The sequence below is a fragment of the Anopheles funestus genome, unplaced genomic scaffold (genome assembly GCF_943734845.2).
Source record: "Anopheles funestus unplaced genomic scaffold, idAnoFuneDA-416_04 scaffold_11_ctg1, whole genome shotgun sequence".
In the NCBI taxonomy this organism is placed as follows: Eukaryota; Metazoa; Arthropoda; class Insecta; order Diptera; family Culicidae; genus Anopheles; species Anopheles funestus.
The window spans coordinates 15780-135817 of NW_026045231.1; the positions used below are offsets into that span (position 1 = coordinate 15780).

General features: G+C 46.9%; 3 long non-coding RNA genes across 4 annotated transcripts; all 3 read right to left on the reverse strand.

Annotated features, from left to right (window-relative positions):
• Positions 1–7410: 7410 nt before the first annotated feature.
• On the reverse strand, positions 7411–51593 carry LOC125774266 (uncharacterized). 2 transcript variants are annotated; one of them, XR_007420726.1, is made up of 3 exons: positions 51148–51593; positions 12978–13117; positions 7411–7433 (listed from the first exon to the last, which is right to left on the reverse strand). It is a non-coding gene; the product is annotated as an uncharacterized LOC125774266 (long non-coding RNA). The 2 variants fall into 2 exon arrangements; XR_007420725.1 differs by lacking the exon at positions 7411–7433 and adding an exon at positions 10589–10611.
• Positions 51594–65780: 14187 nt separating this feature from the next.
• On the reverse strand, positions 65781–114412 carry LOC125774265 (uncharacterized). Its single transcript, XR_007420724.1, has 4 exons — positions 113913–114412; positions 113479–113604; positions 103344–103567; positions 65781–66304 (listed from the first exon to the last, which is right to left on the reverse strand). It is a non-coding gene; the product is annotated as an uncharacterized LOC125774265 (long non-coding RNA).
• On the reverse strand, positions 107119–113041 carry LOC125774263 (uncharacterized). Its single transcript, XR_007420722.1, has 3 exons — positions 112864–113041; positions 111856–111939; positions 107119–107375 (listed from the first exon to the last, which is right to left on the reverse strand). It is a non-coding gene; the product is annotated as an uncharacterized LOC125774263 (long non-coding RNA).
• Positions 114413–120038: the final 5626 nt, after the last annotated feature.

Here is a 120038-nt window from a genome sequence, read left to right on the forward strand (position 1 = left end):
AAGACACATTAGCCAAGACACATTAGCCGAGACACATTAGCCAAGACACATAAGCCAAGACACATTAGCCACGACACATTAGCCAAGACACATTAGCCAAGACACATTAGCCGAGACACATTAGCCGAGACACCTTAGCAAAGACACCTTAGCCAAGACACATTAGCCAAGACACCTTAGCCAAGACACATTAGCCGAGACACCTTAGCCAAGACACATTAGTCGAGACACCTTAGCCAAAAGACTTTAGCCATGACACATTAGCCAAGACACATTAGCCAAGACACCTTAGCCAAGACACATTAACCAAGACACATTCGCCAAGACACATAAGCCAAGACACATTAGCCAAGACACCTTAGCCAAGACACCTTAGCCAAGACACATTAGCCAAGACACCTTAGCCAAGACACCTTGGCCAAGACACATTAGCCAACACACATTAGCCAAGACACTATAGCCAAGACACATGAGCCAAGACACATTAGCCAAGACACATTAGCCAAGACACATTAGCCAAGACAAATTAGCCGAGACACATTAGCCAAGACACATTAGCCAAGAGACATTAGCCAAGACACCTTAGCCAAGACACATTAGCCAAGACACATTAACCAAGACACTTTAGCCAAGACACATAAGAAAAGACACCTTAGAAAAGACACCTTAGCCGAGACACATTAGCTAAGCCACATTAGAAAAGACTCATTAGCCAAGACACATTAGCCAAGACACCTTAGCCAAGACACATTAACCAAGACACATTCGCCAAGACACAGTAGCCAAGACACATTAGCCAAGACACCTTAGCCAAGACACCTTAGCCAAGACACATTAGCCAAGACACCTTAGCCAAGACACATTAGCCAAAACACCTTAGCCAAGACACATTAGCCAAGACACATTAGCCAAGACACATAAGCCGAGACACATTAGCCAAGACACATTAGCCAAGACACCTTAGCCAAGACACCTTAGCCGAGACACATTAGCCAAGACACATTAGCCGAGACACATTAGCCAAGACATCTTAGCCAAGACACCTAAGCCGAGACACATTAGCCAAGACACCTTAGCCAAGACACCTTAGCCAAGACACATTAGCCAAGACACCTTAGCCAAGACACATTAGCCGAGACACCTTAGCCAAGACACCTTAGCCAAGCCACCTTAGCCAAGACACATTAGCCAAGATTCATTAGCCAAGACACATTAGCCGAGACACCTTAGCTAAGACACCTTAGCCAAGACACATTAGCCAAGACACATAAGCCAAGACACCTTAGCCAAGACACATTAGCCAAGACACCTGAGCCAAGACACCTTAGCCAAGACACATTAGCCAAGACACCTTAGCCAAGACACATTAGCCGAGACACATTAGATAAGACACATTAGCCAAGACACATAAGCCAAGACACAGTAGCCAAGACACATTAGCCACGACACATTAGCCAAGACACCTTAGCCAAGACACATTAGCCAAGACACCTTAGCCAAGACACTATAGCCAAGACACAATAGCCAAGACACTTTAGCCAAGACACATTAGCCAAGACACATTAGCCAAGACACCTTAGCCAAGACACATTAGCCAAGACACATTAGCCAAGACACATTAGCCGAGACACATTAGCCGAGACACATTAGCCAAGACACCTTAGCCAAGACACCTTAGCCGAGACACATTAGCCAAGACACCTTAGCCAAGACACATTAGCCGAGACACCTTAGCCAAGACACCTTAGCTAAGACACATTAGCCAAGACACATAAGCCAAGACACATTAGCCAAGACACATTAGCCAAGACACTTTAGCCAAGACACCTTAGCCAAGACACCTTAGCCAAGACACCTTAGCCAAGACACATTAGCCTTGACACATTAGCCAAGACACCTTAGCCAAGACACCTTAGCAAAGACACATTAGCCAAGACACCTTAGCCAAGACACCTTAGCCAAGACACATTAGCCGAGACACATTAGATAAGACACCTTAGCCAAGACACATTAGCCGAGACACCTTAGCCAAGACACCTTAGCCAAGACACATTAGCCGAGACACATTAGCCAAGACACCTTAGCCAAGACACATTAGCCAAGACACATTAGCCAAGACACCTTAGCCAAGACACATTAGCCAAGACACCTTAGCCAAGACACATTAGCCAAGACACATTAGCCGAGACACATTAGCCAAGACACCTTAGCCAAGACACATTAGCCAAGACACCTTAGCCAAGACACCTTAGCCAAGACACCTTAGCCAAGACACATTAGCCAAGACACCTTAGCCAAGACACCTTAGCCAAGACACTTTAGCCAAGACAAATTAGCCGAGACACATAAGCCAAGACACCTTAGCCAAGACACCTTAGCCAAGACACCTTAGCCAAGACACACTAGCCAAGACACATTAGCCGAGACACATTAGCCAAGACACCTTAGCTAAGACACCTTAGCCAAGACACATTAGCCAAGACACATTAGCCAAGACACATTAGCCAAGACATATTAGCCAAGACACCTTAGCCAAGACACCTTAGCCAAGACACCTTAGCCAAGATACCTTAGCCAAGACACTTTAGCCAAGACACATTAGCCGAGACACATTAACCAAGACACCTTAGCCAAGACACCTTAGCCAAGACACATTAGCCAAGACACATTAGCCAAGACACATTAGCCGAGACACATTAGCTAAGACACCTTAGCCAAGACACATTAGCCAAGACACATTAGCCGAGACACCTTAGCCAAGACACATTAGCCAAGACACCTTAGCCAAGACACATTAGCCAAAACACATTAGCCAAGACACATTAGCCGAGACACATTAGCCAAGACACCTTAGCCAAGACACATTAGCCAAGACACCTTAGCCAAGACACCTTAGCCAAGACACATTAGCCAAGACACCTTAGCCAAGACACCTTAGCCAAGACACTTTAGCCAAGACAAATTAGCCGAGACACATTAGCCAAGACACCTTAGCCAAGACACCTTAGCCAAGACACCTTAGCCAAGACACACTAGCCAAGACACATTAGCCGAGACACATTAGCCGAAACACATTAGCCAAGACACCTTAGCCAAGACACATTAGCCAAGACACATTAGCCAAGACACATTAGCCAAGACACATTAGCCAAGACACCTTAGCCAAGACACCTTAGCCAAGAAACATTAGCCAAGACACCTTAGCCAAGATACCTTAGCCAAGACACCTTAGCCAAGACACATTAGCCGAGACACATTAGCCGAGACACATTAGCCAAGACACATAAGCCAAGACACATTAGCCACGACACATTAGCCAAGACACATTAGCCAAGACACATTAGCCGAGACACATTAGCCAAGACACCTTAGCCAAGACACCTTAGCCAAGACACATTAGCCAAGACACCTTAGCCAAGACACATTAGCCGAGACACCTTAGCCAAGACACGTTAGTCGAGACACCTTAGCCAAGAGACTTTAGCCATGACACATTAGCCAAGACACATTAGCCAAGACACCTTAGCCAAGACACATTAACCAAGACACATTCGCCACGACACATAAGCCAAGACACATTAGCCAAGACACCTTAGCCAAGACACCTTAGCCAAGACACATTAGCCAAGACACCTTAGCCAAGACACCTTAGCCAAGACACATTAGCCAACACACATTAACCAAGACACTATAGCCAAGACACATTAGCCAAGACACATTAGCCAAGACACATTAGCCAAGACACATTAGCCAAGACAAATTAGCCGAGATACATTAGCCAAGACACATTAGCCAAGAGACATTAGCCAAGACACCTTAGCCAAGACACATTAGCCAAGACACATTAACCAAGACACTTTAGCCAAGACACATAAGAAAAGACACATTAGCCAAGACACATTAGCCGAGACACATTAGCTAAGACACATTAGAAAAGACACATTAGCCAAGACACATTAGCCAAGACACCTTAGCCAAGACACATTAACCAAGACACATTCGCCAAGACACAGTAGCCAAGACACCTTAGCCAAGACAACTTAGCCGAGACACATTAGCCAAGACACCTTAGCCAAGACACATTAGCCAAGACACATTAGTCAAGACACCTTAGGCAAGACAAATTAGCCGAGACACATTAGATGAGACACATTAGCCAAGACACATTAGCCAAGACACTTTAGCCAAGACACATTAGCCAAGACACCTCAGCCAAGACACATTAGCCAAGACACATTAGCCAACACACCTTAGCCAAGACACCTTTGCCAAGACACCTTAGCCAAGACACCATAGCCAAGACACCTTAGCCAAGACACATTAGCCAAGACACCTTAGCCAAGACACATTAGCCGAGACACCTTAGCCAAGACACCTTAGCCAAGACACATTAGCCAAGACACATTAGCCAAGTTACATTAGCCAAGACACCTTAGCCAAGACACCTTAGCCAAGACACATTAGCCAAGACACATAAGCCAAGACACATTAGCCAAGACACATAAGCCAAGACACATTAGCCAAGACACCTTAGCCAAGACACCTTAGCCAAGACACCTTAGCCAAGACACATTAGTCAAGACACCTTAGCCAAGACACCTTAGCCAAGACACATTAGCCAAGACACCTTAGCCAAGACACCTTAGCCAAGACACCTTAGCCAAGACACCTTAGCCAAGACACATTAGCCAAGACACCTTAGCCAAGACACATTAGCCGAGACACCTTAGCCAAGACACCTTAGCCAAGACACCTTAGCCAAGACACATTAGCCGAGACACATTAGCCGAGACACATTAGCCAAGACACCTTAGCCAAGACACCTTAGCCGACACACGTTAGCCAAGACACCTTAGCCAAGACACCTTAGCCAAGACACATTAGCCAAGACACCTTTGCCTAGACACATTAGCCAAGACACATTAGGAAAGACACATTAGCCAACACACCTTAGCTAAGACACCTTAGCCAAGACACATTAGCCAAGACACCTTAGCCAAGACACCTTAGCCAAGACACCTTAGCCAAGACACATTAGCCAAGACACCTTAGCCAAGACACATTAGCCAAGACACATAAGCCAAGACACATTAGCCAAGACACCTTAGCCAAGAAACATTAGCCAAGACACCTTAGCCAAGACACATTAGCCAAGACACATTAGCCAAGACACCTAAGCCAAAACACCTTAGCCAAGACACATTAGCCAAGACACATTAACCAAGACACATTAGCCAAGACACCTTAGCCAAGACACATTAGCCAAGACACCTTAGCCAAAACACCTTAGCCAAGACACATTAGCCGAGACACATTAGACACGACACCTTAGCCAGGACACCTTAGCCAAGACACATTAGCCAAGACACATTAGCCGAGACACATTAGCCAAGACACCTTAGCCAAGACACCTTAGCCAAGACACTTTAGCCAAGACAAATTAGCCGAGACACATTAGCAGAGACACCTTAGCCAATACACCTTAGCCAAGACACCTTAGCCAAGACACATTAGCCAAGACACATTAGCCAAGACACATTTGTTAAGACACATTAGCCAAGACACCTTAGCCAAGACACCTTAGCCAAGACACATTAGCCAAGACACCTTAGCCAAGACACATTAGCCGAGACACATAAGCCAAGACACCTTAGCCAAGACACATTAGCCAAGACACATAAGCCAAGACACATAAGCCAAGACACATTAGCCAAGACACATTAACCGAGACACATTAGCCAAGACACCTTAGCCAAGACACATTAGCCGAGACACATTAGCCAAGACACATAAGCCAAGACACCTTAGCCAAGACACATTAGCCAAGACACATTAGCCAAGACACCTTAGCCAAGACACCTTAGCCAAGACACATTAGCCAAGACACCTTAGCCAAAAAAGCGCGTCACCAGCGCATATAGGACGATCTCCTATGAAGCAGTGTGTGTGATCGCCGGCATGGTGCCTATCTGCATCACATTGGCAGAAGATCTGGAGAGCTTCTGGATTGCACGAACGGGGGAACCTAACGCCGGTAACGCAAGGAACGCCGCGAAAAGGAACTCTATGAGGAAGTGGCAAGCTGAGTGGGACAGCTCCGAGAAGGGACGGTGGACGCACCGCCTGATCCCTAGCGTGGCAGCCTGGGTAGGGAGGAAGCACGGAGAGGTTGACTTCTATGTAACGCAGTTTCTCTCCGGCCACGGCTGCTTTCGAGCCTACCTCCACCGCTTTCGACACGCTTCATCGCCTTGTTGCCCGTGGTGTGTTGACGAGGATGAGACAGCTGGACATGTGCTGTTTGAGTGTCCGAGGTTCCTGGTAGAGCGACAGCAGCTGAACAGCAAGTGTGGCAGAGAAGTTTCCAGTGCAAATCTGGTGGAGACGATGCTGCAAAGCGCTGACCTGTGGGAAGCTGCGGCAACCATGATGCGGCAGATCGGGACGAGACTCCAACGACGGTGGAAGGAAGACCAACGTGTTGGTCCCTCATAAGTGTATATGTGCTTCGTGAATAGTGCCGTGTTCGTGTAATGTGTTGCATGTTAACTTTTTAATGCGTAATTGTCTCGTGTGCGTGTGTGTTGACTAAGACCATTGCAGAGCCCCACTCATGAAGTAATACCGCGAGGTGATCCCGTGGAAGGTGGCAACAACCCTGCGTGGCCAAGGAGATTTTTTTACATGGGTAAAAATCCCATGTCGCCCGCTGGGTGTCTAAGAAGATTTTAAACTCCTTGTCAAAAAAAAAAAAAAAAAACCTTAGCCAAGACACATTAGCCGAGATACATTAGCCAAGACACATTAGCCAAGACACATTAGCCAAGACACATTAGCCAAGACACCTTAGCCAAGACACCTTAGCCAAGACACATTAGCCAAGACACATTAGCCAAGACACATTAGCCAAGACACCTTAGCCAAGACACCTTTGCCAAGACTCCATAGCCAAGACACCTTAGCCAAGACACATTAGCCAAGACACATTAGCCAAGACACATAAGCCGAGACACATTAGCCAAGACACATTAGCCAAGACACCTTAGCCAAGACACCTTAGCCGAGACACATTAGCCAAGACACCTTAGCCAAGAAACCTTAGCCAAGACACCTTAGCCAAGACACATTAGCCAAGACACCTTAGCCAAGACACATAAGCCGAGACACATTAGCCAAGACACCTTAGCCAAGACACATTAGCCAAGACACATTAGCCAAGACACCTTAGCCAAGACACCTTAGCCAAGACACATTAGCCAAGACACATTAGCCAAGACACCTTAGCCAAGACACCATTGCCAAGACACCTTAGCCAAGACACCTTAGCCAAGACACCTTAGCCAAGACACACTAGCCAAGACACATTAGCCTAGACACCTTAGCCAAGACACATTAGCCAAGACACCTTAGCCAAGACACATTAGCCAAGACACCTTAGCCAAGACACCATAGCCAAGACACCTTAGCCAAGACACATTAGCCAAGACACATTAGCAGAGACACATTAGCCGAGACACCTTAGCCAAGACACCTTAGCCAAGACACCTTAGCCAAGACACATTAGCCAAGACACATTAGCCGAGACACATAAGCCAAGACACATTGGCCAAGACACCTTAGCCAAGACACATTAGCCAAGACACATTAGCCAAGACACATTAGCCGAGACACATAAGCCAAGGCACATTAGCCAAGACACCTTAGCCAAGGCACCTTAGCCAAGACACCTTAGCCAAGACACATTAGCCAAGACACCTTAGCCAAGACAACATAGCCGAGACACATTAGCCAAGACACCTTAGCCAAGACACATTAGCCAAGACACATTAGTCAAGACACCTTAGCCAAGACAAATTAGCCGAGACACATTAGATAAGATACATTAGCCAAGACACATTAGCCAAGACACATTAGCCAAGACACATTAGCCAAGACACCTCAGCCAAGACACATTAGCCAAGACACATTAGCCAAGACACCTTAGCCAAGACACCTTTGCCAAGACACCTTAGCCAAGACACCTTAGCCAAGACACCTTAGTCAAGACACCTTAGCCAAGACACATTAGCCAAGACACCTGAGCCAAGACACCTTAGCCAAGACACATTAGCCAAGACACATAAGCCAAGAAACATTAGCCAAGACACCTTAGCCAAGACTCCCTAGCCAAGAAACCTTAGCCAAGACACATAAGCCAAGACACATTAGCCAAGACACATTAGCCGAGACACATTAGCCAAGACACCTTAGCCAAGACACCTAAGCCGAGACACATTAGCCAAGACACCTTAGCCAAGACACCTTAGCCAAGACACCTTAGCCAAGACACATTAGCCAAGACACCTTAGCCAAGACACATCAGCCGAGACACAATAGCCAAGACACCTTAGCCAAGCCACCTTAGCCAAGACACATTAGCCAAGATTCATTAGCCAAGACACATTAGCCGAGACACCTTAGCTAAGACACCTTAGCCAAGACACATTAGCCAAGACACATAAGCCAAGACACCTTAGCCAAGACACATTAGCCAAGACACCTTAGCCAAGACACCTTAGCCAAGACACATTAGCCAAGAATCATTAGCAAAGACACATTAGCCGAGACACATTAGATAAGACACATTAGCCAAGACACATTAGCCAAGACACATAAGCCAAGACACATTAGCCAAGACACATTAGCCAAGACACATTAGCCAAGACACCTTAGCCAAGACACATTAGCCAAGACACCTTAGCCAAGACACCATAGCCAAGACACAATAGCCAAGACACTTTAGCCAAGACACATTAGCCAAGACACATTAACCAAGACACCTTAGCCAAGACACATTAGCCAAGACACATTAGCCAAGACACATTAGCCGAGACACATTAGCCGAGACACATTAGCCAAGACACCTTAGCCAAGACACCTTAGCCGAGACACATTAGCCAAGACACCTTAGCCAAGACACATTAGCCGAGACACATTTGCCAAGACACCTTAGCCAAGACACATTAGCCAAGACACATAAGCCAAGACACATTAGCCAAGACACATTAGCCAAGACACTTTAGCCAAGACACATTAGCCAAGACACCTTAGCCAAGACACCTTAGCCAAGACACATTAGCCGAGACACATTAGCCAAGACACCTAAGCCAAGACACCTTAGCCAAGACACATTAGCCAAGACACCTTAGCCAAGACACCTTAGCCAAGACACATTAGCCGAGACACATTAGATAAGACACCTTAGCCAAGACACATTAGCCGAGACACCTTAGCCAAGACACCTTAGCCAAGACACATTAGCCGAGACACATTAGCCAAGACACCTTAGCCAAGACACATTAGCCAAGACACATAAGCCAAGACACATTAGCCAAGACACATTAGCCGAGACACTTTAGCCAAGACACATTAGCCAAGACACCTTAGCCAAGACACCTAAGCCAAGACACATTAGCCGAGACACATTAGCCAAGACACCTTAGCCAAGACACATTAGCCAAGACACATTAGCCAAGACACCTTAGCCAAGACACCTTAGCCAAGACACATTAGCCAAGACACATTAGCCAAGACACATTAGCCAAGACACTTTAGCCAAGACACATTAGCCAAGACACCTTAGCCAAGACACCTTAGCCAAGACACATTAGCCGAGACACATTAGCCAAGACACCTAAGCCAAGACACCTTAGCCAAGACACATTAGCCAAGACACCTTAGCCAAGACACCTTAGCCAAGACACATTAGCCGAGACACATAAGATAAGACACCTTAGCCAAGACACATTAGCCGAGACACCTTAGCCAAGACACCTTAGCCAAGACACATTAGCCGAGACACATTAGCCAAGACACCTTAGCCAAGACACATTAGCCAAGACACTTTAGCCAAGACACATTAGCCAAGACACCTTAGCCAAGACACCTAAGCCAAGACACATTAGCCGAGACACATTAGCCAAGACACCTTAGCCAAGACACATTAGCCAAGACACATTAGCCAAGACACCTTAGCCAAGACACCTAAGCCAAGACACATTAGCCAAGACACATTAGCCAAGACACATTAGCCAAGACACCTTAGCCAAGACACCTTTGCCAAGACTCCATAGCCAAGACACCTTAGCCAAGACACATTAGCCAAGACACATTAGCCAAGACACATTAGCCGAGACACATTAGCCAAGACACATTAGCCAAGACACCTTAGCCAAGACACCTTAGCCGAGACACATTAGCCAAGACACCTTAGCCAAGACACCTTAGCCAAGACACCTTAGCCAAGACACATTAGCCAAGACACCTTAGCCAAGACACATAAGCCGAGACACATTAGCCAAGACACCTTAGCCAAGACACATTAGCCAAGACACATAAGCCAAGACACAAAAGCCAAGACACCTTAGCCAAGACACCTTAGCCAAGACACATTAGCCAAGACACATTAGCCAAGACACCTTAGCCAAGACACCATTGCCAAGACACCTTAGCCAAGACACCTTAGCCAAGACACCTTAGCCAAGACACATTAGCCAAGACACATTAGCCTAGACACCTTAGCCAAGACACATTAGCCAAGACACCTTAGCCAAGACACATTAGCCAAGACACCTTAGCCAAGACACCATAGCCAAGACACCTTAGCCAAGACACATTAGCCAAGACACATTAGCAGAGACACATTAGCCGAGACACCTTAGCCAAGACACCTTAGCCAAGACACCTTAGCCAAGACACATTAGCCAAGACACATTAGCCGAGACACATTAGCCAAGACACCTAAGCCAAGACACCTTAGCCAAGACACATTAGCCAAGACACCTTAGCCAAGACACCTTAGCCAAGACACATTAGCCGAGACACATTAGATAAGACACCTTAGCCAAGACACATTAGCCGAGACACCTTAGCCAAGACACCTTAGCCAAGACACATTAGCCGAGACACATTAGCCAAGACACCTTAGCCAAGACACATTAGCCAAGACACTTTAGCCAAGACACATTAGCCAAGACACCTTAGCCAAGACACCTAAGCCAAGACACATTAGCCGAGACACATTAGCCAAGACACCTTAGCCAAGACACCTTAGCCAAGACACATTAGCCAAGACACATTAGCCAAGACACCTTAGCCAAGACACCTTAGCCAAGACACCTTAGCCAAGACACATTAGCCAAGACACATTAGCCAAGACACCTTAGCCAAGACACCTTTGCCAAGACTCCATAGCCAAGACACCTTAGCCAAGACACATTAGCCAAGACACATTAGCCAAGACACATTAGCCGAGACACATTAGCCAAGACACATTAGCCAAGACACCTTAGCCAAGACACCTTAGCCGAGACACATTAGCCAAGACACCTTAGCCAAGAAACCTTAGCCAAGACACCTTAGCCAAGACACATTAGCCAAGACACCTTAGCCAAGACACATAAGCCGAGACACATTAGCCAAGACACCTTAGCCAAGATACATTAGCCAAGACACATTAGCCAAGACACAAAAGCCAAGACACCTTAGCCAAGACACCTTAGCCAAGACACATTAGCCAAGACACATTAGCCTAGACACCTTAGCCAAGACACATTAGCCAAGACACCTTAGCCAAGACACCTTAGCCAAGACACCTTAGCCAAGACACCATAGCCAAGACACCTTAGCCAAGACACATTAGCCAAGACACATTAGCAGAGACACATTAGCCGAGACACCTTAGCCAAGACACCTTAGCCAAGACACCTTAGCCAAGACACATTAGCCAAGACACATTGGCCAAGACACCTTAGCCAAGACACCTTAGCCAAGACACCATAGCCAAGACACCTTAGCCAAGACACATTAGCCAAGACACCTTAGCCAAGACACCTTAGCCAAGACACATTAGCCAAGACACATAAGCCAAGACACATTAGCCAAGACACCTTAGCCAAGACACATTAGCCAAGACACATTAGCCAAGTTACATTAGCCAAGACACCTTAGCCAAGACACCTTAGCCAAGACACATTAGCCAAGACACATAAGCCAAGACACATTAGCCAAGACACATAAGCCAAGACACCTTAGCCAAGACACCTTAGCCAAGACACCTTAGCCAAGACACATTAGCCAAGACACCTTAGCCAAGACACCTTAGCCAAGACACCTTAGCCAAGACACCTTAGCCAAGACACCTTAGCCAAGACACATTAGCCGAGACACATTAGCCAAGACACCTTAGCCAAGACACCTTAGCCGACACACGTTAGCCAAGACACCTTAGCCAAGACACCTTAGCCAAGACACATTAGCCAAGACACCTTTGCCAAGACACATTAGGAAAGACACATTAGCCAACACACCTTAGCTAAGACACCTTAGCCAAGACACCTTAGCCAAGACACCTTAGCCAAGACACCTTAGCCAAGACACCATAGCCAAGACACCTTAGCCAAGACACATTAGCCAAGACACCTTAGCCAAGACACATTAGCCAAGACACCTTAGCCAAGACACCTTAGCCAAGACACATTAGCCAAGTTACATTAGCCAAGACACCTTAGCCAAGACACCTTAGCCAAGACACATTAGCCAAGACACATAAGCCAAGACACATTAGCCAAGACACATAAGCCAAGACACCTTAGCCAAGACACCTTAGCCAAGACACCTTAGCCAAGACACATTAGCCAAGACACCTTAGCCAAGACACCTTAGCCAAGACACCTTAGCCAAGACACCTTAGCCAAGACACCTTAGCCAAGACACATTAGCCGAGACACATTAGCCAAGACACCTTAGCCAAGACACCTTAGCCGACACACGTTAGCCAAGACACCTTAGCCAAGACACCTTAGCCAAGACACATTAGCCAAGACACCTTTGCCAAGACACATTAGCCAAGACACATTAGGAAAGACACATTAGCCAACACACCTTAGCTAAGACACCTTAGCCAAGACACCTTAGCCAAGACACCTTAGCCAAGACACCTTAGCCAAGACACCATAGCCAAGACACCTTAGCCAAGACACATTAGCCAAGACACCTTAGCCAAGACACATTAGCCGAGACACCTTAGCCAAGACACCTTAGCCAAGACACATTAGCCAAGACACATTAGCCAAGACACCTTAGCCAAGACACATTAGCCAAGACACATTAGCCAAGACACCTTAGCCTAGACACCTTAGCCAAGACACATTAGCCAAGACACATTAACCAAGACACATTAGCCAAGACACCTTAGCCAAGACACCTTTGCCAAGACTCCATAGCCAAGACACCTTAGCCAAGACACATTAGCCAAGACACATTAGCCAAGACACATTAGCCGAGACACATTAGCCAAGACACATTAGCCAAGACACCTTAGCCAAGACACCTTAGCCGAGACACATTCGCCAAGACACCTTAGCCAAGAAACCTTAGCCAAGACACCTTAGCCAAGACACATTAGCCAAGACACCTTAGCCAAGACACATAAGCCGAGACACATTAGCCAAGACACCTTAGCCAAGACACATTAGCCAAGACACATTAGCCGAGACACATTAGCCAAGACACCTTAGCCAAGACACCTTAGCCAAGACATATTAGCCAAGACACATTAGCCAAGACACCTTAGCCAAGACACCATTGCCAAGACACCTTAGCCAAGACACCTTAGCCAAGACACCTTAGCCAAGACACCTTAGCCAAGACACATTAGCCTAGACACCTTAGCCAAGACACATTAGCCAAGACACCTTAGCCAAGACACATTAGCCAAGACACCTTAGCCAAGACACCATAGCCAAGACACCTTAGCCAAGACACATTAGCCAACACACCTTAGCTAAGACACCTTAGCCAAGACACCTTAGCCAAGACACCTTAGCCAAGACACCTTAGCCAAGACACATTAGCCAAGACACATAAGCCAAGACACCTTAGCCAAGACACATTAGCCAAGACACATTAGCCAAGACACCTTAGCCAAGACACCTTAGCCAAGACACATTAGCCAAGACACCTTAGCCAAAAAAGCGCGTCACCAGCGCATATAGGACGATCTCCTATGAAGCAGTGTGTGTGATCGCCGGCATGGTGCCTATCTGCATCACATTGGCAGAAGATCTGGAGAGCTTCTGGATTGCACGAACGGGGGAACCTAACGCCGGTAACGCAAGGAACGCCGCGAAAAGGAACTCTATGAGGAAGTGGCAAGCTGAGTGGGACAGCTCCGAGAAGGGACGGTGGACGCACCGCCTGATCCCTAGCGTGGCAGCCTGGGTAGGGAGGAAGCACGGAGAGGTTGACTTCTATGTAACGCAGTTTCTCTCCGGCCACGGCTGCTTTCGAGCCTACCTCCACCGCTTTCGACACGCTTCATCGCCTTGTTGCCCGTGGTGTGTTGACGAGGATGAGACAGCTGGACATGTGCTGTTTGAGTGTCCGAGGTTCCTGGTAGAGCGACAGCAGCTGAACAGCAAGTGTGGCAGAGAAGTTTCCAGTGCAAATCTGGTGGAGACGATGCTGCAAAGCGCTGACCTGTGGGAAGCTGCGGCAACCATGATGCGGCAGATCGGGACGAGACTCCAACGACGGTGGAAGGAAGACCAACGTGTTGGTCCCTCATAAGTGTATATGTGCTTCGTGAATAGTGCCGTGTTCGTGTAATGTGTTGCATGTTAACTTTTTAATGCGTAATTGTCTCGTGTGCGTGTGTGTTGACTAAGACCATTGCAGAGCCCCACTCATGAAGTAATACCGCGAAGTGATCCCGTGGGTGGTGGCAACAACCCTGCGTGGCCAAGGAGATTTTTTTACATGGGTAAAAATCCCATGTCGCCCGCTGGGTGTCTAAGAAGATTTTAAACTCCTTGTCAAAAAAAAAAAAACCTTAGCCAAGACACATTAGCCGAGATACATTAGCCAAGACACATTAGCCAAGACACATTAGCCAAGACACATTAGCCAAGACACCTTAGCCAAGACACCTTAGCCAAGACACATTAGCCAAGACACATTACCCAAGACACATTAGCCAAGACACCTTAGCCAAGACACCTTTGCCAAGACTCCATAGCCAAGACACCTTAGCCAAGACACATTAGCCAAGACACATTAGCCAAGACACATAAGCCGAGACACATTAGCCAAGACACCTTAGCCAAGACACCTTAGCCAAGACACCTTAGCCAAGACACATTAGCCAAGACACATTAGCCAAGACACCTTAGCCAAGACACCATTGCCAAGACACCTTAGCCAAGACACCTTAGCCAAGACACCTTAGCCAAGACACACTAGCCAAGACACATTAGCCTAGACACCTTAGCCAAGACACATTAGCCAAGACACCTTAGCCAAGACACATTAGCCAAGACACCTTAGCCAAGACACCATAGCCAAGACACCTTAGCCAAGACACATTAGCCAAGACACATTAGCAGAGACACATTAGCCGAGACACCTTAGCCAAGACACCTTAGCCAAGACACCTTAGCTAAGACACATTAGCCAAGACACATTAGCCGAGACACATAAGCCAAGACACATTGGCCAAGACACCTTAGCCAAGACACATTAGCCAAGACACATTAGCCAAGACACATTAGCCGAGACACATAAGCCAAGGCACATTAGCCAAGACACCTTAGCCAAGGCACCTTAGCCAAGACACCTTAGCCAAGACACATTAGCCAAGACACCTTAGCCAAGACAACTTAGCCGAGACACATTAGCCAAGACACCTTAGCCAAGACAAATTAGCCAAGACACATTAGCCAAGACACTTTAGCCAAGACACATTAGCCAAGACACCTCAGCCAAGACACATTAGCCAAGACACATTAGCCAAGACACCTTAGCCAAGACACCTTTGCCAAGACACCTTAGCCAAGACACCTTAGCCAAGACACCTTAGTCAAGACACCTTAGCCAAGACACATTAGCCAAGACACATTAGCCTAGACACCTTAGCCAAGACACATTAGCCAAGACACATAAGCCAAGAAACATTAGCCAAGACACCTTAGCCAAGACTCCCTAGCCAAGAAACCTTAGCCAAGACACATAAGCCAAGACACATTAGCCAAGACACCTTAGCCAAGACAAATTAGCCAAGACACATTAGCCAAGACACTTTAGCCAAGACACATTAGCCAAGACACATAAGCCAAGACACATTAGCCAAGACACCTCAGCCAAGACACATTAGCCAAGACACATTAGCCAAGACACCTTAGCCAAGACACCTTTGCCAAGACACCTTAGCCAAGACACCTTAGCCAAGACACCTTAGTCAAGACACCTTAGCCAAGACACATTAGCCAAGACACATTAGCCTAGACACCTTAGCCAAGACACATTAGCCAAGACACCTTAGCCAAGACACATTAGCCAAGACACATTAGTCAAGACACCTTAGCCAAGACAAATTAGCCAAGACACATTAGCCAAGACACTTTAGCCAAGACACATTAGCCAAGACACCTCAGCCAAGACACATTAGCCAAGACACATTAGCCAAGACACCTTAGCCAAGACACCTTTGCCAAGACACCTTAGCCAAGACACCTTAGCCAAGACACCTTAGTCAAGACACCTTAGCCAAGACACATTAGCCAAGACACATTAGCCTAGACACCTTAGCCGAGACACCTTAGCCAAGACACCTTAGCCAAGCCACCTTAGCCAAGACACATTAGCCAAGATTCATTAGCCAAGACACCTAAGCCAAGACACATTAGCCGAGACACATTAGCCAAGACACCTTAGCCAAGACACATTAGCCAAGACACATTAGCCAAGACACATTAGCCAAGACACCTTAGCCAAGACACCTAAGCCGAGACACATTAGCCAAGACACCTTAGCCAAGACACCTTAGCCAAGACACCTTAGCCAAGACACATTAGCCAAGACACCTTAGCCAAGACACATTAGCCGAGACACCTTAGCCAAGACACCTTAGCCAAGCCACCTTAGCCAAGACACATTAGCCAAGATTCATTAGCCAAGACACATTAGCCGAGACACCTTAGCTAAGACACATTAGCCAAGACACATTAGCCAAGACACATAAGCCAAGACACCTTAGCCAAGACACATTAGCCAAGACACCTTAGCCAAGACACCTTAGCCAAGACACATTAGCCAAGAATCATTAGCAAAGACACATTAGCCGAGACACATTAGATAAGACACATTAGCCAAGACACATTAGCCAAGACACATAAGCCAAGACACATTAGCCAAGACACATTAGCCAAGACACATTAGCCAAGACACCTTAGCCAAGACACATTAGCCAAGACACCTTAGCCAAGACACCATAGCCAAGACACAATAGCCAAGACACTTTAGCCAAGACACATTAGCCAAGACACATTAGCCAAGACACCTTAGCCAAGACACATTAGCCAAGACACATTAGCCAAGACACATTAGCCGAGACACATTAGCCGAGACACATTAGCCAAGACACCTTAGCCAAGACACCTTAGCCGAGACACATTAGCCAAGACACCTTAGCCAAGACACATTAGCCGAGACACATTTGCCAAGACACCTTAGCCAAGACACATTAGCCAAGACACATAAGCCAAGACACATTAGCCAAGACACATTAGCCAAGACACTTTAGCCAAGACACATTAGCCAAGACACCTTAGCCAAGACACCTTAGCCAAGACACATTAGCCGAGACACATTAGCCAAGACACCTAAGCCAAGACACCTTAGCCAAGACACATTAGCCAAGACACCTAAGCCAAGACACCTTAGCCAAGACACATTAGCCGAGACACATTAGATAAGACACCTTAGCCAAGACACATTAGCCGAGACACCTTAGCCAAGACACCTTAGCCAAGACACATTAGCCGAGACACATTAGCCAAGACACCTTAGCCAAGACACATTAGCCAAGACACATAAGCCAAGACACATTAGCCAAGACACATTAGCCAAGACACTTTAGCCAAGACACATTAGCCAAGACACCTTAGCCAAGACACCTAAGCCAAGACACATTAGCCAAGACACATTAGCCAAGACACCTTAGCCAAGACACATTAGCCAAGACACATTAGCCAAGACACCTTAGCCAAGACACCTTAGCCAAGACACATTAGCCAAGACACATTAGCCAAGACACATTAGCCAAGACACCTTAGCCAAGACACCTTTGAAAAGACTCCATAGCCAAGACACCTTAGCCAAGACACATTAGCCAAGACACATTAGCCAAGACACATTAGCCGAGACACATTAGCCAAGACACATTAGCCAAGACACCTTAGCCAAGACACCTAAGCCGAGACACATTAGCCAAGACACCTTAGCAAAGAAACCTTAGCCAAGACACCTTAGCCAAGACACATTAGCCAAGACACCTTAGCCAAGACACATAAGCCGAGACACATTAGCCAAGACACCTTAGCCAAGACACATTAGCCAAGACACATTAGCCAAGACACAAAAGCCAAGACACCTTAGCCAAGACACCATTGCCAAGACACCTTAGCCAAGACACCTTAGCCAAGACACCTTAGCCAAGACACATTAGCCAAGACACATTAGCCTAGACACCTTAGCCAAGACACATTAGCCAAGACACCTTAGCCAAGACACATTAGCCAAGACACCTTAGCCAAGACACCATAGCCAAGACACCTTAGCCAAGACACATTAGCCAAGACACATTAGCAGAGACACATTAGCCGAGACACCTTAGCCAAGACACCTTAGCCAAGACACCTTAGCCAAGACACATTAGCCAAGACACCTTAGCCAAGACACCATAGCCAAGACACAATAGCCAAGACACTTTAGCCAAGACACATTAGCCAAGACACATTAGCCAAGACACCTTAGCCAAGACACATTAGCCAAGACACATTAGCCAAGACACATTAGCCGAGACACATTAGCCGAGACACATTAGCCAAGACACCATAGCCAAGACACCTTAGCCGAGACACATTAGCCAAGACACCTTAGCCAAGACACATTAGCCGAGACACATTTGCCAAGACACCTTAGCCAAGACACATTAGCCAAGACACATAAGCCAAGACACATTAGCCAAGACACATTAGCCAAGACACTTTAGCCAAGACACATTAGCCAAGACACCTTAGCCAAGACACCTTAGCCAAGACACATTAGCCGAGACACATTAGCCAAGACACCTAAGCCAAGACACCTTAGCCAAGACACATTAGCCAAGACACATTAGCCAAGACACCTTAGCCAAGACACCTTAGCCAAGACACATTAGCCGAGACACCTTAGCCAAGACACATTAGCCAAGACACATTAGCCGAGACACCTTAGCCAAGACACCTTAGCCAAGACACCTTAGCCGAGACACATTAGCCAAGACACCTTAGCCAAGACACATTAGCCAAGACACTTTAGCCAAGACACATTAGCCAAGACACCTTAGCCAAGACACCTAAGCCAAGACACATTAGCCGAGACACATTAGCCAAGACACCTTAGCCAAGACACATTAGCCAAGACACATTAGCCAAGACACATTAGCCAAGACACCTAAGCCAAGACACCTTAGCCAAGACACCTTAGCCAAGACACATTAGCCGAGACACATTAGCCAAGACACCTAAGCCAAGACACCTTAGCCAAGACACATTAGCCAAGACACATTAGCCGAGACACATTAGCCAAGACACCTTAGCCAAGACACATTAGCCAAGACACATTAGCCAAGACACAAAAGCCAAGACACCTTAGCCAAGACACCATAGCCAAGACACATTAGCCAAGACACATTAGCCAAGACACCTTAGCCAAGACACCATTGCCAAGACACCTTAGCCAAGACACATTAGCCAAGACACCTTAGCCAAGACACATTAGCCAAGACACATTAGCCTAGACACCTTAGCCAAGACACATTAGCCAAGACACCTTAGCCAAGACACATTAGCCAAGACACCTTAGCCAAGACACCATAGCCAAGACACCTTAGCCAAGACACATTAGCCAAGACACATTAGCAGAGACACATTAGCCGAGACACCTTAGCCAAGACACCTTAGCCAAGACACCTTAGCCAAGACACATTAGCCAAGACACATTAGCCGAGACACATTAGCCAAGACACCTAAGCCAAGACACCTTAGCCAAGACATATTAGCCAAGACACCTTAGCCAAGACACCTTAGCCAAGACACATTAGCCGAGACACATTAGCCAAGACACCTTAGCCAAGACACATAAGCCGAGACACATTAGCCAAGACACCTTAGCCAAGACACCTAAGCCAAGACACATTAGCCGAGACACATTAGCCAAGACACCTTAGCCAAGACACATTAGCCAAGACACATTAGCCAAGACACCTTAGCCAAGACACCTTAGCCAAGACACATTAGCCAAGACACATTAGCCAAGACACATTAGCCAAGACACCTTAGCCAAGACACCTTTGCAAAGACTCCATAGCCAAGACACCTTAGCCAAGACACATTAGCCAAGACACATTAGCCAAGACACATTAGCCGAGACACATTAGCCAAGACACATTAGCCAAGACACCTTAGCCAAGACACCTTAGCCGAGACACATTAGCCAAGACACCTTAGCCAAGAAACCTTACCCAAGACACCTTAGCCAAGACACATTAGCCAAGACACCTTAGCCAAGACACATAAGCCGAGACACATTAGCCAAGACACCTTAGCCAAGACACATTAGCCAAGACACATTAGCCAAGACACAAAAGCCAAGACACCTTAGCCAAGACACCTTAGCCAAGACACATTAGCCAAGACACAATAGCCAAGACACCTTAGCCAAGACACCATTGCCAAGACACCTTAGCCAAGACACCTTAGCCAAGACACCTTAGCCAAGACACATTAGCCAAGACACATTAGCCTAGACACCTTAGCCAAGACACATTAGCCAAGACACCTTAGCCAAGACACATTAGCCAAGACACCTTAGCCAAGACACCATAGCCAAGACACCTTAGCCAAGACACATTAGCCAAGACACATTAGCAGAGACACATTAGCCGAGACACCTTAGCCAAGACACCTTAGCCAAGACACCTTAGCCAAGACACATTAGCCAAGACACATTGGCCAAGACACATTAGCCAAGACACATTAGCCAAGACACATTAGTCAAGACACATTAGCCGAGACACATAAGCCAAGGCACATTAGCCAAGACACCTTAGCCAAGGCACCTTAGCCAAGACACCTTAGCCAAGACACATTAGCCGAGACACATTAGCCAAGACACATTAGCCAAGACACATTAGCCAAGACACCTTAGCCAAGACACCTTAGCCAAGACACCTTAGCCAAGACACCTTAGACAAGACACATTAGCCAAGACACATTAGCCGAGACACATTAGCCAAGACACCTTAGCCAAGACACCTTAGCCAAGACACCTTAGCCAAGACACCTTAGCCAAGACACATTAGCCAAGACACCTTAGCCAAGACACCTTAGCCAAGACACATTAGCCAAGACACATAAGCCAAGACACATTAGCCAAGACACCTTAGCCAAGACACCTTAGCCAAGACACATTAGCCAAGACACCTTAGACAAGACACATTAGCCAAGACACATTAGCCGAGACACATTAGCCAAGACACCTTAGCCAAGACACCTTAGCCAAGACACCTTAGCCAAGACACCTTAGCCAAGACACATTAGCCAAGACACCTTAGCCAAGACACCTTAGCCAAGACACATTAGCCAAGACACATAAGCCAAGACACATTAGCCAAGACACCTTAGCCAAGACACCTTAGCCAAGACACCTTAGCCAAGACACATTAGCCAAGACACCTTAGCCAAGACACATTAGCCAAGACACCTTAGCCAAGACACCTTAGCCAAGACACCTTAGCCAAGACACCTTAGCCAAGACACATTAGCCGAGACACATTAGCCAAGACACCTTAGCCAAGACACCTTAGCCGACACACGTTAGCCAAGACACCTTAGCCAAGACACCTTAGCCAAGACACATTAGCCAAGACACATTAGGAAAGACACATTAGCCAACACACCTTAGCTAAGACACCTTAGCCAAGACACCTTAGCCAAGACACCTTAGCCAAGACACCTTAGCCAAGACACATTAGCCAAGACACCTTAGCCAAGACACCATAGCCAAGACACAATAGCCAAGACACTTTAGCCAAGACACATTAGCCAAGACACATTAGCCAAGACACCTTAGCCAAGACACATTAGCCAAGACACCTTAGCCAAGACACCTTAGCCAAGACACATTAGCCGAGACACATTAGATAAGACACCTTAGCCAAGACACATTAGCCGAGACACCTTAGCCAAGACACCTTAGCCAAGACACATTAGCCGAGACACATTAGATAAGACACCTTAGCCAAGACACATTAGCCGAGACACCTTAGCCAAGACACCTTAGCCAAGACACATTAGCCGAGACACATTAGCCAAGACACCTTAGCCAAGACACATTAGCCAAGACACATTAGCCAAGACACCTTAGCCAAGACACCTTAGCCAAGACACATTAGCCAAGACACATTAACCAAGACACATTAGCCGAGACACATTTGCCAAGACACCTTAGCCAAGACACATTAGCCAAGACACATAAGCCAAGACACATTAGCCAAGACACATTAGCCAAGACACTTTAGCCAAGACACATTAGCCAAGACACCTTAGCCAAGACACCTTAGCCAAGACACATTAGCCGAGACACATTAGCCAAGACACCTAAGCCAAGACACCTTAGCCAAGACACATTAGCCAAGACACCTTAGCCAAGACACCTTAGCCAAGACACATTAGCCGAGACACATTAGATAAGACACCTTAGCCAAGACACATTAGCCGAGACACCTTAGCCAAGACACCTTAGCCAAGACACATTAGCCGAGACACATTAGCCAAGACACCTTAGCCAAGACACATTAGCCAAGACACATTAGCCAAGACACCTTAGCCAAGACACCTTAGCCAAGACACATTAGCCAAGACACATTAACCAAGACACATTAGCCAAGACACCTTAGCCAAGACACCTTTGCCAAGACTCCATAGCCAAGACACCTTAGCCAAGACACATTAGCCAAGACACATTAGCCAAGACACATTAGCCGAGACACATTAGCCAAGACACATTAGCCAAGACACCTTAGCCAAGACACCTTAGCCGAGACACATTCGCCAAGACACCTTAGCCAAGAAACCTTAGCCAAGACACCTTAGCCAAGACACATTAGCCAAGACACCTTAGCCAAGACACATAAGCCGAGACACATTAGCCAAGACACCTTAGCCAAGACACCTTAGCCAAGACACATTAGCCAAGACACCTTAGCCAAGACACCTTAGCCAAGACACCTTAGCCAAGACACCTTAGCCAAGACACATTAGCCGAGACACATTAGCCAAGACACCTTAGCCAAGACACCTTAGCCGACACACGTTAGCCAAGACACCTTAGCCAAGACACCTTAGCCAAGACACATTAGCCAAGACACCTTTGCCAAGACACATTAGCCAAGACACATTAGGAAAGACACATTAGCCAACACACCTTAGCTAAGACACCTTAGCCAAGACACCTTAGCCAAGACACCTTAGCCAAGACACCTTAGCCAAGACACATTAGCCAAGACACCTTAGCCAAGACACCATAGCCAAGACACAATAGCCAAGACACTTTAGCCAAGACACATTAGCCAAGACACATTAGCCAAGACACCTTAGCCAAGACACATTAGCCAAGACACATTAGCCAAGACACATTAGCCGAGACACATTAGCCGAGACACATTAGCCAAGACACCTTAGCCAAGACACCTTAGCCGAGACACATTAGCCAAGACACCTTAGCCAAGACACATTAGCCGAGACACATTTGCCAAGACACCTTAGCCAAGACACATTAGCCAAGACACATAAGCCAAGACACATTAGCCAAGACACATTAGCCAAGACACTTTAGCCAAGACACATTAGCCAAGACACCTTAGCCAAGACACCTTAGCCAAGACACATTAGCCGAGACACATTAGCCAAGACACCTAAGCCAAGACACCTTAGCCAAGACACATTAGCCAAGACACCTTAGCCAAGACACCTTAGCCAAGACACATTAGCCGAGACACATTAGATAAGACACCTTAGCCAAGACACATTAGCCGAGACACCTTAGCCAAGACACCTTAGCCAAGACACATTAGCCGAGACACATTAGCCAAGACACCTTAGCCAAGACACATTAGCCAAGACACATTAGCCAAGACACCTTAGCCAAGACACCTTAGCCAAGACACATTAGCCAAGACACATTAACCAAGACACATTAGCCAAGACACCTTAGCCAAGACACCTTTGCCAAGACTCCATAGCCAAGACACCTTAGCCAAGACACATTAGCCAAGACACATTAGCCAAGACACATTAGCCGAGACACATTAGCCAAGACACATTAGCCAAGACACCTTAGCCAAGACACCTTAGCCGAGACACATTCGCCAAGACACCTTAGCCAAGAAACCTTAGCCAAGACACCTTAGCCAAGACACATTAGCCAAGACACCTTAGCCAAGACACATAAGCCGAGACACATTAGCCAAGACACCTTAGCCAAGACACATTAGCCAAGACACATTAGCCAAGACACCTTAGCCAAGACACATTAGCCAAGACACATTAGCCAAGACACCTTAGCCAAGACACCATTGCCAAGACACCTTAGCCAAGACACATTAGCCAAGACACCTTAGCCAAGACACATTAGCCAAGACACATTAGCCTAGACACCTTAGCCAAGACACATTAGCCAAGACACCTTAGCCAAGACACATTAGCCAAGACACCTTAGCCAAGACACCATAGCCAAAACACCTTAGCCAAGACACATTAGCCAACACACCTTAGCTAAGACACCTTAGCCAAGACACCTTAGCCAAGACACCTTAGCCAAGACACCTTAGCCAAGACACATTAGCCAAGACACATTAGCCAAGACACCTTAGCCAAGACACATTAGCCAAGACACATTAGTCAAGACACATTAGCCGAGACACATAAGCCAAGGCACATTAGCCAAGACACCTTAGCCAAGGCACCTTAGCCAAGACACCATAGCCAAGACACCTTAGCCAAGACACATTAGCCAAGACACATTAGCCAAGACACAAAAGCCAAGACACCTTAGCCAAGACATCTTAGCCAAGACACATTAGCCAAGACACATTAGCCAAGACACCTTAGCCAAGACACCATTGCCAAGACACATTAGCCAAGACACATTAGCCAAGACACCTTAGCCAAGACACATTAGCCAAGACACATTAGCCTAGACACCTTAGCCAAGACACATTAGCCAAGACACCTTAGCCAAGACACATTAGCCGAGACACCTTAGCCAAGACACCTTAGCCAAGACACCTTAGCCAAGACACATTAGCCAAGACACATTGGCCAAGACACCTTAGCCAAGACACATTAGTCAAGACACATTAGTCAAGACACATTAGCCGAGACACATAAGCCAAGGCACATTAGCCAAGACACCTTAGCCAAGGCACCTTAGCCAAGACACCTTAGCCAAGACACATTAGCCAAGACACCTTAGCCAAGACAACTTTGCCGAGACACATTAGCCAAGACACCTTAGCCAAGACACATTAGCCAAGACACATTAGTCAAGACACCTTAGCCAAGACAAATTAGCCGAGACACATTAGCCGAGACACCTTAGCCAAGACACCTTAGCCAAGACACATTAGCCAAGACACATTAGGCAAGTTACATTAGCCAAGACACCTTAGCCAAGACACATTAGCCAAGACACATAAGCCAAGACACATTAGTCAAGACACATAAGCCAAGACACATTAGCCAAGACACCTTAGCCAAGACACCTTAGCCAAGACACCTTAGCCAAGACACATTAGTCAAGACACCTTAGCCAAGACACATTAGCCAAGACACCTTAGCCAAGACACATTAGCCAAGACACCTTAGCCAAGACACCTTAGCCAAGACACATTAGCCAAGACACCTTAGCCAAGACACCTTAGCCAAGACACCTTAGCCAAGACACCTTAGCCAAGACACATTAGCCGAGACACATTAGCCAAGACACCTTAGCCAAGACACCTTAGCCGACACACGTTAGCCAAGACACCTTAGCCAAGACACCTTAGCCAAGACACATTAGCCAAGACACCTTTGCCAAGACGCATTAGCCAAGACACATTAGGAAAGACACATTAGCCAACACACCTTAGCTAAGACACCTTAGCCAAGACACCTTAGCCAAGACACCTTAGCCAAGACACCTTAGCCAAGACACATTAGCCAAGACACCTTAGCCAAGACACCATAGCCAAGACACAATAGCCAAGACACTTTAGCCAAGACACATTAGCCAAGACACATTAGCCAAGACACCTTAGCCAAGACACATTAGCCAAGACACATTAGCCAAGACACATTAGCCGAGACACATTAGCCGAGACACATTAGCCAAGACACCTTAGCCAAGACACCTTAGCCGAGACACATTAGCCAAGACACCTTAGCCAAGACACATTAGCCGAGACACATTTGCCAAGACACCTTAGCCAAGACACATTAGCCAAGACACATAAGCCAAGACACATTAGCCAAGACACATTAGCCAAGACACTTTAGCCAAGACACATTAGCCAAGACACCTTAGCCAAGACACCTTAGCCAAGACACATTAGCCGAGACACATTAGCCAAGACACCTAAGCCAAGACACCTTAGCCAAGACACATTAGCCAAGACACCTTAGCCAAGACACCTTAGCCAAGACACATTAGCCGAGACACATTAGATAAGACACCTTAGCCAAGACACATTAGCCGAGACACATTAGCCAAGACACCTTAGCCAAGACACATTAGCCGAGACACATTAGCCAAGACACCTTAGCCAAGACACATTAGCCAAGACACTTTAGCCAAGACACATTAGCCAAGACACCTTAGCCAAGACACCTAAGCCAAGACACATTAGCCGAGACACATTAGCCAAGACACCTTAGCCAAGACACATTAGCCAAGACACATTAGCCAAGACACCTTAGCCAAGACACCTTAGCCAAGACACACTAGCCAAGACACATTAGCCAAGACACATTAGCCAAGACACCTTAGCCAAGACACATTAGCCAAGACACCTTAGCCAAGACACCTTAGCCAAGACACATTAGCCAAGACACATTAGCCAAGACACATTAGCCGAGACACATTAGCCAAGACACATTAGCCAAGACACCTTAGCCAAGACACCTTAGCCGAGACACATTAGCCAAGACACCTTAGCCAAGAAACCTTAGCCAAGACACCTTAGCCAAGACACATTAGCCAAGACACCTTAGCCAAGACACATAAGCCGAGACACATTAGCCAAGACACCTTAGCCAAGACACATTAGCCAAGACACATTAGCCAAGACACAAAAGCCAAGACACCTTAGCCAAGACACCTTAGCCAAGACACATTAGCCAAGACACATTAGCCAAGACACCTTAGCCAAGACACCATTGCCAAGACACCTTAGCCAAGACACCTTAGCCAAGACACATTAGCCAAGACACATTAGCCTAGACACCTTAGCCAAGACACATTAGCCAAGACACCTTAGCCAAGACACATTAGCCAAGACACCTTAGCCAAGACACCATAGCCAAGACACCTTAGCCAAGACACATTAGCCAAGACACATTAGCAGAGACACATTAGCCGAGACAAATTAGCCAAGACACCTTAGCCAAGACACCTTAGCCAAGACACCTTAGCCAAGACACATTAGCCAAGACACATTGGCCAAGACACCTTAGCCAAGACACATTAGCCAAGACACATTAGTCAAGACACATTAGCCGAGACACATAAGCCAAGGCACATTAGCCAAGACACCTTAGCCAAGGCACCTTAGCCAAGACACCTTAGCCAAGACACATTAGCCAAGACACCTTAGCCAAGACAACTTTGCCGAGACACATTAGCCAAGACACCTTAGCCAAGACACATTAGCCAAGACACATTAGTCAAGACACCTTAGCCAAGACAAATTAGCCGAGACACATTAGCCGAGACACCTTAGCCAAGACACCTTAGCCAAGACACATTAGCCAAGACACATTAGGCAAGTTACATTAGCCAAGACACCTTAGCCAAGACACCTTAGCCAAGACACATTAGCCAAGACACATAAGCCAAGACACATTAGCCAAGACACTTTAGCCAAGACACATTAGCCAAGACACCTTAGCCAAGACACCTTAGCCAAGACACCTTAGCCAAGACACATTAGTCAAGACACCTTAGCCAAGACACATTAGCCAAGACACCTTAGCCAAGACACATTAGCCAAGACACCTTAGCCAAGACACCTTAGCCAAGACACATTAGCCAAGACACCTTAGCCAAGACACCTTAGCCAAGACACCTTAGCCAAGACACCTTAGCCAAGACACATTAGCCGAGACACATTAGCCAAGACACCTTAGCCAAGACACCTTAGCCGACACACGTTAGCCAAGACACCTTAGCCAAGACACCTTAGCCAAGACACATTAGCCAAGACACCTTTGCCAAGACACATTAGCCAAGACACATTAGGAAAGACACATTAGCCAACACACCTTAGCTAAGACACCTTAGCCAAGACACCTTAGCCAAGACACCTTAGCCAAGACACCTTAGCCAAGACACCTTAGCCAAGACACATTAGCCAAGACACCTTAGCCAAGACACATTAGCCAAGACACATAAGCCAAGACACATTAGCCAAGACACCTTAGCCAAGAAACATTAGCCAAGACACCTTAGCCAAGACACATTAGCCAAGACACATTAGCCAAGACACATTAGCCAAGACACCTAAGCCAAAACACCTTAGCCAAGACACATTAGCCAAGACACATTAACCAAGACACATTAGCCAAGACACCTTAGCCAAGACACATTAGCCAAGACACTTTAGCCAAGACAAATTAGCCGAGACACATTAGCAGAGACACGTTAGCCAAGACACCTTAGCCAAGACACCTTAGCCAAGACACATTAGCCAAGACACCTTTGCCAAGACACATTAGCCAAGACACATTAGGAAAGACACATTAGCCAACACACCTTAGCTAAGACACCTTAGCCAAGACACTTTAGCCAAGACAAATTAGCCGAGACACATTAGCAGAGACACGTTAGCCAAGACACCTTAGCCAAGACACGTTAGCCAAGACACCTTAGCCAAAACACCTTAGCCAAGACACATTAGCCAAGACACATTAGCCAAGACACATTAGCTGAGACACATTAGCCAATACACCTTAGCCAAGACACCTTAGCCGAGACACATTAGACACGACACTTTAGCCAGGACACCTTAGCCAAGACACATTAGCCAAGACACATTAGCCGAGACACATTAGCCAAGACACCTTAGCCAAGACACCTTAGCCAAGACACTTTAGCCAAGACAAATTAGCCGAGACACATTAGCAGAGACACCTTAGCCAATACACCTTAGCCAAGACACCTTAGCCAAGACACATTAGCCAAGACACATTAGCCAAGACACATTTGCCAAGACACATTAGCCAAGACACCTTAGCCAAGACACCTTAGCCAAGACACATTAGCCAAGACACCTTAGCCAAGACACATTAGCCGAGACACATAAGCCAAGACACCTTAGCCAAGACACATTAGCCAAGACACATAAGCCAAGACACATAAGCCAAGACACATTAGCCAAGACACATTAACCGAGACACATTAGCCAAGACACCTTAGCCAAGACACATTAGCCGAGACACATTAGCCAAGACACATAAGCCAAGACACCTTAGCCAAGACACATTAGCCAAGACACATTAGCCAAGACACCTTAGCCAAGACTCCTTAGCCAAGACACCTTAGCCAAGACACCTTAGCCAAAAAAGCGCGTCACCAGCGCATATAGGACGATCTCCTATGAAGCAGTGTGTGTGATCGCCGGCATGGTGCCTATCTGCATCACATTGGCAGAAGATCTGGAGAGCTTCTGGATTGCACGAACGGGGGAACCTAACGCCGGTAGCGCAAGGAACGCCGCGAAAAGGAACTCTATGAGGAAGTGGCAAGCTGAGTGGGACAGCTCCGAGAAGGGACGGTGGACGCACCGCCTGATCCCTAGCGTGGCAGCCTGGGTAGGGAGGAAGCACGGAGAGGTTGACTTCTATGTAACGCAGTTTCTCTCCGGCCACGGCTGCTTTCGAGCCTACCTCCACCGGTTTCGACACGCTTCATCGCCTTGTTGCCCGTGGTGTGTTGACGAGGATGAGACAGCTGGACATGTGCTGTTTGAGTGTCCGAGGTTCCTGGTAGAGCGACAGCAGCTGAACAGCAAGTGTGGCAGAGAAGTTTCCAGTGCAAATCTGGTGGAGACGATGCTGCAAAGCGCTGACCTGTGGGAAGCTGCGGCAACCATGATGCGGCAGATCGGGACGAGACTCCAACGACGGTGGAAGGAAGACCAACGTGTTGGTCCCTCATAAGTGTATATGTGCTTCGTGAATAGTGCCGTGTTCGTGTAATGTGTTGCATGTTAACTTTTTAATGCGTAATTGTCTCGTGTGCGTGTGTGTTGACTAAGACCATTGCAGAGCCCCACTCATGAAGTAATACCGCGAGGTGATCCCGTGGGTGGTGGCAACAACCCTGCGTGGCCAAGGAGATTTTTTTACATGGGTAAAAATCCCATGTCGCCCGCTGGGTGTCTAAGAAGATTTTAAACTCCTTGTCAAAAAAAAAAAAAAAACCTTAGCCAAGACACATTAGCCGAGATACATTAGCCAAGACACATTAGCCAAGACACATTAGCCAAGACACATTAGCCAAGACACCTTAGCCAAGACACCTTAGCCAAGACACATTAGCCAAGACACATTAGCCAAGACACATTAGCCAAGACACCTTAGCCAAGACACCTTTGCCAAGACTCCATAGCCAAGACACCTTAGCCAAGACACATTAGCCAAGACACATTAGCCAAGACACATAAGCCGAGACACATTAGCCAAGACACATTAGCCAAGACACCTTAGCCAAGACACCTTAGCCGAGACACATTAGCCAAGACACCTTAGCCAAGAAACCTTAGCCAAGACACCTTAGCCAAGACATATTAGCCAAGACACCTTAGCCAAGACACATAAGCCGAGACACATTAGCCAAGACACCTTAGCCAAGACACATTAGCCAAGACACATTAGCCAAGACACCTTAGCCAAGACACCTTAGCCAAGACACACTAGCCAAGACACATTAGCCAAGACACATTAGCCAAGACACCTTAGCCAAGACACCTTTGCCAAGACTCCATAGCCAAGACACCTTAGCCAAGACACATTAGCCAAGACACATTAGCCAAGACACATTAGCCGAGACACATTAGCCAAGACACATTAGCCAAGACACCTTAGCCAAGACACCTTAGCCGAGACACATTAGCCAAGACACCTTAGCCAAGAAACCTTAGCCAAGACACCTTAGCCAAGACACATTAGCCAAGACACCTTAGCCAAGACACATAAGCCGAGACACATTAGCCAAGACACCTTAGCCAAGACACATTAGCCAAGACACATTAGCCAAGACACAAAAGCCAAGACACCTTAGCCAAGACACCTTAGCCAAGACACATTAGCCAAGACACATTAGCCAAGACACCTTAGCCAAGACACCATTGCCAAGACACCTTAGCCAAGACACCTTAGCCAAGACACCTTAGCCAAGACACATTAGCCAAGACACATTAGCCTAGACACCTTAGCCAAGACACATTAGCCAAGACACCTTAGCCAAGACACATTAGCCAAGACACCTTAGCCAAGACACCATAGCCAAGACACCTTAGCCAAGACACATTAGCCAAGACACATTAGCAGAGACACATTAGCCGAGACACCTTAGCCAAGACACCTTAGCCAAGACACCTTAGCCAAGACACATTAGCCAAGACACATTGGCCAAGACACCTTAGCCAAGACACATTAGCCAAGACACATTAGTCAAGACACATTAGCCGAGACACATAAGCCAAGGCACATTAGCCAAGACACCTTAGCCAAGGCACCTTAGCCAAGACACCTTAGCCAAGACACATTAGCCAAGACACCTTAGCCAAGACAACTTTGCCGAGACACATTAGCCAAGACACCTTAGCCAAGACACATTAGCCAAGACACATTAGTCAAGGCACCTTAGCCAAGACAAATTAGCCGAGACACATTAGCCGAGACACCTTAGCCAAGACACCTTAGCCAAGACACATTAGCCAAGACACATTAGGCAAGTTACATTAGCCAAGACACCTTAGCCAAGACACCTTAGCCAAGACACATTAGCCAAGACACATAAGCCAAGACACATTAGCCAAGACACTTTAGCCAAGACACATTAGCCAAGACACCTTAGCCAAGACACCTTAGCCAAGACACCTTAGCCAAGACACATTAGTCAAGACACCTTAGCCAAGACACATTAGCCAAGACACCTTAGCCAAGACACATTAGCCAAGACACCTTAGCCAAGACACCTTAGCCAAGACACATTAGCCAAGACACCTTAGCCAAGACACCTTAGCCAAGACACCTTAGCCAAGACACCTTAGCCAAGACACATTAGCCGAGACACATTAGCCAAGACACCTTAGCCAAGACACCTTAGCCGACACACGTTAGCCAAGACACCTTAGCCAAGACACCTTAGCCAAGACACATTAGCCAAGACACCTTTGCCAAGACACATTAGCCAAGACACATTAGGAAAGACACATTAGCCAACACACCTTAGCTAAGACACCTTAGCCAAGACACCTTAGCCAAGACACCTTAGCCAAGACACCTTAGCCAAGACACCTTAGCCAAGACACCTTAGCCAAGACACATTAGCCAAGACACCTTAGCCAAGACACATTAGCCAAGACACATAAGCCAAGACACATTAGCCAAGACACCTTAGCCAAGAAACATTAGCCAAGACACCTTAGCCAAGACACATTAGCCAAGACACATTAGCCAAGACACATTAGCCAAGACACCTAAGCCAAAACACCTTAGCCAAGACACATTAGCCAAGACACATTAACCAAGACACATTAGCCAAGACACCTTAGCCAAGACACATTAGCCAAGACACTTTAGCCAAGGCACCTTAGCCGAGACACATTAGCAGAGACACGTTAGCCAAGACACCTTAGCCAAGACACCTTAGCCAAGACACATTAGCCAAGACACCTTTGCCAAGACACATTAGCCAAGACACATTAGGAAAGACACATTAGCCAACACACCTTAGCTAAGACACCTTAGCCAAGACACTTTAGCCAAGACAAATTAGCCGAGACACATTAGCAGAGACACGTTAGCCAAGACACCTTAGCCAAGACACGTTAGCCAAGACACCTTAGCCAAAACACCTTAGCCAAGACACATTAGCCAAGACACATTAGCCAAGACACATTAGCTGAGACACATTAGCCAATACACCTTAGCCAAGACACCTTAGCCGAGACACATTAGACACGACACTTTAGCCAGGACACCTTAGCCAAGACACATTAGCCAAGACACATTAGCCGAGACACATTAGCCAAGACACCTTAGCCAAGACACCTTAGCCAAGACACTTTAGCCAAGACAAATTAGCCGAGACACATTAGCAGAGACACCTTAGCCAATACACCTTAGCCAAGACACCTTAGCCAAGACACATTAGCCAAGACACATTAGCCAAGACACATTTGCCAAGACACATTAGCCAAGACACCTTAGCCAAGACACCTTAGCCAAGACACATAAGCCAAGACACCTTAGCCAAGACACATTAGCCAAGACACATAAGCCAAGACACATAAGCCAAGACACATTAGCCAAGACACATTAACCGAGACACATTAGCCAAGACACCTTAGCCAAGACACATTAGCCGAGACACATTAGCCAAGACACATAAGCCAAGACACCTTAGCCAAGACACATTAGCCAAGACACATTAGCCAAGACACCTTAGCCAAGACTCCTTAGCCAAGACACATTAGCCAAGACACCTTAGCCAAAAAAGCGCGTCACCAGCGCATATAGGACGATCTCCTATGAAGCAGTGTGTGTGATCGCCGGCATGGTGCCTATCTGCATCACATTGGCAGAAGATCTGGAGAGCTTCTGGATTGCACGAACGGGGGAACCTAACGCCGGTAACGCAAGGAACGCCGCGAAAAGGAACTCTATGAGGAAGTGGCAAGCTGAGTGGGACAGCTCCGAGAAGGGACGGTGGACGCACCGCCTGATCCCTAGCGTGGCAGCCTGGGTAGGGAGGAAGCACGGAGAGGTTGACTTCTATGTAACGCAGTTTCTCTCCGGCCACGGCTGCTTTCGAGCCTACCTCCACCGGTTTCGACACGCTTCATCGCCTTGTTGCCCGTGGTGTGTTGACGAGGATGAGACAGCTGGACATGTGCTGTTTGAGTGTCCGAGGTTCCTGGTAGAGCGACAGCAGCTGAACAGCAAGTGTGGCAGAGAAGTTTCCAGTGCAAATCTGGTGGAGACGATGCTGCAAAGCGCTGACCTGTGGGAAGCTGCGGCAACCATGATGCGGCAGATCGGGACGAGACTCCAACGACGGTGGAAGGAAGACCAACGTGTTGGTCCCTCATAAGTGTATATGTGCTTCGTGAATAGTGCCGTGTTCGTGTAATGTGTTGCATGTTAACTTTTTAATGCGTAATTGTCTCGTGTGCGTGTGTGTTGACTAAGACCATTGCAGAGCCCCACTCATGAAGTAATACCGCGAGGTGATCCCGTGGGTGGTGGCAACAACCCTGCGTGGCCAAGGAGATTTTTTTACATGGGTAAAAATCCCATGTCGCCCGCTGGGTGTCTAAGAAGATTTTAAACTCCTTGTCAAAAAAAAAAAAAAAAACCTTAGCCAAGACACATTAGCCGAGATACATTAGCCAAGACACATTAGCCAAGACACATTAGCCAAGACACATTAGCCAAGACACCTTAGCCAAGACACCTTAGCCAAGACACATTAGCAAAGACACATTAGCCAAGACACATTAGCCAAGACACCTTAGCCAAGACACCTTTGCCAAGACTCCATAGCCAAGACACCTTAGCCAAGACACATTAGCCAAGACACATTAGCCAAGACACATAAGCCGAGACACATTAGCCAAGACACATTAGCCAAGACACCTTAGCCAAGACACCTTAGCCGAGACACATTAGCCAAGACACCTTAGCCAAGAAACCTTAGCCAAGACACCTTAGCCAAGACACATAAGCCAAGACACCTTAGCCAAGACACATAAGCCGAGACACATTAGCCAAGACACCTTAGCCAAGACACATTAGCCAAGACACATTAGCCAAGACACATTAGCCAAGACACATTAGCCAAGACACCTTAGCCAAGACACCATTGCCAAGGCACCTTAGCCAAGACACCTTAGCCAAGACACCTTAGCCAAGACACCTTAGCCAAGACACATTAGCCTAGACACCTTAGCCAAGACACATTAGCCAAGACACCTTAGCCAAGACACATTAGCCAAGACACCTTAGCCAAGACACCATAGCCAAGACACCTTAGCCAAGACACATTAGCCAAGACACATTAGCAGAGACACATTAGCCGAGACACCTTAGCCAAGACACCTTAGCCAAGGCACCTTAGCCAAGACTCCCTAGCCAAGACACATTAGCCGAGACACATAAGCCAAGACACATTGGCCAAGACACCTTAGCCAAGACACATTAGCCAAGACACATTAGCCAAGACACATTAGCCGAGACACATAAGCCAAGGCACATTAGCCAAGACACCTTAGCCAAGGCACCTTAGCCAAGACACCTTAGCCAAGACACATTAGCCAAGACACCTTAGCCAAGACAACTTAGCCGAGACACATTAGCCAAGACACCTTAGCCAAGACACATTAGCCAAGACACATTAGTCAAGACACCTTAGCCAAGACAAATTAGCCGAGACACATTAGATAAGACACATTAGCCAAGACACATTAGCCAAGACACTTTAGCCAAGACACATTAGCGAAGACACCTCAGCCAAGACACATTAGCCAAGACACATTAGCCAAGACACCTTAACCAAGACACATTAGCCAAGACACCTTAGCCAAGACACCTTAGCCAAGACACCTTAGTCAAGACACCTTAGCCAAGACACATTAGCCAAGACACATTAGCCTAGACACCTTAGCCAAGACACATTAGCCAGGACACATAAGCCAAGAAACATTAGCCAAGACACCTTAGCCAAGACTCCCTAGCCAAGACACCTTAGCCAAGACACATTAGCCAAGACACATTAGCCAAGACACATTAGCCGAGACACATTAGCCAAGACAGCTTAGATAAAAAACCTAAGCCGAGACACATTAGCCAAGACACCTTAGCCAAGACACCTTAGCCAAGACACATTAGCCAAGACACCTTATCCAAGACACATTAGCCGAGACACAATAGCCAAGACACCTTAGCCAAGCCACCTTAGCCAAGACACATTAGCCAAGATTCGTTAGCCAAGACACATTAGCCGAGACACCTTAGCTAAGACACCTTAGCCAAGACACATTAGCCAAGACACATAAGCCAAGACACCTTAGCCAAGACACATTAGCCAAGACACCTTAGCCAAGACACCTTAGCCAAGACACATTAGCCAAGACACCTTAGCCAAGACACCATAGCCAAGACACAATAGCCAAGACACATTAACCGAGACACATTAGCCAAGACACATTAGCCAAGACACCTTAGCCAAGACACATTAGCCAAGACACATTAGCCAAGACACATTAGCCGAGACACATTAGCCGAGACACATTAGCCAAGGCACCTTAGCCAAGACACCTTAGCCGAGACACATTAGCCAAGACACCTTAGCCAAGACACATTAGCCGAGACACATTTGCCAAGACACCTTAGCCAAGACACATTAGCCGAGACACCTTAGCTAAGACACCTTAGCCAAGACACATTAGCCAAGACACATAAGCCAAGACACCTTAGCCAAGACACATTAGCCAAGATACCTTAGCCAAGACACCTTAGCCAAGACACATTAGCCAAGACACCTTAGCCAAGACACCTTAGCCAAGACACATTAGCCAAGACACCTTAGCCAAGACACATTAGCCGAGACACAATAGCCAAGACACCTTAGCCAAGCCAGCTTAGCCAAGACACATTAGCCAAGAATCATTAGCCAAGACACATTAGCCAAGAATCATTAGCCAAGACACATTAGCCGAGACACATTAGATAAGACACATTAGCCAAGACACATTAGCCAAGACACATAAGCCAAGACACATTAGCCAAGACACATTAGCCAAGACACATTAGCCAAGACACCTTAGCCAAGACACATTAGCCAAGACACCTTAGCCAAGACACCATAGCCAAGACACAATAGCCAAGACACTTTAGCCAAGACACATTAGCGAAGACACATTAGCCAAGACACCTTAGCCAAGACACATTAGCCAAGACACATTAGCCAAGACAAATTAGCCGAGACACATTAGCCGAGACACATTAGCCAAGACACCTTAGCCAAGACACCTTAGCCGAGACACATTAGCCAAGACACCTTAGCCAAGACACATTAACCGAGACATATTTGCCAAGACACCTTAGCCAAGACACATTAGCCAAGACACATAAGCCAAGACACATTAGCCAAGACACATTAGCCAAGACACTTTAGCCAAGACACATTAGCCAAGACACCTTAGCCAAGACACCTTAGCCAAGACACATTAGCCGAGACACATTAGCCAAGACACCTTAGCCAAGACACATTAGCCAAGACACCTTAGCCAAGACACCTTAGCCAAGACACATTAGCCGAGACACATTAGATAAGACACCTTAGCCAAGACACATTAGCCGAGACACCTTAGCCAAGACACCTTAGCCAAGACACATTAGCCGAGACACATTAGCCAAGACACCTTAGCCAAGACACATTAGCCAAGACACATTAGCCAAGACACATTAGCCAAATCACATTAGCCGAGACACATTAGCCAAGACACCTTAGCCAAGACACATTAGCCAAGACACATTAGCCAAGACACCTTAGCCAAGACACATTAGCCAAGACACCTTAGCCAAGACACCTTAGCCAAGACACTTTCTTCTTCTTGGCTTAACGACCTTACAGGTCACGCCGGCCATTTCTGGCTTACTAGACTTATTTTACCACGTAGCCGGATAGTCAGGCCTTGCTACGGGGGGACGGTCCGGATGGGATTTGAACCCGGTCCGGCCGAGTGGACTGGCACCGTTTATAACATGCACCACCGGGCCGCCCCAGCCAAGACACTTTAGCCAAGACAAATTAGCCGAGACACATTAGCCAAGACACCTTAGCCAAGACACCTTAGCCAAGACACCTTAGCCAAGACACCTTAGCCAAGACACACTAGCCAAGACACATTAGCCGAGACACATTAGCCAAGACACATTAGCCAAGACACCTTAGCCAAGACACATTAGCCAAGACACATTAGCCAAGACACATTTGCCAAGACACCTTAGCCAAGACACCTTTGCCAAGACACCTTAGCCAAGACACCTTAGCCAAGACACCTTAGCCAAGACACCTTAGCCAAGATACATTAGCCAAGACACATTAGCCAAGACACATTAGCCAAGACACATTAGCCAAATCACATTAGCCGAGACACATTCGCCAAGACACCTTAGCCAAGACACATTAGCCAAGACACCTTAGCCAAGACACATTAGCCAAGACACATTAGCCAAGACACCTTAGCCAAGACACATTAGCCAAGACACCTTAGCCAACACACCTTAGCCAAGACACATTAGCCAAGACACATTTGCCAAGACACCTTAGCCAAGACACCTTAGCCAAGACACCTTAGCCAAGACACCTTAGCCAAGACACCTTAGCCAAGATACATTAGCCAAGACACATTAGCCTAGACACCTTATCCAAGACACATTAGCCAAGACACATAAGCCAAGACACATTAGCCAGGACACCTTAGCCAAGACACCTTAGCCAAGACACATTAGCCAAGACACATTAGCCAAGACACATTAGCCAAGACACCTTAGCCAAGACACGTTTGCCAAGACTCCATAGCCAAGAAACCTTAGCCAAGACACCTTAGCCAAGACACATTAGCCAAGACACATTAGCCTAGACACCTTAGCCAAGACACATTAGCCAAGACACATAAGCCAAGACACATTACCCAAGACACCTTAGCCAAGACACCATAGCCAAGACTCCTTAGCCATGACACCTTAGCCAAGACACATTAGCCAAGACACATTAGCCAAGACACATTAGCCAAGACACCTTAGCCAAGACACCTTAGCCAAGACACATTAGCCAAGACACATAAGCCAAGACACATTAGCCAAGACACATAAGCCAAGACACATTAGCCAAGACACCTTAGCCAAGACACCTTAGCCAAGACACCTTAGCCAAGACACATTAGTCAAGACACCTTAGCCAAGACACATTAGCCGAGACACATTAGATAAGACACATTAGCCAAGACACATTAGCCAAGACACCTTAGCCAAGACACATTAGCCAAGACACCTTAGCCAAGACACCTTAGCCAAGACACATTAGCCAAGACACATTTGCCAAGACACCTTAGCCAAGACACCTTTGCCAAGACACCTTAGCCAAGACACCTTAGCCAAGACACCTTAGCCAAGACACCTTAGCCAAGATACATTAGCCAAGACACATTAGCCTAGACACCTTAGCCAAGACACATTAGCCAAGACACATAAGCCAAGACACATTAGCCAAGACACCTTAGCCAAGACTCCTTAGCCAAGACACCTTAGCCAAGACACATTAGCCAAGACACCTTAGCCAAGACACATTAGCCGAGACACATTAGCCGAGACACCTTAGCCAAGACACCTTAGTCGAGACACATTAGCCAAGACACCTTAGCCAAGACACATTAGCCAAGACACATTAGCCAAGACACATTAGCCAAGACACCTTAGCCAAGACACATTAGCCGAGACACATTAGCCAAGACACCTTAGCCAAGACACCTCAGCCAAGACACATTAGCCAAGACACATTAGCCGAGACACCTTAGCTAAGACACCTTAGCCAAGACACATTAGCCAAGACACATTAGCCAAGACACCTTAGCCAAGACACATTAGCCAAGACACCTTAGCCAAGACACATTAGCCAAGACACATTAGCCAAGACACATTAGCCAAGACACCTTAGCCAAGACACCTTAGCCTAGACACCTTAGCCAAGACACATTAGCCAGGACACATAAGCCAAGACACCTTAGCCAAGACACATTAGCCAAGACACCTTAGCCAAGACACCTTAGCCAAGACACATTAGCCAAGACACCTTATCCAAGACACATTAGCCAACACACCTTAGACAAGACACCTTAGATAAGACACCTTAGCCAAGACACCTTAGCCAAGACACCTTAGCCTAGACACATTAGCCAAGACACCTTAGCCAAGACACATTAGCCAAGACACATTTGCCAAGACACCTTAGCCAAGACACCTTTGCCAAGACACCTTAGCCAAGACACATTAGCCAAGACACCTTAGCCAAGACACCTTAGCCAAGACACATTAGCCAAGACACATTTGCCAAGACACCTTAGCCAAGACACCTTAGCCAAGACACCTTAGCCAAGACACATTAGCCAAGACACCTTAGCCAAGACACATTAGCCAAGACACCTTAGCCAAGACACCTTAGCCAAGACACATTAGCCAAGACACCTTAGCCAAGACACATTAGCCAAGACACCTTAGCCAAGACACCTTAGCCAAGACACATTAGCCAAGACACATTTGCCAAGACACCTTAGCCAAGACACCTTTGCCAAGACACCTTAGCCAAGACACCTTAGCCAAGACACCTTAGCCAAGACACCTTAGCCAAGATACATTAGCCAAGACACATTAGCCTAGACACCTTAATCAAGACACATTAGCCAAGACACATAAGCCAAGACACATTAGCCAGGACACCTTAGCCAAGACACCTTAGCCAAGACACATTAGCCAAGACACATTAGCCAAGACACATTAGCCAAGACACCTTAGCCAAGACACCTTTGCCAAGACTCCATAGCCAAGACACCTTAGCCAAGACACCTTAGCCAAGACACATTAGCCAAGACACATTAGCCTAGACACCTTAGCCAAGACACATTAGCCAAGACACATAAGCCAAGACACATTAGCCAAGACACCTTAGCCAAGACACCATAGCCAAGACTCCTTAGCCATGACACCTTAGCCAAGACACATTAGCCAAGACACATTAGCCGAGACACATTAGCCAAGACACCTTAGCCAAGACATTTTAGCCAAGACACATTAGCCAAGACACATAAGCCAAGACACATTAGCCAAGACACATAAGCCAAGACACATTAGCCAAGACACCTTAGCCAAGACACCTTAGCCAAGACACCTTAGCCAAGACACATTAGTCAAGACACCTTAGCCAAGACACATTAGCCGAGACACATTAGATAAGACACATTAGCCAAGACACATTAGCCAAGACACCTTAGCCAAGACACATTAGCCAAGACACCTTACCCAAGACACCATAGCCAAGACACATTAGCCAAGACACATTTGCCAAGACACCTTAGCCAAGACACCTTTGCCAAGACACCTTAGCCAAGACACCTTAGCCAAGACACCTTAGCCAAGACACCTTAGCCAAGATACATTAGCCAAGACACATTAGCCTAGACACCTTAGCCAAGACACATTAGCCAAGACACATAAGCCAAGACACATTAGCCAAGACACCTTAGCCATGACTCCTTAGCCAAGACACCTTAGCCAAGACACATTAGCCAAGACACCTTAGCCAAGACACATTAGCCGAGACACATTAGCCAAGACACCTTAGCCAAGACACCTTAGCCGAGACACATTAGCCAAGACACCTTAGCCAAGACACATTAGCCGAGACACCTTAGCTAAGACACCTTAGCCAAGACACATTAGCCAAGACACATTAGCCAAGACACCTTAGCCAAGACACATTAGCCAAGACACCTTAGCCAAGACACATTAGCCAAGACACATTAGCCAAGACACATTAGCCAAGACACCTTAGCCAAGACACCTTAGCCTAGACACCTTAGCCAAGACACCTTAGCCAAGACACCTTAGCCGAGACACATTAGCCAAGACGCCTTAGCCAAGAATCATTAGCCAAGACACCTTAGCCAAGACACCTTAGCCAAGACACATTAGCCGAGACACCTTAGCCGAGACACATTAGCCAAGACACCTTAGCCAAGACACCATACCCAAGACACCTTAGCCAAGACACCTTAGCCAAGACACATTTGCCAAGACACATAAGCCAAGACACATTAGCCAAGACACCTTAGCCAAAACACATTAGCCAAGACACATTAACCGAGACACATTAGCCAAGACACCTTAGCCAAGACACATTAGCCGAGACACATTAGCCAAGACACATAATCCAAGACACCTTAGCCAAGACACATTAGCCAAGACACATTAGCCAAGACACATTAGCCAAGACACCTTAGCCAAGACACCTTAGCCAAGACACATTAGCCGAGACACATTAGCCAAGACACCTTAGCCAAGACACCTTAGCCAAGACACATTAGCCGAGACACCTTAGCCAAGACATATTAGCCAAGACACTTTAGCCAAGACACCTTAGCCAAGACACCTTAGCCAAGACACCTTAGCCAAGACACATTAGCCAAGACACTTTAGCCAAGACACCTTAGCCAAGACACATTAGCCGAGACACATTAGCCAAGACACATTAGCCAAGACACCTTAGCCAAGACACCTTAGCCAAGACACCTTAGCCGAGACACGTTAGCCAAGACACCTTAGCCGAGACACCTTAGCCAAGGCACATTAGCCAAGACACATAAGCCAAGACACATTAGCCGAGACACATTTGCGTAGACACATTAGCCAAGACACATTAGCCAAGAAACCTTAGCCAAGACACATTAGCCGAGACACATTAGCCAAGACACATTAGCCAAGACACATTAGCCAAGACACCTTATCCAAGACACATTAGCCAAGACACATTAGCCGAGACACCTTAGATAAGACACCTTAGCCAAGACACATTAGCCAAGACACCTTAGCCAAGACACCTTAGCCAAAACACCTTAGCTAAGACGCCTTAGTCAAGACACATTAGCCAAGACACCTTAGCCAAGACACCTTAGCCAAGACACATTAGCCAAGACACCTTAGCCAAGACACATTAGCCAAGACACATTAGCCAAGACACCTTAGCCAAAACACCTTAGCCAAGACACATAAGCCAAGACACATTAGCCAAGACACATTAACCGAGACACATTAGCCAAGACACCTTAGCCAAGACACATTAGCCGAGACACATTAGCCAAGACACATAAGCCAAGACACCTTAGCCAAGACACATTAGCCAAGACACATTAGCCAAGACACATTAGCCAAGACACCTTAGCCAAGACACCTTAGCCAAGACACATTAGCCAAGACACCTAAGTCAAGACACATTAGTCAAGACACATAAGCCAAGACACCTTAGCCAAGACACATTAGCCAAGACAACTTAGCCAAGACACATTAGCCAAGACACCTTAGCCAAGACACATTAGCCAAGACACATAAGCCAAGACACCTTAGCCAAGACACATTAGCCAAGACACATAAGCCAAGCCACATAAGCCAAGACACATTAGCCGAGACACATTAGCCGAGACACATTAGCCAAGACACCTTAGCCGAGACACATTAGCCAAGACACCTTAGCCAAGACACCTTAGCCAAGACACATTAACCAAGACACATTCGCCAAGACACATTAGCCAAGACACATTAGCCGAGACACATTAGCCGAGACACATTAGCCGAGACACCTTAGCCAAGACACATTAGCCAAGACACATTAGCCAAGACACATTAGCCGAGACTTATTAGCCAAGACACATTACCCAAGACACCTTAGCCAAGACACCTTTGCCAAGACACATTAGCCAAGACTCCTTAGCCAAGACACATTAGCCGAGACACCTTAGCCGAGACACATTAGCCAAGACACATTAGCCAAGACACCTTAGCCAAGACACCTTAGCCAAGACACCTTAGCCAAGACACCTTAGCCAAGACACCTTAGCCAAGACACATTAGCCAAGACACCTTAGCCAAGACACATTAGCCGAGACACATTAGCCAAGACAAATAAGTAAAGACACATTAGCCAAGACACCTTAGCCTAGACACATAAGCCAAGACACATTAGCCGAGACACATTAGCCGAGACACATTAGCCGAGACACATTAGCCAAGACACATTAGCCAAGACACATTAGCCAAGACACCTTAGCCAAGACACCTTAGCCAAGACACTTTAGCCAAGACACATTAGCCAAGACACCTTAGCCAAGACACCTTAGCCAAGACACATTAGCCAATACACCTTAGCCAAGACACATTAGCCAAGACACCTTAGCCAAGACACATTAGCCAAGACACATTAGCCGAGACACATTAGCCAAGACACATTAGCCAAGACACCTTAGCCAAAACACCTTAGCCAAGACACATTAGCCAAGGCACATTAGCCAAGACACCTTAGCCAAGACACATTGGCCAAGACACCTTAGCCAAGACACCTTAGCCAAGACACATTAGCCAAGACACCTTAGCCAAGACACATTAGCCAAGACACCTTAGCCAAGACACATTAGCCGAGACACATTAGCCGAGACACATTAGCCAAGACACATTAGCCAAGACACCTTAGCCAAGACACATTAGCCGAGACACATTAGCCGAGACACATTAGCCAAGACACATTTGCCGAGACACATTAGCCAAGACACCTTAGCCAAGACACCATAGCCAAGATACCTTAGCCAAGACACATTAGCCAAGACACATTAGCCTAGACACCTTAGAAAAGGCACATTAGCCGAGACACATAAGCCAAGACACATTAGCCACGTCACTTTAGCCAAGACACATTAGCCAATACACATTAGCCGAGACACATTAGCCGAGACACCTTAGCCAAGACACCTTAGCCAAGACACATTAGCCAAGACACCTTAGCCAAGACACATTAGTCGAGACACCTTAGCCAAGAGACTTTAGCCAAGACACCTTAGCCAAGACACCTTAGCCAAGACACCTTAGCCAAGACACATTTACCAAGACACATTCGCCAAGACACATTAGCCAAGACACCTTAGCCAAGACACATTAGCCGAGACACATTAGCCAAGACACCTTAGCCAAGATACATTAGCCAAGACACCTTAGCCAAGACACATTAGCCGAGACACATTAGCCAAGACAAATAAGTAAAGACACATTAGCCAAGACACCTTAGCCAAGACACATTAGCCAAGACACCTTAGCCAAGACACATTAGCCAAGACACCTTAGCCAAGACACATAAGCCAAGACACATAAGCCAAGACACATTAGCCAAGACACATTAGCCAAGACACATTAGCCAAGACACCTTAGCCAAGACACATTAGCCAAGACACCTTAGCCAAGACACCTTAGCCAAGACACATTAGCCAAGACACATTAGCCAAGACACCTTAGCCAAGACACCTTAGCCAAGACACATTAGCCAAGACACATTAGCCAAGACACATTAGCCAAGACACCTTAGCCAAGACACATTAGCCGAGACACATTAGCCAAGACACCTTAGCCAAGATACATTAGCCAAGACACCTTAGCCAAGACACATTAGCCGAGACACATTAGCCAAGACAAATAAGTAAAGACACATTAGCCAAGACACCTTAGCCAAGACACATTAGCCAAGACACCTTAGCCAAGACACATTAGCCAAGACACCTTAGCCAAGACACATAAGCCAAGACACATAAGCCAAGACACATTAGCCAAGACACATTAGCCAAGACACATTAGCCAAGACACCTTAGCCAAGACACATTAGCCAAGACACCTTAGCCAAGACACCTTAGCCAAGACACATTAGCCAAGACACATTAGCCAAGACACCTTAGCCAAGACACATTAGCCAAGACACATTACCCAAGACACATTAGCTAAGACACTATAGCCAAGACACATTAGCCAAGACACCTTAGCCAAGACACATTAGAAAAAACAAATTAGCCACGACACATTAGCCAAGACACATTAGCCAAGACACCTTAGCCAAGACACCTTAGCCAAGACACATTAGCCAAGACACATTAACCAAGACACTTTAGCCAAGACACATAAGCCAAGACACATAAGCCAAGACACATAAGCCAAGGCACATTAGCTAAGACACATTAGCCAAGACACATTAGCCAAGACACATTAGCCAAGACACATTAGCCAAGACACCTTAGTCAAGACACATTAACCAAGACACATTCGCCAAGACACATTAGCCAAGACACATTAGCCGAGACACATTAGCCGAGACACATTAGCCGAGACACCTTAGCCAAGACACATTAGCCAAGACACATTAGCCAAGACACATTAGCCGAGACTTATTAGCCAAGACACATTACCCAAGACACCTTAGCCAAGACACCTTTGCCAAGACACATTAGCCAAGACTCCTTAGCCAAGACACATTAGCCGAGACACCTTAGCCGAGACACATTAGCCAAGACACATTAGCCAAGACACCTTAGCCAAGACACCTTAGCCAAGACACCTTAGCCAAGACACCTTAGCCAAGACACCTTAGCCAAGACACATTAGCCAAGACACCTTAGCCAAGACACATTAGCCGAGACACATTAGCCAAGACAAATAAGTAAAGACACATTAGCCAAGACACCTTAGCCTAGACACATTAGCCAAGACACATTAGCCGAGACACATTAGCCGAGACACATTAGCCGAGACACATTAGCCAAGACACATTAGCCAAGACACATTAGCCAAGACACCTTAGCCAAGACACCTTAGCCAAGACACTTTAGCCAAGACACATTAGCCAAGACACCTTAGCCAAGACACCTTAGCCAAGACACATTAGCCAATACACCTTAGCCAAGACACATTAGCCAAGACACCTTAGCCAAGACACATTAGCCAAGACACATTAGCCGAGACACATTAGCCAAGACACATTAGCCAAGACACCTTAGCCAAAACACCTTAGCCAAGACACATTAGCCAAGGCACATTAGCCAAGACACCTTAGCCAAGACACATTGGCCAAGACACCTTAGCCAAGACACCTTAGCCAAGACACATTAGCCAAGACACCTTAGCCAAGACACATTAGCCAAGACACCTTAGCCAAGACACATTAGCCGAGACACATTAGCCGAGACACATTAGCCAAGACACATTAGCCAAGACACCTTAGCCAAGACACATTAGCCGAGACACATTAGCCGAGACACATTAGCCAAGACACATTAGCCGAGACACATTAGCCAAGACACCTTAGCCAAGACACCATAGCCAAGATACCTTAGCCAAGACACATTAGCCAAGACACATTAGCCTAGACACCTTAGAAAAGGCACATTAGCCGAGACACATAAGCCAAGACACATTAGCCACGTCACTTTAGCCAAGACACATTAGCCAATACACATTAGCCGAGACACATTAGCCGAGACACCTTAGCTAAGACACCTTAGCCAAGACACATTAGCCAAGACACCTTAGCCAAGACACATTAGTCGAGACACCTTAGCCAAGAGACTTTAGCCAAGACACCTTAGCCAAGACACCTTAGCCAAGACACCTTAGCCAAGACACATTTACCAAGACACATTCGCCAAGACACATTAGCCAAGACACCTTAGCCAAGACACATTAGCCGAGACACATTAGCCAAGACACCTTAGCCAAGATACATTAGCCAAGACACCTTAGCCAAGACACATTAGCCGAGACACATTAGCCAAGACAAATAAGTAAAGACACATTAGCCAAGACACCTTAGCCAAGACACATTAGCCAAGACACCTTAGCCAAGACACATTAGCCAAGACACCTTAGCCAAGACACATAAGCCAAGACACATAAGCCAAGACACATTAGCCAAGACACATTAGCCAAGACACATTAGCCAAGACACCTTAGCCAAGACACATTAGCCAAGACACCTTAGCCAAGACACCTTAGCCAAGACACATTAGCCAAGACACATTAGCCAAGACACCTTAGCCAAGACACATTAGCCAAGACACATTACCCAAGACACATTAGCTAAGACACTATAGCCAAGACACATTAGCCAAGACACCTTAGCCAAGACACATTAGAAAAAACAAATTAGCCACGACACATTAGCCAAGACACATTAGCCAAGACACCTTAGCCAAGACACCTTAGCCAAGACACATTAGCCAAGACACATTAACCAAGACACTTTAGCCAAGACACATAAGCCAAGACACATAAGCCAAGACACATAAGCCAAGGCACATTAGCTAAGACACATTAGCCAAGACACATTAGCCAAGACACATTAGCCAAGACACATTAGCCAAGACACCTTAGTCAAGACACATTAACCAAGACACATTCGCCAAGACACATTAGCCAAGACACATTAGCCGAGACACATTAGCCGAGACACATTAGCCGAGACACCTTAGCCAAGACACATTAGCCAAGACACATTAGCCAAGACACATTAGCCGAGACTTATTAGCCAAGACACATTACCCAAGACACCTTAGCCAAGACACCTTTGCCAAGACACATTAGCCAAGACTCCTTAGCCAAGACACATTAGCCGAGACACCTTAGCCGAGACACATTAGCCAAGACACATTAGCCAAGACACCTTAGCCAAGACACCTTAGCCAAGACACATTAGCCGAGACACCTTAGCCAAGACACATTAGCCAAGACACCTTAGCCAAGACACATTAGCCAAGACACCTTAGCCAAGACACATTAGCCGAGACACCTTAGCCAAGACACCTTTGCCAAGACACATTAGCCAAGACACATAAGGAAAGACACATTAGCCAACACACCTTAGCTAAGACACCTTAGCCAAGACACATTAGCCAAGACACCTTAGCCAAGGCACCTTAGCCAAGACACCTTAGCCAAGACACATTAGCCAAGACACCTTAGCAAAGACACATTAGCCAAGACACCTTAGCCAAGACACCATAGCCAAGATACCTTAGCCAAGACACATTAGCCAAGACACATTAGCCAAGACACCTTAGAAAAGACACATTAGCCGAGACACATAAGCCAAGACACATTAGCCACGTCACTTTAGCCAAGACACATTAGCCAATACACATTAGCCGAGACACATTAGCCGAGACACCTTAGCCAAGACACCTTAGCCAAGACACATTAGCCAAGACACCTTAGCCAAGACACATTAGTCGAGACACCTTAGCCAAGAGACTTTAGCCAAGACACCTTAGCCAAGACACCTTAGCCAAGACACCTTAGCCAAGACACATTAACCAAGACACATTCGCCAAGACACATTAGCAAAGACATATTAGCCAAGACACATTAGCCAAGACACCTTAGCCAAGACACATTAGCCAAGACACCTTAGCCAAGACACCTTAGCCAAGACACATTAGCCAAGACACATTAGCCAAGACACCTTAGCCAAGACACATTAGCCAAGACACATTAGCCAAGACACCTTAGCAAAGACACATTAGCCAAGACACCTTAGCCAAGACACCATAGCCAAGATACCTTAGCCAAGACACATTAGCCAAGACACATTAGCCTAGACACCTTAGAAAAGGCACATTAGCCGAGACACATAAGCCAAGACACATTAGCCACGTCACTTTAGCCAAGACACATTAGCCAATACACATTAGCCGAGACACATTAGCCGAGACACCTTAGCCAAGACACCTTAGCCAAGACACATTAGCCAAGACACCTTAACCAAGACACATTAGTCGAGACACCTTAGCCAAGAGACTTTAGCCAAGACACCTTAGCCAAGACACCTTAGCCAAGACACCTTAGCCAAGACACATTTACCAAGACACATTCGCCAAGACACATTAGCCAAGACACCTTAGCCAAGACACATTAGCCGAGACACATTAGCCAAGACACCTTAGCCAAGATACATTAGCCAAGACACCTTAGCCAAGACACATTAGCCGAGACACATTAGCCAAGACAAATAAGTAAAGACACATTAGCCAAGACACCTTAGCCAAGACACATTAGCCAAGACACCTTAGCCAAGACACATTAGCCAAGACACCTTAGCCAAGACACATAAGCCAAGACACATAAGCCAAGACACATTAGCCAAGACACATTAGCCAAGACACATTAGCCAAGACACCTTAGCCAAGACACATTAGCCAAGACACCTTAGCCAAGACACCTTAGCCAAGACACATTAGCCAAGACACATTAGCCAAGACACCTTAGCCAAGACACATTAGCCAAGACACATTACCCAAGACACATTAGCTAAGACACTATAGCCAAGACACATTAGCCAAGACACCTTAGCCAAGACACATTAGAAAAAACAAATTAGCCACGACACATTAGCCAAGACACATTAGCCAAGACACCTTAGCCAAGACACCTTAGCCAAGACACATTAGCCAAGACACATTAACCAAGACACTTTAGCCAAGACACATAAGCCAAGACACATAAGCCAAGACACATAAGCCAAGGCACATTAGCTAAGACACATTAGCCAAGACACATTAGCCAAGACACATTAGCCAAGACACATTAGCCAAGACACCTTAGTCAAGACACATTAACCAAGACACATTCGCCAAGACACATTAGCCAAGACACATTAGCCGAGACACATTAGCCGAGACACATTAGCCGAGACACCTTAGCCAAGACACATTAGCCAAGACACATTAGCCAAGACACATTAGCCGAGACTTATTAGCCAAGACACATTACCCAAGACACCTTAGCCAAGACACCTTTGCCAAGACACATTAGCCAAGACTCCTTAGCCAAGACACATTAGCCGAGACACCTTAGCCGAGACACATTAGCCAAGACACATTAGCCAAGACACCTTAGCCAAGACACCTTAGCCAAGACACATTAGCCGAGACACCTTAGCCAAGACACATTAGCCAAGACACCTTAGCCAAGACACATTAGCCAAGACACCTTAGCCAAGACACATTAGCCGAGACACATTAGCCAAGACACCTTAGCCAAGATACATTAGCCAAGACACCTTAGCCAAGACACATTAGCCGAGACACATTAGCCAAGACAAATAAGTAAAGACACATTAGCCAAGACACCTTAGCCAAGACACATTAGCCAAGACACATTAGCCGAGACACATTAGCCGAGACACATTAGCCGAGACACATTAGCCAAGACACATTAGCCAAGACACATTAGCCAAGACACCTTAGCCAAGACACCTTAGCCAAGACACCTTAGCCAAGACACCTTAGCCAAGACACATTAGCCAAGACACCTTAGCCAAGACACATTAGCCGAGACACATTAGCCAAGACAAATAAGTAAAGACACATTAGCCAAGACACCTTAGCCTAGACACATTAGCCAAGACACATTAGCCGAGACACATTAGCCGAGACACATTAGCCGAGACACATTAGCCAAGACACATTAGCCAAGACACATTAGCCAAGACACCTTAGCCAAGACACCTTAGCCAAGACACTTTAGCCAAGACACATTAGCCAAGACACCTTAGCCAAGACACCTTAGCCAAGACACATTAGCCAATACACCTTAGCCAAGACACATTAGCCAAGACACCTTAGCCAAGACACATTAGCCAAGACACATTAGCCGAGACACATTAGCCAAGACACATTAGCCAAGACACCTTAGCCAAAACACCTTAGCCAAGACACATTAGCCAAGGCACATTAGCCAAGACACCTTAGCCAAGACACATTGGCCAAGACACCTTAGCCAAGACACCTTAGCCAAGACACATTAGCCAAGACACCTTAGCCAAGACACATTAGCCAAGACACCTTAGCCAAGACACATTAGCCGAGACACATTAGCCGAGACACATTAGCCAAGACACATTAGCCAAGACACCTTAGCCAAGACACATTAGTCGAGACACATTAGCCGAGACACATTAGCCAAGACACATTAGCCGAGACACATTAGCCAAGACACATTAGCCAAGACACCTTAGCCAAGACACATTAGCCGAGACACATTAGCCAAGACACATTAGCCAAGACACATTAGCCGAGAAACATTAGCCGAGACACATTAGCCAAGACACATTAGCCGAGACACATTAGCCGAGACACATTAGCCAAGACACCTTAGCCAAGACACCTTAGCCAAGACACATTAGCCAAGACCCCTTAGCCAAGACACATTAGCCGAGACACATTAGCCAAGACACCTTAGCCAAGACTCATTAGCCGAGACACATTAGCCGAGACACATTAGCCAAGACACCTTAGCCAAGACACCTTAGCCGACACACGTTAGCCAAGACACCTTAGCCAAGACACATTAGCCAAGACACCTTAGCCAAGACACATTAGCCGAGACACATTAGCCGAGACACATTAGCCAAGACACCTTAGCCAAGACACCTTAGAAAAGACATATTAGCCGAGACACATTAGCCAAGACACATTAGCCAAGACACCTTAGCCAAGGCACATTAGCCAAGATACCTTAGCCAAGACACATTACCCAAGACACCTTAGCCAAGACACCTTAGCCAAGACACATTAGCCAAGACACCTTAGCCAAGACACATTAGCCGAGACACCTTAGCCAAGACACCTTAGCCAAGACACCTTAGCCAAGACACATTAGCCGAGACACATTAGCCGAGACACATGAGCCAAGACACCTTAGCCAAGACACCTTAGCCGACACACGTTAGCCAAGACACCTTAGCCAAGACACCTTAGCCAAGACACATTAGCCAAGACACCTTTGCCAAGACACATTAACCAAGACACATTAGCCAAGACACATTAGCCAACACACCTTAGCTAAGACACCTTAGCCGAGACACATTAGCCAAGACACCTTAGCCAAGACACCTTAGCCAAGACACATTAGCCAAGACACATTAGCCAAGACACCTTAGCCAAGACACATTAGCCAAGACACATAAGCCAAGACACATTAGCCAAGACACCTTAGCCAAGAAACATTAGCCAAGACACCTTAGCCAAGACACATTAGCCAAGACACATTTGCCAAGACACATTAGCCAAGACACCTAAGCCAAAACACCTTAGCCAAGACACATTAGCCAAGACACATTAACCAAGGCACATTAGCCAAGACACCTTAGCCAAGACACATTAGCCAAGACACCTTAGCCAAAACACCTTAGCCAAGACACATTAGCCAAGACACATTAGCCAAGACACATTAGCTGAGACACATTAGCCAATACACCTTAGCCAAGACACCTTAGCCGAGACACATTAGACACGACACATTAGCCAGGACACCTTAGCCAAGACACATTAGCCAAGACACATTAGCCGAGACACATTAGCCAAGACACCTTAGCCAAGACACCTTAGCCAAGACACATTAGCCAAGACAAATTAGCCGAGACACATTAGCAGAGACACCTTAGCCAAGACACCTTAGCCAAGACACCTTAGCCAAGACACATTAGCCAAGACACATTAGCCAAGACACATTAGCCGAGACACCTTAGCCAAGACACCTTAGCCAAGACACATTAGCCAAGACACATTAACCGAGACACATTAGCCAAGACACCTTAGCCAAGACACCTTAGCCAAAACACCTTAGCCAAGACACATTACCCAAGACACCTTAGCCAAGACACCTTTGCCAAGTCACCTTAGCCAAGACACCATAGCCAAGATACCTTAGCCAAGACACATTAGCCAAGACACATTAGCCTAGACACCTTAGAAAAGACACATTAGCCAAGACACATAAGCCAAGACACATTAGCCACGACACTTTAGCCAAGACACATTAGCCAAGACACATTAGCCGAGACACATTAGCCGAGACACCTTAGCCAAGACACCTTAGCCGACACACGTTAGCCAAGACACCTTAGCCAAGACACCTTAGCCAAGACACCTTAGCCAAGACACCTTTGCCAAGACACATTAGCCAAGACACATAAGGAAAGACACATTAGCCAACACACCTTAGCTAAGACACCTTAGCCAAGACACATTAGCCAAGACACCTTAGCCAAGACACCTTAGCCAAGACACCTTAGCCAAGACACATTAGCCAAGACACCTTAGCCAAGACACATAAGCCAAGACACATAAGCCAAGACACATTAGCCAAGACACATTAGCCGAGACACATTAGCCAATACACCTTAGCCAAGACACCTTAGCCGAGACACATTAAACACGACACATTAGCCAGGACACCTTCGCCAAGACACATTAGCCAAGACACATTAGCCGAGACACATTAGCCAAGACACCTTAGCCAAGACACCTTAGCCAAGACACTTTAGCCAAGACAAATTAGCCGAGACACATTAGCAGAGACACCTTAGCCAATACACCTTAGCCAAGACACCTTAGCCAAGACACATTAGCCAAGACACATTAGCCAAGACACATTTGCCAAGACACATTAGCCAAGACACCTTAGCCAAGACACCTTAGCCAAGACACATTAGCCAAGACACATTAGCCTAGACACCTTAGAAAAGACACATTAGCCAAGACACATAAGCCAAGACACATTAGCCGAGACACATTAGCCAAGACACCTTAGCCAAGACACCTTAGCCAAGACACTTTAGCCAAGACAAATTAGCCGAGACACATTAGCCGAGACACATTAGCCAAGACACCTTAGCCAAGACACCTTAGCCAAGACACATTAGCCAAGACACATTAGCCAAGACACCTTAGCAAAGACACATTAGCCAAGACACCTTAGCCAAGACACCATAGCCAAGATACCTTAGCCAAGACACATTAGCCAAGACACATTAGCCTAGACACCTTGGAAAAGACACATTAGCCAAGACACATAAGCCAAGACACATTAGCCACGTCACTTTAGCCAAGACACATTAGCCAATACATATTAGCCGAGACACATTAGCCAAGACACCTTAGCCAAGACACCTTAGCCAAGACACATTAGCCAAGACACCTTAGCCAAGACACATTAGCCGAGACACCTTAGCCAAGACACATTAGTCGAGACACCTTAGCCAAGAGACTTTAGCCAAGACACATTAGCCAAGACACCTTAGCCAAGACACCTTAGCCAAGACACATTAACCAAGACACATTCGCCAAGACACTTTAGCAAAGACATATTAGCCAAGACACATTAGCCAAGACACCTTAGCCAAGACACATTAGCCAAGACACCTTAGCCAAGACACCTTAGCCAAGACACATTAGCCAAGACACATTAGCCAAGACACCTTAGCCAAGACACATTAGCCAAGACACATTACCCAAGACACATTAGCCAAGACACTATAGCCAAGACACATTAGCCAAGACACCTTAGCCAAGACACATTAGAAAAAACAAATTAGCCACGACACATTAGCCAAGAGATATTAGCCAAGACACCTTTACCAAGACACATTAGCCAAGACACATTAACCAAGACACTTTAGCCAAGACACATAAGCCAAGACACATAAGCCAAGACACATAAGCCAAGGCACATTAGCTAAGACACATTAGCCAAGACACATTAGCCAAGACACATTAGCCAAGACACCTTAGTCAAGACACATTAACCAAGACACATTCGCCAAGACACATTAGCCAAGACACATTAGCCGAGACACATTAGCCGAGACACATTAGCCGAGACACCTTAGCCAAGACACATTAGCCAAGACACATTAGCCAAGACACATTAGCCAAGACACATTAGCCAAGACACATTAGCCGAGACACATTAGCCAAGACACCTTAGCCAAGACACCTTAGCCAAGACACATTAGCCAAGACACCTTAGCCAAGACACCTTAGCAAAGACACATTAGCCAAGACACCTTAGCCAAGACACCATAGCCAAGATACCTTAGCCAAGACACATTAGCCAAGACACATTAGCCTAGACACCTTAGAAAAGACACCTTAGCCAAGACACATAAGCCAAGACACATTAGCCACGTCACTTTAGCCAAGACACATTAGCCAATACATATTAGCCGAGACACATTAGCCGAGACACCTTAGCCAAGACACCTTAGCCAAGGCACATTAGCCAAGACACCTTAGCCAAGACACATTAGCCGAGACACCTTAGCCAAGACACATTAGTCGAGATACCTTAGCCAAGAGACTTTAGCCAAGACACCTTAGCCAAGACACATTAGCCAAGACACCTTAGCCAAGACACATTAACCAAGACACATTCGCCAAGACACATTAGCAAAGACATATTAGCCAAGACACATTAGCCAAGACACCTTAGCCAAGACACATTAGCCAAGACACCTTAGCCAAGACACCTTAGCCAAGACACATTAGCCAAGACACATTAGCCAAGACACCTTAGCCAAGACACATTAGCCAAGACACATTACCCAAGACACATTAGCCAAGACACTATAGCCAAGACACATTCGCCAGGACACCTTAGCCAAGACACATTAGAAAAAACAAATTAGCCACGACACATTAGCCAAGACACATTAGCCAAGAGATATTAGCCAAGACACCTTTACCAAGACACATTAGCCAAGACACATTAACCAAGACACTTTAGCCAAGACACATAAGCCAAGACACATTAGCCAAGACACATAAGCCAAGGCACATTAGCTAAGACACATTAGCCAAGACACATTAGCCAAGACACATTAGCCAAGACACCTTAGTCAAGACACATTAACCAAGACACATTCGCCAAGACACATTAGCCAAGACACATTAGCCGAGACACATTAGCCGAGACACATTAGCCGAGACACCTTAGCCAAGACACATTAGCCAAGACACATTAGCCAAGACACATTAGCCAAGACACATTAGCCAAGACACATTAGCCAAGACACATTAGCCGAGACACATTAGCCAAGACACATTAGCCAAGACACCTTAGCCAAGACACCTTAGCCAAGACACATTAGCCGAGACACATTAGTTAAGACACCTTAGCCAAGACACCTTAGCCAAGACACATTAGCCAAGACACATTAGCCGAGACACATTACCCAAGACACAATAGCCGAGAAACATTAGCCAAGACACATTAGCCAAGACACCTTAGACAAGACACCTTAGCCAAGACACATTAGCCAAGATACATTAGCCAAGACACATTAGCCAAAACGCCTTAGCCAAGACACCTTAGCCAACACACATTAGCCAAGACACCTTAGCCAAGACACCTTAGCCAAGACACATTAGCCAAGACACATCAGCAGAGACACATTACCCAAGACACATTTGCCGAGACACATTAGCCAAGACACCTTAGCCAAGACACATTAGCCAAGACACATTAGCCAAGACACATTAGCCAAGACACCTTAGTCAAGACACCTTAGCGAAGACACATTAGCCAAGACACATTAGCTAAGACACCTTATCCAAGACACATTAGCCAAGACACCTTAGCCAAGACACATAAGCCAAGACACATTAGCCAAGACACCTTAGCCAAGACACCTTAGCCAAGACACATTAGCCAAGACACATTAGCCAAGACACATTAGCCAAGACACATTAGCCAAGACACATTAGCCGAGACACATTAGCCAAGACACATTAGCCAAGACACCTTAGCCAAGACACCTTAGCCAAGACACATTAGCCGAGACACATTAGTTAAGACACCTTAGCCAAGACACCTTAGCCAAGACACATTAGCCAAGACACATTAGCCGAGACACATTACCCAAGACACAATAGCCGAGAAACATTAGCCAAGACACATTAGCCAAAACACCTTAGACAAGACACCTTAGCCAAGACACATTAGCCAAGACACATTAGCCAAGACACATTAGCCAAAACGCCTTAGCCAAGACACCTTAGCCAACACACATTAGCCAAGACACCTTAGCCAAGACACCTTAGCCAAGACACATTAGCCAACACACATTAGCCGAGACACATAAGCCAAGACACCTTAGCCAAGACACCTTAGCCAAGACACCTTAGCCAAGACACCTTAGCCAAGACGCATTAGCCAAGTCTCATTAGCCAAGACACATTAGCCAAGACACATTAGCCGAGACACATTAGCCAAGGCACCTTAGCCAAGACACATTAGCCAAGACACATTAGTCAAGACACCTGAGCCAAGACACCTTTGCCAAGACACCTTAGCCAAGACACCTTAGCCAAGACACTATAGCCAAGACACATTAACCTAGACACATTAGCCTAGACACCTAAGCCAAGACACATTAGCCAAGACACATAAGCCTAGACACCTTAGCCAAGACATCTTAGCCAAGACACCTTAGCCAAGACACCTTAGCCAAGACACATTAGCCAAGACACATTAGCCAAGACACATTAGCCGAGACACATTAGCCAAGACACATTAGCCAAGACACCTTAGCCAAGACACATTAGATAAGGCACCTTAGCCAAGACACATTAGCCGAGACACATTAGCCAAGACACCTTAGCCAAGACACCTTAGCCAAGACACCTTAGCCAAGACACCTTAGCCAAGACACATTAGCCGCGACACCTTAGCACCTTAGCCGTGTGTGTGTGAATCACTTGTGAAGGCGGACGTGCAGAGTTTCTGCTCCCGTTTCGCTTCAGTGTTTTTTGGTGTAAAGTGCCTTTAGTCCGAACTATTTTGGGATGCGAGTGAAGTTTGAGTGTCCTGTTAAAGAAGGAAAGTGTCATCCAGTCTTCTGCTGCAGCTTAGCGAGCAATCGGAGTTGGCGAAGAGCACTATAGCTCCGGCAGCTGGCCTTTTGGCTTGGGTTGACTGGTCGACTGGGTCTGCGAAAACAATCCAGTAGAAGTGCGCGTGAGATCCTTCTCGCCAGTATTCGCGAAGCAATTTGCGTCGTTACGAATACAGTCAAAGTAGTGATCTGTGCGCGTATCGAGCCTATGACGCTCCTACGTACGCTTCATAAGTTGGCTGTATGGTGCAGTGAGCGAGGGTTGTAAACCAAACGATCGTACACTTGTATCGTCCAGTGCGTGAGTATAAGAGTGCGCGAGTGTCTGAGTGCGTGAATGTACGAGTGCGTGAGTTGCTGAGTGTGTGTGAGGCAAAGCAATCCCTATCTCTTGTTTAGGCGGCTATACACTCGGCGTGCCGAGTGAGTTCCGTGTTAGTTTTGGTTTAACTTTACCAAAATGAGCGGGAACGAGCCGCATCCGCATCGTCCTTTGGGTACCGCCCTAAAGGATTTTTTCGGTCGTAGCGCGAAAACGCCCAGATCACCTCCCGGAGATAACGCGCAGGGCCCGACCTCCCAAGCAGTGGATGCAGTCGCTACCGCGACGGTTGATGCTGTCGCTGATACGTCTTCAAACGCGATAGGTGGTGAGATCGTGGAAAATGTAGGCCGGTCGCTATCGATGACATTGAATGAAGCCGGCCCATCATTTGTAGAACCTCAGCCTATAGCCAGTTGTTTCAAACTGGAAGAAGCCCTAAAAGTCGCAAGGGAGCTGCACCTGTACACGAAGGATAGGAACAACGTGCACGCTCCAATCAAGAAGATGTCGGTGAGCATCTTGTCGGCGCTCTCATGTGTTGAAAGAGAGGTCTTGTCAATGAAGCTACGGGCAGAGAAGGCGGAAAAGGCCCTGAACGATGTTTCAATTCGTCAACCTGAAACACCAGCTCAGGGAAAACGAAGCAGGAACCAGAGATCACCGGAGGAGATTGAAGAGGCCAAAAGAGCAAAGAATGAAGACGCTATTAGCTACTCATCGGTCCTGGCCAGCGGTGAATCGGAGATGGCAGCTCCTTCTCAATTGCCGTGGAGCACAGTAGTAAAGCAAAGCCGTCGGAAGCCGCAACGCAGCAACGATCCTACAGCCCACGACAGCCTGCGCGCCAGGGTAACCCAACCCACACTTGTTAGCACAGTGAAACCAAGACGTCCAAAATCCGAGGCAGTACTGGTCGCGCCTAGTGAAAACACCACCCACGTAGAGATTCTCAGGAAGATGAAGGCGGATCCAGAGCTCCAGTCTTTTGGAAAGAAAGTCGTGCGAGTCCGCACTACTAAAACGGGAGGCTTACTATTTGAGCTTGGAAAGTGCGAAGACGCTAGTAACGTGGACTTCCAGGAAAAAATTCAACAGTCCATCGGAGATGCTGGCCAGGTGAAAGCACTTGGCCAAATGGAGGCGGTGGACATCAGGTTCATCGATGCAGAAACACAGGCAACCGATGTCGAGCACGATCTTCGCAGGCAGTTCACTGACTTGGACGGGATAACCTTCGAAGTGAAGATGAAATCTTCCTTCAGCGGTATGCAGACCGCCTCAATAAAACTGCCATCGAAGCTAGCATCAACGGTAGCTGCGGTTGGGAAAATCGAGATCGGCTGGTCGATTTGTCCGGTGAAGCTGGTTTTGCCGAGTAGGAAGTGCTTTAGATGCTGGGAAATTGGCCATCAATCACGTGATTGTAAAGGACCCGACAGGACCGATTGTTGTCTGCGCTGCGGAGAGAAAGGGCATTTCGCCTCAAATTGCTTTAAACCAGCAAAATGCGTCCTTTGCCCACCTGGGTCCAATGGACACCACACCAGTGGCACGTTCTGCCCGATTGGAAAAAATCAAGCAGCATGGAAGTAGTCCAGTTGAACCTGAACCACTGCGAGTTGGCACAGGACCTGCTAGAACAAGTGCTCAAAGAAGAGAAAGGAGACGTGGCTATCCTTTCAGAACCATACAAACACCCAGTTGGTATGAATAACTGGGCAGTAGACTCTACCGGAAGTGCGGCTATCTGGGCGGTGAGCAAATACCCAATCCAGCAGATTGTAAGCCGAGGCGAAGGTTTCGTGATCGCAGTGATAAACCGAATTACATTCTGCAGTTGCTACGCCCCACCAAGTTGGGAACTAGAGAAGTTCACCGAAATGCTCCGTAAAATCTCCGATGCAGTGCAGGACGTAAACCCGGTTGTCATTGCCGGCGATTTTAACGCTTGGGCAACCGAATGGGGCAGCAAGCGAACAAACAGCAGAGGCGAAGTACTGCTCGAATGTTTCGCGAGACTAAACCTAGTGCTAGCGAACGTGGGTTCTACCCCCACTTTCAACAGAAATGGAAGAACATCAGTGATCGATCTGACATTCTGCAGTCCTGCATTAGTGCATGGGATGAATTGGAAAGTATGCAGTGCTTTCACACTCAGTGACCACAGTGTTATACGGTACGCGGTGGGGAAAAGTCCCGCTAGAGCCAGACAGTTGACAGGGTTTGTGGGCTGGAGAACGAAGAGCTTCAATCAGGATCTCTTTCTAGAATCGCTTCGCTTCGGAGACTTCTCGAATACTTTCACGGCCGCCGAGGTAGTGTCTGCAGTTTCCAAAGCCTGCGATACAAGCATGCCGAGAAGAAGACAAGGTAGGCATTCTCGACATGCAGTCTACTGGTGGAACGCCGATATATCAGCAAGTCGCAGCTCATGCATCAAAGCGCGGAGAAAACTGCAACGTGCCAAATCATCGACACAAAGAGACGAATTGAGAGCAGTGTACATCTCGGCTAGGTCGGTGCTCAAACACAAGATTAAGGCGAGTAAGTTGCGATGCTTCCAGCTTTTGTGCGATGAGATGCAAGAAAATCCTTTCGGCGCTTACCGGCTTTTGATGAACAAAACAGTGGGTCGTTACCAGCCGCGGGAAAAATGCTTTAACACGCTCAATCGCATCATTGAGCAGCTCTTCCCCACACACGAAGCCCCCTCACTGTGCGATGTTTTTTTGCGCTTCCGAGGTGGAACCAGAACCAGTAACTGTCGAAGAGCTTCGGAATGCTGTAGATGGCCTAAAAACAGGCAAAGCTCCAGGCCCGGATGGTATACCGATGGAAGCGGTCAAAGCGGCCATAAAGGAGTACCCGGAAGTGTTTCGGGCGTTGTTCCAGCACTGTTTCGACACCGGAGTCTTTCCCACTGTGTGGAAGAGACAGAAGCTCGTGCTTCTTCCGAAATCAGGGACACCTCCCGGCGAACCTTCAGCTCACAGGCCCCTAGGCATCATCGACAATCTTGCAAAGGTGTTAGAGATACTAACACTAAACCGCCTGGTTGTCTACACTGAAAGCCAGCATGGTCTGTCGGATAGGCAATTCGGTTTTCGGAAAGGGCGATCTACCGGTGATGCAATTACTACAGTTCTGGAAAAAGGGCGGACCGCGTTTAACAAGAAAAGAACGGGAAACCGCTACTGTGCGGTCATTACAATTGACGTGAAGAACGCGTTCAACAGCGCCAATTGGGAAGCCATCGCGGTAGCGCTGAACAGAATGCTGGTTCCTCCGTACCTTTGCAGGCTACTGAGAAATTACCTCGACCACCGGGTGCTTCTGTACGAAACGGATCAAGGTATAAAATCATCCAGGATCACCGCAGGCGTCCCACAGGGATCGATACTAGGTCCGACGGTGTGGAACGTTATGTACAACGGAGTGTTGACCCTTGACCTACCCCCGGGAGCTGAGCTGGTAGGTTTCGCCGATGACATTGCTTTGACGGTACTCGGTGAGTCTGTAGAGGAGATTGAGTTCCTTGCGTCAGACTCGGTGTGCAGAGTCGAAAAGTGGATGCTAAGCATGAAGCTAGAGATTGCTCACAAAAAAACTGGATTCATGATCATTAGCAGCCACAAGGAAGTCCAGTCGGCGAGCATACGGGTGGGCTCAGAAAGCATCAGGTCCGTCCGTCAGTTAAAATACCTTGGCGTAATCATCGATGACCGCATTAACTTTCGAAAACACCTTGAGTATGCCTGCAAGAACGCCACTCAAACTGCTAACACGCTAGTGGCGGCCATGCCTAACATCGGTGGCCCCAGAAGTAGTTGCAGACGCATCTTTGCAAATGTAGCCATCTCGCGCCTGCGCTACAATGCAGCGGTCTGGGCACATGTTCTGGTAGTAAAAGAGAACCAGCATATGGTAAACAGGGTGCATCGTCTGTTAGCAATGAGAGTGATCTGTGCGTATAGGACGATTTCATATCCGGCAGTTTGCGTGATCGCAGGTATGATGCCTATATGCACAGTCTTGGCGGAAGACTGCCTGTGTGATAGAGGTACGGGTGAATCAAGCGCCGGGTTGTCTAGATCCTCTGCTAAGGCCATCTCCATGAGGAAGTGGCAGTCCGATTGGGATAGCTCATCCAAGGGGCGATGGACCTACGCGCTGATACCGGATATTGCAGCATGGACGGGAAGAAAACACGGTGAAGTGAACTTCTTCATTACGCAGTTCCTATCCGGCCATGGGTGCTTTCGAAGCTACCTTTTCAAGCACCGTCACGCGAGCTCTTCGCGCTGCCCAGCGTGCCCTAACGACGAGGAAACAGCGGAACACGTGTTGTTCCACTGTCAAAGGTTCACAGAAGAGCGATGTGATCTCAACATAAAGTGCGGAGCAGCGATTAACAAATCAAATCTCGTTGGGTTGATGTTAAAGAGTGCAGAGCAGTGGGTCGCCGTTGAGGTCGCCATGCGGTCAATGGCAACGAAGCTGCAGTACTGGTGGAAGGAGGACCAACGACTCGGACGATCCTGATCGTGTTAGTGTTCGTGTTAGTGTCGACTTCGAAAAACGTTTGCTGTGCCGTAGACAGTGTCCGCACCCCAGTGTTCACGTTAGTGTTATGTTGTGTCAAAATTAGTGCTCGTTTCATTAGTGTCCCGTCAGTCGTAAGTACTCTATGTTCGTGAACTGTCCTTCTGTCTCGCGAATGTGGTCCATGGTGCAATAGCGTAGATGCGATGCTAATGCATAACCCTTCCTCACGAAGCATACCGAAAGGTGAACCCATGGGGAAGGGCATATGGCCCAAGGAGGGGGTTTACTGGGTAAAAATCCCATGTCAACACCCATGCGTTCATGCGGAGTCTTTCGAAGATTCCCCCTCCTTGTAAAACAAAAAAAAAAAAAACCTTAGCTAAGACACCTTAGCCAAGACACATTAGCCAAGACACATTAGCCAAGACACATAAGCCGAGACACATTAGCCAAGACACCTTAGCCAAGACACATTAGCCAAGACACATTAGCCAAGACACATTAGCCAAGACACCTTAGCCGAGAAACATTACCCAAGACACAATAGCCGAGAAACATTAGCCAAGACACATTAGCCAAGACACATTAGCCAAGACACCTTAGCCAAGACACATTAGCCAAGACACCTTAGCCAAGACACCTTAGCCAACACACATTAGCCAAGACACCTTAGCCAAGACACATTAGCCAAGACACCTTAGCCAAGACACCTTAGCCAAGACACTATAGCCAAGACACATTAGCCAAGACACATTAGCCTAGACACCTAAGCCAAGACACATTAGCCAAGACACATAAGCCTAGACACTTTAGCCAAGACATCTTAGCCAAGACACCTTAGCCAAGACACATTCGCCAAGACACATTAGCCAAGACACATTAGCCGAGACACCTTAGCCGAGACACATTAGCCGAGACACCTTAGCCAAGACACATTAGCCAAGACACATTAGCCAAGACACATTAGCCAAGACACCTTAGCCAAGACACCTTAGCCAAGACACATTAGCCGAGACACATTAGCCAAGACACATTAGCCAAGACACCTTAGCCAAGACACCTTAGCCAAGACACATTAGCCGAGACACATTAGTTAAGACACATTAGCCAAGACACCTTAGCCAAGACACATTAGCCAAGACACATTAGCCGAGACACATTACCCAAGACACAATAGCCGAGAAACATTAGCCAAGACACATTGGCCAAGACACCTTAGACAAGACACCTTAGCCAAGACACATTAGCCAAGATACATTAGCCAAGACACATTAGCCAAAACGCCTTAGCCAAGACACCTTAGCCAACACACATTAGCCAAGACACCTTAGCCAAGACACCTTAGCCAAGACACATTAGCCAAGACACATCAGCAGAGACACATTACCCAAGACACATTTGCCGAGACACATTAGCCAAGACACATTAGCCAAGACACATTAGCCAAGACACATTAGCCGAGACACATTAGCCAAGACACCTTAGCCAAGACACCTTAGCGAAGACACATTAGCCAAGACACATTAGCTAAGACACCTTAGCCAAGACACATTAGCCAAGACACCTTAGCCAAGACACATAAGCCAAGACACATTAGCCAAGACGCCTTAGCCAAGACACCTTAGCCAAGACACAGTAGCCGAGACACATTAGCCGAGATACATTAGCCAAGACACCTTAGCCAAGACACATTAGCCAAGACACCTTAGCCAAGACACATTAGCCAAGACACCTTAGCCAAGACACCTTAGCCAAGACACATTAGCCGAGAAACATTAGCCGAGACACCTTAGCCAAGACACATTAGCCAAGACACCTTAGCCAAGACACATTAGCCGAGACACATTAGCCGAGACACATTAGCCAAGACACCTTAGCCAAGACACTTTAGCCAAGACACTTTAGCCAAGACACCTTAGCCGAGACACATTCGCTAAGACACCTTAACCAAGACACATTAGCCAAGACACCTTAGCCGAGACACATTAGCCAAGACACCTTAGCCAAGACACCTTAGCCGAGACACACTAGCCAAGACACCTTAGCCAAGACACCTTAGCCAAGACACATTAGAAAAGACACCTTAGCCAAGACACATTAGCCAAGACACCTTAGCCAAGACACATTAGCCAAGACACCTTAGCCGAGACACATTACCCATGACACCTTAGGCAAGACACATTAGCCAAGACACATTAGCCAAGACACATTAGCCAAGACACCTTAGCCAAGACACCTTAGCCAAGACACATAAGCCGAGACACATTAGCCAAGACACATTAGCCGAGACACCTTAGCCAAGACACATTAGCTAAGACACATTAGCCAAGACACATTAGCCGAGACACATTAGCCAAGACACCTTAGCCAAGACACCTTAGCCGAGACACCTTAGATAAGACACCTTAGCCAAGACACATTAGCCAAGACACCTTAGCCAAGACACCTTAGCCGAGACACATTAGCCAAGACACCTTAGCCAAGACACATTAGCCAAGACACCTTAGCCAAGACACATTAGCCAAGACACATTAGCCGAGACACATTAGCCAAGACACCTTAAACAAGACACATTAGCCAAGACACCTTAGCCAAGACACATTAGCCAAGACACCTTAGCCAAGACACCTTAGCCAAGATACATTAGCCGAGACAACTTTGCCAAGACACATTAGCCAAGACACCTTAGCCGAGACACATTAGCCAAGACACATTAGCCAAGACACATAAGCCAAGACACCTTAGCCAAGACACATTAGCCAAGACACATTAGCCGAGACACATTAGCCAAGACACCTTAGCCAAGATACCTTAGCCAAGATACATTAGCCAAGACACCTTAGCCAAGACACCTTACACATTAGCCAAGACACATAAGCCGAGACACATTAGCCAAGACACCTTAGCCAAGACACATTAGCCAAGACACCTTAGCCGAGACACATTAGCCAAGACACCTTAGCCAAGACACCTTAGCCAAGACACATTAGCCAAGACACATTAGGCGAGACACATTAGCCAAGACACATCAGCCAAGACACATTAGCCAAGACACCTTAGCCAAGACACATTAGCCGAGACACATTAGCCAAGACACCTTAGCCAAGACACCTTAGCCAAGACACATTAGCCAAGACACATTAGGCGAGACACATTAGCCAAGACACATCAGCCAAGACACATTAGCCAAGACACCTTAGCCAAGACACATTAGCCTAGACACATTAGCCAAGACACATTAGCCAAGACACATTAGCCAAGACACATAAGCCGAGACACATTAGCCAAGACACCTTAGCCAAGACACATTAGCCAAGACACATTAGCCGAGACACATTAGCCAAGACACCTTAGCCAAGACACCTTAGCCAAGACACATTAGCCAAGACACATTAGCCAAGACACCTTAGCCGAGACACATTAGCCAAGACACATTAGCCAAGACACATTAGCCAAGACACATTAGCCAAGACACATTAGCCGAGACACATTCGCCAAGACACCTTAGCCAAGACACATTAGCCAAGACACCTTAGCCGAGACACATTAGCCAAGACACCTTAGCCAAGACACATTAGCCAAGACACATTAGGCAAGACACATTAGCCAAGACACATTTGCCAAGACACCTTAGCTAAGACACCTTAGCCAAGACACATTAGCCAAGACACCTTAGCCAAGACACCTTAGCCAAGACACATTAGCCGAGACACATTACCCAAGACACCTTAGCCAAGACACCTTAGCCAAGACACCTTAGCCAAGGCACATTAGCCGAGACACATTAGCCAAGACACCTTAGCCAAGACACATTAGCCGAGACACATTAGCCGAGACACATAAGCCAAGACACATTAGCCAAGACACATTAGCCAAGACACCTTAGCCAAGACACATTAGCCAAGACACCTTAGCCAAGACACCTTAGCCAAGACACCTTAGCGAAGACACATTAGCCGAGACACATTAGCCAAGACACCTTAGCCAAGACACCTTAGCCAAGACACATTAGCCGAGACACATCAGCCAAGACACATTAGCCAAGACACCTTAGCCAAGACACCTTAGCCAAGACACATTAGCCAAGACACATTAGCCAAGACACATTAGCCAAGACACCTTAGCCAAGACACCTTAGCCAAAACACCTTAGCCGAGACACATTAGCCAAGACACCTTAGCCAAGACACCTTAGCCAAGACACATTAGCCAAGACACCTTAGCCGAGACACATTAGCCAAGACACCTTTGCCAAGACACATTAGCCAAGACACATTAGCCAAGACACATTAGCCGAGACACCTTAGCCAAGACACCTTAGCCGAGACACATTACCCAAGACACCTTAGCCAAGACACCTTAGCCAAGACACCTTAGCCAAGACACATTAGCCAAGACACATTAGCCGAGACACCTTAGCCAAGACACATTAGCCAAGACGCCTTAGCCAAGACACCTTAGCCAAGACACAGTAGCCGAGACACATTAGCCGAGACACATTAGCCAAGACACCTTAGCCAAGACACATTAGCCAAGACACCTTAGCCAAGACACATTAGCCAAGACACATTAACCGAGACACATTAGCCGAGACACCTTAGCCAAGACACCTTAGCCAAGACACCTTAGCCAAGACACATTAGCCAAGACACCTTAGCCAAGACACCTTAGCCAAGACACCTTAGCCAAGACACCTTAGCCAAGACACCTTAGCCAAGACACCTTAGCCAAGACACCTTAGCCAAGACACCTTAGCCGAGACACATTAGCCAAGACACCTTAGCCAAGACACATTAGCCAAGACACATTAGCCAAGACACATTACCCAAGACACCTTAGCCAAGACACATTAGCCAAGACACCTTAGCCAAGACACCTTAGCCGAGACACCTTAGCCGAGACACATTAGCCAAGACACCTTAGCCAAGACACAATAGCCAAGACACCTTAGCCAAGACACATTAACCAAGACACCTTAGCCAAGACACCTTAGCCAAGACACCTTAGCCAAGACACCTTAGCCAAGACACATTAGCCAAGACACCTTAGCCAAGACACCTTAGCCAAGACACCTTAGCCAAGACACCTTAGCCAAGATACCTTAGCCAAGACACCTTAGCCAAGACACCTTAGCCAAGACACATTAGAAAAGACACCTTAGCCGAGACACATTAGCCGAGACACATTAGCCAAGACACCTTAGCCAAGACACCTTAGCCAAGACATATTAGCCGAGACACATTAGCCAAGACACCTTAGCCAAGACACCTTAGCCAAGACACATTAGCCGAGACACATTAGCCAAGACACCTTAGCCAAGACACCTTAGCCAAGACACCTTAGCCAAGACACATTAGCCAAGACACCTTAGCCAAGACACATTAGCCAAGACACCTTAGCCAAGACACCTTAGCCAAGACACCTTAGCTGAGACACCTTAGCTGAGACACATTAGCCAAGACACCTTAGCCAAGACACCTTAGCCAAGACACATTAGCCAAAACACCTTAGCCAAGACACAATAGCCGAGACACATTATCCAAGACACATTAGCCAAGACACATTAGCCGAGACACATTAGCGAAGACACCTTAGCCAAGACACCTTAGCCAAGACACCTTACACATTAGCCAAGACACATAAGCCGAGACACATTAGCCAAGACACCTTAGCCAAGACACATTAGCCAAGACACATTAGCCGAGACACATTAGCCAAGACACCTTAGCCAAGACACCTTAGATAAGACACATTAGCCAAGACACATTAGGCGAGACACATTAGCCAAGACACATCAGCCAAGACACATTAGCCAAGACACCTTAGCCAAGACACATTAGCCAAGACACATTAGCCAAGACACATTAGCCAAGACACATTAGCCAAGACACATTAGCCGAGACACATTAGCCAAGACACCTTAGCCAAGACACATTAGCCAAGACACCTTAGCCAAGACACATTAGCCAAGACACCTTAGCCAAGACACATTAGCCAAGACACCTTAGCCAAGACACCTTAAACAAGACACATTAGCCAAGACACATTAGCCGAGACACATTAGCCAAACACCTTAGCCAAGACACATTAGCCAAGACACATTAGCCGAGACACCTTTGCCAAGACACATTAGCCAAGACACCTTAGCCGAGACACATTAGCCAAGACACATTAGCCAAGACACATTAGCCAAGACACCTTAGCCAAGACACATTAGCCAAGACACATTAGCCGAGACACATTAGCCAAGACACCTTAGCCAAGACACATTAGCCAAGACACCTTAGCCAAGATACATTAGCCAAGACACCTTAGCCAAGACACCTTACACATTAGCCAAGACACATAAGCCAAGACACATAAGCCGAGACACATTAGCCAAGACACCTTAGCCAAGACACATTAGCCGAGACACATTAGCCAAGACACCTTAGCCAAGACACCTTAGCCAAGACACATTAGCCAAGACACATTAGGCGAGACACATTAGCCAAGACACATCAGCCAAGACACATTAGCCAAGACACCTTAGCCAAGACACATTAGCCAAGACACATTAGCCAAGACACATTAGCCAAGACACATTAGCCAAGACACATTAGCCGAGACACATTAGCCAAGACACCTTAGCCAAGACACATTAGCCAAGACACCTTAGCCAAGACACATTAGCCAAGACACCTTAGCCAAGACACATTAGCCAAGACACCTTAGCCAAGACACCTTAGCCAAGACACCTTAAACAAGACACATTAGCCAAGACACATTAGCCGAGACACATTAGCCAAACACCTTAGCCAAGACACATTAGCCAAGACACATTAGCCGAGACACCTTTGCCAAGACACATTAGCCAAGACACCTTAGCCGAGACACATTAGCCAAGACACATTAGCCAAGACACATTAGCCAAGACACATTAGCCAAGACACCTTAGCCAAGACACATTAGCCAAGACACATTAGCCGAGACACATTAGCCAAGACACCTTAGCCAAGACACCTTAGCCAAGACACCTTAGCCGAGACACATTAGCCAAGACACCTTAGCCAAGACACATTAGCCAAGACACCTTAGCCAAGACACATTAGCCAAGACACATTAGCAAAGGCACCTTAGCCGAGACACATTAGCCAATACACCTTAGCCAAGACACATTAGCCAAGACACATCAGCCAAGACACATTAGCCAAGACACCTTAGCAAAGACACATTAGCCAAGACACATTAGCCAAGACACCTTAGCCAAGACACCTTAGCCAAGACACATTAGCCAAAACACATTAGCCAAGACACCTTAGCCAAGACACATTAGCCGAGACACATTACCCAAGACACCTTAGCCAAGACACCTTAGCCAAGACACCTTAGCCAAGGCACATTAGCCGAGACACATTAGCCAAGACACCTTAGCCAAGACACATTAGCCGAGACACATTAGCCAAGACACATTAGCCGAGACACATTCGCCAAGACACCTTAGCCAAGACACATTAGCCAAGACACCTTAGCCGAGACACATTAGCCAAGACACCTTAGCCAAGACACATTAGCCAAGACACATTAGGCAAGACACATTAGCCAAGACACATTTGCCAAGACACCTTAGCTAAGACACCTTAGCCAAGACACATTAGCCAAGACACCTTAGCCAAGACACCTTAGCCAAGACACATTAGCCAAGACACCTTAGCCAAGACACATTAGCCAAGACACATTAGCCAAGACACCTTAGCCAAGACACATTAGCCAAGACACCTTAGCCGAGACACATTAGCCAAGACACATTAGCCAAGACACATTAGCCAAGACACATTAGCCAAGACACATTAGCCGAGACACATTCGCCAAGACACCTTAGCCAAGACACATTAGCCAAGACACCTTAGCCGAGACACATTAGCCAAGACACCTTAGCCAAGACACATTAGCCAAGACACATTAGGCAAGACACATTAGCCAAGACACATTTGCCAAGACACCTTAGCTAAGACACCTTAGCCAAGACACATTAGCCAAGACACCTTAGCCAAGACACCTTAGCCAAGACACATTAGCCGAGACACATTACCCAAGACACCTTAGCCAAGACACCTTAGCCAAGACACCTTAGCCAAGGCACATTAGCCGAGACACATTAGCCAAGACACCTTAGCCAAGACACATTAGCCGAGACACATTAGCCAAGACACATAAGCCAAGACACATTAGCCAAGACACATTAGCCAAGACACCTTAGCCAAGACACATTAGCCAAGACACTTTAGCCAAGACACCTTAGCCAAGACACCTTAGCGAAGACACATTAACCGAGACACATTAGCCAAGACACCTTAGCCAAGACACCTTAGCCAAGACACATTAGCCGAGACACATTAGCCAAGACACCTTAGCCAAGACACCTTAGCCAAGACACCTTAGCCAAGACACATTAGCCAAGACACATTAGCCAAGACACATTAGCCAAGACACCTTAGCCAAGACACCTTAGCCAAAACACCTTAGCCGAGACACATTAGCCAAGACACCTTAGCCAAGACACCTTAGCCAAGACACATTAGCCAAGACACCTTAGCCGAGACACATTAGCCAAGACACCTTTGCCAAGACACATTAGCCAAGACACATTAGCCAAGACACATTAGCCGAGACACCTTAGCCAAGACACCTTAGCCGAGACACATTACCCAAGACACCTTAGCCAAGACACCTTAGCCAAGACACCTTAGCCAAGACACATTAGCCAAGACGCCTTAGCCAAGACACCTTAGCCAAGACACAGTAGCCGAGACACATTAGCCGAGACACCTTAGCCAAGACACCTTAGCCAAGACACCTTAGCCAAGACACATTAGCCAAGACACATTAGCCGAGACACCTTAGCCGAGACACATTAGCCAAGACACCTTAGCCAAGACACATTAGCCAAGACACCTTAGCCAAGACACATTAGCCAAGACACATTAACCGAGACACATTAGCCGAGACACCTTAGCCAAGACACCTTAGCCAAGACACCTTAGCCAAGACACATTAGCCAAGACACCTTAGCCAAGACACCTTAGCCAAGACACCTTAGCCAAGACACGTTAGCCAAGACACCTTAGCCAAGACACCTTAGCCAAGACACCTTAGCCAAGACACCTTAGCCGAGACACATTAGCCAAGACACCTTAGCCAAGACACATTAGCCAAGACACATTAGCCAAGACACATTACCCAAGACACCTTAGCCAAGACACATTAGCTAAGACACCTTAGCCAAGACACCTTAGCCGAGACACCTTAGCCGAGACACATTAGCCAAGACACCTTAGCCAAGACACAATAGCCAAGACACCTTAGCCAAGACACATTAACCAAGACACCTTAGCCAAGACACCTTAGCCAAGACACCTTAGCCAAGACACATTAGCCAAGACACCTTAGCCAAGACACCTTAGCCAAGACACCTTAGCCAAGACACCTTAGCCAAGACACCTTAGCCAAGACACCTTAGCCAAGACACATTAGCCAAGACACCTTAGCCGAGACACATTAGCCGAGACACATTAGCCAAGACACCTTAGCCAAGACACCTTAGCCAAGACATATTAGCCGAGACACATTAGCCAAGACACCTTAGCCAAGACACCTTAGCCAAGACACATTAGCCGAGACACATTAGCCAAGACACCTTAGCCAAGACACCTTAGCCAAGACACCTTAGCCAAGACACATTAGCCAAGACACCTTAGCCAAGACACATTAGCCAAGACACCTTAGCCAAGACACCTTAGCCAAGACACCTTAGCTGAGACACCTTAGCTGAGACACATTAGCCAAGACACCTTAGCCAAGACACCTTAGCCAAGACACATTAGCCAAAACACCTTAGCCAAGACACAATAGCCGAGACACATTATCCAAGACACATTAGCCAAGACACATTAGCCGAGACACATTAGCGAAGACACCTTAGCCAAGACACATTAGCCGAGACACATTAGCCAAGACACCATAGCCAAGACACATTAGCCGAGACACCTTAGCCGAGACACATTCGCCAAGACACCTTAGCCAAGACACATTAGCCAAGACACATTAGCCGAGACACATTAGCCAAGACACCTTAGCCAAGACACCTTAGCTAAGACACATTAGTTGAGACAAATAAGTAAAGACACTTTAGCCAAGACACATTAGCCAAGACACCTTAGCCAAGACACATTAGCCGAGACACCTTAGCCAAGACACATTAGCCTAGACACCTTAGCCAAGACACATTAGCCAAGACACATTAGCCAAGACACATTAGTAAAGACACATTAGCCAAGACACCTTAGTCAAGACACCTTAGCCAAGACACATAAGCTAAGGCACATTAGCCAAGACACCTTAGCCGAGACACATTAGCCAAGACACCTTAGCCAAGACACATTAGCCAAGACACCTTAGCCAAGACACATTAGCCAAGACACATAAGCAAAGGCACATTAGCCGAGACACATTAGCCAAGACACCTTAGCCAAGACACATTAGCCAAGACACATCAGCCAAGACACATTAGCCAAGACACCTTAGCAAAGACACATTAGCCAAGACACATTAGCCAAGACACCATAGCCAAGACACCTTAGCCAAGACACATTAGCCAAAACACATTAGCCGAGTCACACTAGCCAAGACACCTTAGCCAAGACACATTAGCCAAGACACATTAGCCGAGACACCTTAGCCAAGACACATTAGCCAAGACACCTTAGCCGAGACACATTAGCCAAGACACATTAGCCAAGACACATTAGCCAAGACACATTAGCCAAGACACATTAGCCGAGACACATTCGCCAAGACACCTTAGCCAGGACACATTAGCCAAGACACATTAGCCGAGACACCTTAGCCAAGACACATTAGCCGAGTCACCATAGCCAAGACACATTAGCCAAGACACCTTAGCCGAGACACATTAGCCAAGACACATTAGCCAAGACACATTAGCCGAGACACATTCGCCAAGACACCTTAGCCGAGACACATTCGCCAAGACACCGTAGCCAAGACACATTAGCCGAGACACATTAGCCAAGACACCTTAGCCAAGACACTTTAGCCAAGACACCTTAGCCAAGACACATAAGCCAAGACACCTTAGCCAAGACACATTAGCCAAGACACCTTAGCCAAGACACCTTAGCCAAGACACCTTAGCTGAGACACCTTAGCTGAGACACATTAGCCAAGACACCTTAGCCAAGACACCTTAGCCAAGACACATTAGCCAAAACACCTTAGCCAAAACACAATAGCCGAGACACATTATCCAAGACACATTAGCCAAGACACATTAGCCGAGACACATTAGCCAAGACACCTTAGCCGAGACACATTAGCCGAGATACATTAGCCAAGACACCATAGCCAAGACACATTACCCAAGACACCTTAGCCAAGCCACATTAGCCAAGACACATTAGCCAAGACACATTAGCCGAGACACATTAGCCAAGACACCTTAGCCAAGACACCTTAGCCAAGACACATTAGCCAAGACACCTTAGCTAAGACACATTAGCCGAGACACCTTAGCCAAGACACATTAGCCAAGACACATTAGCCAAGACGCCTTAGCCAAGACACCTTAGCCAAGACACCTTAGCCAAGACACATTAGCCAAGACACATTAGCCGAGACACATTAGCCAAGACACCTTAGCCAAGACACATTAGCCAAGACACATTAGCCGAGACACCTTAGCCAAGACACATTAGCCAAGACACCTTAGCCGAGACACATTAGCCAAGACACATTAGCCAAGACACATTAGCCGAGACACATTAGCCAAGACACATTAGCCAAGACACATTAGCCAAGACACATTAGCCGAGACACATTCGCCAAGACACCTTAGCCAAGACACATTAGCCAAGACACATTAGCCGAGACACCTTAGCCAAGACACATTAGCCAAGACACCTTAGCCGAGATACATTAGCCAAGACACCATAGCCAAGACACATTACCCAAGACACCTTAGCCAAGCCACATTAGCCAAGACACCTTAGCTGAGACACCTTAGCTGAGACACATTAGCCAAGACACCTTAGCCAAGACACCTTAGCCAAGACACATTAGCCAAGACACCTCAGCCAAGACACATTAGCCGAGACACATTAGCCAGGACACCTTAGCCAAGACACATTAGCCAAGACACATTACCAAAGACACCTTAGCCAAGACACCTTAGCCAGGACACATTAGCCAAGACACATCAGCCAAGACACATTAGCCAAGACACCTTAGCCAAGACACATTAGCCAAGACACATTAGCCAAGACACATTAGCCAAGACACATTAGCCAAGACACATTAGCCGAGACACATTAGCAAAGACACCTTAGCCAAGACACATTAGCCAAGACACCTTAGCCAAGACACATTAGCCAAGACACCTTAGCCAAGACACATTAGCCAAGACACCTTAGCCAAGACACCTTAGCCAAGACACCTTAAACAAGGCACATTAGCCAAGACACATTAGCCGAGACACATTAGCCAAGACACCTTAGCCAAGACACATTAGCCAAGACACATTAGCCGAGACACCTTAGCCAAGACACATTAGCCAAGACACCTTAGCCGAGACACATTAGCCAAGACACATTAGCCAAGACACATTAGCCGAGACACATTCGCCAAGACACCTTAGCCAAGACACATTAGCCAAGACACATTAGCCGAGACACATTAGCCAAGACACCTTAGCCAAGACACCTTAGCCAAAACACCTTAGCCAAGACACATTAGCCAAGACACCTTAGCCAAGACACCTTAGCCAAGACACATTAACCAAGACACATTAGCCGAGACAAATAAGTAAAGACACTTTAGCCAAGACACATTAGCCAAGACACCTTAGCCAAGACACATTAGCCAAGACACCTTAGCCAAGACACATTAGCCAAGACACATTAGCCAAGACACCTTAGCCAAGACACCTTAGCCAAAACACCTTAGCCGAGACACCTTAGCCAAGACACATTAGCCGAGACACATTAGTTAAGACACCTTAGCCAAGACACCTTAGCCAAGACACATTAGCCAAGACACATTAGCCGAGACACATTACCCAAGACACAATAGCCGAGAAACATTAGCCAAGACACATTGGCCAAGACACCTTAGACAAGACACCTTAGCCAAGACACATTAGCCAAGACACATTAGCCAAGACACATTAGCCAAAACGCCTTAGCCAAGACACCTTAGCCAACACACATTAGCCAAGACACCTTAGCCAAGACACCTTAGCCAAGACACATTAGCCAAGACACATCAGCAGAGACACATTACCCAAGACACAATTGCCGAGACACATTAGCCAAGACACCTTAGCCAAGACACATTAGCCAAGACACCTTAGCCAAGACACCTTAGCCAAGACACATTAGCCAAGACACATTAGCCGAGACACATTAGTCAAGACACCTTAAACAAGACACATTAGCCAAGACACCTTAGCCAAGACACATTAGCCAAGACACCTTAGCCAAGACACCTTAGCCAAGATACATTAGCCGAGACACCTTTGCCAAGACACATTAGCCAAGACACCTTAGCCGAGACACATTAGCCAAGACACATTAGCCAAGACACATTAGCCGAGACACATTAGCCAAGACACCTTAGCCAAGACACATTAGCCAAGACACATTAGCCGAGACACATTAGCCAAGACACCTTAGCCAAGACACCTTAGCCAAGATACATTAGCCAAGACACCTTAGCCAAGACACCTTACACATTAGCCAAGACACATAAGCCGAGACACATTAGCCAAGACACCTTAGCCAAGACACATAAGCCAAGACACATTAGCCGAGACACATTAGCCAAGACACCTTAGCCAAGACACCTTAGCCAAGACACATTAGCCAAGACACATTAGGCGAGACACATTAGCCAAGACACATCAGCCAAGACACATTAGCCAAGACACCTTAGCCAAGACACATTAGCCGAGACACATTAGCCAAGACACCTTAGCCAAGACACCTTAGCCAAGACACATTAGCCAAGACACATTAGGCGAGACACATTAGCCAAGACACATCAGCCAAGACACATTAGCCAAGACACCTTAGCCAAGACACATTAGCCAAGACACATTAGCCAAGACACATTAGCCAAGACACATTAGCCAAGACACATAAGCCGAGACACATTAGCCAAGACACCTTAGCCAAGACACATTAGCCAAGACACATTAGCCGAGACACATTAGCCAAGACACCTTAGCCAAGACACCTTAGCCAAGACACATTAGCCAAGACACATTAGGCGAGACACATTAGCCAAGACACATCAGCCAAGACACATTAGCCAAGACACCTTAGCCAAGACACATTAGCCAAGACACATTAGCCAAGACACATTAGCCAAGACACATTAGCCAAGACACATTAGCCGAGACACATTAGCCAAGACACCTTAGCCAAGACACATTAGCCAAGACACCTTAGCCAAGACACATTAGCCAAGACACCTTAGCCAAGACACATTAGCCAAGACACCTTAGCCAAGACACCTTAGCCAAGACACCTTAAACAAGACACATTAGCCAAGACACATTAGCCGAGACACATTAGCCAAACACCTTAGCCAAGACACATTAGCCAAGACACATTAGCCGAGACACCTTTGCCAAGACACATTAGCCAAGACACCTTAGCCGTGACACATTAGCCAAGACACATTAGCCAAGACACATTAGCCAAGACACATTAGCCAAGACACCTTAGCCAAGACACATTAGCCAAGACACATTAGCCGAGACACATTAGCCAAGACACCTTAGCCAAGACACCTTAGCCAAGACACCTTAGCCGAGACACATTAGCCAAGACACCTTAGCCAAGACACATTAGCCAAGACACCTTAGCCAAGACACATTAGCCAAGACACATTAGCAAAGGCACATTAGCCGAGACACATTAGCCAAGACACCTTAGCCAAGACACATTAGCCAAGACACATCAGCCAAGACACATTAGCCAAGACACCTTAGCAAAGACACATTAGCCAAGACACATTAGCCAAGACACCTTAGCCAAGACACCTTAGCCAAGACACATTAGCAAAAACACATTAGCCGAGACACATTAGCCAAGACACCTTAGCCAAGACACATTAGCCAAGACACATTAGCCAAGACACCTTAGCCAAGACACATTAGCCAAGACACCTTAGCCGAGACACATTAGCCAAGACACATTAGCCAAGACACATTAGCCAAGACACATTAGCCAAGACACATTAGCCGAGACACATTCGCCAAGACACCTTAGCCAAGACACATTAGCCAAGACACCTTAGCCGAGACACATTAGCCAAGACACCTTAGCCAAGACACATTAGCCAAGACACATTAGGCAAGACACATTAGCCAAGACACATTTGCCAAGACACCTTAGCTAAGACACCTTAGCCAAGACACATTAGCCAAGACACCTTAGCCAAGACACCTTAGCCAAGACACATTAGCCGAGACACATTACCCAAGACACCTTAGCCAAGACACCTTAGCCAAGACACCTTAGCCAAGGCACATTAGCCGAGACACATTAGCCAAGACACCTTAGCCAAGACACATTAGCCGAGACACATTAGCCAAGACACATAAACCAAGACACATTAGCCAAGACACATTAGCCAAGACACTTTAGCCAAGACACATTAGCCAAGACACCTTAGCCAAGACACCTTAGCCAAGACACCTTAGCGAAGACACATTAGCCGAGACACATTAGCCAAGACACCTTAGCCAAGACACCTTAGCCAAGACACATTAGCCGAGACACATTAGCCAAGACACCTTAGCCAAGACACCTTAGCCAAGACACCTTAGCCAAGACACATTAGCCAAGACACATTAGCCAAGACACATTAGCCAAGACACCTTAGCCAAGACACCTTAGCCAAAACACCTTAGCCGAGACACATTAGCCAAGACACCTTAGCCAAGACACCTTAGCCAAGACACATTAGCCAAGACACCTTAGCCGAGACACATTAGCCAAGACACCTTTGCCAAGACACATTAGCCAAGACACATTAGCCAAGACACATTAGCCGAGACACCTTAGCCAAGACACCTTAGCCGAGACACATTACCCAAGACACCTTAGCCAAGACACCTTAGCCAAGACACCTTAGCCAAGACACATTAGCCAAGACACATTAGCCGAGACACCTTAGCCAAGACACATTAGCCAAGACGCCTTAGCCAAGACACCTTAGCCAAGACACAGTAGCCGAGACACATTAGCCGAGACACATTAGCCTAGACACCTTAGCCAAGACACATTAGCCAAGACACCTTAGCCAAGACACATTAGCCAAGACACATTAACCGAGACACATTAGCCGAGACACCTTAGCCAAGACACCTTAGCCAAGACACCTTAGCCAAGACACATTAGCCAAGACACCTTAGCCAAGACACCTTAGCCAAGACACCTTAGCCAAGACACCTTAGCCAAGACACGTTAGCCAAGACACCTTAGCCAAGACACCTTAGCCAAGACACCTTAGCCAAGACACCTTAGCCGAGACACATTAGCCAAGACACCTTAGCCAAGACACATTAGCCAAGACACATTAGCCAAGACACATTACCCAAGACACCTTAGCCAAGACACATTAGCCAAGACACCTTAGCCAAGACACCTTAGCCGAGACACCTTAGCCGAGACACATTAGCCAAGACACCTTAGCCAAGACACAATAGCCAAGACACCTTAGCCAAGACACATTAACCAAGACACCTTAGCCAAGACACCTTAGCCAAGACACCTTAGCCAAGACACATTAGCCAAGACACCTTAGCCAAGACACCTTAGCCAAGACACCTTAGCCAAGACACCTTAGCCAAGATACCTTAGCCAAGACACCTTAGCCAAGACACCTTAGCCAAGACACATTACCCAAGACACCTTAGCCGAGACACATTAGCCGAGACACATTAGCCAAGACACCTTAGCCAAGACACCTTAGCCAAGACACCTTAGCCAAGACATATTAGCCGAGACACATTAGCCAAGACACCTTAGCCAAGACACCTTAGCCAAGACACATTAGCCGAGACACATTAGCCAAGACACCTTAGCCAAGACACCTTAGCCAAGACACCTTAGCCAAGACACATTAGCCAAGACACCTTAGCCAAGACACCTCAGCCAAGACACCTTAGCTAAGACACCTTAGCTGAGACACATTAGCCAAGACACCTTAGCCAAGACACCTTAGCCAAGACACATTAGCCAAAACACCTTAGCCAAGACACAATAGCCGAGACACATTATCCAAGACACTTTAGCCAAGACACATTAGCCGAGACACATTAGCGAAGACACCTTAGCCAAGACACCTTAGCCAAGACACCTTACACATTAGCCAAGACACATAAGCCGAGACACATTAGCCAAGACACCTTAGCCAAGACACATTAGCCAAGACACATTAGCCGAGACACATTAGCCAAGACACCTTAGCCAAGACACCTTAGATAAGACACATTAGCCAAGACACATTAGGCGAGACACATTAGCCAAGACACATCAGCCAAGACACATTAGCCAAGACACCTTAGCCAAGACACATTAGCCAAGACACATTAGCCAAGACACATTAGCCAAGACACATTAGCCAAGACACATTAGCCGAGACACATTAGCCAAGACACCTTAGCCAAGACACATTAGCCAAGACACCTTAGCCAAGACACATTAGCCAAGACACCTTAGCCAAGACACATTAGCCAAGACACCTTAGCCAAGACACCTTAGCCAAGACACCTTAAACAAGACACATTAGCCAAGACACATTAGCCGAGACACATTAGCCAAACACCTTAGCCAAGACACATTAGCCAAGACACATTAGCCGAGACACCTTTGCCAAGACACATTAGCCAAGACACATTAGCCGAGACACATTAGCCAAGACACATTAGCCAAGACACATTAGCCAAGACACCTTAGCCAAGACACATTAGCCAAGACACATTAGCCGAGACACCTTAGCCAAGACACCTTAGCCAAGACACATTAGCCAAGACACCTTAGCCAAGATACATTAGCCAAGACACCTTAGCCAAGACACCTTACACATTAGCCAAGACACATAAGCCGAGACACATTAGCCAAGACACCTTAGCCAAGACACATTAGCCAAGACACATTAGCCAAGACACATTAGCCAAGACACCTTAGCCAAGACACCTTAGCCAAGACACATTAGCCAAGACACATTAGGCGAGACACATTAGCCAAGACACATCAGCCAAGACACATTAGCCAAGACACCTTAGCCAAGACACATTAGCCAAGACACATTAGCCAAGACACATTAGCCAAGACACATTAGCCAAGACACATTAGCCGAGACACATTAGCCAAGACACCTTAGCCAAGACACATTAGCCAAGACACCTTAGCCAAGACACATTAGCCAAGACACCTTAGCCAAGACACATTAGCCAAGACACCTTAGCCAAGACACCTTAGCCAAGACACCTTAAACAAGACACATTAGCCAAGACACATTAGCCGAGACACATTAGCCAAACACCTTAGCCAAGACACATTAGCCAAGACACATTAGCCGAGACACCTTTGCCAAGACACATTAGCCAAGACACCTTAGCCGAGACACATTAGCCAAGACACATTAGCCAAGACACATTAGCCAAGACACATTAGCCAAGACACCTTAGCCAAGACACATTAGCCAAGACACATTAGCCGAGACACATTAGCCAAGACACCTTAGCCAAGACACCTTAGCCAAGACACCTTAGCCGAGACACATTAGCCAAGACACCTTAGCCAAGACACATTAGCCAAGACACCTTAGCCAAGACACATTAGCCAAGACACATTAGCAAAGGCACCTTAGCCGAGACACATTAGCCAAGACACCTTAGCCAAGACACATTAGCCAAGACACATCAGCCAAGACACATTAGCCAAGACACCTTAGCAAAGACACATTAGCCAAGACACATTAGCCAAGACACCTTAGCCAAGACACCTTAGCCAAGACACATTAGCCAAAACACATTAGCCGAGACACATTAGCCAAGACACCTTAGCCAAGACACATTAGCCAAGACACATTAGCCAAGACACCTTAGCCAAGACACATTAGCCAAGACACCTTAGCCGAGACACATTAGCCAAGACACATTAGCCAAGACACATTAGCCAAGACACATTAGCCAAGACACATTAGCCAAGACACATTCGCCAAGACACCTTAGCCAAGACACATTAGCCAAGACACCTTAGCCGAGACACATTAGCCAAGACACCTTAGCCAAGACACATTAGCCAAGACACATTAGGCAAGACACATTAGCCAAGACACATTTGCCAAGACACCTTAGCTAAGACACCTTAGCCAAGACACATTAGCCAAGACACCTTAGCCAAGACACCTTAGCCAAGACACATTAGCCGAGACACATTACCCAAGACACCTTAGCCAAGACACCTTAGCCAAGACACCTTAGCCAAGGCACATTAGCCGAGACACATTAGCCAAGACACCTTAGCCAAGACACATTAGCCGCGACACATTAGCCAAGACACATAAGCCAAGACACATTAGCCAAGACACATTAGCCAAGACACCTTAGCCAAGACACATTAGCCAAGACACCTTAGCCAAGACACATTAGCCAAGACACCTTAGCGAAGACACATTAACCGAGACACATTAGCCAAGACACCTTAGCCAAGACACCTTAGCCAAGACACATTAGCCGAGACACATTAGCCAAGACACCTTAGCCAAGACACCTTAGCCAAGACACCTTAGCCAAGACACATTAGCCAAGACACATTAGCCAAGACACATTAGCCAAGACACCTTAGCCAAGACACCTTAGCCAAAACACCTTAGCCGAGACACATTAGCCAAGACACCTTAGCCAAGACACCTTAGCCAAGACACATTAGCCAAGACACCTTAGCCGAGACACATTAGCCAAGACACCTTTGCCAAGACACATTAGCCAAGACACATTAGCCAAGACACATTAGCCGAGACACCTTAGCCAAGACACCTTAGCCGAGACACATTACCCAAGACACCTTAGCCAAGACACCTTAGCCAAGACACCTTAGCCAAGACACATTAGCCAAGACGCCTTAGCCAAGACACCTTAGCCAAGACACAGTAGCCGAGACACATTAGCCGAGACACCTTAGCCAAGACACCTTAGCCAAGACACCTTAGCCAAGACACATTAGCCAAGACACATTAGCCGAGACACCTTAGCCGAGACACATTAGCCAAGACACCTTAGCCAAGACACATTAGCCAAGACACCTTAGCCAAGACACATTAGCCAAGACACATTAACCGAGACACATTAGCCGAGACACCTTAGCCAAGACACCTTAGCCAAGACACCTTAGCCAAGACACATTAGCCAAGACACCTTAGCCAAGACACCTTAGCCAAGACACCTTAGCCAAGACACGTTAGCCAAGACACCTTAGCCAAGACACCTTAGCCAAGACACCTTAGCCAAGACACCTTAGCCGAGACACATTAGCCAAGACACCTTAGCCAAGACACATTAGCCAAGACACATTAGCCAAGACACATTACCCAAGACACCTTAGCCAAGACACATTAGCCAAGACACCTTAGCCAAGACACCTTAGCCGAGACACCTTAGCCGAGACACATTAGCCAAGACACCTTAGCCAAGACACAATAGCCAAGACACCTTAGCCAAGACACATTAACCAAGACACCTTAGCCAAGACACCTTAGCCAAGACACCTTAGCCAAGACACATTAGCCAAGACACCTTAGCCAAGACACCTTAGCCAAGACACCTTAGCCAAGACACCTTAGCCAAGACACCTTAGCCAAGACACCTTAGCCAAGACACCTTAGCCAAGACACATTAGCCAAGACACCTTAGCCGAGACACATTAGCCGAGACACATTAGCCAAGACACCTTAGCCAAGACACCTTAGCCAAGACATATTAGCCGAGACACATTAGCCAAGACACCTTAGCCAAGACACCTTAGCCAAGACACATTAGCCGAGACACATTAGCCAAGACACCTTAGCCAAGACACCTTAGCCAAGACACCTTAGCCAAGACACATTAGCCAAGACACCTTAGCCAAGACACATTAGCCAAGACACCTTAGCCAAGACACCTTAGCCAAGACACCTTAGCTGAGACACCTTAGCTGAGACACATTAGCCAAGACACCTTAGCCAAGACACCTTAGCCAAGACACATTAGCCAAAACACCTTAGCCAAGACACAATAGCCGAGACACATTATCCAAGACACATTAGCCAAGACACATTAGCCGAGACACATTAGCGAAGACACCTTAGCCAAGACACATTTGCCGAGACACATTAGCCAAGACACCATAGCCAAGACACATTAGCCAACACACCATAGCCAAGACACATTACCCAAGACACCTTAGCCAAGCCACATTAGCCAAGACACATTAGCCAAGACACATTAGCCGAGACACATTAGCCAAGACACCTTAGCCAAGACACCTTAGCCAAGACACATTAGCCAAGACACCTTAGCTAAGACACATTAGCCGAGACACCTTAGCCAAGACACATTAGCCAAGACACATTAGCCAAGACGCCTTAGCCAAGACACCTTAGCCAAGACACCTTAGCCAAGACACATTAGCCAAGACACATTAGCCGAGACACATTAGCCAAGACACCTTAGCCAAGACACATTAGCCAAGACACATTAGCCGAGACACCTTAACCAAGACACATTAGCCGAGACAAATAAGTAAAGACACTTTAGCCAAGACACATTAGCCAAGACACCTTAGCCAAGACACATTAGCCAAGACACCTTAGCCAAGACACATTAGCCAAGACACATTAGCCAAGACACCTTAGCCAAGACACATTAGCCGAATTACATAAGCTAAGGCACATTAGCCAAGACACCTTAGCCAAGACACATTAGCCAAGACACCTTAGCCAAGACACATTAGCCAAGACACATTAGCAAAGGCACATTAGCCGAGACACATTAGCCAAGACACCTTAGCCAAGACACATTAGCCAAGACACATCAGCCAAGACACATTAGCCAAGACACCTTAGCAAAGACACATTAGCCAAGACACATTAGCCAAGACACCTTAGCCAAGACACATTAGCCGATACACCTTAGCCAAGACACATTAGCAAAGACACCTTAGCCGAGACACATTAGCCAAGACACATTAGCCAAGACACATTAGCCAAGACACATTAGCCAAGACACATTAGCCGAGACACATTCGCTAAGACACCTTAGCCAAGACACATTAGCCAAGACACATTAGCCGAGACACATTAGCCAAGACACCTTAGCCAAGACACATTAGCCAAGACACATTAGGCAAGACACATTAGCCAAGACACCTTAGCCAAGACACATTAGCAAAGACACATTAGCCGAGACACATTACCCAAGACACCTTAGCCAAGACACCTTAGCCAAGACACCTTAGCCAAGGCACATTAGCCGAGACACATTAGCCAAGACACCTTAGCCAAGACACATTAGCCAAGACACCTTAGCCAAGACACATAAGCCAAGACACATTAGCCAAGACACATTAGCCAAGACACCTTAGCCAAGACACATTAGCCAAGACACCTTAGCCAAGACACATTAGCCGAGACACATTAGCCAAGACACCTTAGCCAAGACACCTTAGCCAAGACACATTAGCCGAGACACATTAGCCAAGACACCTTAGCCAAGACACCTTAGCCAAGACACCTTAGCCAAGACACATTAGCCAAGACACATTAGCCAAGACACCTTAGCCAAGACACCTTAGCCAAGACACATTAGCCAAGACACCTTAGCCAAGACACATTAGCCAAGACACCTTAGCCAAGACACATTAGCCGAGACACATTAGCCAAGACACCTTTGCCAAGACACATTAGCCAAGACACATTAGCCAAGACACATTAGCCGAGACACCTTAGCCAAGACACCTTAGCCGAGACACATTACCCAAGACACCTTAGCCAAGACACCTTAGCCAAGACACATTAGCCAAGACACATTAGCCAAGACACCTTAGCCAAGACACATTAGCCGAGACACCTTAGCCAAGACTCATTAGCCAAGACACCTTAGCCAAGACACCTTAGCCAAGACACATTAGCCAAGACACATTAGCCAAGACACATTAACCGAGACACATTAGCCAAGACACCTTAGCCAAGACACCTTAGCCAAAACACCTTAGCCAAGACACCTTAGCCAAGACACCTTAGCCAAGACACCTTAGCCAAGACACCTTAGCCAAGACACGTTAGCCAAGACACCTTAGCCAAGACACCTTAGCCAAGACACCTTAGCCAAGACACCTTAGCCGAGACACATTAGCCGAGACACATTCGCCAAGACACCTTAGCCAAGACACATTAGCCAAGACACATTAGCCGAGACACATTAGCCAAGACACCTTTGCCAAGACACATTAGCCAAGACACATTAGCCAAGACACATTAGCCGAGACACCTTAGCCAAGACACCTTAGCCGAGACACATTACCCAAGACACCTTAGCCAAGACACCTTAGCCAAGACACCTTAGCCAAGACACATTAGCCAAGACACATTAGCCGAGACACCTTAGCCAAGACACATTAGCCAAGACACCTTAGCCGAGACACATTAGCCAAGACACCTTTGCCAAGACACATTAGCCAAGACACATTAGCCAAGACACATTAGCCGAGACACCTTAGCCAAGACACCTTAGCCGAGACACATTACCCAAGACACCTTAGCCAAGACACCTTAGCCAAGACACCTTAGCTAAGACACATTAGCCAAGACACATTAGCCGAGACACCTTAGCCAAGACACATTAGCCAAGACGCCTTAGCCAAGACACCTTAGCCAAGACACAGTAGCCGAGACACATTAGCCGAGACACATTAGCCAAGACACCTTAGCCAAGACACATTAGCCAAGACACCTTAGCCAAGACACATTAGCCAAGACACATTAACCGAGACACATTAGCCGAGACACCTTAGCCAAGACACCTTAGCCAAGACACCTTAGCCAAGACACATTAGCCAAGACACCTTAGCCAAGACACCTTAGCCAAGACACCTTAGCCAAGACACGTTAGCCAAGACACCTTAGCCAAGACACCTTAGCCAAGACACCTTAGCCAAGACACCTTAGCCGAGACACATTAGCCAAGACACCTTAGCCAAGACACATTAGCCAAGACACATTAGCCAAGACACATTACCCAAGACACCTTAGCCAAGACACATTAGCCAAGACACCTTAGCCAAGACACCTTAGCCGAGACACCTTAGCCGAGACACATTAGCCAAGACACCTTAGCCAAGACACAATAGCCAAGACACCTTAGCCAAGACACATTAACCAAGACACCTTAGCCAAGACACCTTAGCCAAGACACCTTAGCCAAGACACATTAGCCAAGACACCTTAGCCAAGACACCTTAGCCAAGACACCTTAGCCAAGACACCTTAGCCAAGACACCTTAGCCAAGACACCTTAGCCAAGACACATTAGCCAAGACACCTTAGCCGAGACACATTAGCCGAGACACATTAGCCAAGACACCTTAGCCAAGACACCTTAGCCAAGACATATTAGCCGAGACACATTAGCCAAGACACCTTAGCCAAGACACCTTAGCCAAGACACATTAGCCGAGACACATTAGCCAAGACACCTTAGCCAAGACACCTTAGCCAAGACACCTTAGCCAAGACACATTAGCCAAGACACCTTAGCCAAGACACATTAGCCAAGACACCTTAGCCAAGACACCTTAGCCAAGACACCTTAGCTGAGACACCTTAGCTGAGACACATTAGCCAAGACACCTTAGCCAAGACACCTTAGCCAAGACACATTAGCCAAAACACCTTAGCCAAGACACAATAGCCGAGACACATTATCCAAGACACATTAGCCAAGACACATTAGCCGAGACACATTAGCGAAGACACCTTAGCCAAGACACATTAGCCGAGACACATTAGCCAAGACACCATAGCCAAGACACATTAGCCGAGACACCTTAGCCGAGACACATTCGCCAAGACACCTTAGCCAAGACACATTAGCCAAGACACATTAGCCGAGACACATTAGCCAAGACACCTTAGCCAAGACACCTTAGCTAAGACACATTAGCCGAGACAAATAAGTAAAGACACTTTAGCCAAGACACATTAGCCAAGACACCTTAGCCAAGACACATTAGCCGAGACACCTTAGCCAAGACACATTAGCCTAGACACCTTAGCCAAGACACATTAGCCAAGACACCTTAGCCAAGACACATTAGCCAAGACACATTAGCCAAGACACCTTAGTCAAGACACCTTAGCCAAGACACATAAGCTAAGGCACATTAGCCAAGACACCTTAGCCAAGACACATTAGCCAAGACACCTTAGCCAAGACACATTAGCCAAGACACCTTAGCCAAGACACATTAGCCAAGACACATAAGCAAAGGCACATTAGCCGAGACACATTAGCCAAGACACCTTAGCCAAGACACATTAGCCAAGACACATCAGCCAAGACACATTAGCCAAGACACCTTAGCAAAGACACATTAGCCAAGACACATTAGCCAAGACACCATAGCCAAGACACCTTAGCCAAGACACATTAGCCAAAACACATTAGCCGAGTCACACTAGCCAAGACACCTTAGCCAAGACACATTAGCCAAGACACATTAGCCGAGACACCTTAGCCAAGACACATTAGCCAAGACACCTTAGCCGAGACACATTAGCCAAGACACATTAGCCGAGACACATTAGCCAAGACACATTAGCCAAGACACATTAGCCGAGACACATTCGCCAAGACACCTTAGCCAGGACACATTAGCCAAGACACCTTAGCCAAGACACATTAGCCAAGACACCTTAGCCGAGACACATTAGCCAAGACACATTAGCCAAGACACATTAGCCGAGACACATTCGCCAAGACACCTTAGCCGAGACACATTCGCCAAGACACCGTAGCCAAGACACATTAGCCGAGACACATTAGCCAAGACACCTTAGCCAAGACACTTTAGCCAAGACACCTTAGCCAAGACACATTAGCCAAGACACCTTAGCCAAGACACATTAGCCAAGACACCTTAGCCAAGACACCTTAGCCAAGACACCTTAGCTGAGACACCTTAGCTGAGACACATTAGCCAAGACACCTTAGCCAAGACACCTTAGCCAAGACACATTAGCCAAAACACCTTAGCCAAAACACAATAGCCGAGACACATTATCCAAGACACATTAGCCAAGACACATTAGCCGAGACACATTAGCACAGACACCTTAGCCGAGACACATTAGCCGAGATACATTAGCCAAGACACCATAGCCAAGACACATTACCCAAGACACCTTAGCCAAGCCACATTAGCCAAGACACATTAGCCAAGACACATTAGCCGAGACACATTAGCCAAGACACCTTAGCCAAGACACCTTAGCCAAGACACATTAGCCAAGACACCTTAGCTAAAACACATTAGCCGAGACACCTTAGCCAAGATACATTAGCCAAGACACATTAGCCAAGACGCCTTAGCCAAGACACCTTAGCCAAGACACCTTAGCCAAGACACCTTAGTCAAGACACATTAGCCAAGACACATTACCAAAGACACCTTAGCCAAGACACATTAGCCAGGACACCTTAGCCAAGACACATTAGCCAAGACACATTACCAAAGACACCTTAGCCAAGACACCTTAGCCAGGACACATTAGCCAAGACACATCAGCCAAGACACATTAGCCAAGACACCTTAGCCAAGACACATTAGCCAAGACACATTAGCCAAGACACATTAGCCAAGACACATTAGCCAAGACACATTAGCCGAGACACATTAGCCAAGACACCTTAGCCAAGACACATTAGCCAAGACACCTTAGCCAAGACACATTAGCCAAGACACCTTAGCCAAGACACATTAGCCAAGACACCTTAGCCAAGACACCTTAGCCAAGACACCTTAAACAAGACACATTAGCCAAGACACATTAGCCGAGACACATTAGCCAAGACACCTTAGCCAAGACACATTAGCCAAGACACATTAGCCGAGACACCTTAGCCAAGACACATTAGCCAAGACACCTTAGCCGAGACACATTAGCCAAGACACATTAGCCAAGACACATTAGCCGAGACACATTCGCCAAGACACCTTAGCCAAGACACATTAGCCAAGATACATTAGCCGAGACACATTAGCCAAGACACCTTAGCCAAGACACCTTAGCCAAAACACCTTAGCCAAGACACATTAGCCAAGACACCTTAGCCAAGACACCTTAGCCAAGACACCTTAACCAAGACACATTAGCCAAGACAAATAAGTAAAGACACTTTAGCCAAGACACATTAGCCAAGACACCTTAGCCAAGACACATTAGCCAAGACACCTTAGCCAAGACACATTAGCCAAGACACATTAGCCAAGACACCTTAGCCAAGACACATTAGCCGAATTACATAAGCTAAGGCACATTAGCCAAGACACCTTAGCCAAGACACATTAGCCAAGACACCTTAGCCAAGACACATTAGCCAAGACACATTAGCAAAGGCACATTAGCCGAGACACATTAGCCAAGACACATTAGCCAAGACACATTAGCCAAGACACATCAGCCAAGACACATTAGCCAAGACACCTTAGCAAAGACACATTAGCCAAGACACATTAGCCAAGACACCTTAGCCAAGACACATTAGCCGATACACCTTAGCCAAGACACATTAGCCAAGACACCTTAGCCGAGACACATTAGCCAAGACACATTAGCCAAGACACATTAGCCAAGACACATTAGCCAAGACACATTAGCCGAGACACATTCGCTAAGACACCTTAGCCAAGACACATTAGCCAAGACACATTAGCCGAGACACATTAGCCAAGACACCTTAGCCAAGACACATTAGCCAAGACACATTAGGCAAGACACATTAGCCAAGACACCTTAGCCAAGACACATTAGCAAAGACACATTAGCCAAGACACATTAGCCAAGACACATTAACCGAGACACATTACCCAAGACACCTTAGCCAAGACACCTTAGCCAAGACACCTTAGCCAAGGCACATTAGCCGAGACACATTAGCCAAGACACCTTAGCCAAGACACATTAGCCAAGACACCTTAGCCAAGACACATAAGCCAAGACACATTAGCCAAGACACATTAGCCAAGACACCTTAGCCAAGACACATTAGCCAAGACACCTTAGCCAAGACACATTAGCCGAGACACATTAGCCAAGACACCTTAGCCAAGACACCTTAGCCAAGACACATTAGCCGAGACACATTAGCCAAGACACCTTAGCCAAGACACCTTAGCCAAGACACCTTAGCCAAGACACATTAGCCAAGACACATTAGCCAAGACACCTTAGCCAAGACACCTTAGCCAAGACACATTAGCCAAGACACCTTAGCCAAGACACATTAGCCAAGACACCTTAGCCAAGACACATTAGCCGAGACACATTAGCCAAGACACCTTTGCCAAGACACATTAGCCAAGACACATTAGCCAAGACACATTAGCCGAGACACCTTAGCCAAGACACCTTAGCCGAGACACATTACCCAAGACACCTTAGCCAAGACACCTTAGCCAAGACACATTAGCCAAGACACATTAGCCAAGACACCTTAGCCAAGACACATTAGCCAAGACACCTTAGCCAAGACTCATTAGCCAAGACACCTTAGCCAAGACACCTTAGCCAAGACACATTAGCCAAGACACATTAGCCAAGACACATTAACCGAGACACATTAGCCAAGACACCTTAGCCAAGACACCTTAGCCAAAACACCTTAGCCAAGACACCTTAGCCAAGACACCTTAGCCAAGACACCTTAGCCAAGACACCTTAGCCAAGACACGTTAGCCAAGACACCTTAGCCAAGACACCTTAGCCAAGACACCTTAGCCAAGACACCTTAGCCGAGACACATTAGCCAAGACACCTTAGCCAAGACACCTTAGCCAAGACACATTAGCCAAGACACCTTAGCCGAGACACATTAGCCAAGACACCTTTGCCAAGACACATTAGCCAAGACACATTAGCCAAGACACATTAGCCGAGACACCTTAGCCAAGACACCTTAGCCGAGACACATTACCCAAGACACCTTAGCCAAGACAGCTTAGCCAAGACACCTTAGCCAAGACACATTAACCAAGACACATTAGCCGAGACACCTTAGCCAAGACACATTAGCCAAGACACCTTAGCCGAGACACATTAGCCAAGACACCTTTGCCAAGACACATTAGCCAAGACACATTAGCCAAGACACATTAGCCGAGACACCTTAGCCAAGACACCTTAGCCGAGACACATTACCCAAGACACCTAAGCCAAGACACCTTAGCCAAGACACCTTAGCCAAGACACATTAGCCAAGACACAATAGCCGAGACACCTTAGCCAAGACACATTAGCCAAGACGCCTTAGCCAAGACACCTTAGCCAAGACACAGTAGCCGAGACACATTAGCCGAGACACATTAGCCAAGACACCTTAGCCAAGACACATTAGCCAAGACACCTTAGCCAAGACACATTAGCCAAGACACATTAACCGAGACACATTAGCCGAGACACCTTAGCCAAGACACCTTAGCCAAGACACCTTAGCCAAGACACATTAGCCAAGACACCTTAGCCAAGACACCTTAGCCAAGACACCTTAGCCAAGACACGTTAGCCAAGACACCTTAGCCAAGACACCTTAGCCAAGACACCTTAGCCAAGACACCTTAGCCGAGACACATTAGCCAAGACACCTTAGCCAAGACACATTAGCCAAGACACATTAGCCAAGACACATTACCCAAGACACCTTAGCCAAGACACATTAGCCAAGACACCTTAGCCAAGACACCTTAGCCGAGACACCTTAGCCGAGACACGTTAGCCAAGACACCTTAGCCAAGACACAATAGCCAAGACACCTTAGCCAAGACACATTAACCAAGACACCTTAGCCAAGACACCTTAGCCAAGACACCTTAGCCAAGACACATTAGCCAAGACACCTTAGCCAAGACACCTTAGACAAGACACCTTAGCCAAGACACCTAAGCCAAGACACCTTAGCCAAGACACCTTAGCCAAGACACATTAGCCAAGACACCTTAGCCGAGACACATTAGCCGAGACACATTAGCCAAGACACCTTAGCCAAGACACCTTAGCCAAGACATATTAGCCGAGACACATTAGCCAAGACACCTTAGCCAAGACACCTTAGCCAAGACACCTTAGCCAAGACACATTAGCCAAGACACCTTAGCCAAGACACCTTAGCCAAGACACCTTAGCCAAGACACATTAGCCAAGACACCTTAGCCAAGACACATTAGCCAAGACACCTTAGCCAAGACACCTTAGCCAAGACACCTTAGCTGAGACACCTTAGCTGAGACACATTAGCCAAGACACCTTAGCCAAGACACCTTAGCCAAGACACATTAGCCAAAACACCTTAGCCAAGACACAATAGCCGAGACACCTTAGCCAAGACACCTTAGCCAAGACACATTAGCCAAGACACCTTAGCCAAGACACATTAGCCAAGACACCTTAGCCAAGACACCTTAGCCAAGACACCTTAGCTGAGACACCTTAGCTGAGACACATTAGCCAAGACACCTTAGCCAAGACACCTTAGCCAAGACACCTTAGCCAAGACACCTTAGCCAAGACACCTTAGCCAAGACACATTAGCCAAGACACCTTAGCCGAGACACATTAGCCGAGACACATTAGCCAAGACACCTTAGCCAAGACACCTTAGCCAAGACATATTATCCAAGACACATTAGCCAAGACACATTAGCCGAGACACATTAGCGAAGACACCTTAGCCAAGACACATTAGCCGAGACACATTAGCCAAGACACCATAGCCAAGACACATTAGCCGAGACACCTTAGCCGAGACACATTCGCCAAGACACCTTAGCCAAGACACATTAGCCAAGACACATTAGCCGAGACACATTAGCCAAGACACCTTAGCCAAGACACCTTAGCTAAGACACATTAGTCGAGACAAATAAGTAAAGACACTTTAGCCAAGACACATTAGCCAAGACACCTTAGCCAAGACACATTAGCCGAGACACCTTAGCCAAGACACATTAGCCTAGACACCTTAGCCAAGACACATTATCCAAGACACATTAGCCAAGACACATTAGCCGAGACACATTAGCCAAGACACCTTAGCCGAGACACATTAGCCGAGATACATTAGCCAAGACACATTAGCCGAGACACATTAGCCAAGACACCTTAGCCAAGACACCTTAGCCAAGACACATTAGCCAAGACACCTTAGCTAAGACACATTAGCCGAGACACCTTAGCCAAGACACATTAGCCAAGACACATTAGCCAAGACACCTTAGCAAAGACACCTTAGCCAAGACACCTTAGCCAAGACACATTAGCCAAAACACCTTAGCAAAAACACAATAGCCGAGACACATTATCCAAGACACATTAGCCAAGACACATTAGCCGAGACACATTACCCAAGACACCTTAGCCAAGCCACATTAGCCAAGACACATTAGCCAAGACACATTAGCCGAGACACATTAGCCAAGACACCTTAGCCAAGACACCTTAGCCAAGACACATTAGCCAAGACACCTTAGCTAAGACACATTAGCCGAGACACCTTAGCCAAGACACATTAGCCAAGACACATTAGCCAAGACGCCTTAGCCAAGACACCTTAGCCAAGACACCTTAGCCAAGACACCTTAGTCAAGACACATTAGCCAAGACACATAACCAAAGACACCTTAGCCAAGACACATTAGCCAGGACACCTTAGCCAAGACACATTAGCCAACACACATTACCAAAGACACCTTAGCCAAGACACCTTAGCCAGGACACATTAGCCAAGACACATCAGCCAAGACACATTAGCCAAGACACCTTAGCCAAGACACATTAGCCAAGACACATTAGCCGAGACACATTAGCCAAGACACATTAGCCAAGACACATTAGCCGAGACACATTAGCCAAGACACCTTAGCCAAGACACATTAGCCAAGACACCTTAGCCAAGACACATTAGCCAAGACACCTTAGCCAAGACACATTAGCCAAGACACCTTAGCCAAGACACCTTAGCCAAGACACCTTAAACAAGACACATTAGCCAAGACACATTAGCCGAGACACATTAGCCAAGACACCTTAGCCAAGACACATTAGCCAAGACACATTAGCCGAGACACCTTAGCCAAGACACATTAGCCAAGACACCTTAGCCGAGACACATTAGCCAAGACACATTAGCCAAGACACATTAGCCGAGACACATTCGCCAAGACACCTTAGCCAAGACACATTAGCCAAGACACATTAGCCGAGACACATTAGCCAAGACACCTTAGCCAAGACACCTTAGCCAAAACACCTTAGCCAAGACACATTAGCCAAGACACCTTAGCCAAGACACCTTAGCCAAGACACCTTAACCAAGACACATTAGCCGAGACAAATAAGTAAAGACACTTTAGCCAAGACACATTAGCCAAGACACCTTAGCCAAGACACATTAGCCAAGACACCTTAGCCAAGACACATTAGCCAAGACACATTAGCCAAGACACCTTAGCCAAGACACATTAGCCGAATTACATAAGCTAAGGCACATTAGCCAAGACACCTTAGCCAAGACACATTAGCCAAGACACCTTAGCCAAGACACATTAGCCAAGACACATTAGCAAAGGCACATTAGCCGAGACACATTAGCCAAGACACATTAGCCAAGACACATTAGCCAAGACACATCAGCCAAGACACATTAGCCAAGACACCTTAGCAAAGACACATTAGCCAAGACACATTAGCCAAGACACCTTAGCCAAGACACATTAGCCGATACACCTTAGCCAAGACACATTAGCCAAGACACCTTAGCCGAGACACATTAGCCAAGACACATTAGCCAAGACACATTAGCCAAGACACATTAGCCAAGACACATTAGCCGAGACACATTCGCTAAGACACCTTAGCCAAGACACATTAGCCAAGACACATTAGCCGAGACACATTAGCCAAGACACCTTAGCCAAGACACATTAGCCAAGACACATTAGGCAAGACACATTAGCCAAGACACCTTAGCCAAGACACATTAGCAAAGACACATTAGCCGAGACACATTACCCAAGACACCTTAGCCAAGACACCTTAGCCAAGACACCTTAGCCAAGGCACATTAGCCGAGACACATTAGCCAAGACACCTTAGCCAAGACACATTAGCCAAGACACCTTAGCCAAGACACATAAGCCAAGACACATTAGCCAAGACACATTAGCCAAGACACCTTAGCCAAGACACATTAGCCAAGACACCTTAGCCAAGACACATTAGCCGAGACACATTAGCCAAGACACCTTAGCCAAGACACCTTAGCCAAGACACATTAGCCGAGACACATTAGCCAAGACACCTTAGCCAAGACACCTTAGCCAAGACACCTTAGCCAAGGCACATTAGCCAAGACACCTTAGCCAAGACACCTTAGCCAAGACACATTAGCCAAGACACCTTAGCCAAGACACATTAGCCAAGACACCTTAGCCAAGACACATTAGCCGAGACACATTAGCCAAGACACCTTTGCCAAGACACATTAGCCAAGACACATTAGCCAAGACACATTAGCCGAGACACCTTAGCCAAGACACCTTAGCCGAGACACATTACCCAAGACACCTTAGCCAAGACACCTTAGCCAAGACACATTAGCCAAGACACATTAGCTAAGACACCTTAGCCAAGACACATTAGCCAAGACACCTTAGCCAAGACTCATTAGCCAAGACACCTTAGCCAAGACACCTTAGCCAAGACACATTAGCCAAGACACATTAGCCAAGACACATTAACCGAGACACATTAGCCAAGACACCTTAGCCAAGACACCTTAGCCAAAACACCTTAGCCAAGACACCTTAGCCAAGACACCTTAGCCAAGACACCTTAGCCAAGACACGTTAGCCAAGACACCTTAGCCAAGACACCTTAGCCAAGACACATTAGCCAAGACACCTTAGCCAAGACACCTTAGCCAAGACACCTTAGCCAAGACACATTAGCCAAGACACATTAGCTGAGACACCTTAGCCAAGACACATTAGCCAAGACACCTTAGCCAAGACACCTTAGCCAAGACACCTTAGCCTAGACACATTAGCCAAGACACATTAGCCAAGACACCTTAGCCAAGACACATTAACCAAGACACCTTAGCCAAGACACCTTAGCCAAGACACCTTAGCCAAGACACATTAGCCGAGACACCTTAGCCAAGACACCTTAGCCAAGACACCTTAGCCAAGACACCTTAGCCAAGACACCTTAGCCAAGACACCTTAGCCAAGACACCTTAGCCAAGACACATTAGCCAAGACACCTTAGTTGAGACACATTAGCCGAGACACATTAGCCAAGACACCTTAGCCAAGACACCTTAGCCAAGACATATAAGCCGAGACACATTAGCCAAGACACATTAGCCAAGACACCTTAGCCAAGACACATTAGCCGAGACACATTAACCAAGACACCTTAGCCAAGACACCTTAGCCAAGACACCTTAGCCAAGACACATTAGCCAAGACACCTTAGCCAAGACACATTAGCCAAGACACCTTAGCCAAGACACATTAGCCGAATTACATAAGCTAAGGCACATTAGCCAAGACACCTTAGCCAAGACACATTAGCCAAGACACCTTAGCCAAGACACATTAGCCAAGACACATTAGCAAAGGCACATTAGCCGAGACACATTAGCCAAGACACATTAGCCAAGACACATTAGCCAAGACACATCAGCCAAGACACATTAGCCAAGACACCTTAGCAAAGACACATTAGCCAAGACACATTAGCCAAGACACCTTAGCCAAGACACATTAGCCGATACACCTTAGCCAAGACACATTAGCCAAGACACCTTAGCCGAGACACATTAGCCAAGACACATTAGCCAAGACACATTAGCCAAGACACATTAGCCAAGACACATTAGCCGAGACACTTTCGCTAAGACACCTTAGCCAAGACACATTAGCCAAGACACATTAGCCGAGACACATTAGCCAAGACACATTAGCCGAGACACATTAGCCAAGACACATTAGGCAAGACACATAAGCCAAGACACCTTAGCCAAGACACATTAGCCAAGACACATTAGCCGAGACACATTACCCAAGACACCTTAGCCAAGACACCTTAGCCAAGACACCTTAGCCAAGGCACATTAGCCGAGACACATTAGCCAAGACACCTTAGCCAAGACACATTAGCCAAGACACCTTAGCCAAGACACATAAGCCAAGACACATTAGCCAAGACACATTAGCCAAGACACCTTAGCCAAGACACATTAGCCAAGACACCTTAGCCAAGACACATTAGCCGAGACACATTAGCCAAGACACCTTAGCCAAGACACCTTAGCCAAGACACATTAGCTGAGACACATTAGCCAAGACACCTTAGCCAAGACACCTTAGCCAAGACACCTTAGCCAAGACACATTAGCCAAGACACATTAGCCAAGACACCTTAGCCAAGACACCTTAGCCAAGACACCTTAGCCGAGACACATTAGCCAAGACACCTTAGCCAAGACACATTAGCCAAGACACCTTAGCCAAGACACATTAGCCGAGACACATTAGCCAAGACACCTTTGCCAAGACACATTAGCCAAGACACATTAGCCAAGACACATTAGCCGAGACACCTTAGCCAAGACACCTTAGCCGAGACACATTACCCAAGACACCTTAGCCAAGACACCTTAGCCAAGACACCTTAGCCAAGACACCTTAGCCAAGACTCATTAGCCAAGACACCTTAGCCAAGACACCTTAGTCAAGACACCTTAGCCAAGACACCTTAGTCAAGACACATTAGCCAAGACACATTACCAAAGACACCTTAGCCAAGACACCTTAGCCAGGACACATTAGCCAAGACACATCAGCCAAGACACATTAGCCAAGACACCTTAGCCAAGACACATTAGCCAAGACACATTAGCCAAGACACATTAGCCAAGACACATTAGCCGAGACACATTAGCCAAGACACCTTAGCCAAGACACATTAGCCAAGACACCTTAGCCAAGACACATTAGCCAAGACACCTTAGCCAAGACACATTAGCCAAGACACCTTAGCCAAGACACCTTAGCCAAGACACCTTAAACAAGACACATTAGCCAAGACACATTAGCCGAGACACATTAGCCAAGACACCTTAGCCAAGACACATTAGCCAAGACACATTAGCCGAGACACCTTAGCCAAGACACATTAGCCAAGACACCTTAGCCGAGACACATTAGCCAAGACACATTAGCCAAGACACCTTAGCCGAGACACATTCGCCAAGACACCTTAGCCAAGACACATTAGCCAAGACACATTAGCCGAGACACATTAGCCAAGACACCTTAGCCAAGACACCTTAGCCAAAACACCTTAGCCAAGACACATTAGCCAAGACACCTTAGCCAAGACACCTTAGCCAAGACACCTTAGCCAAGACACATTAGCCGAGACAAATAAGTAAAGACACTTTAGCCAAGACACATTAGCCAAGACACCTTAGCCAAGACACATTAGCCAAGACACCTTAGCCAAGACACATTAGCCAAGACACATTAGCCAAGACACCTTAGCCAAGACACATTAGCCGAATTACATAAGCTAAGGCACATTAGCCAAGACACCTTAGCCAAGACACATTAGCCAAGACACCTTAGCCAAGACACATTAGCCAAGACACATTAGCAAAGGCACATTAGCCGAGACACATTAGCCAAGACACATTAGCCAAGACACATTAGCCAAGACACATCAGCCAAGACACATTAGCCAAGACACCTTAGCAAAGACATATTAGCCAAGACACATTAGCCAAGACACCTTAGCCAAGACACATTAGCCGATACACCTTAGCCAAGACACATTAGCCAAGACACCTTAGCCGAGACACATTAGCCAAGACACATTAGCCAAGACACATTAGCCAAGACACATTAGCCAAGACACATTAGCCGAGACACATTCGCTAAGACACCTTAGCCAAGACACATTAGCCAAGACACATTAGCCGAGACACATTAGCCAAGACACCTTAGCCAAGACACATTAGCCAAGACACATTAGGCAAGACACATTAGCCAAGACACCTTAGCCAAGACACATTAGCAAAGACACATTAGCCGAGACACATTACCCAAGACACCTTAGCCAAGACACCTTAGCCAAGACACCTTAGCCAAGGCACATTAGCCGAGACACATTAGCCAAGACACCTTAGCCAAGACACATTAGCCAAGACACCTTAGCCAAGACACATAAGCCAAGACACATTAGCCAAGACACATTAGCCAAGACACCTTAGCCAAGACACATTAGCCAAGACACCTTAGCCAAGACACATTAGCCGAGACACATTAGCCAAGACACCTTAGCCAAGACACCTTAGCCAAGACACATTAGCCGAGACACATTAGCCAAGACACCTTAGCCAAGACACCTTAGCCAAGACACCTTAGCCAAGACACATTAGCCAAGACACATTAGCCAAGACACCTTAGCCAAGACACCTTAGCCAAGACACCTTAGCCAAGACACATTAGCCAAGACACCTTAGCCAAGACACATTAGCCAAGACACCTTAGCCAAGACACATTAGCCGAGACACATTAGCCAAGACACCTTTGCCAAGACACATTAGCCAAGACACATTAGCCAAGACACATTAGCCGAGACACCTTAGCCAAGACACCTTAGCCGAGACACATTACCCAAGACACCTTAGCCAAGACACCTTAGCCAAGACACATTAGCCAAGACACATTAGCCAAGACACCTTAGCCAAGACACATTAGCCAAGACACCTTAGCCAAGACTCATTAGCCAAGACACCTTAGCCAAGACACCTTAGCCAAGACACATTAGCCAAGACACATTAGCCAAGACACATTAACCGAGACACATTAGCCAAGACACCTTAGCCAAGACACCTTAGCCAAAACACCTTAGCCAAGACACCTTAGCCAAGACACCTTAGCCAAGACACCTTAGCCAAGACACCTTAGCCAAGACACGTTAGCCAAGACACCTTAGCCAAGACACCTTAGCCAAGACACATTAGCCAAGACACCTTAGCCAAGACACCTTAGCCAAGACACCTTAGCCAAGACACATTAGCCAAGACACATTAGCCGAGACACCTTAGCCAAGACACATTAGCCAAGACACCTTAGCCAAGACACCTTAGCCAAGACACCTTAGCCTAGACACATTAGCCAAGACACATTAGCCAAGACACCTTAGCCAAGACACATTAACCAAGACACCTTAGCCAAGACACCTTAGCCAAGACACCTTAGCCAAGACACATTAGCCGAGACACCTTAGCCAAGACACCTTAGCCAAGACACCTTAGCCAAGACACCTTAGCCAAGACACCTTAGCCAAGACACCTTAGCCAAGACACCTTAGCCAAGACACATTAGCCAAGACACCTTAGTTGAGACACATTAGCCGAGACACATTAGCCAAGACACCTTAGCCAAGACACCTTAGCCAAGACATATAAGCCGAGACACATTAGCCAAGACACATTAGCCAAGACACCTTAGCCAAGACACATTAGCCGAAACACATTAACCAAGACACCTTAGCCAAGACACATTAGCCAAGACACCTTAGCCAAGACACATTAGCCAAGACACCTTAGCCAAGACACATTAGCCAAGACACCTTAGCCAAGACACATTAGCCGAATTACATAAGCTAAGGCACATTAGCCAAGACACCTTAGCCAAGACACATTAGCCAAGACACCTTAGCCAAGACACATTAGCCAAGACACATTAGCAAAGGCACATTAGCCGAGACACATTAGCCAAGACACATTAGCCAAGACACATTAGCCAAGACACATCAGCCAAGACACATTAGCCAAGACACCTTAGCAAAGACACATTAGCCAAGACACATTAGCCAAGACACCTTAGCCAAGACACATTAGCCGATACACCTTAGCCAAGACACATTAGCCAAGACACCTTAGCCGAGACACATTAGCCAAGACACATTAGCCAAGACACATTAGCCAAGACACATTAGCCAAGACACATTAGCCGAGACACTTTCGCTAAGACACCTTAGCCAAGACACATTAGCCAAGACACATTAGCCGAGACACATTAGCCAAGACACCTTAGCCAAGACACATTAGCCAAGACACATTAGGCAAGACACATAAGCCAAGACACCTTAGCCAAGACACATTAGCCAAGACACATTAGCCGAGACACATTACCCAAGACACCTTAGCCAAGACACCTTAGCCAAGACACCTTAGCCAAGACACCTTAGCCAAGGCACATTAGCCGAGACACATTAGCCAAGACACCTTAGCCAAGACACATTAGCCAAGACACCTTAGCCAAGACACATAAGCCAAGACACATTAGCCAAGACACATTAGCCAAGACACCTTAGCCAAGACACATTAGCCAAGACACCTTAGCCAAGACACATTAGCCGAGACACATTAGCCAAGACACCTTAGCCAAGACACCTTAGCCAAGACACATTAGCTGAGACACATTAGCCAAGACACCTTAGCCAAGACACCTTAGCCAAGACACCTTAGCCAAGACACATTAGCCAAGACACATTAGCCAAGACACCTTAGCCAAGACACCTTAGCCGAGACACATTAGCCAAGACACCTTAGCCAAGACACATTAGCCAAGACACCTTAGCCAAGACACATTAGCCGAGACACATTAGCCAAGACACCTTTGCCAAGACACATTAGCCAAGACACATTAGCCAAGACACATTAGCCGAGACACCTTAGCCAAGACACCTTAGCCGAGACACATTACCCAAGACACCTTAGCCAAGACACCTTAGCCAAGACACATTAGCCAAGACACCTTAGCCAAGACTCATTAGCCAAGACACCTTAGCCAAGACACCTTAGCCAAGACACATTAGCCAAGACACATTAGCCAAGACACATTAACCGAGACACATTAGCCAAGACACCTTAGCCAAGACACCTTAGCCAAGACACCTTAGCCAAGACACCTTAGCCAAGACACCTTAGCCAAGACACATTAGCCGAGACACATTAGCCAAGACACCTTTGCCAAGACACATTAGCCAAGACACATTAGCCAAGACACATTAGCCGAGACACCTTAGCCAAGACACCTTAGCCGAGACACATTACCCAAGACACCTTAGCCAAGACACATTAGCCAAGACACATTAGCCAAGACACCTTAGCCAAGACTCATTAGCCAAGACACCTTAGCCAAGACACCTTAGCCAAGACACCTTAGCCAAGACACATTAGCCAAGACACATTAGCCAAGACACATTAACCGAGACACATTAGCCAAGACACCTTAGCCAAGACACCTTAGCCAAAACACCTTAGCCAAGACACCTTAGCCAAGACACATTAGCCAAGACACCTTAGCCAAGACACCTTAGCCAAGACACGTTAGCCAAGACACCTTAGCCAAGACACCTTAGCCAAGACACCTTAGCCAAGACACCTTAGCCGAGACACATTAGCCAAGACACCTTAGCCATGACACATTAGCCAAGACACATTAGCCAAGACACATTGCCCAAGACACCTTAGCCAAGACACCTTAGCCAAGACACCTTAGCCAAGACACCTTAGCCTAGACACATTAGCCAAGACACATTAGCCAAGACACCTTAGCCAAGACACATTAACCAAGACACCTTAGCCAAGACACCTTAGCCAAGACACCTTAGCCAAGACACATTAGCCGAGACACCTTAGCCAAGACACCTTAGCCAAGACACCTTAGCCAAGACACCTTAGCCAAGACACATTAGCCGAGACACATTAGCCAAGACACCTTAGCCAAGACACCTTAGCCAAGACATATAAGCCGAGACACATTAGCCAAGACACATTAGCCAAGACACCTTAGCCAAGACACATTAGCCGAGACACATTAACCAAGACACCTTAGCCAAGACACCTTAGCCAAGACACCTTAGCCAAGACACATTAGCCAAGACACCTTAGCCAAGACACATTAGCCAAGACACCTTAGCCAAGACACATTAGCCAAGACACCTTAGCCAAGACACATTAGCCAAGACACCTTAGCCAAGACACATTAGGCGAGACACATTAGCCAAGACACATCAGCAAAGACACATTAGTCAAGACACCTTAGCCAAGACACATTAGCCAAGACACATTAGCCAAGACACCTTAGCCAAGACACCTTAGCCAAGACACCTTAGCCAAGACACATTAGCCAAGACACATTAGCCGAGACACATTAGCCAAGACACCTTAGCCAAGACACATTAGCCAAGAAACCTTAGCCAAGACACATTAGCCAAGACACCTTAGCCAAGACACATTAGCCAAGACACCTTAGCCAAGACACCTTAGCCAAGACACCTTAGCCTAGACACATTAGCCAAGACACATTAGCCGAGACACATTAGCCAAGACACCTTAGCCAAGACACATTAGCCAAGACACATTAGCCGAGACACCTTAGCCAAGACACATTAGCCAAGACACCTTAGCCGAGACACATTAGCCAAGACACATTAGCCAAGACACCTTAGCCAAGACACATTAGCTAAGACACATTAGCCGAGACACATTAGCCAAGACACCTTAGCCAAGACACATTAGCCAAGACACATTAGCCGAGACACATTAGGCGAGACACATTAGCCAAGACACATCAGCCAAGACACATTAGCCAAGACACATTAGCCAAGACACATTAGCCAAGACACATTAGCCAAGACACATTAGCCAAGACACATTAGCCAAGACACATTAGCCGAGACACATTAGCCAAGACACATTAGCCAAGACACATTAGCCAAGACACCTTAGCCAAGACACATTAGCCAAGACACCTTAGCCAAGACACATTAGCCAAGACACCTTAGCCAAGACACCTTAGCCAAGACACCTTAAACAAGACACATTAGCCAAGACACATTAGCCGAGACACATTAGCCAAGACACCTTAGCCAAGACACATTAGCCAAGACACATTAGCCGAGACACCTTAGCCAAGACACATTAGCCAAGACACCTTAGCCGAGACACATTAGCCAAGACACATTAGCCAAGACACATTAGCCGAGACACATTCGCCAAGACACCTTAGCCAAGACACATTAGCCAAGACACATTAGCCAAGACACCTTAGCCAAGACACCTTAGCCAAGACACCTTAGCCAAGACACCTTAGCTGAGACACATTAGCTGAGACACATTAGCCGAGACACCTTAGCCAAGACACCTTAGCCAAGACACATTAGCCAAAACACCTTAGCCAAGACACAATAGCCGAGACACATTATCCAAGACACATTAGCCAAGACACATTAGCCGAGACACATTAGCCAAGACACCTTAGCCGAGACACATTAGCCGAGACACATTAGCCAAGACACCATAGCCAAGACACATTAGCCAAGACACCTTAGCCAAGCCACATTAGCCAAAACACATTAGCCAAGACACATTAGCCGAGACACATTAGCCAAGACACCTTAGCCAAGACACCTTAGCCAAGACACATTAGCCAAGACACCTTAGCTAAGACACATTAGCCGAGACACCTTAGCCAAGACACATTAGCCAAGACACATTAGCCAAGACGCCTTAGCCAAGACACCTTAGCCAAGACACCTTAGCCAAGACACCTTAGTCAAGACACATTAGCCAAGACACATTACCAAAGACACCTTAGCCAAGACACATTAGCCAAGACACCTTAGTCAAGACACATTAGCCAAGACACATTAGCCAAGACACATTAGCCAAGACACCTTAGCCAAGACACATTAGCCAAGACACCTTATCCAAGACACCTTAGCCAAGACACATTAGCCAAGACACCTTAGCCAAGACACATTAGCCAAGACACCTTAGCCAAGACACATTAGCCAAGACACCTTAGCCAAGACACCTTAGCCAAGACACATAAGCTAAGGCACATTAGCCAAGACACATTAGCCGAGACACATTAGCCAAGACACCTAAGCCAAGACACATTAGCCAAGACACCTTAGCCAAGACACCTTAGCCAAGACACCTTAGCCAAGACACATTAGCCAAGACACATTAGCCGAGACACATTAGCCAAGACACCTTAGCCAAGACACATTAGCCAAGACACATTAGCCAAGACACCTTAGCCAAGACACCTTAGCCAAGACACATTAGCCAAGACGCATAAGCCGAGACACATTAGCCAAGACACCTTAGCCAAGACACATTAGCCAAGACACCTTAGCCAAGACCCATTAGCCGAGACACATTAGCCAAGACACCTTAGTCAAGACACCTTAGCCAAGACACATTAGGCGAGACACATTAGCCAAGACACATCAGCCAAGACACATTAGCCAAGACACCTTAGCCAAGACACATTAGCCAAGACACATTAGCCAAGACACCTTAGCCAAGACACATTAGCCAAGACACATTAGCCGAGACACATTAGCCAAGACACCTTAGCCAAGACACCTTAGCCAAGACACATTAGCCAAGACACATTAGCCAAGACACCTTAGCCAAGACACATTAGCCAAGACACCTTAGCCAAGACACCTTAGCCAAGACACATTAGCCGAGACACATTAGCCAAGACACCTTAGCCAAGACACATTAGCCAAGACACATTAGCCGAGACACCTTAGCCAAGACACATTAGCCAAGACACATTAGCCAAGACACCTTAGCCGAGACACATTAGCCAAGACACCTTAGCCAAGACACATTAGCCGACACACATTCGCCAAGACACCTTAGCCAAGACACATTAGCCAAGACACATTAGCCGAGACACATTAGCCAAGACACCTTAGCCAAGACACCTTAGCCAAGACACATTAGCCAAGACACATTAGCCAAGACACCTTAGCCAAGACACCTTAGCTAAGACACATTAGCCGAGACAAATAAGTAAAGACATTTTAGCCAAGACACATTAGCCAAGACACCTTAGCCAAGACACATTAGCCAAGACACCTTAGCCAAGACACATTAGCCAAGACACCTTAGCCAAGACACATTAGCCAAGACACCTTAGCCAAGACACCTTAGCCAAGACACATTAGCCAAGACACCTTAGCCAAGACACATAAGCTTAGGCACATTAGCCAAGACACCTTAGCCGAGACACATTAGCCAAGACACCTTAGCCAAGACACATTAGCCAAGACACCTTAGCCAAGACACCTTAGCCAAGGCACATTAGCCAAGACACATTAGCCGAGACACATTAGCCAAGACACCTTAGCCAAGACACATTAGCCAAGACACCTTAGCAAAGACACATTAGCCAAGACACATTAGCCAAGACACCTTAGCCAAGACACCTTAGCCAAGACACATTAGCCAAAACACCTTAGCCGAGACACATTAGCCAAGACACATTAGCCAAGACACATTAGCCAAGACACATTAGCCGAGACACCTTAGCCAAGACACATTAGCCAAGACACCTTAGCCGAGACACATTAGCCAAGACACATTAGCCAAGACACATTAGCCGAGACACATTCGCAGAGACACCTTAGCCAAGACACATTAGTCAAGACACATTAGCCAAGACACATTAGGCAAGACACATTAGCCAAGACACATTCGCCGAGACACCTTAGCCAAGACACATTAGCCAAGACACATTAGCCAAGACACATTAGCCAAGACACATTAGCCAAGACACATTAGCCAAGACACATTAGCCGAGACACATTACCCAAGACACCTTAGCCAAGACACCTTAGCCAAGACACCTTAGCCAAGGCACATTAGCCGAGACACATTAGCCAAGACACCTTAGCCAAGACACCTTAGCCAAGACACATAAGCCAAGACACATTAGCCAAGACACATTAGCCAAGACACCTTAGCCAAGACACATTAGCCAAGACACCTTAGCCAAGACACCTTAGCCAAGACACCTTAGCCAAGACACATTAGCCGAGACACATTAGCCAAGACACCTTAGCCAAGACACCTTAGCCAAGACACATTAGCCGAGACACATTTGCCAAGACACCTTAGCCAAGACACCTTAGCCAAGACACCTTAGCCAAGACACATTAGCCAAGACACATTAGCCAAGACACATTAGCCAAGACACCTTAGCCAAGACACCTTAGCCAAGACACCTTAGCCGAAACACATTAGCCAAGACACCTTAGCCAAGACACATTAGCCGAGACACATTAGCCGAGACACCTTTGCCAAGACACCTTAGCCAAGACACATTAGCCAAGACACATTAGCCGAGACACCTTAGCCAAGACACCTTAGCCGAGACACATTACCCAAGACACCTTAGCCAAGACACCTTAGCCAAGACACCTTAGCCAAGACACATTAGCCAAGACACATTAGCCAAGACACCTTAGCCAAGGCACATTAGCCAAGACACCTTAGCCAAGACTCATTAGCCAAAACACCTTAGCCAAGACACATTAGCCAAGACACCTTAGCCAAGACACCTTAGCCAAGACACCTTAACCAAGACACATTAGCCGAGACAAATAAGTAAAGACACATTAGCCAAGACACATTAGCCAAGACACCTTAGCCAAGACACATTAGCCAAGACACCTTAGCCAAGACACATTAGCCAAGACACATTAGCCAAGACACCTTAGCCAAGACACATTAGCCGAATTACATAAGCTAAGGCACATTAGCCAAGACACCTTAGCCAAGACACATTAGCCAAGACACCTTAGCCAAGACACATTATCCAAGACACATTAGCAAAGGCACATTAGCCGAGACACATTAGCCAAGACACATTAGCCAAGACACATTAGCCAAGACACATCAGCCAAGACACATTAGCCAAGACACCTTAGCAAAGACACATTAGCCAAGACACATTAGCCAAGACACCTTAGCCAAGACACATTAGCCGATACACCTTAGCCAAGACACATTAGCCAAGACACCTTAGCCGAAACACATTAGCCAAGACACATTAGCCAAGACACATTAGCCAAGACACATTAGCCAAGACACATTAGCCGAGACACATTCGCTAAGACACCTTAGCCAAGACACATTAGCCAAGACACATTAGCCGAGACACATTAGCCAAGACAACTTAGCCAAGACACATTAGCCAAGACACATTAGGCAAGACACCTTAGCCAAGACACATTAGCCGAGACACATTAGCCGAGACACCTTTGCCAAGACACCTTAGCCAAGACACATTAGCCAAGACACATTAGCCGAGACACCTTAGCCAAGACACCTTAGCCGAGACACATTACCCAAGACACCTTAGCCAAGACACCTTAGCCAAGACACCTTAGCCAAGACACATTAGCCAAGACACATTAGCCAAGACACATTAGCCGAGACACCTTAGCCAAGACACCTTAGCCAAGACACCTTAGCCAAAACACCTTAGCCAAGACACATTAGCCAAGACACCTTAGCCAAGACACCTTAGCCAAGACACCTTAACCAAGACACATTAGCCGAGACAAATAAGTAAAGACACTTTAGCCAAGACACATTAGCCAAGACACCTTAGCCAAGACACATTAGCCAAGACACCTTAGCCAAGACACATTAGCCAAGACACATTAGCCAAGACACCTTAGCCAAGACACATTAGCCGAATTACATAAGCTAAGGCACATTAGCCAAGACACCTTAGCCAAGACACATTAGCCAAGACACCTTAGCCAAGACACATTAGCCAAGACACATTAGCAAAGGCACATTAGCCGAGACACATTAGCCAAGACACATTAGCCAAGACACATTAGCCAAGACACATTAGCCAAGACACATTAGCCAAGACACATTATCCGAGACACCTTAGCCAAGACACCTTAGCCAAGACACCTTAGCCAAGACACATTAGCCAAGACACCTTAGCCAAGACACATTAGCCAAGACACCTTAGCCGAGACACATTAGCCAAGACACCTTAGCCAAGACACCTTAGCCAAGACACATTAGCCAAGACACCTTAGCCAAGACACCTTAGCCAAGACACATTAGCCGAGACACATTAACCAAGACACCTTAGCCAAGACACCTTAGCCAAGACACCTTAGCCAAGACACATTAGCCAAGACACCTTAGCCAAGACACATTAGCCAAGACACCTTAGCCAAGACACCTTAGCCAAGACACCTTAGCTGAGACACATTAGCTGAGACACATTAGCCGAGACACCTTAGCCAAGACACCTTAGCCAAGACACATTAGCCAAAACACCTTAGCCAAGACACAATAGCCGAGACACATTATCCAAAACACATTAGCCAAGACACATTAGCCGAGACACATTAGCCAAGACACCTTAGCCGAGACACATTAGCCGAGACACATTAGCCAAGACACCATAGCCAAGACACATTACCCAAGACACCTTAGAAAAGCCACATTAGCCAAGACACATTAGCCAAGACACATTAGCCGAGACACATTAGCCAAGACACCTTAGCCAAGACACCTTAGCCAAGACACATTAGCCAAGACACCTTAGCTAAGATACATTAGCCAAGACACCTTAGCCAAGACACATTAGCCAAGACACCTTAGCCAAGACACCTTAGCCAAGACACATTAGCCAAGACACATTAGCCAAGACACATTAGCCAAGACACCTTAGCCAAGACACCTTAGCCAAGACAACTTAGCCGAGACACATTAGCCAAGACACCTTAGCCAAGACACATTAGCCAAGACACCTTAGCCAAGACCCATTAGCCGAGACACATTAGCCAAGACACCTTTGCCAAGACACATTAGCCAAGACACCTTAGCCAAGACACCTTAGCCAAGACACCTTAGCCAAGACACATTAAACGAGACACATTAGCCAAGACACCTTAGCCAAAACACCTTAGCCAAAACACCTTAGCCGAGACAAATTAGCCGGGACACATTAGCCAAGACACCTTAGCCAAAACTCATTAGCCAAGACACCTTAGCCAAGACACATTAGCCAAGACACCTTAGCCAAGACACATTAGCTAAGACACATTAGCCAAGACACATTAGCCAAGACACCTTAGCCGAGACCCATTCGCCAAGACACCTTAGCCAAGACACATTAGCCAAGACACATTAGCCAAGACACCTTAACCAAGACACATTAGCCAAGACACCTTAGCCAAGACACCTTAGCCAATACACATTAGCCAAGACACATTAGCCAAGACACCTTAGCCAAGACACATTAGCCAAGACACATTAGCCGAGACACCTTAGCCAAGACACATTAGCCGAGACACATTAGCCAACACACATTAGCCAAGACACCTTAGCCAAGACACATTAGCCAAGACACATTAGCCAAGACACCTTAGCCAAGACACATAAGCCAAGACACATTAGCCGAGACACATTAGCCAAGACACCTTAGCCGAGACACATTAGCCAAGACACCTTAGCCAAGACACCTTAGCCAAGACACATTAGCCAAGACACCTTAGCCAAGACACCTTAGCCAAGACACCTTAGCCAAGACACCTTAGCCAAGACACATAAGCCGAGACACATTAGCCAAGACACATTAGCCGAGACACCTTAGCCAAGACACATTAGCCGAGACACATTAGCCAAGACACCTTAGCCAAGACACATTAACCAAGACACCTTAGCCAAGACACCTTAGCCAAGACACATTAGCCAAGACACCTTAGCCAAGACACCTTAGCTGAGACACCTTAGCTGAGACACATTTGCCAAGACACCTTAGCCAAGACACCTTAGCCAAGACACATTAACCAAGACACATTAGCCGAGACACCTTAGCCAAGACACATTAGCCAAGACACCTTAGCCAAGACACATTAGCCGAGACACATTAGCCAAGACACCTTAGCCAAGACACATTAGCCGAGACACATTAGCCAAGACACCTTAGCCAAGACCATTAGCCAAGACACATTAGCCAAGACACCTAAGCCAAGACACATTAGCCAAGACACATTAGCCAAGACACCTTAGCCAAGACACATTAGCCAAAACACCTTAGCCAAGACACATTAGCCAAGACACCTTAGATAAGACACATAAGCCAAGACACATTAGCCAAGACACATTAGCCAAGACACCTTAGCCGAGACACATTAGCCAAGACACCTTAGCCAAGACACATTAGCCAAGACACATTAGCCAAGACGCCTTAGCCAAGACACCTTAGCCAAGACACATTAGCCGAGACACCTTAGCAAAGACACATTAGCCAAGACACATTAGCCGAAACACATTAGCCAAGACAAATTAGCCGAGACACATTAACCAAGACACATTAGCCGAGACACCTTAGCCAAGACACCTTAGCCAAGACACCTTAGCCAAGACACCTTAGCCAAGACACATTAGCCAAGACACCTTAGCCAAGACACATTAGCCGAGACACCTTAGCCAAGACACATTAGCCAAGACACATTAGCCAAGACACATTAGCCGAGATACATTAGCCAAGACACCTTAGCCAAGACACATTAGCCAAGACACCTTAGCCAAGACACCTTAGCCAAGACACATTAGCCAAGACACCTTAGCCAAGACACATTAGCCGAGACACATTAGCCAAGACACATTAGCCAAGACACATTAGCCAAGACACATTAGCCGAGACACATTAGCCAAGACACCTTAGCCAAGACACATTAGCCAAGACACATTAGCCAAGACACCTAAGCAAAAACAAATTAGCCAAGACACATTAGCCAAGACACATAAGCCAAGACACATTAGCCGAGACACATTAGCCAAGACACCTTAGCCAAGACACCTTAGCCGAGACACATTAGCCAAGACACATTAGCCGAGACACATTAGCCAAGACACCTTAGCCAAGACACATTAGCCAAGACACCTTAGCCAAGACACATTAGCCAAGACACCTTAGCCAAGACACCTTAGCCAAGACACCTTAGCCAAGACGCCTTAGCCAAGACACATTAGCCAAGACACATTAGCCAAGACACATAAGCCAAGACACATTAGCCGAGACACATTAGCCAAGACACCTTAGCCAAGACACCTTAGCCAAGACACCTTAGCCAAGACACATTAGCTAAGACACCTTAGCCAAGACACCTTAGCCAAGACACATTAGCCAAGACACCTTAGCCAAGACACCTTAGCCAACACACCTTAGCCAAGACACATTAGCCAAGACACCTTAGCCAAGACACCTTAGCCAGGACACCTTAGCCAAGACACATTAGCCAAGACACCTTAGCCAAGACACATTAGCCAAGACACCTTAGCCAAGACACCTTAGCCAAGACACCTTAGTCAAGACACCTTAGCCAAGACACCTTAGCTAAGACACATTAGCAAAGACACATTAGCCGAGACACATTAGCCAAGACACCTTAGCCAAGACACATTAGCCGAGACACATTAGCCAAGACACATTAGCCAAGACACCTTAGCCAAGACACCTTAGCCAAGACACCTTAACCAAGACACATTAGCCAAGACACCTTAGCCAAGACACCTTAGCCAAGACACATTAGCCAAGACACATTAGCCAAAACACATTAGCCATGACACCTTAGCCAAGACACATTAGCCAAGACACATTAGCCGAGACACATTAGCCAAGACACCTAAACCAAGACTCCTTAACCAAGACACATAAGCCAAGACACCTTAGCCAAGACACCTTAGCCAAGACACATTAGCCAAGACACCTTAGCCAAGACACCTTAGCCAAGACACATTAGCCAAGACACCTTAGCCAAGACACATAAGCCAAGACACATTAGCCGAGACACATTAGCCAAGACACCTTAGCCAAGACACATTAGCCAAGACACCTTAGCCAAGACACCTTAGCCAAGACACCTTATCCAAGACACCTTAGCCAAGACACATTAGCAAAGACAATACAGCCGAGACACATTAGCCAAGACACCTTAGCCAAGACACCTTAGCCAAGACACATTAGCCAAGACACATTAGCCAAGACACATTAGCCAAGACACCTTAGCCATGACACATTAGCCAAGACACCTTAGCCAAGACACCTTAGCCAAGACACATTAGCCAAGACACCTTAGCCAAGACACCTTAGCCAAGACACCTTAGCCAAGACACCTTAGCCAAGACACCTTAGCCAAGACACATTAGCCAAGACACATTAGCCAAGACACCTTAGCCAAGACACATTAGCCGAGACACATTAGCCAAGACACATTAGCCGAGACACATAAGCAAAGGCACCTTAGCCGAAACACCTTAGCCAAGACACCTTAGCCAAGACACCTTAGCCAAGACACGTTAGCCAAGACACCTTAGCCAAGACACATTAGCCAAGACACCTTAGCCAAGACACATTAGCCAAGACACCTTAGCCAAGACACATTAGCCAAGACACATTAGCCGAGACACCTTAGCCAAGACACCTTAGCCAAGACACATTAGCCAAGACACCTTAGCCAAGACACATTAGCTAAGAAACAGTAGCTAAGACACATTAGCCAAGACACCGTAGCCGAGACACATTAGCCGAGACACATTAGCCAAGACACGTTAGCCAAGACACCTTAGCCAAGACACCTTAGCCAAGACACCTTAGCCAAGACACATTAGCCGAGACACCTTAGCCAAGACACATTAATCAAGACACACTAGCCGAGACACATTAGCCAAGACACCTTAGCCAAGACACCTTAGCCAAGACACATTAGCCAAGACACCTTAGCCAAGACACCTTAGCCAAGACACATTAGCCAAGACACCTTAGCCAAGACACCTTAGCCAAGACACATTAGCCAAGACACCTTAGCCAAGACACCTTAGCCAAGACACCTTAGCCAAGACACATTAGCCAAGACACCTTAGCCAAGACACCTTAGCCGAGACACATTAGCCAAGACACCTTAGCCAAGACACCTTAGCCAAGACACATTAGCCGAGACACCTTAGCCAAGACACATTAATCAAGACACACTAGCCGAGACACATTAGCCAAGACACCTTAGCCAAGACACCTTAGCCAAGACACATTAGCCAAGACACCTTAGCCAAGACACCTTAGCCAAGACACATTAGCCAAGACACCTTAGCCAAGACACCTTAGCCAAGACACATTAGCCAAGACACATTAGCCAAGACACCTTAGCCAAGACACATTAGCCGAGACACATTAGCCAAGACACATTAGCCGAGACACATAAGCAAAGGCACCTTAGCCGAAACACCTTAGCCAAGACACCTTAGCCAAGACACCTTAGCCAAGACACGTTAGCCAAGACACCTTAGCCAAGACACCTTAGCCAAGACACCTTAGCCAAGACACATTAGCCGAGACACCTTAGCCAAGACACATTAATCAAGACACACTAGCCGAGACACATTAGCCAAGACACCTTAGCCAAGACACCTTAGCCAAGACACATTAGCCAAGACACCTTAGCCAAGACACCTTAGCCAAGACACATTAGCCAAGACACCTTAGCCAAGACACCTTAGCCAAGACACATTAGCCAAGACACCTTAGCCAAGACACCTTAGCCAAGACACCTTAGCCAAGACACATTAGCCAAGACACCTTAGCCAAGACACCTTAGCCGAGACACATTAGCCAAGACACCTTAGCCAAGACACATTAGCCAAGACACCTTAGCCAAGACACCTTAGCCAAGACACCTTAGCCAAGACACATTAGCAAAGACACATTAGCCGAGACACATTAGCCGAGACATATTAGCCAAGACACCTTAGCCAAGACACCTTAGCCAAGACACCTTAGCCAAGACACATTAGCCGAGACACATTAGCCAAGACACCTTAGCCAAGACACCTTAGCCAAGACACCTTAGCCAAGACACCCTAGCCAAGACACATTAACCAAGACACATTAGCCGAGACACATTAGCCAAAACACATTAGCCGAGACACCTTAGCCAAGACACCTTAGCCAAGACACATTAGCCAAGACACATTAGCCAAGACACCTTAGCCAAACACCTTAGCCTAGACACATTAGCCAAGACACATTAGCCGAGACACCTTAGCCAAGACACATTAGCCGAGACACATTAGCCAAGACACCTTAGCCAAGACACATTAGCCAAGACACATTAGCCGAGACACCTTGGCCAAGACACCTTAACCAAGACACATTAGCCAAGACACATTAGCCAAGACACATTAGCCGAGACACATTAGCCAAGACACCTTAGCCAAGACACATTAGCCAAGACACCTTAGCCAAGACACATTAGCCAAGACACCTTAGCCAAGACACATTAGCCAAGACACATTAGCCAAGACGCCTTAGCCAAGACACATTAGCCAAGACACATTAGCCAAGACACATTAGCCGAGACACCTTAGCCAAGACACATTAGCCAAGACACATTAGCCGAGACACATTAGCCAAGACGCATTAGCCAAGACACATTAGCCAAGACACCTTAGCCAAGACACATTAGCTAAAACACATTAGCCAAGACACTTTAGCCTAGACACCTTAGCCAAGACACATTAGCCAAGACACATTAGCCAAGACACCTTAGCCAAGACACATTAGCCAAGACACCTTAGAAAAGACACATTAGCCGAGACACATAAGCCAAGACACCTTAGCCAAGACACATTAGCCAAGACACATCAGCCAACACCTCAGCCAAGACACATTAGCCAAGACACATTAGCCAAGACACATTAGCCAAGACACCTTAGCCAAGACACCTTAGCCAAGACACCTTAGCCAAGACACATTAGCCAAGACACCTTAGCCAATTCACCTTAGCCACGACACCTTAGCCAACACACATTAGCCAAGACACATTAGCCAAGACACATTAGCCGAGACACATTAGCCGAGACACCTTAGCCAAGACACATTAGCCGAGACACATTAGCCAAGACACCTTAGCCAAGACACATAAGCCAAGACACCTTAGCCAAGACACATTAGTCGAGACACATTAGCCAAGACACATTAGCCGAGACACATTAGCCGAGACACCTTAGCCAAGACACATTAGCCGAGACACATTAGCCAAGACACCTTAGCCAAGACACATAAGCCAAGACACCTTAGCCGAGACACATGAGCCAAGACACCTTAGCCAAGACACCTTAGCCAAGACACATTAGCCAAGACACATTAGCCGAGACACCTTAGCCAAGACACATTAGCCAAGACACATTTGCCGAGACAGGTGAGTCAGTGAGCCGAGTCGGTGACAGTCAGTGCTAGCAGACGTGAAACTGTTTGCTCTGTTGTTATTCACTAGTGACTCTTGTAAAAGTGACGCTAATACGCCGAATTGTTTTAAACTTTAAAGTTTGGGTCGTGAAGTCGAAGTTCCAGTAGTGGTTTCCTTGGTTCAGCGGAGGATTGTGCTGTGATTTGGGCGTGATTCATTCCTGCGTCCCGGCGGTTACGCCCGGCGGACAGCATTGGTCAACCCAAACCAGCTGCCTAGCCGACAAGTGATCACCTGGAGATCTGTTAAATTGGTGCTGTGATTGGTGCGCTCAGTCCGTAAACGTTTCGTGTTTTGTTTGTAAACAGACGGTGCGTGCTAGCAACAACAAAAGTGATCTTCCCTGTTTGGGTTAAGTGGCGTCGTTTTTCGCATATCGAGGCTCTGCTTCGCTACGTTCATGCGTTGGTGTTAGTGTGCTCGGCATAGTGGTTCCACAAACATTAGTGAAGAGGAGTGCTTGTTTGGTTTAGTGAAGCTACGCGATCGTCGCCTCCGATCCTGTTTGACTCCCGAGAGTGTGAGTGTCGTGAGTTACCGCGAGTTTCCCCTCAGCGTGGCTTGGCCGCTGTTAAGCTCCTTCTACACGTCTGCTACTTGTACTAAATGTACTAAATGAGTGCGCGTGGAAAAAATGAGTGAGCACGACACAAGCCAATCAAATGCAGGCTTGGGCACGGCGCTGAAGGACTTCTTCCGTAAGAGCAGCAAGACTGTACGCTCACCCCCTAGTGGGAACGTACAGAACAATGAAGCTGATTGCAGAGAAGAAGAAGTAGTGGCAGGTAAGGAAGTTACTGCCAGTTATGCAGGAGTGGCGAAAAATATCGCCTGCAGCCAGGGAGCCGGAACGGGGTGTGATGAAACCCAACCAGCGGCGGAAACGGGTGGTTCCATGCAAGTAGGCAGAAGTAAGCTGAAAGAAGCCCTGGAGACAGCGAGGGAGTTGCATCTCTACACCAAAGACCGCAACAATGTTCACGCACCCATCAAGAGGATGTCGGTCAAAATATTATCCGATCTCAGCAGCGTGGAACGCGAACTACTTACATGGAAGATGCGAGCAGAACGAGCAGAAAAGCTGCTTAGCGAGGCTAGGTCGAGTTGTAGCGAGACGGTGACACCACTGACGCAAACCGCGGGTTCATCTAAACGGAGGAGAAGTGCGATAACCCCGGAAGCTGTACCATTGATGCAGAAGAAGCCTAAAAGTGACGCTTCGGGGAACCTCGTAACCGAAACTCCCATAACCGAAACGTCCGACGAACTGCCGTGGACCACCATCGTTAAGCGGAGGCAGCAAGAGCCCAAGAAGACGACTACCGGGCAAGCGGGTAAGGCAGCAGTCCTGCCAAAGATGGCCTCTCAAACGCGCCATAAAACGGAAGCGATAGTAGTGGGGCTCAAAGAAAAGGAGTCGTACGCCGACATTCTGCGAAGGGTGAAGGCGGATCCGAAACTGCAATCGCTTGGGAAGCAAGTTTCCAAGGTTAGACGCACGAGGGAGGGAAACCTGATTTTCGAGCTGAAGCGAGACGATGCAGTAAGCGGTAGCGACTTTAAAGACCTGCTGCAGGATTCCGTGGGAGAAGCCGGTCAGGTCACAGTGCGAGGAAATGTTGCGACGCTTGAAATTCGCGACATAGACGAGGTGACAAGCCTGGAAGATGTTGAAAGCGCGCTTA